This window comes from Lepidochelys kempii, chromosome 11, assembly GCF_965140265.1.
Source record: "Lepidochelys kempii isolate rLepKem1 chromosome 11, rLepKem1.hap2, whole genome shotgun sequence".
Classification (NCBI taxonomy): Eukaryota; Metazoa; Chordata; order Testudines; family Cheloniidae; genus Lepidochelys; species Lepidochelys kempii.
In genome coordinates, this window is record NC_133266.1 from 74,509,496 (window position 1) to 74,653,674 (window position 144,179).

The 144,179-nt window shown below is 42.6% G+C and overlaps 2 protein-coding genes across 10 annotated transcripts; one reads left to right on the forward strand and one right to left on the reverse strand.

The window, feature by feature from the left end:
- Nucleotides 1–23,100: 23,100 nt before the first annotated feature.
- Nucleotides 23,101–111,190, reverse strand: TRAF3IP1 (TRAF3 interacting protein 1). 9 transcript variants are annotated; one of them, XM_073306843.1, is made up of 18 exons: nt 111,012–111,190; nt 109,039–109,107; nt 108,155–108,316; nt 102,522–102,665; nt 101,898–102,398; nt 95,774–95,851; nt 89,275–89,350; nt 85,990–86,028; nt 84,079–84,180; nt 82,291–82,392; nt 75,986–76,006; nt 67,373–67,463; nt 57,108–57,191; nt 52,068–52,188; nt 51,848–51,884; nt 46,517–46,590; nt 29,192–29,415; nt 23,101–23,309 (listed from the first exon to the last, which is right to left on the reverse strand). In XM_073306843.1, exons 1-18 carry the CDS (start codon nt 111,132–111,134, stop codon nt 23,144–23,146), a joined length of 2,214 nt encoding a protein of 737 aa, XP_073162944.1. In that variant the 5' UTR covers nt 111,135–111,190; the 3' UTR covers nt 23,101–23,143. The 9 variants fall into 9 exon arrangements, 8 of the variants coding, with proteins under 8 accessions (XP_073162944.1, XP_073162951.1, XP_073162946.1 ...); XM_073306850.1 differs by lacking the exon at nt 111,012–111,190 and adding an exon at nt 109,583–109,943; XM_073306845.1 differs by lacking the exon at nt 95,774–95,851.
- Nucleotides 111,191–128,295: 17,105 nt separating this feature from the next.
- Nucleotides 128,296–137,732, forward strand: LOC140895923 (anterior gradient protein 3-like). Its single transcript, XM_073306852.1, has 7 exons — nt 128,296–128,434; nt 129,999–130,062; nt 131,019–131,071; nt 132,680–132,756; nt 133,297–133,360; nt 135,421–135,504; nt 137,627–137,732. Exons 1-7 carry the CDS (start codon nt 128,296–128,298, stop codon nt 137,674–137,676), a joined length of 531 nt encoding a protein of 176 aa, XP_073162953.1. The 3' UTR covers nt 137,677–137,732.
- The last annotated feature ends 6,447 nt before the right edge of the window (nt 137,733–144,179 follow it).

Below are 144,179 nucleotides of genomic sequence, written 5' to 3' on the forward strand. Positions count from 1 at the left end.
AGATTTAGGAATATGTTGAACAATACTCTTTATGATACAGATCATCAGGGGACCCTGAGATTTACCGTTTTCCATTATGAAAACTGACCTTTTATTTCTACCCTTTGCTTTCTCTTTTTTTTTTTTTTTTTTTTTGTTTGCTGTCTCCTGGCCACTATGGATGTAGAAGCCCTCTACTCCAACATTCCACACAAAGATGGACTACAAGCCGTCAGGAACAGTATCCCCGATAATGTCACTGCAAACTTGGTGGCTGAACTTTGTGACTTTGTCCTCACCCATAGCTATTTCACATTTGGGGACAGTGTATACCTTCAAATCAGTGGCACTGCTATGGGTACCCGCATGGCCCCACAGTATGCCAACATTTTTATGGCTGACTTAGAACAACGCTTCCTCAGCTCTTGTCCCCTAATGCCCCTACCCTACTTGCGCTACGTTGATGACATCTTCATCATCTGGACCCATGGTAAAGAAGCCCCTGAGGAATTCCACCATGATTTCAACAATTTCCATCCCACCATCAACCTCAGCCTGGACAGTCCACACAAGAGATCCACTTCCTGGACACTATGGTGCTAATAAGCGATGGTCACATAAACACCACCCTATACCAGAAACCTACTGACCGCTATTCCTAACTACATGCCTCCAGCTTTCATCCAGATCACACCACACAATCCATTGTCTACAGCCAAGCTCTACGATACAACCGCATTTGCTCCAACCCCTCAGAGACAAACACCTACAAGATCTCTATCAAGCATTCTTACGACTACAATACCCACCTGCTGAAGTGAAGAAACAGATGGACAGAGCCAGAAGAGTACCCAGAAGTTACCTACTACAGGACAGACCCAACAAAGAAAATAACAGAACGCCACTAGCCATCACCTTCAGCCCCCAACTAAAACCTCTCCAATGCATCATCAAGGATCTACAACCTATCCTGAAGGATGACCCATCACTCTCACAGATCTTGGGAGACAGGCCAGTCCTTGCTTACAGACAGCCCCCCAACCTGAAGCAAATACTCATCAGCAACCACATACCACACAACAGAACCACTAACCCAGGAACCTATCCTTGCAACAAAGCCCATTGCCAACTGTGTCCACATATCTATTCAGGGGACACCATCATAGGACCTAATCACATCAGCCACACTGTCAGAGGCTCGTTCACCTGCACATCCACCAATGTGATATGTTCCAGCAATGTCCCTCTGCCATGTACATTGGCCAAACTGGACAGTCTCTACGTAAAAGAATAAATGGACACAAATCAGATGTCATGAATTATAACATTCAAAAACCAGTCAGAGAACACTTCAATCTCTCTGGTCACTCGATTACAGACCTAAAAGTTGCAATTCTTCAACAAAAAAACTTCAAAAACAGACTCCAACGAGAGACTGCTGAATTGGAATTAATTTGCAAACTGGACACCATTACATTAGGCTTGAATAAAGACTGGGAGTGGATGGGTCATTACACAAAGTAAAACTATTTCCCCATGTTTATTCCCCCCCCCCCCGTTCCTCACACGTTCTTGTCAACTGCTGGTAATAGCTCACCTTACCTGATCACTCTCATTACAGTGTGTATGGTAACACTCATTGTTTCATGTTCTCGATGTAAATAAAATCTCCCCACTGTATTTTCCACTGCATGCATCCGATGAAGTGAGCTGTTCCTCACGAAAGCTTATGCTCAGATAAATTTGTTAGTCTCTAAGGTGCCACAAGTACTCCTTTTCTTTTTGTGAATACAGACTAACACGGCTGCTACTCTGAAACCTCTTTTAATCAGTTACTGATCCATGAGAGAACCTTCCCCCTTATCCCACGACTGCTAACTTTGCTTAAGAGCATTTGATGTGGGACCATGTCAAAGGGCCTCTGAAAGCCCAAGTATACAATATCTCCCTTGAACACGTGCTAGTTGACACCCTCGGAGAATTCTAATAGATTTGTGAGGCATGATTCCTCTTTACAAAAAGCAGTGTTGACTCTTCCCCAAAGTATTGTGCTCATCTATGTGTCTGATAATTCTGTTCTTTGCTATAGTTTCAACTAATTTGCTTGGAACTGAAGTTAGGCTTACTGGCCTGTAATTGCCAGGATCATCTCTGGGTTAAAAGTCAGCATTATGTTAGCTTTCCTCCAGTCATCTGGTACAGGGGCTGATTTAACGGATAGGTTACATATCATAGTTAGTAGTTCTGCAATTTCATATTTGAGTTCCTTCAGAACCTTTGGGAGAATACCAACTGGTCCTGGTGTCTTACTACTCTTTAGTCTATCAGTTTGTTTCAAAATCTCTACTGATACCACAAACTGGGATAATTCCTTAGATAGTAAAGCTCAGATATTTTTTAACTTTTATTAAGACAAAGTTACAATAAAATATTAACATACTACTTGTACTTTACTTATTATGGATCAGGTTAATATTGAAAGAACCTGAAAGATTCTGGTTTGCTGGGTGGGGAGCAAGCCTCCTGAGTATGCTAAAAATCATGATCAAATTTCTAAAAAGCTATTCCTCTTTTTGGTGCATCTCTTCTGTGCGCACTTGGTGTGAAGGCTTTTCCATTACAAGGGCACTTCATGTTTTCCTACATCCCGGTTCCATATAATGTGCAATGCAAAAAGTCTTGCTACTAACAATAAAAAAAGAAATCAATTTGTTGTTCTGTTTAAAATGTAGATCCTTTACTAGAGCACTGAGTAAGCAGGTCAGGGGAGCTCTATGACTAAAGATCTAGACAGAGCCATCCTGTATCCAGATTTCACAATAAAATTTTGGCCTTGTAAATATTGAACCTATGGGATCTGTATATTATTTACTTGTCTTTTGGTATGGTTCCAGATCAGGAGTCAGCTGTCCAAATTGAGTAATACTAGCTCTTACCCACAGCGAGTATCACTTTGATATTTCCTAAAGATTAATTCCTGATTATTAATGAAAGTCTCTATGGGAGAGGGCCTTGGCAACAGGAATTTAAAACTTTTGTCCAAAGCTGCTAAGATGGTCTGGATGAATGAGTGATATTTTTATTTTTGGTGACCTACATTTCTTTTAACCCAACAATGACTCTTGGGCTCCAGTCTTGTTTGGGTTCTACCCAGTGTTTGGATAGTCTAGCGTTGACCCAACTGATCAACTTTTTTTAATAGTGATGCATAATAATAATAAGCCAAATCAGGAGAAGCTAGTCCAATCCAATGGGTAGGCTTGAACAGAACTTTAGAACTCTATGTTTCCATATGAATTTAAATAGCACATATGCCTTGTGTTAATGTCACGTCAGGGGTACCAACAGGGATGCACTGAAACAAAAACAAATGTGGGAGGACATTCATCTTTATCTCAGCTAGCCTACCTAGCCAAGAAATATTGTAGTTGTTCCATTCCATCACTTTTATTATTTTATTCCACAGTGGAGAGTAATTTGTCTTAAAAAGACATTTTTCTCCACAATACTTATTCCTACATATTTTCCATCTCCATTCCACTCTAGGTCACTCACAAGCAGTTGAACTGGAGGTGGGCTTGGTGTCTACTTGACCAGGGATTGTCGGACCACCCCTCCAAATCAGCAAAGTGAGAGGCAAACGTATGGACAGACTGTCACGCTGTCTGGAGTGGTTCACGACAAATGTCCTGTCTCTTTACAGGATAACGAGGGTCCAGTTGAGCCTCACCAAGCCTGTAGAGTAATTTTTAATATGTTCTGCAGGCCAGTGGCACTGGATTCCATTGATGGATTTGCCCTGTCACCCTCAAGGCTGCTCTCTGGGATTGGGCCTTGCCAACTCTCTTCAGCCTTCTTTTCTTTTGGCCCTTTCAAAACTGGCTCCATGGGTGGTAATTCATATACTATGGCACAGATCTGTCAATTCAGGATGGCTTGGTTCTTTTCATCATCTTCAATTACTTTAATTTAATCCCCCTTTATTGCAGAGAGCTAGATTAAGCCACCATCTTGTTTGCTGTTTTAGCTACGCCCCCTACAGCTCAGATTATTTGAGTTGGATGAAAAGTCTTCCTCCACCTACCTAGTTTAGAGCCATGCCAGTTTTGGAACCTAGAAAGTTGATAGGCCTCCTGCTTAAGCAGTCTTATCCAAATACTGTCCCCCTCACAGGTGGCCTTCGAGTGCTGTGTATCCAAATCCTTCCTCTCAAACATCCATCAGTTAGAATCCAGCCTCAAGCTTCTTGAATTCATACTGCTTACCCGCCTGATTTCATGTCCATTTTCTGAGCTGCCAAATCTATGGTTTAAAACAAGAAAGATCGCATTAAAGTGCATCTTTCCAATTCATTGCATAGAAGACCTTTCCATTTATGTCCAGGCAGGTTGAAGTCGACGATCAATTCTTGCAGTCCTTCCCTGCTGCAAGGAATTTACATACTGTACTTAGTCACTCAGTGGGAAGAAAGTTACATGTGACAGCAAACAATGGTAGAAGGGAGCTTACTTGATTGCAATGGGGTGTAAGTCTCCTGCAAAGTAAGTACAATGAAGCACAAAAAGAAAGCAGCTGTGGGGAGCCCAGTTATGACCAGGGTCTGAAGAAAATGAACTTCTTTGCACTAATCTAATTTTTTAAGTTATTTTTGTGGTATGAATTTCCTGCTGTACATTATTCATGTTCTCAGCCTTCAGTAGATCCCACAATGAAACTGGTCACTGCAGAACATTTCATTTGGAGCAGGGGGGAAGGGAAGGCAAGGGACAGACCCAACAGCATACCCTGTAGAGGAGGTAAATCTTAGTTAGGCATTCGCACATTTCTCTCTAGCTCTTCAATTGCTCCCAGCTCTACTGCCTCGGTCAGTGATCCTTTCTGTGTCAGCCCTATCTAGGCCTCAGGTCACTTCCTTGGCACATATGGGGTGGAACCAAGACATTGTCCCATTTCCTCCCCACCTACCCATGCAGAAGGGGCAGTAGCAGCTCTGGAAGCTATTCTCCCTCCACTTGTGCTACTCCCTACTCTGAATAGCCAATGCCGGGAGCAAGGGGGTGCCCAACACCGCCTAGTTCCCTGCACAGGAGCAGTAGACTGGCCGCACTCAGGCCCTGCGATAATTAGGGCTGGCTGGGGAATGATTTTTCCTTTTTTAACCTAAGAAAAGTTTTGGCCGAGATAAACAATTTTCATCAATGTTTTTATGTGAAAGAAATTGCAACTTACATTTTCACCAAAAAACCTGAATTTACTCCCCATGACAATTTCCACCATTTTCCATTAAAAAAATCTGCAGACATTTTTTGACCCTAGTTCTTGTGTTACGTGAATGGGTAAGAGGAGGTTACTTACCTGTAATTAGAGGTTCTTTGAGATGTGTGGTCCTAACTGTAGTCTACTGTGGGTTACCCATGTGCAAAATGTGCCCAGAGCCAGAGAATGTCAAAGTAGCATCCATTGGTCCGCGCATATGCCCTGGCTCACCTTGTGCCTCCGACCGAGGGGATAAAGATGTGGGTGGGCAGGCAGACCGATAATCTCTCCAGTTCCTTCTCTATTGTGAATCAGAAAAGATCTGAAGCCAAGGAGAAGGAGGGCGGGTAGTGGAATACAGATAGTGACCACACATCTCAAAGAACCTCCAGTTGCAGGTAAGTAACCTCCTCTTTTTCTTTGAGTGATGGTCTCTATTGTATTCCACTGTGGGTGATTGACAAGCAGTACCTAAGTAGGAGGAGGTGTGAGAATATAGAAGGTAGAGCTGAGCAAAGGAGCACCATCCCAAAGGAGACATCACTAGACTTCTGCACCAGGGCATAATGCCTCGCAAATGTATGAATGGAACCCCAAGTGGCCACTTTACAGATATCAAGGAGGGGCAGCTCCTGACGTGATGCCATAATCACTGCTGGTGTTCTTGTGGAATGAGCTCTTACCCCACGAGGAGGGGGAAAGTTTGATAGCTGAAAGAGTAGAACCCAGCCAGCGATCCATTTGGAGATTCTCTGGGTGGAGATGGCATGCACTCTGGTTCTTTATAGTGACGAATAGTCTCAGGGACTTTCTAATTGGCATTGTTCTTTGTAGCTAAAGCCAAGGACCATCTAATTCCCCTGAGGAAGCATGCGGTTTTGGAAAGAACACAGGTAAATGTATTGATTGGTTTAGGTGAAATTCTGAAATGACTTTGGGCGTGAATTTGGGTGTAAAAGCAATTAAACTATATCCTTATGAAATATAGTGTAAGGAGGATCCACCATTATTGCTCCATGCTCGCCAACCCTTCTGGCTGAGGCGTTGGCTATAAGCAATGTAACCTTCATGTAAAGGAGAGACACGCACCAAGAAGTTAAAGGTTCAAAGCGGGGCCTTGTGAGTGCTGAGAGGACAAGGTTCAGGTCCCACTGAGGAGCAGGTTTCTAAATAGGCAGGAAGGTCTGGTTAGGCCTTTCCAGAATCTGGTGGTCAATGGGTGCATGGAGACTCAGACTCAGATATTAAGGTCAGAAGGGACCATTGTGATCATCTAGTCTGACCTCCTGCACAATGCAGGCCACAGAATCTCACACACCCACTCCTGCAATAAACCTCTCACCTATGTCTGAGCTACTGAAGTCCTCAAATCATGGTTTAAAGACTTCAAGGTGCAGAGAATCCTCCAGCAAGTGACCTGTGCCCCATGCTACAGAGGAAGGCGTAAAACCCCCAGGGCCTCTTCCAATCTGCCCTGGAGGAAAATTCCTTCCTGACCCCAAATATGGCGATCAGCTGAACCCTGAGCATGTGGGCAAGACTCACCAGCCAGACACCCAGGAAAGAATTCTCTGTAGTAACTCAGATCCCACCCCATCTAACATCCCATCACAGGCCATTGGGACTATTTACCATGAATAGTTAAAGATCAATTAATTGCCAAAATCATGTTATCCCATCATACCATCTCCTCCACAAATTTATCAAGTTTAATCTTGAAGCCAGATAGGTCATTTGCCCCCACTGCTTCCCTTGGAAGGCTATTCCAGAACTTCACTCCTCTGATGGTTAGAAACCTACGTCTAATTTCAAGTCTAAACTTCCTGATGGCCAGTTTATATTTATTTGTTCTTGTGTCCACATTGGTATTGAGCTTAAATAATTCCTCTCCCTCTCCGGTATTTATCCCTCTGATATATTTATAGAGAGCAATCATATCTCCCCTCAACCTTGTTTTGGTTTGGCTAAACAAGCCAAGCTCCTTGAGTCTCCTTTCCTAAGACAGGTTTTCCATTCCTCAGATCATCCTAGTAGCCCTTCTCTGTACCTGTTCCAGTTTGAATTCATCCTTCTTAAACATGGGAGACCAGAACTGCACACAGTATTCCAGATGAGGTCTCACCAGTGCCTTGTATAACGGTACTAACATCTCATCTCCACTGGAAATACCTCCCCTGATGCATCCCAAGACCGCATTAGCTTTTTTCACGGCCATATCACTTTGGCGGCTCATAGTCATCCTGTGGTCAGCCAATACTCCAAGGTCCTTCTCCTCCTCCTCCATTTCTTCTAATTGATGTGTCCCCAGCTTATAACTAAAATTCTTGTTATTAATCCCTAAATGCATAACCTTACACCTCTCACTATTAAATTTCATCCTATTACTATTACTTCAGTTTACAAGGTCATCCGGATCTTCCTGTATGATATCCCGGTCTGTTTCTAAATTGGCAATACCTCCCAGCTTTGTATCATCTGCAAACTTTATTAGCACACTCCCACTTTTTGTGCCGAGGTCAGTAATAAGATTAAATAAGATTGGTCCCAAAACCGATCCCTGAGGAACTCCACTGGTAACCTCCCTCCAGCCTGACAGTTCACCTTTCAGTATGACCCGCTGTAGTCTCCCTTTTAACCAATTCCTTATCCACCTTTCAATTTTCATATTCATCCCCATCTTTTCCAATTTAACTAATAATTCCCCATGTGGCACCATATCAAACACCTTACTGAAATCTAGGTAAAGTAGATCCACTGCGTTTTCTTTGTCTAAAAAATCTGTTACTTTCTCAAAGAAGGAGATCAGGTTGGTTTGGCACCTTTTGTAAAACCATGTTGTATTTTGTCCCATTTACCATTGACCTCAATGTCCTTAACTACTTTCTCCTTCAAATTTTTTTCCAAGACCTTGCATACTACAGATGTCAAACTAACAGGCCTGTAGTTACCCGGATCACTTTTTTTTCCTTTCTTAAAAATAAGAACTATGTTAGCAATTCTCCAGTCATATGGTACAACCCCTGAGTTTACAGATTCATTAAAAATTCTTGCTAATGGGCTTGCAATTTCACGTGCTAATTCCTTTAATATTCTTGGATTCCTGGATCCCCCGATTTAGTCCCATTAAGCTGTTTGAGTTTTGCTTCTACCTCAGATATGGTGATATCTACCTCCATATCTTCATTCCCATTTGTCATGCTACCATTATCCCTAAGATCCTCATTAGCCTTATTAAAGACTGAGGCAAAGTATTTGTTTAGATATTGGGCCATGCCTAGATTATCCTTAACCTCCACTCCATTCTCAGTGTTTAGCGGTCCCACTTCTTCTTTCATTGTTTTCTTCTTATTTATATGGCTATAGAACCTTTTACTATTGGTTTTAATTCCCTTTGCAAGGTCCAATTCTACATGACGTTTAGCCTTTCTCACTTTATCCCTACATGTTCTGACATCAATAAGGTAGCTTTCCTTGCTGATCCCTCCCATCTTCCACTCCTTGTATGCTTTCTGCTTTTTCTTAATCACCTCTCTGAGATGCTTGCTCATCCCAGCTTGGTCTACAACCCCTGCCTATGAATTTTTTCCCCTTTCTTGGGATGCAGGCTTCCAATAGTTTCTGCAGCTTTGACTTGAAGTAATCCCAGGCCTCCTCTGCCTTTAGATCTATAAATTCTTCAGTCCAATCCACTTCGCTAACTAATTTCCTTAATTTTTTTAAGTTAGCCCTTTTGAAATCAGAAACCCTAGTCACAGATCTATTTTTGTTTATCCTTCCGTTCAGTTTGAACTGAATTAGCTCATGATCACTCGAACCAAGGTTGTCCCCTACAACCATTTATTCTATGAGGTCCTCACTACTCACCAAAACCAAATCTAAAATGGCATCCCCTCTAGTCGGTTCAGCAACGACTTGATGAAGGAATCCATCAGCTATCGCATCTAGGAAAATCTGAGCCCTATTATTATTACTAGCACTCGTCCTCCAGTCTATATCTGGGAAGTTAAAGTCTCCCATGATCACGCAGTTTCCATTACTATTTACTTCATTAAAAACATTAACGAGGGCTCTATCCATATCCAAATTAGATCCCGGCGGTCTACAGCACGCCCCAAGCACTATCCCAGGGGAGGCTCCAGTAGTTTTCTTCCCCAAAGTGATTTTTGCTCAGACGGACTCTGTCTGATCCATTCCATCGTTTCTTATTTCTTTACATTCTACCTCATCCTCGATATACAATGCTGCTCCACCACCTTTACCTTTATTCTGTCTTTCCTAAGCAGCACATGCCCTTCAATACCCGTAGTCCAGTCGTGACGACTATTCCGCCATGTCTCTGTTCTCCCTAGAATAGCTGGTTTCACTTCCTGCACCAGTAGCTCTAGTTCCTCCATTTTGTTACCCAGGCTCCTCGCGTTGGTGAACAAACATCTTCATTTTTGCTGTTTGGCCTCGCTCACATTCTGTACCCGATTAGGCACGGACATTCTACAGCCAGTATGACCTATTGGACTGTATCCACACTGCCCTTCCTCCTTATGTCCATTCTCCTACCCACGGCTGTATCCTCTCTTACTTCGTTTTCTTCCCTCTCAATGCTAAAATCCGGCGTGGAGATTACATGGACATCTCCCAACCATCTCCCCCAGATTCCTAGTTTAAAGCTCTCTTAATCAGTTGTGCCAGCCTCCATCCTAGAAGTCTATTTCCTTCCCTACTCAGATGAAGTCCATCCCGAGAGAACTGTCCTCTGTCCATGAAAGCCTCCCAGTGGCCATACATCCCAACGCCCTCCTTATAGCACCACTGCCTGAGCCATCTGTTGATAGTCATAATCTTGTCCACACCTTTGTTGCCCTTCTCTAGGAACAGGCAGAATCCCACTGAAGATCACCTGAGCCTCCATTTCCTTAAGCATCTTCTCCAGCCTGGCATAGTCTCCCTTGATACGTTCCAGCGAGAATCTACCAGTATCATTTGTTCCCACATGAAGGACAATCAGTGGATTCTTTCCTGCTCCCTTCAACCTCAGGTCCACATCCCGTATCTTAGCACCTGGAAGACAGCACACCCTTCTATTCTCTGAATCAGCTCTGGTTACAGGCCTGTCTATTCTTCTCAGTAAGGAGTCCCCAATCACATAGACCTGCCTTTTCCTGGTGACGATGCGATTCTCCGGTCTATCCCCTGCTCCCTCTGGCTGCAAGTTCTTTTCATTACTATTCTCCCTTGTAATCCTCTTCAATCCATCCTGTATCCAAGCAGACCTGAGAAAGTGGATGATACGCACTGATCACTGCCAAATGGACTCAAAAGGAGCTGATGGACAGGCCTGATGTCTTCAGAGGAAAGTTATAGTGTACGATGAGAGGAATATCTGCAGTTTCTGGGAGAATGTGCCTTATGTCCCCAAGAAGAAAAGCGTCTCCTTTTAGCTAGATAATATCTTCTAGCAGAGTCCTTCCTATTACTAGACATGATGTCTCATACGGCTGTGGAGCATGAACATTCTAAGGACAATGCCCACCCAAAAACCAAGCCCTGAAGTGAAGCGGACATGGATTGGGGTGCTTGATCTTGCCTTTCAACTGGGTCAGGAGGGCAGGAAATGTTGGGAGGATGATTGGCACTCGAGATGATGTGTAGGAGGCTCAGAAACCAAAACTGTCTGGGCCAGTGTGAGGTGACCAGAATAACCCATAGCCTGTCCTGCCAGATTTTGCAAAGGACTTGTGGCAGGAGCAGTTGAGCTATGCATTCCCTAGACTAATGATCTGGCCAAGGAAGAAGTAGAGCATTACCTTGGGGGTTGCAGCTTAGGGCTCCTCTGGAGCAGTACGTGCTGCGTTTCCTGTTTGTTTGAGAGGCGAACAGATCCCTGGTTGGGGTTCCCAATAGTGCAGAAATGTTGCACAATACTGAGTCATGGAGCTCCCACTCGTGGTCGACTCAAAAAGTCTGCTGAGGGAGTCTCCAAGCATATTTTGTTTCCCTGGAAGGTAGACTGCAGGTAGGATTATTTGATTGCTGACACACCAGTTCCACAGCCTGACGGCTTCTGCACACAAGGGGATGGATCTCACTCCTCCCTGCTTGTTGATGTAGATGGCAGTCAAAACATTGTCTGACATTATGAGGACATGGTGAGCGTGGCTGAATGGAAAAAAGGACACGCATGCCTTCTGGACTGCTCGCAACTCCAGGCTATTGATGACGTGCACCCTGGACTCTCAAGAGGTCTAGGTACCTTGTGCTATGTCGCTGTTCACGTGGGCTCCCCAACCGAATAGGTATGCCTCTGTACTAATGGTCCTGTCTGGTGAGGAAGGGAGAACGCGGACTCGTATGCATACCTGGCAAGGATTCATCCACCACAGCAGGGAGGACACTACCTTGGTGGGAACTGTTACCATGAAATTCATAGGATAGCGGTTTGGAGAGTGTACCAACTCTAGCCACATGTGAAGGGAACAAAGGTGGAGTCTTGTGAACAGGATGATGTAAGTGCATGATGCCATAGGACTTGAGAGACAGACATGTCTTGACTGGTACCCGGGGGTTGTCTGATGTGGATTAGGATATTGTTCATGGTCTGGAACCTGTCCTTGGGCAGGCTCAGGCTTCAGTCCCCACTTCTGGGGTCTAGTAATTTTTGTTGTCAGAGGGAGGTCGCAGTGCAATAAAGTTTGAGAACCCCTGCCTTTGAGGAACTGGAGCCAAATGAACAGCATAATCACATTAAAAGCAAGGCCTCTGGCATGTTTCGTGCTGCAGCCAAAAATGTGAATGCAAACCTGGGATGCATAAATGGGGGAATCTTGAGTGGGAGTAGAGAGTTCATTGTACCTCTGCATTTGGTACTGGTGTGACCACTGCTGGGGAATGCTGTGTCCAGCTCTGGTGCCCACAATTCAGGAAGGACTTTGATAAAATGGAGAGGGTTAAGAGAAGAGCCCCAGGAATGATTAGAGGACTAGAAAATATGCCTTATGGGTTAGACTCAAAGAGCTCAATCTATTTAGTTTAACAAAGACACGGTTAAGAGGTGTTTTGATTCCAGGCTATAAGTATCTACATGGGGAACAAGTATTTAATAATGGGCTTTTCAGTCTAGCAGAGAAAGGTTTAACATGATCCAATGGCTTGAAGTTAAAGCTAGACAACTCCAGATTGCAAATGAGGAGTAAATTTTGTAACCATGAGGGTAACTAGCCCCTGGAATGATTTACCAAGGAGTGTGGTGGATTCTCCAGCACTGACCATTTTAAAAACAAGATTGGGTGTTTTTTTAAAAGCTCTGCTCTAGGAATTAGTCTGGGGAAGTTCTCTGCCCTGCATTGTACAGGAGGTCAGATGAGATGGTCACAGTAGTCCCTTGGAATCTAGCAGTTCTGCAAGGACTTGGTGCCAATTTCAGTGGCAGAGCTGTCAAAGATTCTGTGGCTGCTGCTGCAGAGAGACTGTGCAGGCAGGATAGCCTTGCTCTGCTGACACATCGTCCTACTCTCCTCAATAATTGGTTACAACCTTGACTGTAAACAGGCTGGGATAGGGAGGGTTCCTTTTCCTGGGTATCCATGTGCTTAACACTAATCCTTCATTGGTGTCCCTGGGTGGTACTGCAATCCCAATAAACCACAACAGAATGGGAAATAGGGCACCACCTCAGCTTGGGGCTATAGCCTTACACTGCCTAGATTTCCACACACATACAATGTCCTATATATTTCATATTTATTCATAAATGAGTGGATAACTGGACTATAAAAGCAAGCACCTGAGCATACAAATGATCTGCTAGAGGTGCCAACAAAAATCAAATCTTAACCCAGACCCAGCCACGCAACAACGTCAAGTCTGTAGACCATGGCCCAGCCTAAAATAATTCTAACCCTTACTGCCTTTGCTTGGCAAGTCATAATTTGGCTTGTTTGGGCTTTTTAAAGCATTTTTCTTCTGTGGTTCTCAGGTTCAATTCCAGACTGATGTTTTTTCATCACTTTAAATTAAACTATAATTTTAATTATTTTAATTACATTGCTCACTGGAGAAGGAAATCGTTTCCTAATATTTTCTGGCACAATATGGCAGACAGCATTTCTGAAATTGGCACCTGGCAGCCACGTAGCCAACTAACTTTGATTGATGCATGTTTGGTTGTTCTCTGGCAGCCAGAGAAAATAGGGAAGAACTTCCCAATCCTGCTCCTCCTCCCTCCTTTAATTAGGTAGGAGTCTTGAAGGGCCTGATCCAAAGACCATAGACATTCATAGAAAGACTCCCACTGAATTCAAGGGCTGTGGATCAGGCTTTAGGAGGGTTTGCAGAAAATGGAGAATTAGGCCGATTACCATCAATGGAACCTAGGGGATTTAGGGGGTGATAATAGCAGTAAGGTGCCTAACACCCTTTGAAAGTCATTGGGTAAAGTGTTTAGGTGCCTAAGTGCTTTAGGAGGCAAAATACCATTTATTTTCAATTGGCTTTAGGAGTCTATAGCATTTAGGAACTTTTGAAAATTTACCTATTGGGGTGTGGGCACCTAGCTCCCACAGGCCCTTTAAAAATCACAAGCTTCATCTTTTTGACATCTTCTGTCTACAGTAGGTAAAATATTGCTCCAAAGTTCTACAATTATACTGCGGTTTGAAATAATTTCTGGCATCCCCCGCCATTCAAAGTGCCGCATTACAAGGAGATTTGCTGCCAGGAGGTAGCCCTGAAGAAGGCGGCGGCAGTCTCTAGGTCCTCAAATTGCACCTCAAATCCAATTGAAAGCCAGAGCAGAGCACGAAGCACAGGTGTAACGTGCTCCTCTCCGCTTAGTCCTCCTTATTCAGTAAATATTCAGCACAAGCTGAAGTTTCCACATGGTCTTCAAATCGCCAATCCAATATCACTGACTGAAAGGCCTTGATGACAGTTACCAAGTCCAGCACCTGAAAGCAAAGGTATCATCTGTCTATGCAAAGGATATGCCATTTGCAGAGCCCCATGTATCCCATAGTTCTGCAGTAAGTGATATGCTATGGCTTGCAGTGTTGTGCTCCAGAATAAAGAAGGGTAGTCCCATGGAAATAGATGCAGGGGTGATTTCCTGAGTCTGCAAACAGCCTGAGATGATGGCTCAGAGAGATGAACTCCACCATTCATCTCCAAGGCACCATCTAAAGGAACGGGTTCAGAGCAGCTTGTTTTAGCAGCAGCGCTCAACTAAAGCACTGATTCCATCATCCCTAGCTGCCTCCAAACCCTTTGTTCTACACAAATGCCAGATTAGGGCCAAATTAAAATCAGCTCTGCCCATCAGACAGCTGCGAAGCAGGGTAGGCCAAGAATTCTGGGAGTGGGTTTTAAAGGTGGGGCCTGCCCCCAAGATCACCCAAAGCAGTGGTGTTGTCGATTTTGTTGTTTAGCAGAACAAGAAACCCATTGTCAGGTAGTCTCCTATGGATGGAAGAAAGAAGTGTGATCCTGTGGTTAAACTACAAGAGAGAGGAGCCAGCCACTGGTATTTTTCAATGGGATTTGGGCTCCTAAATCTGGGTTCTTCATCCGGCTGTTACTCTTGATTTCTTGTAGGACACTGAGCGAGTCACTTAACCTTCATGCCTCAGCTTCCTCCTCTGGCAGATGGGGAATAGTACTCAGCATACTTCACACCCCAGGCGTGGTAAGGCTGAAATGTTTGACACACATATTGAGGTCCCCAACTGCAAGGTGCGAGCCAAGTACAAAGTATCATTGTAACAGCGGTTGGTCCACTGCCCTTCTAACAGCTGTACATTTCAGTTCTAGAAATATTCAGAACTCCTAAAGGCTGGGTTGGCAGCACACCCTCCCCAGTTGCACAAGTTACAAGAATTTGATGCACTTTATGAAAAGCAAACAAACGCTTCCCAGAACCGTCGGGCTCTGTTAGTTCCAAAAGGGCCTGCCAAATCAAGGTTTTCAAACCTCAAACCACCAAGCTGGTGAATTTCCCTTGTTAAAGAACCACCCACCTGTTAAAATCCAAGCTGCTAGCTACATGGACTAAGTGTTGCGTGACATATCAAAAATACACCCCTCCATTTGCACAGGGGTGATCTTTCCCTTTCATGCATTTCGGCTTTGTTTGTTTGAAAGGCGGTGTCCAGACTATGGTTTTAAATTCATAAAACCTTGGCTCCAAACCACTATTTTGTTCCCTCCCTGGAAAGGAACCAAATGAATACTGGTGCTAGGATTTACTATGCTTGATATCTAACTCTGATCCTTTTGATTAGAAGTACATTTGATGCCATGACCAAGGAGCGGAAATATTGGGAAATCACATTAGTATGGTTATGAATTTGTATTGCGGTAGTGCTCAGGCTCCCAGCCAAGGACCACGACCTCGTTGAGCTAGGTGCTGTACAAACACAGACTAGAGACTGGCTCCCTCCTGCTGCCCAGATAAGCTCACTGGAATAATCTTGGACGTTAAAAGGCTAATGTGGAAGATCAGGAGGTCTGGGGAAAACACTGGCAAAGAAAAGATCTGAACGGTAAAGCCCTCGAAGGGTGGGAGAATTCTGAGAAGCAGGCCCCTTGCTGATGCCCAAAGACTGACCCAACTTCATCAACCTACATGTTAATCAGGACACAGAATTCCAGAGCCATAAGATACCCTAGCACAAGCCCCATTATGGGGGAAGACGTCTGGTTTCTAAGACTGCTCAGATCAACAGAGTAAGTGAGGGACAGCAAGGTAATTCACACACTTTGTTCTGGACGGGTAGAACAAATGAACATGTCCACATTTCCATCTCTCTTGGTACTCATGTGGCCGCCATTACAAGGGAAGGCATGGCTATTATCCCTATTGCAGAGATTGGAAACTGAGGCACAGAGACACTAAATAAAAGACCTGCATTACAGCTTGGTCTGGCCTGGGTCAGATAACTCGGGCTCAGGGTTCTAAAATTGCAGTGTAGACATTCAGGCTGAAGCCCAGGCTCTAAGACCCTCCCCAGGGAGGTGGGTCACCAAGCCCAGATTCCAACCTGACCCCGAATATCTATGCTGCTATTTTTAGCCCTGCAGCTTGAGCCCTGTGAGCCCAAGTCAGCTGACCCAGGATGACTCGGTGGGTTTTTTATTGTAGTGCAGACAGACCTTAAGGGACTTTCCCTGAATCAACTTGGAAGTCTGTGGCAAAACCAGGAATTGAACCTGGGACTCCCAAATTCAAGACTAATACTTAAGCCACTGGACCATCCTTCCTATTTGAAGGCCTAACTGCTTTGAAATGGGCCTGTTGCCATGGGGCAGAGCAGGCGGCATGTGGCAGTGGAGGCCCTGCAGAGGCATTGTCAGGAAGTAGGATAGCTTAGGAACTGCAAAACGTTATTCCCCTTTATGTACACAGACACCTTCTATGGACAGAACCATCACTCTGCAACACAACTGCACTGGTTTAAAGGACTGAATTTAAAAGCTGGCCTAACAAGCATATTTATTTATTTGCAATAAATATGGCTGTGAAAAATCACTCGACGCTCAGTGCCTCTGGCAGGACCTGCAAGCTCCATGCCTATTTCAATGGAAGATGCGCACGCCATTCACCCATGAAGAAAAGGAGTACTTGTGGCACCTTAGAGACTAACCAATTTATTTGAGCATAAGCTTTTGTGACCTACAGCTCACTTCATAGGATGCATTCAGTGGAAAATGTAGATCTTTTATACACACAAAGCATGAAAAAATACCTCCCCCCACCCCACTCTCCTGCTGGCAATAGCTTATCTAAAGTGATCACTCTCCTTACAATGTGTGTGATAATCAAGGTGGGCCATTTCCAGCACAAATCCAGGGTTTAACAAGAATGTCTGGGGCGGGGGGGGGTGGTTAGGAAAAAACAAGGGGAAATAGGTTACCTTGCGTAATGACTTAGGCTTGAATAGAGTAGTGGCTAAGTTAATTGTATCCAATTTGCAAATGAATTCCAATTCAACAGTTTCTCGCTGGAGTCTGGATTTGAAGTTTTTTTGTTGAAGAATTGCAACTTTCATGTCTGTAATCGCGTGACCAGAGAGATTGAAGTGTTCTCCGACTGGTTTATGAATGTTATAATTCTTGACATCTGATTTGTGTCCATTTATTCTTTTACGTAGAGGCTGTCCAGTTTGGCCAATGTACATGGCAGAGGGGCATTGCTGGCACATGATGGCATATATCACATTGGTGGATGTGCAGGTGAACGAGCCTCTGATAGTGTGGCTGATGTGATTAGTCCCTGTGATGGTGTCCCCTGAATAGATATGTGGGCACAGTTGGCAACGGAACGCCACTAGCCGTCACCTTCAGCCCCCAACTAAAACCCCTCCAACGCATTATTAAGGATCTACAACCTATCCTGAAGGATGACCCAACACTCTCACAAATCTTGGGAGACAGGCCAGTCCTTGCCTACAGACAGCCCCCCAACCTGAAGCAAATACTCACCAACAACTACATACCACACAACAGAACCACTAACCCAGGAACCTATCCTTGCAACAAAGCCCGTTGCCAACTGTGCCCACATATCTATTCAGGGGACACCATCACAGGGCCTAATCACATCAGCCACACTATCAGAGGCTCGTTCACCTGCACATCCGCCAATGTGATATATGCCATCATGTGCCAGCAATGCCCCTCTGCCATGTACATTGGCCAAACTGGACAGCCTCTACGTAAAAGAATAAATGGACACAAATCAGATGTCAAGAATTATAACATTCATAAACCAGTCGGAGAACACTTCAATCTCTCTGGTCACGCGATTACAGACATGAAAGTTGCAATTCTTCAACAAAAAAACTTCAAATCCAGACTCCAGCGAGAAACTGTTGAATTGGAATTCATTTGCAAATTGGATACAATTAACTTAGCCACTCCCAGTCTCTATTCAAGCCTAAGTCATTATGCAAAGTAACCTATTTCCCCTTGTTTTTTCCTCCCCCCTCCCCCCCAGACATTCTTGTTAAACCCTGGATTTGTGCTGGAAATGGCCCACCTTGATTATCATACACATTGTAAGGAGAGTGATCACTTTAGATAAGCTATTGCCAGCAGGAGAGTGGGGTGGGGGGAGGTATTTTTTCATGCTTTGTGTGTATAAAAGATCTACACTTTCCACTGAATGCATCCTATGAAGTGAGCTGTAGCTCACAAAAGCTTAGGCTCAAATAAATTGGTTAGTCTCTAAGGTGCCACAAGTCCTCCTTTTCTTTTTGCGAATACAGACTAACACGGCTGTTACTCTGAATCCTGTCATTCACCCATGGTTCCCTTGGAAAGCATTAAAGGATTGAATTAGTGGCAGATCCTCAGTTGGTGTAAACTGGCATTGCTCCAATGGAGTGACACTATTTACATCAGTGAAGCCAATGGAACACTGTCTATTTACATCAGGGGAAGGTTTGGCCCTGCTTGCCTAGTGGATGTCAGATGATGCCCTAACACACCTCTGGCCAAGTCTGCCGCCTTTGCAGCTCACAGCTTGCAACACAGAGGATTCGCCCCACCATTGAAACAAAGCTCAGACTGATACTTAATGGCAGAGTTGACAACGTAGGACCAACCGCTACAAGCCTGAGGGTCCTTTCTGTCCTGGGCACTGTAGCATCGGGAATTGGACTCTACCGTGATGAAAGCCATACACACATATAGATTGAATCCACAGTATGGCAGCCCCAGCCTGTCATTCTGCTATTTTCAGCTTAACTAATCATAGCGTCCACCACCAGACTCTTGTGGGGCTGGTACAATATTTCTGGTGAACCCTGCTAGAGGCTTCCAGCACCATAGGATAATGCTCACACCCAGCCAAAGAGAAAATGTAGGGGAAGAGGCACTGTCTATAGAAAGGGCTGGTTCCATGTACCGATTAACCACACCCCTTGAGGGTTTTCCTGTACAGGAAGCAGAGAAAGGTCAGATGCTCCATAATTAGTATATGGACCAAGATCCTCCTGTAGGGAGTTAATGTTTTCATTGTCTTCCTCAGGGCTGCATGCTCAGTCTTAGAAGAGTCATCCAAATTCTGGTTTCTCTCCTTGCCCCCAGCAGACATTGCACAATGCTGTATCAATACGCAGGGTGGAAGGGCTGAAGCTGCCTCAGCAGGCTCCATCAAAGGCTGTGTCATGTCTTCTAACGTAACACCTGCCAGAGGCATTGCTAACAGGACTGGCTCTGTGCAGACCCCTGGTACTCCAGAGCCACGGATTTCACACTTGAAGGCAGAATTGGTTCTAGCACCTCAGGCTTGTTGACTGACCCAAGAGATGGTGATTCAGGAGGTGGAGACAAGGCTTGACAGCCTGAGGGCAGTGACAGTCAGCCAGGCCTGAGCAGTTTTGGAGGGGAACAGGACAGCCGGGAACAACTCTCTGCTAGCAGAGCTCCACCGGGAGCCTAACTGCCCTAAAGTAGAGAATAGAGAGAGTGGGAGGCAAATGAATTGTACTGAGGTGCTCCACAGTGGTCTGAAAAGAACCTACTCGCTGACAGCAGAACATACACTCGCTAGGCACCTCGGCAAAGGTGGTACAATGCCCTCAGGTAGCGCCACCGACTCTGAGCTTGGGGGATTCTTTCCAGGCACTCTGACCCACCGGTGGGATCTGCATGTCATGACAGGACTCTTACACCCAAGACAAAAGAAATAGTAGCCTATCTTCCCTTGCATAAATATTAGCACACAGGACGATATAGGCGTATGATAGTCATATGGAACCCCAGTTTTACCCTCAGTAGTATTCCTTCCTTACTGGACTTTATCCAAATGGTGAATCAGGCATTATTGCATCAACTTGTGTGTTAGCAATAATTCAAACAGAGAGCATTGGGTCATGTGTTGTAAAGAACAGAGCTTCTAATACTCTTTTTATACCTTCAGAATCGCCCCATTTCCTTTCCACTCCCACAAAAGCCCCACATCACTGCAGCCTGTTATTATGGTAATGGAGGCTTGGCTAGAGGCCTAAAGGCAGGACACTTTTGTTCTATCTGAATCATTCTATTTCCCCTGGGGCTAAGAAAGTGGCCTCTGTAGTGGTCCCAACTCCAGAAGCTTCAGTCCCAAACTCAGATGCCTGCATGGAACAACTGTCACCAGACCCATCAGCTACTTAAAATATTTATATTTTAATAAAATGTCCATATTTATCGTATATAATGCTCTCAGACCTCATTATTGACTTTAGCATTTATAGACATACCTATGCTAACTTTGATCTAACTAGCTTAGACAACAATAGCAATGAAGCAGAGGTGACAACATGGGCTAGCTGCTCCAATACATCCACAGGGCCACACAGCCCACGCTGCTGCGGCTTCCCTGCTGCTGTTACTCGGAGTGCACAGATGAAAGGTAGCTTGGGTGTGTTTATACGTGCTGCGGTCACACCTCTGCTGTGTGGACGTTTACTGAAAAGTCCTCTCAAGGGCTCAGCGTGGAGGCAGTGTTAACACACAAATAAGAATTTACAACACACTTTTTCCAAACAAGTGGATTTAAAAAAACCCAGTCACTTATATTTCCAAAAAGGTAATTCAACTACTATTTTAAATGTGAACTTCACAATCCGAACACTCCACTTCATAAAAAAAATAGGTGATCATTTTTAATGATTTTTATATAAAAGAAAAATAATTTTATGATACAATTTGATATTCTACTTTGTACAAATTTTTGCTCACACACAGTATATTTGTTAAGTTTTTCTACATAAACAGTCCTAGTCGTATTTACAGATTTATGGAAGGCTTACATAGGACCTTGAAGATCAACAGAACTTCTCATGTTGAGAGTGTATAATTAAGACTAACTTCCAAGTGCCAATCAACACAGGTGGCTTAGTTCTAGCATAAACAAAGACTTGTACCTAATCTTTTAGCTTAACATTTTTGACCGATTACAAAGAAAGACCTTAACTCCAGTGTATCAGAGGTCTTGGTAGTTTTTTCATAGAGCCTTTCCAAGGAAAGCAACATGGCATCCTACTCAAAGGGATTATTTTGCTTATTCCACAAACACATTTGAAATGATATTTGTAATATTCCTTAAAGAACAAATATTCCGCTCAGAAAACTGAACTGTACTAAGATGTCATCCCAAAACTCTCATTAGTGATGAACCTATCTAGAAAAAATGAGTAAAGAATCAATCATTTAAAGCCAGCAAGTGCATGCTCTCACAGTATAAACCTTGTTCTACAATTTAGACTGATCAGTTCAATTACAGCCTAGTCCAGAGCTAACTGAAATACTGCACTGAACCAGTTTTAAGTCCCCAATGCTTCTTTAAAATTCCTATCAACAGTGACATACCAAGGTTGAAAATGGAGATTCATCCATTCATCTCTCTCCTATAAAGAGCATCTAAAATGTCACATTTTGTAGCTTTTGAGAAACATGTCTGAAAAGGTCAAGCCGCCACACAGTGCATGTTTGCTAACATACAGACCAATGTTTTCTAGTTTACACGCAATACAAAAATGGAACCGAAGAGGTACTTGTACATTATAAAACCTTGAAAGAATGGCCTACAATTTGCAGGAAGCTAGAATTCTCTGTGTTTCACATTAAGTTGAGCTCAACGTACTTTTAACAGAGGTCTGATCAGGCCTAATTTTTAAGCAGAACCCAAGCCCATGAGGGTTGATTTGTTTTCCAACCTGACCCCACTCCAGCTCTTGCCCCCGCACCTGAGTAGCCACTGCCGCCTCCTGCCTCTGGGGTCGGCACGGCTCTTCCTGCTTGGGGTTAGTGCAACAGCGGCGGCATGCCCTGCTCGTGCCATCCACTGACCCTGCTGCTGCGTGCACCTGTGGAGCAAGAGGTCCTGCCACTCCGCAGCAGGCTCACTCATTCTGGACCGCATCAAGGTGGTGGCGGCCAGCAAGAGGGGGTACGTAGCCAACACTGCACCCATGAGCAGGAGTGGCGGAGAGCAGACCTGACCCTGGAACAGTCTAGTTGTTTTCCCACCCAACCCGGACCTGACATTTGTAGTTGGGTCCTGATCAGGTTGCAGGGCACTAATTTGTGCCACATTTGAATATGCTTTTCAAATTCATGAACATGCAAGGCTGGACCCTTACACACAGTACGCTGGAGAGGTCAGCAGGAAAACACAGCAGCAGTTAACTAAAATCATTGGAATTATGCATGTACAAAAATCATACATGAACATGCATTTGGGAGGAAATTGGTACTTCAATGAAACCTTTCCAAATGAATGTATGCAATAAAAATGGAATTAACACCTGTACATATAAAATACTTTAGATCCCTTCCATGGTGATGCTTGTACTAAATTTTATAGGCCCCCTAATAAAATTCCTTGAGAGCTATGGAAATATGACATCACCCTTGTGACGATATAAGGAGCCATATAATAAACAACGTGGTTTTTTTTCAGGACTTGTAAATCATGGAAGGTATTGCAGACTATTCTGATCTGTAGGGATTTCAGAACTTTCTGCAAAAAAGGTACTTAATACCATTTTTCATGACATCAGGGTAGCCCACTATTGCCCAAAAGTAACCAAAATGGGTACACAGTAGGAAAAAAGGGGCAAGTTTGAACAGCAGATAGTTATAAAAACGGGTCAGGGAGGGCAAGTGGGTTATAAATAGCACATAACTGTATCATAGCAGCCTATGTCTAAAGACACTTAAAAGAGATACTTTAAAAGCTCTAGAAGATATCTGAATTCATGTAATTTGACGTGGATAATACCAATCTCACAAGTAAATTGAATGTAACGTGTATAAACTAATATGAAATATTTAGGTCATTGTTCTTGGGCGCTTTATTTGTACACAGTTTCTCTTCATTCTTTTCCCTTTTCTGTCTTTATTTGGTAAGAATATAAGTTCATCCTTCTTTTCACCTTCTCATAGATAAGTTAATGTTAAGAACCATCTTCTGGATTTTTTCTTCCTTCTTTAAAATATTAGCCTTTACAGCACAAATCTTGTCTTGCTGGTCTTTAATCAACTGTTCCAACTCAGCCAGCTCTGCTTTTAAGGGCTCCACAGCGCTGTCTGTGATGCTGAAAGACACAAGAAGCACACTACATTTTAGGGGATTACTACATCGTTTTGCATCATTTATGCCTCTGAGACAGTACATGAAACACTTGGAATTTGCAAAGAATTGTTAAATCAAACCCACCCTACCTGAAACAGACAGAATTAGTGAGACAGCTGAAGGGGAAATGAACACAGACAGAGAAGTAGATTGTCCAAGAGCTACCCTGATGTTTTACCACACAATTCATGGGCTAATGGTGGTTTCACAGCTAAAACTGCTCTCCTGCTAAACTTTGTTTACTTTATGGTTATTTCATCCTCCCAGCCCACCCTACCCTGTTTGTCTATTTCATCACCTCTTGCATCCTGTCTGACATGTAGACAGAGAACTCTCTGGGGTTGGGATTGTGGTGCCTAGAGCAAGGGGGCTCCTATCCTCAGCTGGGGTTCCTAGGCACTACACAATACAAATAATGCATAATGATCACCCCCCACACAACGAACTTCTCAGGGGGAGAAGCCGGCTTGCACAGACAAGGAGGTGGGGAGGTTGAAGCTATGCCAGAGGCTAAGACACAGTTCAGTGACAGGAAAGGAAAGTTCTCCCACTTGAGAGTCTTTCCACTGGCAGCTAACCTTGGAAAGGAAAGAACTCAGGCAGTTGGGGACCACATGGCCTCTTTGTAACCTCAGCCCTGAATGTTCAGTGCTACAAGAGGTCACTTGCACAGCTCCAGACCCATTTCCGAGAAGGCTTCTGAAGTTCAGTGGCACCAGATCACACATACCATAAATAGGAATATGCTGCCATGAGGCTCAAAGAATTGTAAACTATTAGTTGCAAACCCAGGCAGTGATTGCACATTGCAAAGGGACTTCTCTATTAATAAACTAACTCATGAGTAAGGGTGGGTTTTGTTTGTTTATATGAATTGAGATGTTTTATTTTAAAACAAATATGCACCCTTCCTAAATGCTTGACTTAAGATCCTACAGTTAGGGCAGTGCTGGACTGAAGTGCCCTGTAGCAGTTCAGAATTACACACGCACTCCCTAGAGTCGTCATTTAGAAGTCCATATTTCATAACCTTTTAATTCTCCTTCCCTTCCACAAATCACAAAAAATTATCAATGAAAATTGAACTTGGATTTCCCCAATGGGACCCATCAATTATCTTCCACAGAAGTAAAGAAAACAACACTGTGCATCCAAGTTATACTACATATGGGAAACATTGTCTTCTTCATGTCGGATACGGAGTAATTTTTTCCTGAAAGATGTGAACTGCCATAAAGTTGATGATGATCTTATTAGGATTTCACAATGAATCTGGCAAAGAATGTATTGTTGCAGAGTTTTCGATTTTTTATTTCTTCTTTATGTGAAAACTGAATGGCTATTACAAGGAGACGTTAGTCTCTCCATTGTTAAAGTAGAAGCCAGCAGGGTGGATTGATTTAAACATAAGCAATTTAAGTCACAAATTTTAATTATGATTTAAATCAGCAAGCAGAAAACTTTGATTAAAATCTTCAGTTTTAATTGTGTTTTACATTTGTGCTTTTTATTTATTTTCCTAAAGAAAAAAGCATTCTCATTAGCTTATAACCATTAAAACATGATGATTTACAACTAAATATAACCTATACACTAAATTTGGTGCTTCTTTTTGTTAACCAGGAATCCTCCAGTATATGCATACTATATTATATTTAAGCAATTTTACAGCTTAATTTACATTTATTCAAATTCCTAATTTCTACATTTTTATTACACTAGGAAATGGGTAATGATGCATTTCTTATTTACTAGAAGAGTAATGTTTTACTTGTGATTTCTGTCAAGCTGTATTAGAATGGAAATTCAAATTCAATTTAAAATGCACAAAAACAGCATTATATATATATATATGAATAAAGCTATTTTAAATGTGCTGAATACATAAGAAAAAAGTTTATCAAAAAGTTTATCACATCATGTTTTGTATTTAAAACCAATGGGTTTTAAACAAAGAAAGTATTATCTGTAGTTAGCAAAGTGAACTGATTGTTTCTAGTCACCATATGAACCAGTCATTGAATGGAGCTAGCTGAATAAAGGGAAAATAAGAAAATTTTCTCCCTTCACCTGCAGAAGAGGCTACCACTGTCAAAAGCTGGTTTAGCATTTATACATACTCCAGTTCCAGATGCTTAGCCAGTAACTCAAATCACTAAAACTGGTGGAACTTTCTTTAAAACATGCACTATTTAGTATTTTTTTAAAATTTAATTTAAATGATTTTAATAGATGACAATAAAGTTTAGGCCTTAACATAAGTAGACATTTTCTAATTTAATTTTGAACAGGTTTATGTTTTAAGTAGGGCTGTCAAGCAATTTAAAAAATCACGCGATTAAGCGTGCTGTTAAATAATAGAATACCATTTATTTAAATATTTTTGGATGTTTTCTACATTTTCAAATATATTGATTTCAATTACAACACAGAATACAAAGAGTACAGTACTCACTTTATTTTTGATTATAAATATTTGCACTGTAAAAAACAAAATAAATAGTATATTTCAATTCACCTAATATAAGTACTGCAGTGCAATCTCTATCATGAAAGTTGAACTTATAAACAGGGCTTTGGAGCGGAGCCTGGAGCTGGAGCACGGAGCAGCAGGTTTTTGCCTGGAGCTGGAGAGGAGCCAGAGCACAGCTCCAAAGCCCCGCTTACAAATGTAGAATTATGTACAAAAAAACCTGCATTCAAAAATAAAACAAACAATGTAAAACTTTACAGCCTACAAGTCCACTCAGTCCTACTTCAGCCAATCGCTCAGACAAATAAGTTTGGTTACATTTGCAGCAGATAATGCTGTCCACTTCTTGTTTACAACATCACCTGAAAGTGAGAACAGGCGTTCGCATGGCACCGTTGTAACCAGCGTCGCAAGATATTTATATGCCTGATGCACTAAAGATTCATATGTCCCTTCATCCTTCAACCACCATTCCAGAGGACATGCGTCCATGCTGATGACGGGTTCTGCTCGATAACAATCCAAAGCAGTGTGGACTGACCCATGTTCATTTTCATCATCTGAGTCGGATGCCACCAGCAGAAAGTTGATTTTCTTTTTTGGTGGTTCGGGTTCTGTAGTTTCCACATCGAAATGTTGCTCTTTTAAGACATCTGAAAGCAAGCTCCACACCTCATCCCTCTCGGATATTGGAAGGCACTTCAGATTCTTAAACCTTGGGTCAAGTGCCATAGCTAATTTTAGAAAGCTCACATTGGTGCCTTCTTTGCGTTTTGTCAAATCTGTAGCGACAGTGTTCATAAATCAAACAACACGTGGTGGGTCATCATCCGAGGCTGCTATAACATATATGGCAGAATGCAGGTAAAACAGAGCAGGAGGCATACAACTCTCCCCCAAGGAATTCAGTCACAAATTTAATTAACTCGCTAGTTTTTTAACAATCATCGTTAGCATGGAAGCATGTCCTCCGGAATGGTGACTGAAGCATGAAGGGGCACATGAATATCTGGCATGTAAATACCTTGCAATGCCGGCTAGAAAAGTGCAATGTGAAAGTTTGTTCTCACTTTCAGGTGACGTTGTAAATAAGAAGCAGGCAGCAGTTATCGTCCGTAAACGTAAACAAACTTGTTTCTCCTAGCGACTGGCTGAACAAGAAGTAGGACTGAGTGGACTTGCAGGCTCTAAAGTTCTACATTGTTTTGTTTTTGAGGGCAGTTATGTTTAAAAAAAAAATCTACATTTGTAAGTTACACTTTCACAATAGAGATTGCACTACAGTACTTGTATGAGGTGAATTGAATAATACTATTTATTTTATCATTTTTACAGTGCAAATATTTGTAATAAAAACTAATATGAGTATGTAAACTTTGTATTCTGTGTTGTAATAGAAATCATTATATTTGAAAATGTAGAAAAAATCCAAAAATATTTAATAAATTTCAATTGGTAATCTGTTAACAGTGTGATTAATCGCGATTAAATTTTTTTAATCACAGTTAATTTTTTTGAGTTAATCGCATGCGTTAACTGTGATTAATAGACAGCCCTAGTTTTAACAATATAAACCTGTATTTAATTTAAATTTAAAATTTACTTTTTTTAAAATCATTGATTTTTATTGAAAACAAGCTTTTCATCATAATGCCCAGTTTGGACACAAATCCACTGAAACAAAATCAATCCACCCAAAATGTAAAAGGCATAATCTTGTCCAGAATATAATTTGTCTGGAAAGTTAAGAGGCATATAAGAGGCCAGCGAGGCATGTACAGTGTACAGCTGTCCTGTGAGAGCACAATGAAGGTGGATGAGAGGCCTGGCGTGAGCAATATTCTTCCACTAGCTAAGCACAGACTTGGGGAGCCCTGAGCCCCGAGTTCCATTGCTAGCTCTGCCTAACACTGTATGTAAATTGGAGAGAGTCACTTAACCTCTGGGCCTCAGTTTCTCGATCCATAAAATACCATTTCCCTACTCTTTATGGGAGTGTTGTGTGATGTTGAAAAGTGTGCTGAGATTCTGGGATAGTAGGTGCTATGTAAATGCAAGATACTAACATCATTATACTTCACATACAAACCAAAGCCCTAACTTATTCCCATCTCAACCATTAAACGCCTATGCCAGATGTTAGAAATGTATAGTTTTAACCTTCTACTACATAGTGTGATGGGGCTTCTTGCACTCCAGAACGTCCTAAAAATCAAGCCTTCCACTTAGGCTACATATATAGTGCCATGTAGCCTAAAATACATGTCCTGAAGGCAGCAGCTGTAGATAAAACAGTGCAAGCACAAGGGTTTAAAATGTCCCCAGCTATCCAGGTTTATGGCGATACCAGGAAGATACATATCTGTTACTTGACTTAAACCATATCAAGGACAAGCAGTAATGGGCTTCATCTGTGGCAAGGGAGATTTAGATTAGATATTCGAGAAAAACTCTCTATCTAAAAGGGGAGTTAAGCTCTGGAATAGGCTTCCAAAGGAGGTGGAATCCCCATCACTGGAGATTTTTAAGAACAGGTTGGACAAACACCTGTCAGGGATGGTCTAGGTTTACTTGGTCCTGATCAGTGCACTACCTGACCTCCAGAGGTCCCTTCTAGCCCCACATTTCTATTATTCTAACACAGGAATACACTTCGTAGTGACTCACTGAAGGCAGACCATTTCAGCTTCCTTAATCCTGCATTTTCATAATTTGCTTTAGCTAATTGTAAGCATAACTTTACTCTCCTGCTTTTCCAACATTTTTTTTAAACTACACTGTTAAGGTTGTTTTTTCTATTCAATTATTCTGCTGTATTTAAAAGTTGCACTCCATTTAAACCTTTTCCCCCCACTGTAAGTATTTATTAAGTGCAAAAGAAAATCCAGTTTTAATGTAGCGTAGAGGTTTCAAGCTCAAGCAGATGAGTGAGGATTAGTGTGTTAGGGTTTTATACTTGAAACTGTTCTGCAGACTTAACTATTGTGGACACTACTACGAAGCACTCATTAAAATAACTGCTTTATAGACTTCTTAACCCAAAATAACATCTAATTTACACCACATAACATTTGTTTGCATTAAATGGATATTCATGTAGGCTCTTGGAAAGGGTTTGGAAAATGGTCAGTATTTCAGAGGTACCACTATCTGCCATGTAACTCATTTAACATCATTTATTCACATAACAGAAGAGCTGAAAAGACTTTAAAATCTGCGTTAAACCAGAACCTTGACAGAATACGTGAAACTTTTACTGTTTTTTTTAAAACAAAAGGTAATTAAAATTGTAGACACAGCCATTTGTAATTCAGCCTGTCCAAGGTGGCAAACCAGCCTTGCCCTGAGGACACTTCTTTAGGTCTTCTTACCTCTGCTCCTTCTGGAGAGCCTCTGCATGCTGTTTGTTCTCATGCTGCCACATTTGCAGTTCATTCTTCATGGAGTCCATGTCCTCCTGAATGTAGTCCATGATTTTCCCAAGAGGAAGTGCACTCCGACACAGCGTCTGAATAGATCCACGAAACTTCTCTATTTCTTTTGATACTAGGTCCTTCTCCTTTCTCCTTGCTGCTTCTGACAAAAGCGGCTTCTCCTAATTTAATTGATTAAAAAAATAAAACAGGAAAAAACATGAAGTCAAGAAAGGCCCTGAACATATTTAAGAGATGAACTAAAGAATTTTAAAAACAGGAAGTTGTGCATTGTAGAGGGGATGTTTGAGATCGACTGCAATGAAGCTATAAAGCCAAAGCAGTATTCTAGAAGAGGTCAGCAGTATCACCACTTCATTGAAAAGTGCTGGTCACAGAACCATGTAGTAACAGTATTAGCCACATTAAAACAGAATGATTTCCAGATCATTCAAGAAAAAAAGGGCAAGTTAAATTACAAGTGCAAATTCACTTTTGGCAATGCATAGCTTACGTGACATCACACAAAGATGAAAATCAAAGGATAAAGGGAGGCCTCGTTTAATCTGAATCTTCAATCTATTTATAAAGAGGCAACATCACTACTGCCCAAACTGAACTACTGAAGACACCAACTCCCCAGGATTCTCACTCCTGGCAGACCTCCCCTAATTCATAAAGATTTGTTTTGTAACCCTTGAGGGCAATGGTAACAGGGCGAGTACAAACCAGGCACACCACTGCAGAGTGTAATTGTTACCCAAACATTCCAATCTGTTCCTTCAACTGCATGGGTGGCCATTTGCCCAGAAAGAAAAGCCCATTCAAAAGGATCAGTGGAATATCAAAAGTGTTTGAGAGAAAAATCTATAAAAAAGGCTAGTGTCAAATTCTGACAGGAGGCGAGTGAGATTCCTACAAGATGGTATCTTCAGGATCCATGTGGCTAGTCTTCTCTTTAGCTACTACCCTCTCAACACCAGCTTTTCATGGGTAGGATGTTAGACAGTGTAAGTGGCATTCTTGGGAAGGATATACTTGACTGCTTAAGACAAAGAAGCTGTGTGAGAAGTCTGCCACATCTCCTTAACCAGTGGGTCCAAAATAGGTGCATGGCCATGGCATCCTTTACTGGACAAGAGTTGGTGGCTCAGGAACCTATCAACTGTATCCTTGTAGGTTCCTGGTCCAGCTTCAACAGAAAATCAGCTGACTTGGACAGGTTCTGTAAGAACTGAGGAAAGGTAGGTTCCCCTCCATGGAATCACTAAATGACTGTTCTGTTGGAAACGTATGTGGCATCAGAAGAATTCTTCAGCTCATCCTGGTCCAACTAATAGTCCTCCTCCACCTGATTGCTCACTCTGTCCTCATTACAGCAGCTACAATTATACATTATGCTATACCTCAACTCCAGGAATGCAGGTGCAACTTACTCCTACAAAGTGGAGGCTGCCCTCCTGAAAAGGATAATTCCAAATCACTGCAGTGTGTGTTATGATAAACATCCTGCTCAAGACGGACACAGGACTTGAACAACTAATAGGCTGTAGTAAGTCTGAGGTGCAGAACACGAGAGGAAATTAGAACAGCACCTGCTTGTAGTATTGTCTTTCTGCCACTAGTTGTAGCTCATCTTATTATGATCAAATTTTTAACTCTTAAAAATACTGATAGTTGCCAGCCAAAAAAATTGGAGAAGACACTTTCCAAAGCATTATGAAAAACTATCAAAGAAGTGAACTATAAAACCATAGCAGGAGAAGGCTGAACATTTACTGTAAGAAAGTATTTTACTATTCTAAAGAGGTTTACAAGAGGGGGTACAGGGCTCCAGGAAGATCTCTAGAACATGAGATCTGATCATTAACTGTGTTGGTGGGAAGCATGACCGCTGAGTATCATGTCTACTGAACACCATCATGAGACTCCATCAGGTACAACAACATGGTTAGTCAGCGTGGCTCAGCTAGACTGGCACTGGTAAGTCAGTGTGCCCAGTGTGTCACTAACACAACATGCTGATTTTCGGATAAGATTGTCACAGGCACAGATGGAAGTTTAGGTGTCCAAATAAGACTGACTTTTGATAGAGCTGGGCAACTCACTGCCATTTGTGTCTTTAAAATTTTCCCTCTTGGTGGTCCAAGTACAGTAACTGGGGAAGACAAGATTTTAAAAAAAATTAAAAGGACAGTGGATGGGATTTTCAAAGCATCCCAAGGGACTTAGGCACTCAGATCTGACTTTCAATGGAAGTTGGTTGCCAAAGTCCCTTAGGCATCTTGGAAACTCCGAGCCCACAGCATTTAACTTGGAGTGACAGACTAGTATTTGCTAAAAGTGACTAAATCACAATGGCCAATCTGACCTTAGCTGACACATCATTAACATTCTGTAACAAACCTATTCCAGTGAGCTTTCCTTCAAATGCACCATTTGCTGCAACAGAATTTCCATCTCCACCTCACCCCCGAAGTCCCTCCTTTCTGGATTCATTTTTCTTTCTATTAAAAAAAAGCCAGCAGCCAGAGAGTTTGGTTTCCAAAACTGAGTTTTCCTTTAGTGCAAAGTTTGTGCATGTTGAAGTTGATGTAAATTCCTTTCAGCTATTTAATGGATGCAGGAAAACTAGAAGGTCTTTATTTAACATCCTAGCTCCAGGATTGATCGGTTACTAAAAGCAGTTCCTACAGGCTATATAAATCCAGAGGTGGCAGCCAGGGTGTGCCTCACTGGGCCACAATCTACTATACTGTCCCCTATTGCCCCCCTACCTGATTGGACTTTCTTCCTACACAAGCTGTGGATTGTTTGCTCAGCTGCAATCTACAGGCAGCAGGGAATTCTGCCAACCACATTTCAACAGCCTTTGGCTTACTGATGAACTCAGATATATATTTTAGAAAAATACTTCTAAGATTTTAAGGCAGATTTACTTACTCCTGATGCTTGTATTTTACCACACACACTGTGTATGAAAACTATGGGACTTCAGAGTTTTCAGGGACTTTAGAACTTCAGATTTGTTTAATTAGGAATCAGGTGAGGCAATGAACACTGGTGAACTTTGTGACCTTGGCTTCGAAAGTCAGTTCTTGAGTGTTGTGGGCTTATGGTTTGACGGTTAAAAGAAATACTCAATTTAATTCTTCTGTTACTTGCCCATTACTTCTTTCTTCAAAGCAGGTGTTTCATTATACTGCACCACTGTATCGATTAAAGAGGACAGTATTCAGGTATTTTGCTCTCGTTTGTAATACAAACTTCAAAGCATGTCTTTCTTGACCAGTTTTGTCCTTTGTGATCTGGTAAGCATTGACACTCCCAAAATACCAAAGCTTCTTAGAGGGAGTGTTCCACAGAGAGCTGTGATGCTTCACCTCCTTGGCAATCTCTTGGGGAAATAACCAAATTAATGCTGATTATGTCAGTAATAATTCCCATTTGTTCTGCAATCCATACCACACTCCATACATTTATCATGACACACCATCTCTCTCCTGAGATCCATAAAACTTCCCCCTGGATCTCAAGACACACTTTGACCTGGAGGGCCACAACCTTTTTCACGTTGCCATCCACCACGCCATATCCACTGGAGGTATCATGGCAAACTTCATGGACACACACTCAGATTTTTCTATTAAATTTTTCCATTCTACTTTGAGTCTTGTACTGAACCTATCACCACAGTATCTCAGCACCTTATGCTCGCCCACATTTTATTTTTTAATTCCTTCACAGTGGAGGGCATAATCTCACCCAAAGTAACACCCTAATTGACCAAGGCATCAAAACTGGTGTTTTGAGGTTGAGGGCTAAGATGCTGAGGATTCAGCGGCTGATGGTTTATGCCTTCGAATCCTAGGCCTCTTTCGCTGTGGCTCATAGTAACGCTGTGGTACTGCGGTGGTCAGGATCCGTGGGATGGCTAAGAACTGAATTTTCTTTTCTGTCCTGGTGTGTAAATCCCTAGCAAGCACAGTGTGGCTCTGGAGTCCTTTAGAGTATAGAGTGATGCATCAGTCTTGTATGCCCTCAAAAAGGAGGTCCCTCAACCGCTGTCTGTACCTCCTTTAGCAGCCCTGAGAAATATAACCATGAGGTCCGTCGCATCACCACCGCCATCGATACCAAGCGCGCTGCTGTACCCGCGGCATCTAGCGTGGTCTGAAGTGCCATTCTCACTACTAACTGACCCTCGTGTAGGATTGCTTGAAACAGTTCTCATTATGCTTCCGGTAAGTGGGCAATAAAGGCATTACGTTTAGCATAGTTCATGTGGTCATACTTCACCATTAAGGCTTGGTAGTTGGCAATCCTGAATTGCAAGGTTGCTGAGGAGTATGCCTTCCTACCAAATAAATCAAGTCTATTCCAGTCTCTCTCATAATGGATTTAGTATGATATTGTCAGCCCCGGGAATCCACAGCATCCACAACTATAGAAGTAGGTGAAGGAAGACAGACAGACAGGGATTCTGCATCCTTGGAGGGCACAGAGTACTTTTTAACTGGCCCTTTTACACGTTGGTGTACTGGAGGCTGGCGTCTGTCAAATGATCTTAGCAGGATCTAGAAGCATCTCATTGACTGGGAGGACGATTCTTGAGGAGGAGGAGATGTGCAGTATATAAATCTAGTAACTTGTGCTGAGTATCTTTCACCTCTTCGGCGGGAATTTGTAGTGTCTCCCATCCTTTTTGTGAGACCCTGAAGCAGTTTAAATTCATTCGCCATGGATGGTGATAGGGGCATCACTGCCTCGTCTGGGGAGGCGGAGGAGGAGATATTCCCGTGTGGTGTAACCTCCTCTTCTAGGCTGGCCTCTTGCTCTTCAAAAGTTTCCTCTTGCTGTTCTGGGGCTCTGGATACAGAGGCTGAAGGAGACCATCTTATGGATTCTTGGTAAGAGACGCTAGATGCCGGAGAAGTATGATGTCTGTAGGCTGCTCACAGGTCCCCGTACAGCCACTGGGGCTGGGGAAAGGGCACGAGTGGTGGTACCCACGAGTGGCCATACCAAGAGGGTTGAGGCTCAGACCGAGTGTAACTGGGAGGGTCCTGGCTGATGTAGAGATGGGCCATGGTGTCGGGGTAGTAGTGAGAGGATATCATCCTGGTCACTGAGTCCTCACTGGATAGCAGTGGAGCCAATAAGGAGACTGGAGGCAAACGCCCCGGTACCAGTGGTGATTCTGGGGATCGAGATGTAGAGTGGGAACTCTGGAATCTCAGCCATCATGAGGTCTCTAGAAAAACTAAACGACTGCAGTACCACTGTGATCAGTGCATTCAGGGCTTGTTGGTGCTGAGTCGCTGGTACAGAGGAAATTGGAAGAGATCTTGTGAGAAATGATAGGTTTGACAAGGGTTGTTTGGAAGTAGTTGGTACCGTAGGTTTCCGCGTTGGTACCGCCTTCACAGAGACGGTATGGTCTTTGCTCTTGCCTTTAGCAGGCAGTGCTGCTGCTTCAGAGCCTGCACCCTTCAAGTCCTTAGGCTTATAGGTGGTGTCTGCACCGGAGGACCCATGTGTCCTACGGGTACCGTGTTTTGGGGCCGTCGGTGCCTAAGTGACCCATTGTGCTGGGGATCTCCTCTAGCCAGTCAGGAGCTCAGTCTGAGGGCTTGCAGCCCTCTTTTTGGAGAGAGCGAGAAGAGCCTGAAGATTTCCTGCTCAGCTCTCCCTCCTTAGAAGTTGAAGGCTCTGGGGACTATCTTTGCCGTGGAGGGGATTTGGGACTGGGGTCAGATGACTGTTTCAGAGCACCTTCCATCAGGACTAGTTTCTACTTTAACTCCTGGTTCTTTGGGGATCTAGCATTCAATTGTTGGCACAAGGTACACTTCTGCGGAATAGGAGTCTCTCCGAGGCACAGGACGCAGCAAGAGTGTCCGTCCATAAGTAGTATTGCATTCCTGCATGAGAGGCACTGTTTAAAACTGGGGGATCCAGGTATGCTCCTTACTGTGGTGATCCCCAGACAGTGGGGGGGGAAAAGTGGGGGGGGGACAGGGAGAAGGATTTTTTTTTTTTAAACATGGGGAAAAAAACTAAAGAAAACTCTATAAAGCTAAGAAAAAACAAATGGAAACTCTAGTAGGAGCTAAGAAAGTGAACTCAAACTCTGAGGTAAAGAGAAAAGCAGACTGCTATTCGCTCTGTCTCAGGCCAGGGGCAGCAGAGAAAGAACTGAGGGTGGGTCACCCGTGCAGGGCTAGTTACCTTCAAAGAAGAGCACAAGGGAGGGAGAGTGCATGTGCGGGCCAAATGGACACTGCTATCTAAAATCTCTGATCAGAGGTGCAGGGACGCAGATAAATGTATAGTAGAGCTACTATTTCTACAGGGTAAATGAGTAAAACTTTGCAAGAATGCCCAGTGAGAAAGGCAGTTAATAAAAATGAAGAGTTCCTGATCTCACGGCTATGTTTATGGGTTAAAATTTGCTTGGATCATTTCTCTTTAAATCCCTAAGAATTGTGGCAGATGGTGCATTACAACAAGCAATGTGGGTGGTAAAATCCTACATGTCACCTTTGCTCATTTTGCACAAATATATAACAGGATATATTCCATTTTAAGAAAAATGCCAGAATCATTTAAGTTGGTCATATACTTCAAACAACCCACTCTCAATAAAATCCAAGAATCAATAAACTGTCCCCATATAAAAGGACTATTTCACTCAATAGGCCCAGTGTGCCTCCTTTTCTTCATGTTTTTTTAGGACACCAAGATAAATGTTTATTTTGGATGCCTGGGGAAAAGGTCTACCTTTCCCCTTACCTTGTTCAGAACAGACTGCAATGTGGAACGGCACGCAGGGATTTGCCAAATTAAAAAGTAGGAACATTCTCTTTTTGTAATCAATGAGGGAAAATCTACCATTGATGCAGGGGGTGCGGGTGGGAGAGGGGAGGGATGGGAACCCAAAATAAACCACCAACCCACAGGATTTACTTTCATTTCATTCCGCCTTTCTTAAGCGACTAACACAAGGTTATGGTGTGCATAGCTCTGCAGATGGTTTATCATAGAACACCCAGTTCTAATGCTCAATTTTTTCGGTAAATTTGAAGTGCTTGACATCCTAAAAAAGTTAGGAAAGAGGTGATGTAATTATTCACCATTTGGAAAGGGTATTTCTAGAGTCAATATTTTAATGAATTATTTGATAATAGTTTATTTTATGTTTATTACCACGTACAGTGCTTGTTGTTTGAAAATGAACGGAAGTGAAATATGGATTAAATTACAAAACATGCACACTATAAATGGTTAACAGTTTCTACATCCCCTTTTACCGAAGTAGTACATCCTGCTATCAAAGTAGAACAAAACAGCCACACTTTTATTGAGCTACACCGTTTCCCCCTTTTTTCTATAGCACAGGAAAGGGCAGAACACTCATTTTGGACAAGTTTTTTCTTTTTTTAAATCCATTTGACTCCAAAACCACAGTTTGGATTTTTTATTATACAAAATATTGTGTGATCATAAATAGCATAGTCTATTTAAAATGCAGAAACTATCTACTAGGGATGCCCAAGAGAAACCTTTTCACAGAAACCATTGGAAAACAGGTTTCAGAGGAACAGCCGTGTTAGTCTGTATTCGCAAAAAGAAAAGGAGTACTTGTGGCACCTTAGAGACTAACCAATTTATTTGAGCATGAGCTTTCGTGAGCTACAGCTCACTTCATCAGATGAAGTGAGCTGTAGCTCACGAAAGCTCATGCTCAAATAAATTGGTTAGTCTCTAAGGTGCCACAAGTACTCCTTTTCTCATTGGAAAACAGTAAAACAAATAATTTCTCAATTAACAGGATGCTTTTTCTGCTTACACCAGGTATGAAGTTCAAAGTAGGAGGCCAAGAAACAAGGACACAATGTTATTTGCCCTGCAAATTCTGAAAGTGAGTGAGTGTTCCCAGCTTCTGAACTGGAACCCACAAAGAAAAAAAAAACAACAGATTTCATGAAGAGTAGGGATATTATTTTTTATTTAGAACACACAATTTAAAGTTCATATTTATATGGAGGAATAGAAATGCTGAAACAAACACAGGAAGAGCCACCTAGCCCAGGTCAGCTTCTGGTGGTCATCTTACTCAACATCAATGAACGTTCTGGAGAAGCATCAAAACTAAATACTTAGCAAGGGTTTGTTTAAGCAAAGTCCTAGGAGGTTTTGAAACCCAAACACATCCAAAAACAAATCTAATGATTAATTTTTATACATACAGGAAGTTAAGTGGAAAATATTAACTCAGCACTGATTTATAGAGGGCAGTAGTTCTATACAGACATTGGTTCTTTCTGAATGACATCTTTAAGATCCAGCAGTTGCTTTCTGTCCATTCTGCTAAAGCTCGTTTACGTTCTCATCTTCAACCTTGCCTACTACAATCTCTCCTTTCTTTGCCTTCGCAGATGCTTCGCCCCGCCGCCTCTGCATTTATATCCATTCAAAATGATACCAAAAATAAAAAAAATCATCTTCCTGCCTTGTCATTTACTGCGTGACCCCACTCTTGCATCCCTTCACTGGCAATTTCCATGCCTCACCCATCGCAACAAACACAAATAACTTGTCTTCATATTTAAGGCCCTTCATGGCTTAGCTCTCCCTCATCTCTCAGACTATTAAGCTGTTGAATCCCCATCTCTCTGTCAATGGTACCAGCCTTCATCAGCCATTAGTTTAAGGACATGTCTACGTTGCAATGTAAGCCCAGGGTCAACCATGAGTTAGCAGACCAGGATTGTTAACCTAGGGTTTGAGAGTCTACACTCATTTGTAACCCCAGATTAGGAATTGTTGAACCCAGGATCCCAACCTAGGGCTCCAGTGTCTACACTACATTATGTAGGGCCAAGTCCAACCACCCGTATGCCAGAATTACTAGTGCCCTCCCACATGTGGGTGCTTTAGCTCTTTGTTGGTATACAGTGTAGGAAATCTTGACTGTCCACTAAACTTGACTCTCCAGTGAGCAAAGAAAGTCAGCCTGTGGGATACTTTTGGTGGACTCCCAGAGCCCAAGTCTGGTGGGGCTGCGTCAACACTGCAAAGCAATAGGGCTTGAACCCTGTGTTCCAGCTTGATTCAGGCTTGGACCCTGCACCCCCATGGGGTCCTGGGACTGAGCCACGAGAAAGTACAATTTGTGTGCAGATGGAAGGGGGTAGACTTGAGCCTGAGTTCAAATCCTGGGCTTACATTTCAGTGTAGACATACCCTAATTTTTCCTTTAGACAACTTCATGCTTTCTTTCAGGTCATGCATGGGAAGGGCTCCTCACATAACTCCACAAAGACACATTACTGTCCTCTTTCAAATTCCTCCTTGAAACTTGCTTCTGCCATGACACCTACAAAACACTTAATTAGGCAGCGAATGTGTTGTGACCCCTGGTAATTACAATAAGCATAACTGTCTCACTGTGACTTTGTGCATACATTCTGCCCCCCCGCCAGTCTGTTTGCTGTATCCACCTGTTGTCTCATCTTATATTTACATTGTAAACTCTTCAGTGCAGGGATCATCTCTTTTTTTGGGTGCGTGGTGTACACATACAGTGTCTTGCATAACAGGCCCCGATTTCTAATTGGGGACTCCAGGCACTACAGGAACTCAAATAATAAATATTCACAAAATCCTGTTCATTACATTGCAACCATCTTTTGGTGACTTCAGGGTATTCCTGAGAGCTGTAGTCACAGTGATCTGAACCTGGGACTAGGATAAAAGACCAGATGGATTTGAGCATTCCATTAGCCTGTGCTAATTTTCCCTCAGTGACGTTAAATGAAAGGTTCATCAGCCATATCCAGGCTCTACTGCAGGAGCCCTGAAATAGTATGGTTGTTTACTTGCAGAAACATATTCGTTATGCTAGTATCAAAAGTTTCTCACTGTATTTTATTGCAGCTTTAAATAATCACTACATCACGACAAAGCACTGATAATACAACTGGCCTTCGGTATGCCTCTAGGGTAGCTGCATTCTCATAGTTAAATCCCACTGTAAACATTTCCTTGTGACACAAACTAGTAGGATACAGAGAAGCTTGGGCTCCCAAAGAACAGACTGTCACAACACTTGATCTGAGGATAGTTTAAACAAACAGAGCTAATTTAACTGTCATAAATTACTACTACTGAGGTAACATCTTTTATTGAACCAACTTCTGCTGGTGAAAAAGAAACTTTTGAGCTACACAGAACGCTTCTTCAGCTATAAAAAATATTACCTCACCTGTGTCTCTAATATCCTGGGACTGACAAGACTACACCACTGCATACATAAATGACTAATTGCATTTATGGGGGATCCATCATATCATATGGCTGATAGACTAGTGCAGAGTCTATGCTGTTCTGAGGAACTTTACCAAAAATAATATCAACAATCAGCATGATTTGTTTGGTCTTAAAGTGATAAGATTTTTTGTTTTTAAACCATTTGTGATAAAAGGAAACTTTATCCAGGTTATGGAACTATTTACTAAATTTGTTTCAAGCAAAAACCTTGCAGAATTGCTTCTTTTTCAGAGCCAGTGAACTTTTTTGGTAGTACAAAGATGGGAGCTTTTATTAAGTGATCCCACGTAGCAAAAACTCTATTTCATAACCTGTCTACTTTTGCCATGCATCAAATAAATGAAGTGGAATACAAAACATAACATCTGTTTCTTTCTCTGACTGTTTAATATAGGGGTCAGGTTCTAACCAAATATATTTAGGAAGTCTTTTCAAGAATTTGTTAGGCTGAATGCAGCTAATCAAGACAGCAAAAACCTTGTGTATTTCCAAGGTGACCTCTTTGTTTGACCTGAAAAATTTGTATATTATTTTAAGTACTTTCACTACATAGCTTTTGCATTTGTAGATTTAACCTTCTTTTTCTAACACCAGTGTTTCAAGAAAGCATAGGTATGTTTGTGAGGGTGGGCACGGAAAGTATTTCAGATGAAGCTATGAATAAATAAATGCTACATTGCAATCAGCAGTTAAAAGTTACGGTGTGTAATATCCTCTAGTCAAAACATAACACTGCTGAATTCTAAGCATTAATTTACCATCTTTACCCACTTTATAGATTGGATTTTTAAAATCAAACAGTATCTAATAATAAATTAATGCACATAAACAGTACTCAGAATACAGACAGACAATTTTTCTGATCTTTGCTAAGTAACAGCTTTAGGCTTTAAAGTCTAAAGAATTGAAGATGGAAAGAAGAAACATTCTTCTGCCAACAGGATTAGTTTAGCAACATCAGGGAAGATACGTACTCTTACTTTTAGGGGAAAAAAACCCACCTTCTTACTGCCAACTGCAACTAAGATTTTGCAGTCACCAAGTTAACGAGGCAGTTCAGCTATAGCTTGAGAGAGATGAGACCTCCTCCATTAGCTCCAACGCTACCACAGTGTGTCAGATATCCAGATGTATCACCCTCAACATATGGACTTTGCAATTCCCCTGACAGTGCCTGAGTGAAGATATTTTTAATACTATTTCTTTTTGCACCACACATTCAGTTTCTTAATTCCTCAAATTAAGGCAAATGCTTTCCTGAAATCCAATACCCTCCAATTATCACAGCTACCAAGCTCCTTTAATTTCCCCCTCAAACAGTTCTTCTCTATTGTTGGAAAAATAACAGCTTCTCTCCGGATCATAAAGATGCCTCTGATGTAATCTGAAAAGCAGTAGCGATAAAGACCCAGTACAATAGCAGGCAGCTACTTAGAGGTCATATGATACAAAGATATACAGTGTGACTAAATGATCACAGAGGAGGGATACAAATGCCATGTGCATTTGAAAAATGTGAATGGCCAGAAGGGAGCAGATTTGTTCACTATGGTTTAAGGAGATTTAATTAGGAGAAATGGAATGAAATTATTCAAAAGGAGATTTGGGCTGATTACCAAAAAAAAAGTCTCCTGACAGTGAAATCTATTAGGTGTTGTACAGCTTCTCACAGGAAATGGATGAAGTCCCACTGCTTACCTTGACAGGACAAAATACTCTACAGAACAATCCCGCCCTGGCAGAGGAATGAACTAAATGACCTGATAATTTCCCCCAAATCCAGTTTATCAGATTTGATGATTGAACAGCACCATCTAGTTACAGATCTAGGAATGGTAACATGCACAGAAGAAAATCCAATACAAGTTCAGTGTACACTGCTGGTAACTAATTATGCAGTACTGCAGAGCAGAATGTCACTCACTCATCCCTTCCATTCTCTAAGCATTTGTATACAGACAGAGCTCATTCCTGCCAATGGATATTAAATCAACAGCCTTATTAGTTCAAGATGACCTATATACTTTGTATATGAGAGGAAAGTGATCAGGAACAGCCAGCATGGATTCACCAAGGGAAGGTCATGCCTGACTAATCTAATCGCCTTTTATGATGAGATTACTGGTTCTGTGGATGAAGGGAAAGCAGTGGATGTATTGTTTCTTGACTTTAGCAAAGCTTTTGACACGGTCTCCCACAGTATTCTTGTCAGCAAGTTAAGGAAGTATGGGCTGGATGAATGCACTACAAGGTGGGTAGAAAGTTGGCTAGATTGTCGGGCTCAACGGGTAGTGATCAATGGCTCCATGTCTAGTTGGCAGCCGGTGTCAAGTGGAGTGCCCCAGGGGTCGGTCCTGGGGCCGGTTTTGTTCAATATCTTCATTAATGATCTGGAGGATAGTGTGGATTGCACTCTCAGCAAATTTGCGGATGATACTAAACTGGGAGGAGTGGTAGATACGCTGGAGGGCAGGGAGAGGATACAGAGGGACTTAGACAAATTGGAGGATTGGGCCAAAAGAAATCTGATGAGGTTCAATAAGGATAAGTGCAGGGTCCCGCACTTAGGACGGAAGAACCCAATGCACAGCTATAGACTAGGGACCGAATGGCTAGGCAGCAGTTCTGCGGAAAAGGACCTAGGGGTGACAGTGGACGAGAAGCTGGATATGAGTCAGCAGTGTGCCCTTGTTGCCAAGAAGGACAATGGCATTTTGGGATGTATAAGTAGGGGCATAGCGAGCAGATCGAGGGACGTGATCGTTCCCCTCTATTCGACATTGGTGAGGCCTCATCTGGAGTACTGTGTCCAGTTTTGGGCCCCACACTACAAGAACGATGTGGATAAATTGGAAAGAGTCCAGAGAAGGGCAACAAAAATGATTAGGGGTCTGGAACACATGACTTACGAGGAGAGGCTGAGGGAACTGGGATTGTTTAGCCTGCAGAAGAGAAGAATGAGGGGGGATTTGATAGCTGCTTTCAACTACCTGAAAGGGGGTACCAAAGAGGATGGATCTAGACTGTTCTGAGTGCTAGCAGATGACCGAACAAGGAGTAATGGTCTCAAGTTGCAGTGGGGGAGGTTTAGGTTGGATATTAGGAAAAACTTTTTCACTAGAAGGGTGGTGAAACACTGGAATGCGTTACCTAGGGAGGTGGTAGAATCTCCTTCCTTAGAAGTTTTTAAGGTCAGGCTTGACAAAACCCTGGCTGGGATGATTTAATTGGGGATTGGTCCTGCTTTGAGCAGGGGGTTGCACTAGATGACCTCCTGAGGTCCCATCCAACCCTGATATTCTATGATTCTATGAACTTTCACTAAAATTTGTTGTAAACAATAGACTTTGCTGTAAGAACCAGGGGGGGCTAGTATTTCTGTACATTTAAAGAAAAGGAGCACTTGTGGCACCTTAGAGACTAACCAATTTATTTGAGCATAAGCTTTCGTGAGCTACAGCTCACTTCATCGGATGCATACTGTGGAAAATACAGAAGATGTTTTTATACACACAGACCATGAAAAAATGGGTGTTTATCACTACAAAGGGTTTTCTCTCTCCCCACCCCACTCTCCTGCTGGTAATAGCTTATCTAAAGCTATTACCAACAGGAGAGTGGGTTGGTGGGGGGGGGTGAGAGAAAACCTGGATTTGTGCTGGAAATGGCCCACCTTGATTATCATACACATTGTAAGGAGAGTGATCACTTTAGATAAGCTATTACCAGCAGGAGAGTGGGGTGGGGAAAGAGAAAACCCTTTGTAGTGATAAACACCCATTTTTTCATGGTCTGTGTGTATAAAAACATCTGTATTTTCCACAGTATGCATCCGATGAAGTGAGCTGTAGCTCACGAAAGCTTATGCTGAAATAAATTGGTTAGTCTCTAAGGTGCCACAAGTACTCCTTTTCTTTTTGCGAATACAGACTAACATGGCTGTTACTCTGAAATCTGTACACTTAGTATTGGGCTAGATCGGGGTAGTCAATTATTTTTTTGTCAAGGTCCAAATTTCTCGGTCAAGGTGTAGTCAAGGTCCAGACTCTAGAGAAACATTTTTCACACCGCAAGTGCCCCTATTCAACAAACTCATACAAGCTGTGCATTAGTAATATACCCCATTGCTAATATTTGTAATGCATTACATGAAAAATAAAATCAAACCGCTGTATAAATTAAGCATAGTGGTCAAGCCTCTGTTCTGATGCTGTGCAAAATAAAAAAGTATTAGTCTACTCTTCCTGAAATGAACAGTTTTTGGTATCAATTTTATGTTTAAACATGGCATCAAAAAAAAATAAAGCCATTAAACGTCGAAACCACCGGAGGCAGGACTACCGCTTTCAACAGAGTAAATGCGCCTATGAGCATGAAATCATTTTTTAAAAAGGAACACACAGTTTTTTATTGGAGGAAATGATGATAGCTCAAATTAAGCAAATAAAGAATTAAGGTGGACCAGTCAATCATTAATTCACAGTGCAACATATTAGAGATTGCACTGTGAGAAAATGAGAGGGTAAAAATAATTTTAAAAACAATAATGATCATCAGTAAATAAAAAGATTTTGCAGTCTGTTTAAACACGTCTTTTGGTCCAGATTTGGTCTGCGGTCTGCCTTTTGACTATTCCAGTCTAGATAATACTTAGTCCTGCCTTGAGTGCAGGGGACTGGACTAGAAGACCTCTTAAGGTTCCTTCCAGTACTACACTTCTATGGTCTATGATTTGTAATGCAATGTATTTTAAAGTAGAATAAAGAGGAGTTTGATGCAGCAAAGTCTTCTGATAATGGGTTGCCATTTGGAAAAATCTAATGGGTTTTCTTGTTTGAGGAGGTATTCATTGTATTGTTTGACCTCACTTTTCCTCTGCCGCATTGTGGGACTCTCCCCCGGCCAAGGAAGGCTGGCTGGACACAGCCTCCCGCATCACTCAGGAAGATGCTCCTTCCCTCTGAGGAACTGCACTCCTCCTTGACAGTCCCAATATGGGGAGGAAGGAAAGTAAATCCTGATTCCTCTGCCCTAGATCCATAAAGGGATTTAGGTGCCTAAATTGCTTGCCTCCCCCCATTCATTGTATCGGGAGAACATGGCCTAATTCAGGCTTTGTGGATTTCAGTGATTTTTAGGCGCCTACAAGTTAGGCATCGCAACCCCTATGTCTATTTGTGGATCCAGGCCTTTCTGACAACATAATCTACTGCCTCCAGACAGCAAGGCAAACTGTGTTTATTTTTTAAGACTAGATATACCAATCTCAGGTCTTAACTATGGACAAACTGAAGATTATACTTCGAAGGGTTCAGGTTAACACTACCACTTTTGGCACAGAAACTAGAGGCCACTATTGAGCCATAATAGCTCTTCATAAGGTAAGTTCTTCGGATGTATCTGTTTTTCAGTCATCTAGAGATATTTATACTCTCTAATGAATTCTGTTCCTGATCCACCAAGATGCCAGCAGCCAGCCTTGTTGCATCAAATTAAAAAAAGAGATATGTGACTAGAATGGGACTATAGTATTCAAAAGCTTCCCAAGATACTTGTTCACAACAATGAATCAACCACAAAGTCATCAAATAACCTTCATGACTCAAGGTATCTTTGGGACTAATATTAAAACTATAGCCATAAAGTCTGCCACTAAGCGTGAAATTATTAACTCTGATATGACAAAAGAAACCCAATGGCCAAGGTCCTCAAAACTGACTAGTGATTTTGGATGCTCAACCTGAGACACCTTAATAGGGGCAAGATTTTCAGAAGATGGGTGCTCAGCACCTTTTTTCAAGTTGGGCACCCAATATTTGAGGCACATAAAATCCCAGGTCACTACTGAAGTTCTTGCCCAATGAAAACAGTTATGAATAAAGATTAAGGATAAACTGAAGTAAAAATAGGTTTGTGGACTTTCCAGGTGAGATTTGATGATAATTGGGAGTTACAAGTGCCTTCTTGTAAGCACATGAAAGTCTACCTGTCTAGGCTCTTATATTGGCACTCGCCAACATATATTTTAGTGACTCCCAAGGTCCTTCTCCAGCTCATCAAGTTGGCCCAATAATTTACTAGCCTTCTCAATGGCTGGTTGATCAGGAAAATCAATCAAAAGTTATTGTGCACTCTAATAGGCATTTGCAACAAGATCTTGACAAGGCACAAACAGTAAAGGATTTTCAGTATAAAGACTAAAGACACTTACTACATTAATTACACTTCAGTACTGACTGGAATCAAGATAGCTTTGGAGACATGAAGCAGTATCAGAGAACCAACATCTGATTATACTTTATAAGGTTAACAGTATCTTAAGATCGTATTTTGGTTAGCAGCCCATGAAAACTGTTGTTGGACAACAGGATGCTGCTCTACAAATGCCCAAAGGACAACTAAGACTGGAATCAAAACATTACAGCTATTCAAACACACAAATCATGCCTCATATAGTTCCCAACTGAAGCAGTGTTACAACTACAGCAGCTTGAAATTAATAAAACTCATTGGCTTCTGTTGCTGCAAAGATGCTTTCTTGATAAAGTCAAGCGACTTCAATTATAGAGCTCTGACCAGAATACGAGTGTTCAGTGACATTTGATAAGTAGCAAAATGAGAGATGTCACTATCTTCTGAGACTCACTTATTTTCCTCATTCTCTGTCCTGTCTCTTTTTCATTTTCTAGCTAACGAAAATAAAGGACATGAAAAAGGAGTACGGTACCAAATACAAAAACAGAATGAAAAAAGGGAGAAAGGCAGAGTCTGATATGGAAAGCTTGACATAATTTGAGAAGCACAAAGATAAATTTAAGAAATCAAGGATAATAACTAGATAAGTAAGGAAAATAAAACTGGGAAGAAAAAAACAATGCACGGACGAAAGAGAGGTCACTACTGAAACATTTATGAATGACAAGTCTTTGGAGCCCATTATCAAATTACCTTCTCTATAGACTTTGACTGTTGCGATGTCTCATAATCTCTCTTTGTTTCCAAGATTCTTTTTACAAGACCACCTGTTGAAGATCAATGTTTCTCTTAGTGCTGGTTACTGACATTAAAACACTGTTGTAAATAATCTGAAAACTAATCTAAAACCTGATCACTTAATTCTGTTAAATGAAAAGTGATTTTAGACCAGCTGTAACTGTATTCCAGTAAATTAGTCTATCTATCCCATCTCTATATGATGTCAAGATGGTGTAGTGGCAAGTACATTACACAGCACAACCAGAGAGGAGATGGGGAGGAAAGAAATCAAGTCAGGTCACAGAATCATAATAGAGGCCTACTAGGCTTCGTTCATCTTCCTGAGGCACATACCAAGGTTTGTCTTTTGCTCCTCTCAGTTGAACTGCCAAAGAGGCAGCATCTAAACTGGTGGTCAAAGCAAGGATAAAGGCTTTATGGGAGCCACATCCAAATCTGCTTGGCTGGAGGGTAATGGATAGGAGAAGGATAAATGGGAACAGCTCAAAGGACAACATCCCCAAACAACTACTTTTGTCAATCGGACTACCTCATGTTATAACAGTATATTTACAAGACTACTATTCTAGCCTTTGAACTGATGACTTAAAGGCAACCTGAACCACCCAAAGTAGGTTAAAGTAAACCTTTCTTTTGCAAAAATATCAAAGAGTAAACGTGGTTTTAATTTTGATTTAAATACATTTGAAAAAATTAACACAAAATTATGTGAAAGTACAGTTCACTAAAGGTATAGAACCACACTCTTGACTTATATGTTATCATAACAATCTCTTACATTTATACAGCATTTTTCATTCAGAAAAATTAGCCAAATGCTGTACAGACTACATACAGAGATCATCTAATCTCTACGCCCTTCCTTTACAAAGTGCAAAATTTACATGTGGACATTTAGGAAAACACCTCTCTCAAATAAACCAGGTCCAATACAATTACAATGGATTCTAGGTTTTGAGAAACTAAATAAATGAGATTTGGGATAAAGAATAAGCCTAATGATGTTTAGAACCAAGTTGCTTGTGTAGATTTATTTGTACACTTTTTCAAAGTTTACTCTAAATCGGTCAATCATACAGAGGTACACACACTGCTGGCTAAAGTAACATGCCACAAGAACATTTAAATTATTTCGAGACAAAACATGTCTCCTGAACTCAGCCTAAAGAGACAACCATTTGAATTGGATACTTGATTACATTTCAGAGATACCAAGTCTACTATTCACACTGACAGAGTTACAGATTACACTGCCATGGTGCACTGCCCAACAGGCTTTTCACAGCTATGAAGATCAGATTTTGAAGGATTCTATTTTTTCTGCAACTTTTAATGTCGTCATTAGTACCTAAAGCAACACAAGGTATTACCTGCATTTCCTATGCAGTCTTAGGTGTGTATTGTAGAAGAGGAAACAGCACTCAGGTATTGTTAGGTAAGAGACATTTAATTTATTCTGTTTTAAAATATAGTTATAATACATCTAGAGATGTAGTCTGTTAAGGTTCAGCAATCAAACAGTTGAAAGGTTTTTGTTTTTTTTCCTTCAAAGCATTTTATTTCATTTTAGCACAACAATGCTAAATATTGGAGGTACAGGTTTTCTATACTTTCATTCAGGTACAGTGTCCTTCAGAAATTCTCATTTAAATGACACTATGTAGCGACAACTCATCTTTCCTGTTAACTGAAGTGGTCACACAGACCATGCTGGGCTACTGAGTATGAAGTCTGAAACTAACTCCCTGCAGATTTCTGGGCTAGCTCAGAATCAGTTTCCACATGATTTTTCTCATCTTTTTTCATACTTTAACATAACATTCTTATGGCTGTGAGAAACAACAATAGTACTTGATACCTAGATAGTATTTTATGCTTTCAAAGTGCTATGCAAACATGAGCTAGTCTTCACAACACCTTAGCCCTGATTCAGCTAAGCACTTAAGCATGTGAAATCAATGAGACTGAAGCATCTGCATAAATTTAAGTATGGATAACATTTTCAAAAGCATTTAAGTGACTTAGAAAGTTAAGTACCAGCAGGAGTCAGGCCTGGTCTACAGCAGAAAATTAGGTTGGTATAATTATGTCACTCAGGGGTGTGAAAAATCCACATCCCTGAGCAGTTTAGTTAAGCCAACCTAAGGGCATATCTACACTACAAACTATTTTAGGTTGTCTTATAGCTACTGCAGCAGTTACTGCGGTGGTTCAAGTCCACACTGCCCTCCTTCTGTTGGTGGTATGCCTACTCACCAGGAACACTTCCAGAGACTTAAGGGGGGGGCTGAGAGCTCAGAATCTCAGCTCTACACAGCTCCCTGCTGGGAGCCTGTCTGCTCTCACCCCCACCCCCTCCGGGTTCTTGGCTCCCTGCTCCCCACTTGGAGCTCCACACCTAGAACCTGGATGGCTGCCAGGTTCCCAGTGGGGAGCCAAGAGCCCAGTGTGGAGGGAGTGGTGAGCTGGGAGCCTCGGTGTTGCGGGGCTCCCAACAGAGAGCCAGAGCAGCAGCTGAACTGGAGGACAGGAGCCTGGGGGGCAGCCAGGCTCTAGTTGGAGCCCCCGACCCACCCCTGGGTGATCGCTCAAGCTGCCAGCAGCTTTCTTGTCAGTTTCACGGCTCCAGCATGGAGCCAATGTAAGTAACTCATAGTGTTCACATAGATGCTGCATCATCCTAACTACATCGACATAAGCCTTACGCCTCTTGTGGAGGTGGAATTATTATGTAGGTGTAGTAGGGCACTTACATTAGTGGGAACAAGGCTGTAGTGTCTACACTGACATAAACAGGTCAACATAAGCTGCTTTACATTGACCTAACTCTGTAGTGTAGACCAGGCCTAAGTCCCCATGTAGACATTGGTATGTCGACCTAGCTACCGTCTCTCACGGAGGTGGATTACCTCCTGTCAGAGTAAGTAGTCTCTACACTGAAGAATTACAGCAGTGCAGCTATGCTGCTGTAGTGTTTTACGTATGGACAAGCCCTTAGGCACTTAAGCATGTGAGGTAAAATTTTCAAAAGCTTAAGCGCTTTGCTGAACTGGAGCTCTTGTAAACTAGACAATCCTCAATCCAATCCCAAGGTCTGTCTATATAGAGATATTTGTACTGGGGCAGCTACACTGATGCAAAACTCCAGTGTAGATACACTGTCTCAGTATAAAATGGGAATTGACCCCTTGGCGGCTTACCACAATCACAAAACCACAGTCCCTGATAGGCAGAGACAGAGAGAAGTTAAGTGACTCCCTCAAGGCCACAAAATGGGTAGTGGTAGAGCTCAGATTAGAACTCATATCTAGATGATTGTTTTTCAGGAGACACTTCTCAGAAGTTAAGTATCTATTCAGTGTTATTAGAATTTAAAACAGGGGTAGGCAACCTATGGCACACATTCCAAAGGCGGCATGCGACCTGATTTTCAGTGGCACTCACACTGCCCAAGTCCTGGCCAACGGTCCCGGGGGCTCCGCTGCCGGCCTGGGGTACCATCCGCCGGCCCTCTGCCATCCAGGGTTCTGTCTGCCGGCCCTGCTCAGCCCGCTGCCAGCCCCGGGTCCCAGCCACTGGCCCGCGGAGCTCTGCTCCTGGCATCGGCCCGGGGGGCTCTGCAGCTGCCCCACGCTGTGCCCCTCTGGCCCCAGCCTGGGGCAGCGAGTGGTGAAGACAGGGCCAAGAGGGGGAGCAGCTCAGCATGGATTCTTATTACTGGCACGCCAAACCTTAAATTAGAGTGAATAAATGAAGACTCGGCACACCACTTCTGAAAGGTTGCCGACCCCTGATTTAAAAGGACAACAAGTTTAGTTCCTGATAATATGTGCTGCTTATTACATAAGTGTGACCTGACAGTTCCGACCACACTCAAAAGAAAGTCTACATCGGCTGTATAATACCACCAAACTTAGCTCCTTCTTGGGCTTTGCCTTACTGGTAATTCAGTCACCACCACAAAACAAAACTAATTAAGCCTAGGTGCCTGGTGGATTGATTTAAATCACCAATTTTAAATCAGAAACCATGATTTAAATCTTCAATTTTAATACTGTTTTGCATTTGTACTTTTTAGTTATCTTCCTAAAGAGAAAGGTTGATTCTCATTGGTTGGTAACCATTAAAACATGTTGATTTGCAACTAAATATAGCCATTATCCTAACTTTGGTGCTTATTTTGCTAACCAGGAGGATATACTATATTATACAGATTTATTTAAGCAATTATATAGTTTAACTTATATGTATTTAGATTCTTAAGTTTTATATTTTATTAAGTTAGAAAATGGTGAATGTGAATGATGCGTTTCTTATTTGCTAGATGATTTTTTTTTTTTTAACTTACAATGTGATTACAATGATTACTTACAAAGAATACAATGTGTGTCTATCTCTATTTGGATGGAAATAGAAATTCAATTAAAAATGTACAAAAATCGCATTTTATTTACTAAACACTACTTTAAATGTGCTGATATGTAAGAAAAATGTCTATTAAAAACGTTTTGCATTTAAAACTAATTTAATAAACAAAGGGAAGTATTATTCGTAATTAATGAAGAGAACTAATTGTTTCTGGTCACCATGTCCTTCAAGATTTTAGAACTAGTAGATCTTATCCTCTAATCCGTAGTTTTTATTCATAGATTAGGGAAGGAAAATAAACTTCCCTGCTTTTTCAACTCATAACCAGTTTCTCAACGGTGAATGAACTAGTCATTGAATTGAGCCAGCTGAATAAACTGAAACGAAGAAAATATTCTTTCTGCACCTGAAGCTATTACTCTAAAATCTGGTTGAGCACGTCAACAAACTTTGGTTCACGGTGCTTAGTCAGTGACTTCTGCCAGTTCAGTGGTTTGATCTTCTTTAAAACTTCGCAGCAAACACATACTGATACCACAGTTTAGTTTCACTTTGATCTGATAATATGCTGGTTCTCTGTGGACTTTACCAGCGGTACCTACCATAATAAGTTAGCAGAATTTACTCAGCAGGGTTCTAAACTCTTGTTAACAGGATGAATTAACAAATCTGTATCCCTACCTGGATTGTAGATCCTGCTACCCTGTTACAATAAGAACAGATTGCTTTTGCTAAATAGCTTGTTTCTATATTTTTCTTTTTTAAAGTTATTGCATAAATTAGAAGTATGTACCCTCAAGATGCAAGATCAAAACATGATTAAGAAAGGTTATTCCCATTATCTATTTAAGATTCTTTTACATCCTGTGCAGAGTATGAACCACAGATGAACAGAGAAGAGCCAGAGAAACTTACCATGCTTCTCATCACCATCCAGCTCTACTATTGGCTCCTACATAAGAAAAAGAAAAAGCTTTTAGTTATTAGGAAGCTTACACTGCTGTGATCTAACGCATGCACGCATCTCAGATAAGAAACTGCTCAAATAAAAAAAATAATTGGACAGCATTAAGGGAACTCAACATTAAGGGAACACATTTGGACAAAAAGGCTGGGTTTTGTTATATTAACAGACCGTTTCCATTTCTGGCATTTCAGGTAGCTGTGGTGCTGCCTCCACCACAAACTGATCATCCTCATCGTCAGAATTCTGTTTGTCTATGATCACATTTGAGACGGCTTTACCGCTGCCATTCCTGAAAGACAGACCATGGAAATTTAAACCATACAGAAATTTGACCAAAAGTTGTCCATACCTGAAGAGAGCACACACCTCTCTCTCTAATACAGTAGAGCCTCTCTTTCTCTAATACAAGTATCAGGGGGTAGCTGTGTTAGTCTGTATCCACAAAAACAACAAGGAGTCCGGTGGCACCTTAAAGACTAACAGATTTATTTGGGCATAAGCTTTCATGGGTAAAAAACCTTCATCAGATGCATGGAGTGAAAATTACAGATGCAGGCATTATATACTGACACATGAAGAGAAGGGAGTTACCTCACAAGTAGAGGACCAGAACTAAAATTCATTTGCAAATTTATCATCATTAATTTGGGCTTGAATAGGGACTGGGAGTGGCTGGCTCATTACAAAAGCAGCTTTGCCCATCCTGGAATTGACACGTCCTCATCAATTATTGGGAGTGGACTACATCCACCCTGATCGAATTCGCCCTGTCAACACTGGTTCTCCACTTGTGAGGTAACTCCCTTCTCTTCATGTGTCAGTGTATAATGCCTGTATCTGTAATTTGCACTCCATGCATCTGAAGAAGTGGGTTTTTTACCCACAAAAGCTTATGCCCAAATAAATACGTTGGTCTTTAAGATGCCACCGGACTCCTTGTTCTCTCTAATACAGTAGAACCTCTGAAATGTTTGTGACTCTGAACAAAACGTTAGGGTTGTTCTTTCAAAAGTTTACAACTGAGCATTGACTTAATAGTTTTGAAACTTTGCTATGCAGAAGAAAAAACACTGATTTTAACCACCTTAATTTAAATGAAGCAAGCACAGAAACAGTTTCCTTGGCTAGTCAATTTTTTTTAAACTTTCCCTTTATTTTTTTAGTAGTTTATGTTTAGCACAGTACTGTACTGTATTTGCTCTTTTTTTTTTTTTTGTCTCTGCTGCTGCCTGATTGCATACTTCTGGTTCCAGATGAGGTGTGTGGTTGACTGGTCTGTTTGTAACTCTGGTGTTTGTAATTCTGAGGTTCCACTGTATAGGAGAATCACTTCCTAATCTAAATTTATGCCATTTTCCAATTGTAGCCCAACTTTACTTTGCAGTCTATAAGTATCTCCACAGTGAACAAATATTTAATACCAGGCTCTTCAATCTAGCAGAGAAAGATCCAATAGCTGGAAGCTGAAGCTAGATAAATATAGACTGGCAGTATTAAGGTGAAAATTCTTAATGGTGAGAGTAATTAACCACTGGAACAACTGACCAAGAGTTGTGGTGAATTCTCCATCGCTGACAATTTTTAAATCAGGACTGGATGTTTTTCTAAAAGATATGTTCTAAGACTGGTTTGGGAAGTTCTATGGCCTGTTTTATACAGTGTTGTAGTAGCCACATTGGTCCCAGGATATCAGAGAGACAAGGTGGGTGAAGTAGTATCTTTTATTGAACCAACTTCTCTTGGTGAGAGAGACGAGCTTTCCAATTTACAGAGAGCTCTTCCTCAGGTTTGGGAAACTTACTGAGAGCCTTGGAATACATGAATCTATGAAGACAAAAGTACTGGCCAGGCATTCAGGTTCTTCTTCGAGTTGTTAAAGACATTCCTTTCAGGTGTATGCATGCACAGCTCACAGAAGTTAGATAATTTTGCCTCGCAGTCACTGCAGGGGCAGCACTTAGGCCCTTTTTGTCACTGCCCCTCCCATGACTATGTAAGGGCAGTGACACCCCCCTTAGTTCCTTCCTACCGCCAGCAGCTAGCACTTAGTGTGACCTTACCTCACGCTTGCCTTCACTGTCTTCTGTGATCTTTTTTGCATATATAGTAAAACCTGCTTTAGCAACCACCTCTGAAGAGAGACCACCGAAAGTTTTTCCCCCTATAATTTAACTGTGAAGAAAACGTGAAGAGCGATAACCTGGCATCTGCAACCAGTGACCACATTTTCTTACTCCTATCTATAAAAACAAACCTGTAGAAGAAACCAATCTTCCTTACCTCCAGCAGCTGCTGCTCTCCGGTGTGCAAACCTCTGAAGAGAAGCCACCTCTTACAAGCGACCACTTTTCCGAACTCCCATGAGTGGTCACTCTTGGCAGGTTTTACTGTAGTTAGTAGTACCTTTTAGTTTGTAGTAATTAGGTAGGTAGTTTTTCCCAGTGGGATGCTCTCCCAGAGTTTAAATATTGTCCTTTTGTAACACCGATGCTTTTGTGCCTCAGAGAAGGGCACATGAAGGAAAGGTGCTTCACCTGTAACTCCTTTAAGAAGAACTCAGGTGGCTAGAGACTTCAGATTAAAGCAGCAACTTCTTGAGCAGGCCATGAGACTTGCCTCAGTAACAGGAACAATCCAGGTGTGTCCGGCTCCTAAAAAAAGGACCTGACTTCTTGACTGAGCTCAGATTCCTTGCCCAGAAAGAAAAGGGAATGCTCTCCTTCAGCAGGTCCCCCAAGAAAAAGAACCCAGAAAATGGACCGGGGGAATTCCAGAGTATAAAGGAGATTCATCTTCTCTGTATAGGGAAAGTACCAATTAGCACCATGAGTCTGTGGGTATGTGGGATAGAGCTCGGCTGTCAACCTCTCAACAGTTCCATTGCAGGACCAGGGGTACTCCATACTGTGAACTCTGGTATTGCCTTGGGGACATCTGAAGAATCCAGTACTAAGGAGCATTGTCTGTTTCCACACCAATTGCATACCAGACAGCAGATTTGCTGTGCCTGCCTGTCCTAACTTGCTGCTTATTCAGGAACAATTGACTGCAGCAGTGTTATCTGTGGTGTCCCCACTTCCACCTGGACCAGGGGCAGACTTATAGTTATTTACAGCAATGTCCTCCACCCTGCGGTCCAGGGGTGCAGCTGTTTTCCTCATTGGCGCTGAGGGTGTCGTTAATGGGGACGGAATTTTTGGTGCAGACACTGATTACAATGTAGTCTGCATCTGGCAGGCCTGAGACCAGCTTCAATGGCTGCTCCAGGGCCAAATATGAGTGTGAGGCTGCTACCAGTGGTCAACAAGCCGTTGACTGTTCCTCCTGCACCAATGACATCATCAGGTTGGAACACAAATGATGCAGGGCATTTAGTGGCGCCATCAGGAGCAGCTCCCCTGCCACCATCAGATTACCTGGAAGGGTCCTCAAAGTGGAATTTGGAGGCATCTCCCTCTGCTTCCTCCTATCGCTTTCAATCTTGAAGGTCATCGAGACAATGGGAATCATGGTCAGTTCTGGGATTGGTACCATTACCACCACAGAGACAAGTGCTCCTGCTCATTTGGCTGTGATCTGAGTTTTCCATCCTCCCATACAAGGAACGGTCAGTATTCTCAAACCCCATGAAAGTGAGTTTTTGTGTTTTTTTAAGGGTATTGTTCTCCTTTTTCTACCAGTGAAGGAAATGGTGCAATTGTTGGACCTTAATGGGGGCTGACGGTGCTAAAGAGCCTGCAGCTCGAGCAGATAGCAACATGTTTATTGGCTCTCTTCTCGCAAGATGACGGAGCAAGATACAAGCCTTAGTGGCAGATCCTTGTACACTCAATTCTTCAAGAACAAAGTGGCTTTAAGACCACATCTAAAATTTTTGTCCGAAGTGGTATCTCCATTTCACTTTACTCAGGTTACTTACCTATATTTTTTTTCCAAACCATATTCAAGTGCAGATGAGCAACATCTATATCCCTTAAATGTCAGGAGGTGCCTAGCATTCTATTTAGAAAGGACTAAGCAGTTTTATACATCATCTCGACTATTCGTACCCTATGTGAGCAGATGAAAAAACAACTGGTCTCCATTCAGACCATTTCCAAGGGGATAACTGCTTGTATTACCTAAACTCATGATGTTGCTCAGATGACATCCCCTCAGTCATTATGGGCTCATTCAATGAGAGATCAAGTGACATCAATTGGATTCCTTAGCAATATCTCAATATTGGATATCTTCAGGCCAGTGACATGGTCTTCTGTACATACTTTTGCTAATCATCATGCTATCACTACGGCATCGAGATTGGATGAAAACTTTGGAAAGACAGTTCTGCAGTCACTGTTTAAATAGACTCTGATCCACACCTCCTGCTCAAACTGCTTGAGAGTCACCTGAATGGAATACATGTCTGCAACCACTTGAAGAAAAGACGGTTACTTACCGGTATCGTAACTGTTGTTCTTCAAGATGTGAGTGCAGACATATATTCCACAGTCCACCATCTGATCCCTCAGCACTAGAGTCTCCAACCTGGGGTTTCAGTGCAAAGAAAGGGAAGGGAGGACGGGGCGGCACTGCCATATAGCCATGGGAGGGACTAGGAAGGAAAAGGCATGAGTGCCACTTCTACAGGTAGTGCTAGGCGCACACAGACCTGAGTGGAACACACGTCTGCACTCACGTCTCAAAGAACAGTTACAATACTGGTAAGTAACTGTCTTATTTGGCCACAGAAATATTTTTTTTTTCTTTTAACTATCAACTTGCTTTTCTGGATTAGAGGAAGTTAGCAGTTATCAGATGCTTATCATTTTGGTAATTAGAACTAGTTTCAAAACGCACCTTCAGCATTCTGGAGCCATGGTCTATTCACTGCATTTTTGACAGGTCTTTTCTAGGCCTATTTTAGATTAGCATTATCAGATTTATTGTTCCAGAGTTTGCAACAGCCGACGATTTTATCTGCTTTTCAAAGCTTCTGACACCACAGGTCAGTTTCACTTTGTTCTGACAATATACTGGTTCTGCAGAAACAGTAAGACCAGCATATGAAATCTTTAAATTTTCTAAGCTGAGGCCATGTGCAGCATGTATGTTTTAGTATCATTGTTATGGGTGAGTGTCACATGGCACACTACAGAATGATGTGTTGGGATAACTAGGAATGTTTATTCTGCATCACGTACCCACACATAGCCCTTCCCTTACCTCTCTGGAAGTAAAACCTCTGTACTTTCTTGTCGTTTTATCCGGGGGGGAGCTGGCCTGGCACTATTGGGACGTGGTGGTCTTCTACAATAAACAAAAGATTTTTCCATTTATAGCTACAAAACGTACTAATACATGTCCATGGAAGTTACTAGTTTATAGTAGGGCTGTCGATTAACCATGGTTAACTCACACGATTAACGCAAAAAAACGTAATCGTGATTAAAAAAATTAATCATGATTAATCGCAGTTTCAATCGCACTGTTAAACAATAGAATACCAATTGAAATGTATTAAATATTTTGGATGTTTTTCTACATTTTCATATATATTGTATTGTGTTGTAATTGAAATCGAAGTGTATATTATTTTTCATTACAAATATTTGCATTTTAAAAATAATAAACAAAAGAAAAAGTATTTTTTCAGTTCACCTCATACAAGTACTGTAGTGCAGTCTGTTTCGTGAAAGTACAACTTACAAATGTAGATTTTTTTTGTTACATAACTGCACTCAAAAACAAAACAATGTAAAACTTGAGAGTCTACAAGTCCACTCAGTCCTACTTCTTCTTCAGCCAATAGCTAAGACAAACAAGTTTGTTTACATTTACAGGAGATAATGCTGCATTCTTCTTATATATTTACAATGTCACCAAAATGTGAAAACAGGCATTTGCATGGCACTTTTGTAGCTGGCATTGCAAGGGATTTACATGCCAGATACACTAAACATTTGTATGCCCCTTCATGCTTCGGCCACAATTCCAGAAGACATGCTTCCATGACATGATGGAATGATGACGCTCGTTAAAAAAAATGTGTGAATTAAATTTGTGACTGAACTCCTTGGGAGAGAATTGTATGCCTCCTGCTCTGTTTTACCGGCATTCTGCCATATATTTCATGTTACAGCAGTCTCGGCTGATGACCCACCATGTTATTTGTTTTAAGAACACTTTCACTGCAGATTTGACAAAACACAAAGAAGGTACCAATGTGAGATTTCTAAAGATAGCTACAGCACTCGACCCAAGGTTTAAGAATCTGAAGTGCCTTTCAAAATCTGAGAGGGACGAGGTGTGGAACATGCGTTGAGAAGTCTTAAAAGAGCAAAACTCCGATGCAGAAACTACAGAACCTGAACTACCAAAAAAGAAAATCAACCTTCTGCTGGTGGCATCTGACTCAGACGATGAAAATGAACATGCATTGGTCCGCACTGCTTTGGATTGTTATTGAGCAGAACCCGTCATCAGCATGGACACAATGGTGGTTGAAGTATGAAGTGACATATGAATCTTTAGCACCTCTAGCAGGTAAATATCTTGAGATGCCAGCTACAACATGCCATGAGAATGTCTGTTCTCACTTTCAGGTTACATTGTAAACAATAAGCGGGAAGTATTATCTCCTGCAAATGTAACCAGACTTGTTTGTCTGAGCAACTGGCTGAACAAGAATTAGGACTGAGTGGACATGCAGGCTGTAAAATTTTACATTGTTTTGTTTTTGAATCCAGGTTTTTTTGTACATAATTCTACATTTTAAGTTCAACTTTCAAGATAAAGAGATTGCACTATAGTACTTGTATTAGGTGAATTGTAAAATACTATTTCTTTTGTTTTTTTCAGTGCAAATACTTGTAATCAAAAATAAATATAAACTGAGCACTGTACACTTTGTATTCTGTGTTGTAATTGAAATCAATATATTTGAAAATGTAGAAAACATCAAAAATATTTAAATAAATGGTATTATTATTGTTTTAACAGTGTGATTAACTGCAATTAGTTTTTTTTAATCGCTTCACAGCGATTAAAGGAAAACACAAACTGAACTTTACAAACATTAAGGGTTGTGTTTATAAAACAACTCATCTCCCGATATCACAACAGTAGTAAGTATTGTGATCATACTATGAAGCAACGTAGAGAATGCATTCCATAAATCAATATACAGTGATCCTTTGCACAGTAACCTTTTGCATTTCAAGGAATCCAAATCTTTTGCACCAGCTGAACACCTTGCGCACCCTGTTAATAACATAGCTATGATCTGCTGCACTATGTTTAGCTTAAACAACAAGGAGTCCGGTGGCACCTTAAAGACTAAGATTTATTTGGGCATATGTTTAGCTTGACTTTGAACTGCAGCAGCTGCATCAAATTCAGCATTAACAACAGAAATCTTAATGTAAAAGAGAAAGTTTGGTTTTGGCTCCAACTATAAGGAAAGAGTCACTAACTTATTTCACAATAAGTTTTCCTTCAGGATGTGTTCCGCATGTCCATTCCATTCTTGGTGTGGATGTGCCCCAAGCACAGCTGTCAGAAATTTTCCCCTCAGTGGTACATCAGGACAGCTCAAGGGCCCTCTGCTGCTGCATGCCACTGCATGTCACTGCATGTAGGTATAAAGGGCAGACCTGCCCTGATCCTTCTCAGTTCCTTCTTGCCAGAAAAATTCAAATGGAGAGGAGTAGAAGGATGGGTCATGGAATGGACATATGCAACACATCTTGAAGAACAATAGTTATGGAACAGGTAAGTAACCGTTTTTCCTTCTTCCAGTGACTGCACAAGTGCATTCCAGTTTTGGTGGCATCAAAGCCCATCTGAACAACTGAAGGACAAGCTTCGTCTCTTGATTGCTGAGTGATGGCATAATGGGAAATACACATGTGCAACGAAGACCAAGATGCTGCCTACAAATGTCTAGGACAGCCAGGAAAGTCGCAGAAGCCTCTTGCAATCTTGTCAAATTGCTGCCGCTTTGCTTGGGGGATAACATTAGCCAAACTGTAGCACAAGAGAATATGCAAGGCTATCCAAGACGTTATTCTATAAGAAGAAACTGGGAGCCCCTTCATTCTCTCTGAGATCACCACAAAGAGCTGGGAATACAGACAGAACTGTTTAGAACTGTCAAGGGAGAATGCTAATGCTCTTCATCTTTATTCAGGTGTGGTCTCGGGGAAAAAGATGAAGGTAGGTAAATCGCTTGGTTGATACGGAAGCTAGATAATGCGGTTGAGAGAAACTTTGGGTGAAAATGAAGGTACATTTTGTCTTTAAAGAAAACAGTATAAGGAGGGCCAGACAGGCAGGGCCTGCAGCTCACCTGATCTCCTACCTAGCAGAAGTCACGGCCACCAAAAAATGTTACCTTCATTGAAATCAATGAGGGCCAAATCGCACCTGGAGCTGCAGCTAGCAAGAGATGTCAAGAGTAACAAGAAGGGTTTCTTCAGGTATATTGGCAACAAGAAGAAAGCCAAGGAAAGTGTGGGCCCCTTACTGAATGAGGGAGGGAACCCAGTGACAGAAGATGTGGAAAAAGCTAATGTACTCAATGCTTTTTTTGCCTGTCTTCACGAACAAGGTCAGCTCCCAGACTGCTGCGCTGGGCATCACAACATGGGGAGTAGATGGCTAGCCCTCTGTGAAGAAAGAGGTGGTTAGGGACTATTTAGAAAAGCTGGATGTACACAAGTTCATGGGGCTGGACGAGTTGCATCCGAGAGTGCTAAAGGAATTGGCGGCTGTGATTGCAGAGCCATTAGCCATTATCTTTGAAAACTCGTGGCGAATGGGGGAAGTCCCAGATGACTGGAAAAAGGCTAATGTAGTGCCAATCTTTAAAAAAGTGAAGAAGAAGGATCCTGGGAACTACAGGCCAGTCAGCCTCACCTCAGTCCCCGGAAAAATCATGGAGCAGGTCCTCAAAGAATCAATCCTGAAGCACTTACATGAGAGGAAAGTGATCAGGAACAGTCAGCATGGATTCCCCAAGGGAAGGTCATGCCTGACTAATCTAATCGCCTTCTATGATGAGATTACTGGTTCTGTGGATGAAGGGAAAGCAGTGGATGTATTGTTTCTTGACTTTAGCAAAGCTTTTGACACGGACTCCCACAGTATTCTTGTCAGCAAGTTAAAGAAGTATGGGCTGGATGAATGCACTATAAGGTGGGTAGAAAGTTGGCTAGATTGTCGGGCTCAACAGGTAGCGATCAATGGCTCCATGTCTAGTTGGCAGCCAGTGTCAAGTGGAGTGCCCCAGGGGTCGGTCCTGGGGCCAGTTTTGTTCAATATCTTCATAAATGATCTGGAGGATGGTGTGGATTGCACTCTCAGCAAATTTGCGGATGATACTAAACTGGGAGGAGTGGTAGATACGCTGGGGGGCAGGGAGAGGATACAGAGGGACTTAGACAAATTGGAGGATTGGGCCAAAAGAAATCTGATGATGTTCAATAAGGATAAGTGCAGGGTCCTGCACTTAGGACGGAAGAACCCAATGCACAGCTACAGACTAGGGACCGAATGGTTAGGCAGCAGTTCTGCGGAAAAGAACCTAGGGGTGACAGTGGACGAGAAGCTGGATATGAGTCAGCAGTGTGCCCTTGTTGCCAAGAAGGCCAATGGCGTTTTGGGATGTATAAGTAGGGGCATAGCCAGCAGATCGAGGGACGTGATCGTTCCCCTCTATTTGACATTGGTGAGGCCTCATCTGGAGTACTGTGTCCAGTTTTGGACCCCGCACTACAAGAAGGATGTGGATAAATTGGAGAGAGTCCAGCGAAGGGCAACAAAAATGATTAGGGGTCTGGAACACATGACTTATGAGGAGAGGCTGAGGGAACTGGGATTGTTTAGTCTGCAGAAGAGAAGAATGAGGGGGGATTTGATAGCTGCTTTCAACTACCTGAAAGGGGGTTCCAAAGAGGATGGCTCTAGACTGTTCTCAATGGTAGCAGATGACCGAACAAGGAGTAATGGTCTCAAGTTGCAGTGGGGGAGGTTTAGGTTGGATATTAGGAAAAATTTTTTCACTAGGAGGGTGGTGAAACACTGGAATGCGTTACCTAGGGAGGTGGCAGAATCTCCTTCCTTAGAAGTTTTTAAGGTCAGGCTTGACAAAGCCCTGGCTGGGATGATTTAATTGGGGATTGGTCCTGCTTTGAGCAGGGGGTTGGACTAGATGACCTCCTGAGGTCCCTTCCAACCCTGATATTCTACGATTCTATGAAATATGCAGTAAAGAGCAGGTAGCTAAAGGCTCAAAAGGACAATTTCAAGTTTAGATCCCATTAGGGAACAGGATCTTGTTCCTGAGGATACATCTTTCCAAGTCTTTCAAACATCTTCTTGACATTCTATTAGAAAAGACAGCAGTTATCCACCTGAAGGTGGAAGGCCAAGATAGTCCCATCAAGGTCTACTTAGCAACTAACAAAACAAACCTTGCTGTTTCAGAGACTGGTTTGGCATCCTCGATTCCACCACCAAAATGGTTGCTTAGCAACCCCAGGATGCTTAGATGGACCAGGAAATTCTGAAGCAGCAGCAAGAGCCAGTTTGCGTCTATAACTCCTATTCATTTTCCTCCATATAGCTTGACAAGGTGCAGAAGTGGGGTAGCTGTGGGACAGCTGAGGACAAAAGTGCTTCCTAGACTTCAGAGTCATCTTAGAGTCCTTTAAGCTGTGAAGTTTATCATCAGTCTGAGATGAAAAGAGGGATGACCTTCAAATAGCAGGTCCTACAGAGTCTGCTCAACCTTCTGGGGCAACTCCAAAGACTGTAGACATGAGCACCTGCGTATGGTGATGGCAGAGGCAATGGTCCTAGCAGCTGAATCAGCCATGTCCAAACCAGCCTGAAGTGATGTTCTTGACATTCACTTCCCTTCATCTATCAGTGAAAGAAACTCCTGCTTAGAATCCTCAGCCAACTTGTTTCAGGATCCCAACAAGGGAAGTCAGGGCCTACGGTCAGAGCAGGGGCAAACCCGAGGCTAGGAGTTGCAGAGGAGTTTGGAGTAAGGGCCAGGCCAGGGTTGATAACAAGGGTCAGAGTCTGAATCAGGAGGCAAAGTCCATATCAAGCCAAGGTTAAACGAGGAATTCAAGACCAAGGAGCAGGAATGGTCATGGCAGCTTCAGAAGATCCACGCTGTTGCCTGGACACTTCCTGGAACTCCTCTGGGATTTATATCGGGCAGAGAGCCAATCGGGAGATATGGGGCTGCCATCTGTAAAACCTTTGAGGCGGAACTTCCCATGGTCTGTGTCCACGGTGGGTCACGGGAAGCAGAGTGCAAGTTGATTGCAGCTGCCGCTGGGTGCCAGCCTGGAGATGTCAGCTGCCTGGTAGCTCTACAGGCCCAGGTTCTAGATCCATGAGGCCTTACAACTTGTCCTTAAATTTTAGAATGGCGTCCCAGATATTAGAGTTATATCGCCCTAATAAAGCCTCCTGGTTAGTGAGTCTAAGCTGTAACCCTGCCATAGAATAATTTCTTCTACCGAACAACTCAAGCTTTTTAGCACTCCTTGATTTAGGGGTAGATGTCAGTTGCCCCGGAGCTCCCTCTCATCATCAGCTGAGACTAGTGACCCCAGAGAGGGATGGGAATAAAAGTGCTCAAAACCTCGGAGGGTTCATAATATTTATGCTCCACTCATTTAGATGTGGGAAGGAGTGAGGAGGAAGTTTGCCAGAGAGAGACTTGATAGGTTCTAAAATTTCCTCATTAAATTGGCAGTGCCACCGAGATGGAGCGGCAGAGGCCAGAATATCAATGAGACAGGGAAAAGATTCCCTGACCTCCTCTACCTGAATGTCCAAGGCCACCCTTTTTAAGAGCTGCTGGTGGACCCTCTAGTCATCAGAAGGGGGCAAAGGCAACCCTAAGGAAACTGCCTCACCTGGTGAGGAGAAAGATGAATCCAGCACAAGCTGGGGCTGTGCGTCCCTGTTCATTGCCCTGCCAAACGTTCATGGACACCTTCTTCCTGCTCTGTATTGGACCCAATAATGGGCTTGACGAGCTGACTCATCATGTTTAGCTGAGGAAACTGAACTTTGGGAGGGTGATCTGGAAACAGGGGGAGCCCCCATGGGTTCCAGAAGGGCAACTGAAAGGGCACTGGACCCCAAAGTCTTGCAGGTCACATGTCCATGTCAGCACCACTCACAGGATCTAGCAAGTGTACCCTGGGTCGTAAGGTTTAGGAGGGGGAACAGCAAGACACACACTGCAGCTGGGAAACATAAGAGCAAAGGTCCGAGTCAGCAGAAGAGTCACCTTCTCCTGACCAAGGAGGGGCGAATCCAGTCACTGCCAGGGACTGGTGCCAAGAGTCCAGGGAAGAGTGAAGGATAAGAGCTCCAAGACTTCACTTCAGTACCGGGCAAATTGGTTGAAACCATCATAAAGAACAAAATTGTCAGACACATAGATGAACAAAATTTGTAGGGAAATAGTTAACATGGCTTTTGTAAAGAGAAATCATCCCTCACCAATCTACCAGAATTCTTTGAGGGGGTCAACAAGCATGCGGACAAAGGAGATCCAGTGGATATAGTGTATTTAGATTTTCGGAAAGCCTTTAACAAGGTCCCTCACCAAAGGCTCTTAAGCAAAATTAGCAGTCATGGGATAAGAGGGAAGGTTCTCTCATGAATTGGTAACTGGTTAAAGGATAGGAAACGAAGGGTAGGAATAAATGGTCAGTTTTCAGAATGGAGAGAGGTAAATAGTGGTGTCCCCCAGGGATCTGTACTGGACTCAGTCCTATTTAACATATTCATAAATGATCTGGAAAAAGGGGTAAACAGTGAGGTGGCAAAATTTGCAGAGGATACAAAACTACTCAAGATAGTGAAGTCCCAAGCAGACTGTGAAGAGCAACAAAAGGATCTCACAAAACTGGGTGACTAGGCGACAAAATGGCAGATGAAATTTAATGTTGATAAATGCAAAGTAATGCACACTGGAAAACATAATCCTAACTATACATATACAACGATGGGGTCTAAATTAGCTGTTACCACTCAAGAAAGATCTTGGAGTCATTGTGGATAGTTCTCTGAAATCATCCACTCAACATGCAGCGGCAGTCAAAAAAAGCGAACAGAACGTTGGGAATCATCAAGAATGCATCCGATGAAGTGAGCTGTAGTTCACGAAAGCTTATGCTCAAATAAATTGGTTAGTCTCTAAGGTGCCACAAGTACTCCTTTTCTTTTTATCAAGAAAGGGATAGATAATAAGACAGAAAATATCATATTGCCTCTATATAAATCCATGGTATGCCCACACCTTGAATACAGCGTGCAGATGTGGTCACCACATCTCAAAAAAAGATATTGGAATTGGGAAAGGTTCAGAAAAGAGCAACAAAAATGATTAGGGGTATAGAATGGCTTCTGTATGAGGAGAGATTAATAAAACTGGGACTTTTCAGCTTGGGAAAGAGGCGACTAAGGGGGGATATGATAGAGGTCTATAAAATCATGAGTGGTATAGAGAAAGTAAATAAGGAAGTGTTATTTACTCCTTCTCATAACTCAAGAACTAGGGGTCACCAAATGAAATTAATAAGCAGCAGGTTTAAAACAAACACAAGAAAGTATTTTTTCATGCAATGCACTGTCAAACCTCTGGAATTCCTTGCCAGAGGGTGTTGTGAAGGCCAATACTATAACGGGGTTCAAAAGGGAGCTAGATAGGTCCACCAATAGCTATTAGTCAGTATGGGTAGGAATGGTATCCCTAGCCTCTGTTTGCCAGATGCTGGGATTCGGTGACAGGACATGGATCACTTGATGATAACCTGTCTCTTCATTCCCTTTGGAGCACTTGCCATTGGCCACTGTCAGAGGACAGGATACTGGGCTTGATGGACCTTTGGTCTGACCTAGAATGGCCGTTCTTCTGTTCTAAGACACAGGAGATTGACTCAGTGCTGGGAACTGCACTGAGGAGCTGGCACCAAGTGGTCAATCGATACCATATAAGCGATCTGCACCGCTGCCCTGATAAGCTCAGCAAGTCCATTGCAGCTTAAAACATCTCTGGAGTAGATGTACTGGGATAGTCTTTGACTGATGTGCAATAGGCGTAGACAGTGTTGGAACTGATGAAGATGCTTCTTCAGGCCCCAGACTCGACAGTCCCTGCCCCAGCACCAGAGTCAACGGTGCTGATATAGCTGATGATGAGTGGAGGAGTGCTTCAGTTTTGATTGCACTCTACTCTACACTGTCCCCTTTCTTGGCTGACTTAGCGACTGGGGATCTGCATCTCCCAGCAGCGTCCTTGGAAGCCTTCTGCTTCTTCCTGGGCACAGGCAAGGGAGAGCAGTGCCAGGACTCAGTCAGTATCGGAGCCTCACTTCTTCAGATGCTGAAATGCTCAGTACCATCTCCAATCGAGACGGCTCTGAAGATAGTCTCAGAACAGTCTCTATCAAAAGAAACTCCAGTCTGGTCTCTAGATCTTTCTTGGTTCTAGACTTGAAGTCCTTGCAAATCTGGTACCAATCCTTATATGAAACTCACTCAAGCATTTCAAACAACTAAAGTGAGGGTCACCCACAGGCAAAGGCTTCAGTCATGCCAGGCAAGGCTTGAAGCCCAGTGACTGAAGCATTCCTCAGTACTTATAACAGATCCCCAACCTTGGGGAACCGAGAAAGAACTAACAGACACTAAACTAACTCAACAAACACCAACTATCCCTAATAACTGTACAAACATGTAACTATATACAAGAAAAAACATGCTGAGAGCTCTTGCTAATGCAAGACCAACAGATTCGAACCATCATCATGCGAAGTAAGAAGAAACTGAGGCGAGAGAGGTTTCAAGGGCAGCTTGGCCCTATCTGCATGCAGTGGCATGTGGTAGCAGAGGGCACTCAAGCTGCCCCAATGGGTAGCACTGAGGAAAAAATTTCCGACAACTATGCCTAGAGGGTGCACCCACCAAGAGCAGAACACACATGTGCAATCACTCAAAGAACCACCTTTGCTGTCTTGCCTGGACATATAGAGGAAATGTAAATTTGGATTTGGAAAGACTGAAAAAAATAAGGCAATTGAAAAGGAGAGTTCTGTACCTCAGTAGTATCGAACTTGGGAAATGCATTAATGTAATGTACATCTCATTATTTCATTCTCAATCTGTGCACTGTAATTGAAAATAGTACCATTTACATCAAAGCATGCTATAAACTAACACAGTAACATTGAATTCAACAAAAATTACAAACTGGAAATAACTGTTCATTAAGACAATGAAGTCAACCATATCTAGGAGTACTGGGCTGAATCATCTGATACATCTTCTTAATGCAGACTATCATTAGCAGCAATTTCTTGCCAGAAGTGTCCTTATCTGCTCTCAAGTCAATTGCCTTCTTCAGACCTGTTACAGTTAGGTTAGAAAGGAACAGAGAGATAGGAACGGACCTTTGGTTGACGTGAGGTGGAAGATCATTAGATACTTCGCCATTCTCGGACACCATTGGCTTCTCAGAGGCACGGTTTCCAGCTTCTCCTTCTATTAAAAGGAAACACCACCACAGCTTAGTCATAATTACAAGTTTGAAATGTAAATCTAAGATTTTGTACTGCATTATTTTACATTTTATCAAAGCTCATCAGTGTGCCAGTTAACTAAATCCACTACAAAAGAAACACTGAGTTTATTTTTTAAAATTTATTTGTAACCAAAACCTTTTAAGACTGAAATATTTAAAACTATTTAAATATTGAACTTACAGTTCAAATGGATATTGAGAAATAATACTATACTCCAGTATGGTTCGAGTCTGGGGCGTGAAGAAGCACCTTCATCAGTTCCAACACTGTCTATACTCTAACTCTTCACATTTGTTCACAGTACTGTGACCTTTTCCATTTGGAAAAAGATGGCTACTTACCTGTAGCATAATTGTTGTTCTTTGAGATGTGGGTGCAGACATGTATTTCACTCAGGTGTGCACACGCCCAGACACCAAGGCGAAGAACTTTGCCTAGTAATACATGCAAGGGCGGAGCTAGTGCCCTTTCCCTCGTAGGTTCTACCATGGCTATATAAGGGCAGCACCACCCCAACCCTCCCTCTGTTCCTTTACACCAAAACTGAGGCTGGAAACTCTGATGCAGAGGGGATGAAAAGAAGGAAAGGTTACTCACCCTGTAACTGTAATTCTTCAAGTTGTGTCCCCCAATGGGGTGCTCCACTTCAGGTGCAGATGCACCTCTGAGCAGTTATTTTCATTAGCAGTCTGTTGGGCTATTGTGGAAGCATTTGTGATTAAAGTTCTGGTTCGTGGAAGAAAGGCAAAAGGGACCCCTTTGAAACACACTGCTGTGCTCTATCCATGATTGTAGTGAGTCCAGTAGCTCTAAGGATACTCAGAAAAGGGTGTCCAATGACTAGCAACTTGGGTGACGGACCAACCTCAGACACAACTGATGAGGGCAAAGAGCCTCTCCTGCTGTGCCTTGGAAATACACGAGGCCATATGGCCCAGTAATCTCAGGCATACACAGACCATGGTTGAAGGATGGAATTGGAGAGCCAGACAAAGGTGCCAAATTGTCTGGAATTGTTCTTACCAGAGAAAGACCCTAGACTTTGTAAAGTCTAATAGGGCCCCAATTAATTCAATTTTTTGAGTTGAGTTGGGATTAGAATTTAATTTTCCTTTGTTCAGGATCAGACCCAGCTAACCAAAAAGGTCCAAGTGAACTGGACATGAATGATGACCTGCTTCTTGGATGTGCCTTTCACCAGCCAATTGTCCAAGTACAGAGAGACATGAACCCCTCTCCTTCTGAGAAAGGCTGCCGCCACCATCACAGTCACCCAATCTGGTAAAGACCCACAGGACTGAAGATAGACCAAAGGGGAGAACTGTGTACCGGCAGTGTTGGCCAGTAACAAGAAATCTCAGAATCTTTGTGTGGCCTGGGAAGATTCCTCATTTGAAAATAAGCATATTGGAGAAAGACATCAGCAAACCAGACATTATAATTCAGTGCAGAAAGAACAGTAGTCAGGGTAATCACAGAGATCAAGGATAGGTCTCTCTCCTTCCTTGGACTTAGGGATCAGGAAGTACTGGGAGTAGAATCCTTTTCCATGAACATAAGGAGGAAGCTCCTCTATGACCCCATAGCACACAGGGTTTGCACCTGCTGAGTAAACAATGATAGGAAAGAGACTGGATATGAACTGAATAGCATAATCCGATCACATAGTGCTAAGGACCTACCTGTCTGTAATTATAGCCACCCAAGTACTACAGAAGCGGGACAACCTGTCCCGGAACAGAAAGGACAGGAAAGTGATGTTCCAAGATGGAGTCCTGCTCTTGAGACTCAAGTCAAATAGGCTGTCAAGTCCACGAGACAAGAAGATGGGCCATGTGGCTAGAATTAGACCCAGAAAGTCTTCTCTGCAATTTGTGCCCCTTTCTGGAGAAATCCTGCTACCTCATAGAGTAGAGGACTGATGGAAATATCGCTGAGGGGGATATTGCTGCTGTTGTCGATGGCTACCAAAGCCATGTCTCCTTGGGGCCTGCACATAAATCCTCAAGGAGCACGGGGGGTTTGGAGGTCTTTAAAGGAATGCAATGTCTCGTCATTTCTCTCAGTAATGATGAGGTGACTAAAAACAGCAAGTCCTCTATGCTCTGCTAGATTTCACAAGCTATGACAGGGTTTTGCAACCATATAAGATCCTTCTCATTGTAAAGACTGAAGCCACTAGCCTGGATGAAGCATCCACTATATATCCAGAGCTGACTGTAATGATGTCTTCGTCACTAAACGGCCTTCTGCAACAAAAGCCTTGAACTCCTCCCTGAAGGATTCTGGTAACTTATCCACAAATTTGGACATGGGGTCCCAGTTCACAAAGTCATTTTTATACAATAGCACATGCTGGTTGGCAATACACATCTGCATGGGGGACCTGATGAAAAGAGATCCCTCTTCCTTCTGACGAGGAAACTGCGCTCAGCTGAGAAGATCCAGCCTGTACTAGTTCAGGCCCCTCAGTACCTCTGACGGGCCTGATGCTCCAGAGTGGTCCCCAGTGCAGAGGCAGAGCTCAGGGCCTGCTTGAGAAGATGCTGCTTTAATCTTAAGTCTCAAGCCACCTGTGTCCTCTTTTTTAAAAAGCTTACAGATGGAGCACCTTTCTCTAATATGCCCTTCCCCCAGACATCATAAACGTCAAGTGTGGGGGACGTTATTGGGGTAGCTACCCTACACAAAGGACAAACTTTAAACCCTGGTAAGGGCATTCCACCAGGAGAAACTACCTAATTAATTACTATTACTACTACTAACTATTATGACTAACAGGTACTACTAACCAACTATAACTATTTTCCAAAGAAACAGAAAAAACTGTGAAGGTAAGTGCGGGGTTTAAAAAAAAAAATCTCACCGAAGACTCACTGCCTACAGCAAGCATCCGAGAAGGAACTGAGGCGGGTGAGGGCAGTGCTGCCCTTATATAGCCACGGGAGGGGCTATGAGGGAAAAGGGTGCAAGGTCTGTCCCTACAGGTACTGCTAGGCAAAATTCTCCAGCTTTGATGTGCTGGGCATGCTCACACAGTTGCAACCACATGAAGAACAAGGATTTCACTCTCTCCTCCAGTTCTTCGAAAGTAACATAGCAAATTTTTCCTCTTAACTTCAGATTTGTTCATTATACAAGGTACATATGAGAGAGGAGATGAAGTTCATAAAAAAGATTATGTTCCATACATTAGGACATTTAAAATCTATTGCAATTACAAGCTTCTATTTCATTCCATTAAATATTTACATTTGCTGTTTCCCCTCTAACAGTGTTCATAGAATCATAGAATATCAGGGTTGGAAGGGACCTCAGGAGGTCACTTAGTCCAACCCCCTGCTCAAAGTAGGACCAATCCCCAACTAAATCATCCCAGCCAGGCCTTTGTCAAGCCTGACCTTATAAACCTCTAAGGAAGAAGATTCCACCACCTCCCTAGGTAACACATTCCAGTGTTTCTCCACCCTCCTAGTGAAAAAGTTTTTCCTAATTTCCAACCTAAACCGCCCCCACTGCACCTTGAGACCATTACTCCTTGTTCTGTCCTCTGCTACCACTGAGAACAGTCTAGAGCCCTTCTCTTTGGAACCCCCTTTCAGGTAGTTGAAAGCAGCTATCAAATCCCCCCTCATTCTTCTCTTCCGCAGACTAAACAATCCCAGTTCCCTCAGCCTGTCCTCATAAGTCATGTGTTCCAGTCCCCTAATCATTTTTGTTGCCCTCCACTGGATGCTTTCCAGTTTTTCCACATCCTTCTTGTAGTGCGGGGCCCAAAACTGGATACAGTACTCCAGATGAGGCCTCACCAATGTCAAATAGAGGGGAAAGATCACGTCCCTCGATCTGCTGGCAATGCTCCTACTTATACATCTCAAAATGCTGTTAGCATTTCCAATTAGTTAGTGATTCCAATTCTTGTTTAGTTATAGTTACATGATTATGATCTCAGTACAGTTGATGCCACGTATTATAAAGATTACTCTAATAAAATACAACTAATCTCCCACCCCGACCCTTGAATGGAATACAAAACTAGTCTGGTCAAAGGGAATCTCAACATTTCCTCATGCTAAACCTATGGAGATTGTCTTCTGAATCTGTCTTTTTCAAGCTGAGTTTAAATAGACATAAGAATGGCCCTACTGGATCAGACCAAAGGTCCATCTAGACCAGTATCCTGTCTTCTGACAGTGACCAATGCCAGGTCCCCCAGAGGGAATGAGCAGAACAGGTAATCATCAAGTGATCCACTCCCAGCTACTGTCAAACAGAGGCTAGGGACTCGATCCCTGCCCATCCTGGCTAATAGCCATTGATGGACCTTTCCTCCATGAATTTATCTAGTTCTTTTTCTGTTCTCTCTGACAAATAACTGTGCAGGTTAGCAGGATATAAACAGTTCCTCAGGCTTTGCAACAGTATTTCTGTGGATACTTTTTATAAGTAAACATAAAAATTAGAAAAAACAATATTAGGAGGCAGAAAGCATTCGATACCCTTACAACCAATCTTAAAATTTGTATAAACAGATATTTAATGACTTTTCCTATTTAGTATTGATGTGTTCAGATAGTGCTCTAAGAGAAGACTAACCCTCTATAAGAGGTTTGTCTTCTGCCCCCATAAACTTTAGTTCTGATACCTCCGAAGAATGGCTCCGTCCCAGTAAACCAGGCTTTGAGTCATCAAGGTATTTATGCATATGCCTAACTTTGAGCATGTGTGCCACCACTGCCCTCAATGGGGCTACTCGCATGTTTAAGTACTTTGCTGACTGGGATATCATTTGTTCACTTTTCTTAACTTTTTTATTTTTACCCTGAGCCCTGAACAATTCATTTATTATCAGTAAGACATCCCCTTTCTTTTTTCATTGGCAAATAGATAGTAAGGATTTTTTAAAGTTAATTTTAACTTAATGCAGCACCCAGCCATTTTGAATACGTAGTCTACTGATTTACTTCGTTAGAGTAAAAGAATAGGCATGAACACATTTAATGTACAAAAATGCTACTTTAACACTAAAGTTGATAGTACAAACTAATGAATAAGGAAATTAGGAGTTAACAAGCCATATCACCCTTAAGCAAGAGAGGACAAATAGTTCAGTGACTTAATATCTAGGCTAAGAACAGGTTTTCTGATTCTCATTGCTGACTCTGACGGGCTTTGTGTGGCCCTCGCAAATCATGTAAGCCTTCCTGTTTCTCAGTTTCCTCATATATAAAATAGGCATAATATTTCTCTATCCCACACGAATGAAGAATACCACAGATTGCTTATAAAAGTAGGAAGTAACTTCTTAGTAAAGCACATGACAGTATGCATTAAGATCCACTGACTGAGAGACTGCACATATGCACAATACTAAGTTACTTAGAGACTACGGTGATGGAGCTTTAGAGAAGATTTAGGCAGCCTTAACTCAGAGTGCTTTGTTATGATTAGTGTGAAGGTCAGGCCTTTTTCTTTTTAATGACAGGTTTCAGAGTAGCAGCCGTGTTAGTCCGTATTCGCAAAAAGAAAAGGAGTACTTGTGGTACCTTAGAGACTAACAAATTTATTTGAGCATAAGCTTTCGTGAGCTACAGCTCACTTCATCGGATGCATTCAGTAGAAAATACAGGGGGGAGATTTATATACACAGAGAACAAGAAACAATGGGTTTCCATATTTAAGTGCTTACCAGCAGGAGAGCGGGGGTGGGGGGGGAACCTTTTGTAGTGATAATCAAGGTGGGCCATTTCCAGCAGTTGACAAGAATGTGTGAGGAACAGTGGGGGGTGGAGGGGGGGAAATAAACATGGGGAAATCGTTTTACTTTGTGTAATGACCCATCCACTCCCAGTCTCTATTCAAGCCTAAGTTAATTGTATCCAGTTTGCAAATTAATTCCAATTCAGCAGTCTCTCGTTGGAGTCTGTTTTTGAAGTTTTTTTGTTGTAATATTGCGACTTTTTAGGTCTGTAATCGAGTGACCAAAGAGATTGAAGTGTTCTCTGACTGGTTTTTGAATGTTCTAATTCTTGACATCTGATTTGTGTCCATTTATTCTTTTACGTAGAGACTGTCCAGTTTGACCAATGTACATAGCAGAGGGGCATTGCTGGCACATATCACATTGGTAGATGTGCAGGTGAACGAGCCTCTGATAGTGTGGCTGATGTGATTAGGCCCTATGATGGTGTCCCCTGAATAGATATGTGAACACAGTTGGCAACGGGCTTTGTTGCAAGGATAGGTTCCTGGGCTAGTGGTTCTGTTGTGTGGTGTGTGTGGTTGCTGGTGAGTATTTGCTTCAGGTTGGGGGGCTGTCTGTAAGCAAGGACTGGCCTGTCTCCCAAGTTCTGTGACAGTGATGGGTCGTCCTTCAGGATAGGTTGTAGATCCTTGATGATGTGTTGGAGATGTTTTAGTTGGGGGCTGAAGGCGATGGCTAGTGGCGTTCTGTTATTTTCTTTGTTGGGCCTGTCCTGTAGTAGGTGACTTCTGGGTACTCTTCTGGCTCTGTCCATCTGTTTCTTCACTTCAGCAGGTGGGTATTGTAGTTGTAAGAATGCTTGACAGAGATCTTGTAGGTGTTTGTCTCTGAGGGGTTGGAGCAAATGCGGTTGTATCGTAGAGCTTGGCTGTAGACAATGGATGGTGTGGTGTGGTCTGGATGAAAGCTGGAGGCATGTAGGTAAGTATAGCGGTCAGTACGTTTCTGGTATAGGGTGTTTATGTGACCATCGCTTATTAGCACTGTAGTGTCCAGGAAGTGGATCTCTTGTGTGGACTGGTCCAGGCTGAGGTTGATGGTGGGATGGAAACTGTTGAAATTCCTCAAGGGCTTCTTTTCCATGGGTCCAGATGATGAAGATGTCGTCAGTGTAGCGCAAGTAGAGCAGGGGCATTAGGGGACGAGAACTGAGGAAGCGTTGTTCTGAGTCAGCCATAAAAATGTTGGCATACTGTGGGGCCATGCGGGTACCCATAGCAGTGCCACTGATCTGAAGGTATACATTGTCCCCAAATGTGAAATAGTTATGGGTGAGGACAAAGTCACAAAGTTCAGCCACCAGGTTAGCCGTGACATTATCGGAGATACTGTTCCCGACGGCGTGTAGTCCATCTTTGTGTGGAATGTTGGTGTAGAGGGCTTCTACATCCATAGTGGCCAGGATGGTGTTTTCAGGAAGATCACCGATGGATTGTAGTTTCCTCAGGAAGTCAGTGGTGTCTCGAAGATAGTTGGGAGTGCTGGTAGCATAGGGCCTGAGGAAGGAGTCTACAGAGCCAGACAATCCTACTGTCAGGGTGCCAATGTGCCACAAGTACTCCTTTTCTTTTTAATGTGTTCTATTTGGTTTATTAATGGCACAGTTTTACTATTCACACTGTAAAGCCATCACTTGGCATCATGATTTTCTTCTAACTTTGGGGGGAAGTGTGTGCATGGTTTTTCCTGGCCTCCGTGCACACCCAACTCCCATTAAAAGGTTCCCTGCAAGACTTTAAAATTAAGCGAGGAGTGCAGGCTGCTAACTGAATTTAGCCTTTAAAACAAAAATCAGCTGTACTCAAGTTAGCAACAGAGGGAAACCAGATATCTCAAAATGCATCCCTCTTTGATATAACAGCTACCAATAAACTCTGCTGGAGTACAGAGTTGGCCTAAAAGTAGCCAGGAAAATGGCATGGCTATTATATGGAGCAGTTACAGAGTCTTTAAAATATTATTTAACCTGGAGATGAAAACCATACTACATATAAAACTTCACTTTAGTGAACTCTTCTGGGCTCCTAAGTGCAACAGGGGGAAATGGTAGCTGCAACATCACAGCATAACAGACTGTGGAACATCACAGCAAAATACCAATGACTTTAAAGAGTTGGTATATTTCATTTTTCTAAAAGGCAGTTACTAGCAGAATTATCCATCCCATGCTATTTGGGAAGTAAATGTTGCAGATCAGCTTTAACATAAATTGAAGCCGTAAACACATAAATGGGGGCGGGGAGGGCACTGGGGGAAGGAGAGAGACCAATGTCTTTCTAAACTTGTACTTACATTAGGAAAGTGGAAGATGGAAATGCCACTGAAGTAGATGGTGAAGTAACTACCTACAGTATTTGCAAGGCAAGTTCCATGCAGTGTCTGCTTATTCTCAAAATATATAAAGCAGTTGTAATTTAAAAAAATAAACATACAGAAACACCACTTAGCCCTAAATACAGACCAACTCCTAGAGTAACTTATTATTTTTGACTTAGAACTACTTGAATAAAAAATTTAAAAAAGTGTGAAAACAGATAATTTTATATTTCATTTTTTGTTTATAAATTAAACGTTCTTTAATGTATACTGCTGTAAGTGTAAAAAATACACCATTAAAACCATAAAAATTATTTAATACTACAATGACAAATTTAATTTTAACTGTGGATAGGTATTTTGTGAGTGCTATTTATATTTCAGTGTAATCCTTACTATACCTGCATCACTGGCAGATTCCCCTGAAAAAAAAACAAACACACATTTATCAATCTTCAGATAAGAAATTCTATATCTTGCTAGAGAAAATAATGATCAAGTTAGACTTCTAGCACTAAAACAGAACTACAGAAAAGTACAACCCACAAAGGGATTGAATCATTACCACGGAGAGCAAATAATTTAGTGGAGTACTCCACGTATAGAATCACAGTCTGTTCTATGATGCTGTAGTTATTATGCAGAACACAGATTAGTGTCTTAATCATGGGCTGAAACAAATTTAATGAAAGACAAGAAACTCCTGTAGCTTTCACCTGACCAGACCATAGGGAGCTGCCTCACTTTGACATAAATGTAGCATAATCCACAATTACACTAACAAATGAAAGGTGTAAAGAAAAACTCAGAGATGAGAATATTTAGAAGCAGTCATCACAACATGCTTTGTGGTAAGCCCGAAGTTCCAGCACATTGATATGGATGAAGGCTTCCTATTCTGACCGCAGGCCCTACACCCTCAATGAGTCCTGATGCACACCCCAACCCAGAAGGGACGTGTCAGTAACCACTGACTTGGTCAGAGGGCCGAGCAAGGGGGACCCCGGCACAGATTGTGTGGGGACTCCCACCAATGAAGGGAATCTAGGACTGGCGGTGGGAGGTGAACCAACCTGACCAGAGGATGCAAGACAGGGCAGTAAACTCTCCTGAGCCATATCTGAAAGGGGCAGAAGGTGCAACCTGGTGAACTGGGCCACCTGTGTGCAGGCAGACACATGGCGCAACAAGCTCAGGCACACACAAACTGTTGTGGATGGCTGGGATTGCAGACTGAAGCAGATGCTGAATTGCCTGGAAGAGGTCGGTCGGCAGGAATGCTCTCAACCTCGTGGAGTCTAACATGGTCATATTAAACTCGACTTTTTGAGTAGAAGCCAAGATTGACTCTGCGGTTTTTAAAATGAGTCCCAGATGGTCAAGAAAATGCAACATGATATTGACGTGGGTGAGATCATCATCTCTGGAGCCACCCTTCAACCACCAGTTGTTGAGATACAAGAACATGTGGATTCCCTTCCTCCTGATATATTCCATGACCACCACCAGACATTTGGTGAAGACTTAGGGGGGCAAAAGAAAGGCTGAACAGGAGAACCGTATATTGAAAGTAGCATTTTCCTACTATGAAACACAGGAACTTCCTGTGGCTCAACAGAATGCCCACATGAAAGTACCCTTTCTGAAAGTCCAGACCAACGAACTAGTCATTCTGAGACTAGCGCAGGGAGGACAGTCAACAGTGTGACCATGTGGAGTCTCATGTACTTGATGAATTCGTTGAGGCCATGAAGGTCAAGACTAGGTTTTATCCCACCCATAGACTCCTCTCTCTTGTGGGGTCTATCCCACTCTTCCTAGGCCAGTCCCATTGTTTCGGGGGAAAAACTGCGCGAATCATAGAATATCAGGGTTGGAAGGGACCTCAGGAGATCATCTAGTCCAACCCCCTGCTCAAAGCAGGACCAATCCCCAATTAAATCATCCCAGCCAGGGCTTTGTCAAGCCTGACCTTAAAAACTTCTAAGGAAGGAGATTCTACCACCTCCCTAGGTAACGCATTCCAGTGTTTCACCACCCACCTAGTGAAAAAGTTTTTTCCTAATATCCAACCTAAACCTCCCCCACTGCAACTTGAGACCATTACTCCTTGTCCTGTCCTCTTCTACCACTGAGAATAGTCTAGAACCATCCTCTTTGGAACCACCTCTCAGGTAGTTGAAAGCAGCTATCAAATCCCTCCTCATTCTTCTCTTCCGTAGACTAAACAATCCCAGTTCCCTCAGCCTCTCCTCATAAGTCATGTGTTCCAGACCCCTAATCATTTTTGTTGCCCTTCGCCGGACTCTCTCCAATTTTTCCACATCCTTCTTGTAGTGTGGGGCCCAAAACTGGACACAGTACTCCAGATGAGGCCTCACCAATGTCAAATAGAGGGGAACGATCACGTCCCTCGATCTGCTCGCCATGCCCCTACTTATACATCCCAAAATGCCATTGGCCTTCTTGGCAACAAGGGCACACTGCTGACTCATATCCAGCTTCTCGTACACTGTCACCCCTAGGTCCTTTTCCGCAGAACTGCTGCCTAGCCATTCGGTCCCTAGTCTGTAGCGGTGCATTGGATTCTTCCATCCTAAGTGCAGGACCCTGCACTTATCCTTATTGAACCTCATCAGATTTCTTTTGGCCCAATCCTCCAATTTGTCTAGGTCCCTCTGTATCCTATCCCTACCTGCCACCTTATCTACCACTCCTCCTAGTTTAGTATCATCCGCAAATTTGTTAAGAGTGCAAGCCACACCATCCTCCAGATCATTTATGAAGATATTGAACAAAACCGGCCCCAGGACCGACCCTTGAGGCACTCCACTTGATACCGGCTGCCATCTAGATATGGAGCCATTGATCACTACCCGTTGAGCCCGACAATCTAGCCAACTTTCTACCCATCTTATAGTGCATTCATCCAGCCCATACTTCTTTAACTTGCTGACAAGAATACTGTGGGAGTCCGTGTCAAAAACTTTGCTAAAGTCAAGAAACAATACATCCACTGCTTTCCCTTCATCCACAGAACCAGTAATCTCATCATAGAAGGCGATTAGATTAGTCAGGCATGACCTTCCCTTGGGGAATCCATGCTGACTGTTCCTGATCACTTTCCTCTCATGTAAGTGCTTCAGGATTGGGGACCTGCTCCTTGAGGACCTGCTCTATGATTTTTCCAGGAACTGAGGTGAGGCTGACTGGCCTGTAGTTCCCAGGATCCTCCTTCTTCCCTTTTTTAAAGATGGGCACTACATTAGCCTTTTTCCAGTCATCCGGGACTTCCCCCGATCGCCATGAGTTTTCAAAGATAATGGCCAATGGCTCTGCAATCACATCCGCCAATTCCTTTAGCACTCTCAGATGCAACGCATCCGGCCCCATGGACTTGTGCACGTCCAGCTTTTCTAAATAGTCCCTAACCACTTCTTTCTCCACAGAGGGCTGGCCACCTACTCCCCAGGCTGTGTTGCCCAGTGAAGCAGTCTGGGAGCTGACCTTGTTCGTGAAGACAGAGGCAAAAAAAGCATTGAGTACATTAGCTTTTTCCACATCCTCTGTCACTGGGTTGCCTCCCTCATTCAGTAAGGGGCCCACACTTTCCTTGGCTTTCTTCTTGTTGCCAACATACCTGAAGAAACCCTTCTTGTTACTCTTAACATCTCTCGCTAGCTGCAGCTCCAGGTGCGATTTGGCCCTCCTGATTTCATTCCTACATGCCCGAGCAGCATTTTTATACTCTTCCCTGGTCATTTGTCCAATCTTCCACTTCTTGTAAGCTTCTTTTTTATGTTTAAGATCCGCAAGGATTTCACCGTTAAGCCAAGCTGGTCGCCTGCCATATTTACTATTCTTTTGACACATCGGAATGATTTCCCCCTGTAACCTCAATAAGGATTCTTTGAAATATAGACAGCTCTCCTGGACTCCTTTCCCCCTCATGTTATTCCCCCAGGGGATCCTACCCATCAGTTCCCTGAGGGAGTCAAAGTCTGCTTTCCTGAAGTCCAGAGTCCGTATTCTGCTGCTTACCTTTCTTCCCTGTGTCAGGATCCTGAACTCGACCAACTCATGGTCACTGCCTCCCAGATTCCCATCCACTTTTGTTTCCCCTACTAATTCTTCCCGGTTTGTGAGCAGCAGGTCAAGAAAAGCTCTCCCCCTAGTTGGCTCCTCCAGCACTTGCACCAGGAAATTGTCCCCTACATTTTCCAAAAACGTCCTGGATTGTCTGTGCACCGCTGTAGTGCTCTCCCAGCAGATATCAGGATGATTAAAGTCGCCAATGAGAACCAGGGCGTGCGATCTAGTAGCTTCTGCGAGTTGCCGGAAGAAAGCCTCATCCGCCTCATTCCCCTGGCCCGGTGGTCTATAGCAGACTCCCACCACTACATCACTCTTGTTGCTCACACTTCTAAACTTAATCCAGAGACACTCAGGTTTTTCTGCAGTTTCATACTTGAGCTCTGAGCAGTCATACTGCTCCCTTACATACAGTGCAACTCCCCCACCTTTTCTGCCTTGCCTGTCCTTCCTGAACAGTTTATAACCATCCATGACAGTACTCCAGTCATGTTAGTTATCCCACCAAGTCTCTGTTATTCCAATCACATCATAATCCCTTGCCTTCACCAGGACTTCCAGTTCTCCCTGCTTGTTTCCAAGGCTTTGTGCATTTGTATATAGGCACTTGAGATAACCTGCTGATCGCCCCTCATTCTCAGTATGAGGTAGGAGCCTTCCCCTCACAGACGTTCCTGCCTGTGCTTCCTCCCGGTATCCTGCTTGCTCACTTACCTCAGGGCTTTGGTCTCCTTCCCCCGGTGAACCTAGTTTAAAGCCCTCCTCACTAGGTTAGCCAGCCTGCTCGCAAAGATGCTCTTCCCTCTCTTCGTTAGGTGGAGCCTGTCTCTGCCCAGCACTCCTCCTTCATGGAACACCATCCCATGGTCAAAGAATCCAAAGCCTTCTCTCCGACACCATCTGCGTAGCCATTCGTTGACTTCCACAATTCGACGGTCCCTACCCTGGCCTTTTCCTTCCACGGGGAGGATGGACGAGAACACCACTTGCACCTCCAACTCCTTTATCCTTCTTCCCAGAGCCACGTAGTCCACAGTGATCCGCTCAAGGTCATTCTTGGCAGTATCATTGGTGCCCACGTGGAGAAGCAGGAAGGGGTAGCGATCCGAGGGTTTGATGAGTCTCGGCAGTCTTCCCGTCACATCACAAATCTTAGCCCCTGGCAAGCAGCAGACTTCTCTGTTTTCCCGGTCAGGGCGGCAGATAGATGACTCAGTCCCCCCGAGGAGAGAGTCCCCGACTACCACCACCCGCCTCCTTCTCTTGGGAATGGAATGCTGCGGGAAATATTGCTACTGCTGCACCACCCCTCAGGGCATCTTTGTGCCGACGGCATGGACACTCCCAAGGACCACAAAGTAGCCCTGGAATCCTTGAAGAAGCGCAAAGTGTCATCCGACCTCTCTGAAAACAAGACTCAGCTGTCAAAGGGCTAGTCCTTTATGGCTTGCTGGACATCTAGAGCGATCTCAGAGTTTTGCAGCCAAGAAGCCCTCCTCATGGTTACTGCTAAGGCTATGGCCCTGAACCCAGTAACTGCAACATCAATGGCGGATTTCAGAGATGTTGTGGCAACTAAACAGTCCTCTGAAACAAATGCCTAGAACTCCTCACATGAGGCCTCAGGCACCTGCTCCTCGAATTTAGTTATGGCTGATCAATTAAGGAAATCATACATGGCCAGTAAAGCTTGTTGACATCTCTAGGGACGATGAGGTATGGTTTCCCCCTGAATATCTACAGGCTTTTAGCCTGCATTCTTGATTTGTTTCTAAATTTTAATTTGGTTACAGTATCTACTTACCCTTTCAATTAGGTATTCTTATATTGTAATCTTCAGGAACTGAGGTTTTAAAATAGTGAAATAAGGATGAGGAGATGGAATTTGCTCTAAAATCTTGTACAGGGTTAGCAGGCTGCGACAGTCTGTAGATATGCAGGGGGAAACCCATCCACTTGAACAAATGGGGACATCCTGCAATCACGCAATTCTGGGATGGAAACAGTCATCAAGACGGGGTGCAGCTGGCCTGTCTCTCCTCGGACGTAAGGGAGCATGCCGATTGCTTCTTTTGACAGTTCTGCCTGCATTGAAGTGCAAGTGCAACAACAATGTAGTCTGTTACCACACTTCCCTCTCCCATTCAGCATTGTTTGTATCCCCCCCACAGCATGCCAGCAACAAAGTTCAGTTTGTGGGGAGAAAAACAATAGTTGCTTGGTCATCATAGGAAGGACACAGAGAATAAAAATAGACCAGAAAATAAAGCTTTAGGATGTCTAACTAGGGTTTCAAATCTATTATCGCATTATTCATGAATACAACTAGAGAATAGATGTGGAGTGGCTCATCTCTACCACTCATTAGAGTACCACCACCTATCTTCAAGTTTTGATTTGAAAGGCATTCTGCTTCAGTAGGGAGTAAAGACCTTACTAGGAAAGGTATGATTTCTGAACTATGAAGTTCACGAATAGTTACAGGGTGAGATTAAATTATAGGGGAGCATCTGAATTAGGTAGAAAAGAACACAACTTAACTTCTTAGATGTACTTAAGAGCATGGACCCAAATAAGGAATTCTGAGGAGTGAACAAGGTTTTATTCTTCTTACCTTGGTGTTTTATTGCAGGTCTGGGGTCAGCTTTTGCATGCAATATGCTAGCTGCTTTTTCATCTGAAACACTATCTGCAGGACTATTCGTTTCCACTATTCCTAGCATAAAAGAATTTACAAGAGGAAGAAATTAGTCATATAATAAAAGTTTAGAATAAATTGCTGTGCTAAATATTTAATCCACTTAACTACCTGTTTAAAGATTACTCTGGTTTAATGAATTATCTTGAGTGCAAATAAGGAAAGTTACAAATTTACAATGGCTTTTCACATAATTAGTGAAGTACAAAAAAAAAAAATCACCACAGCAAGTTTTTCATCCCAAGAAGCAAAAGACTGAACTATGTAAGTTACAAACACAAGAAAGTTTATTCTATTCAGGAGCAGTTTACAAATATATAGTATCATTTACTAGAAGGGTAAGTCGTTAAATGAAACTGTATTTACCTAGTAAAACCTAAGCAGTTACTGAAGTATGCTTTCTGGATTATATGGCAAATAACTGACTGATTCAGTTCCAATAACTTTCCATTACATGGTATTCAGTAATAAAATTGTGAAGTGTTATCAAGTAACTACTTCCAAAATATGCAATATGCGCACCATACAATTTGAAATTAATCACATAACAAAATGCCTAAATCCATGGTTATTGTCCAACTTTTTAATGCTACGTAGAAGTACAGTTATTTTGGTACAGTCCATGCTAAAATGATGGAAGAGATTTCATATGCCCACTACCTTAAACTACTTTCCCAGGTGTATGTATAATGAGAGGACACTTAACAAATGCAAGGTAATTCATATCAGAAAGAATAATATGAACTACTCATGCAGATTGCTGGGTGCTATATTAACTGCAACCACTCTGAAAAAGGAGGTAGGGCATCACTGTGGCCAGCTCAATGAAACCTCTGCGCACTGAGCATCCATGGTCAAAAAAGCAAACCAACTGTTAGGACATATAAAAAACAGGACAGAAAATAATACTAGAAGTATTATAATACCATTATATAAATCAATGGTTTGCCTTCGCTGGAATAATGTGTTCAGTTGTCACCCTTGCCCCAAAAACTACAGCAGAAGTAGAATGGGTCCAGAGATAGGCGATGAAAAAGATTAAAAACATGGCAAGACTAGTGTAAGGAGAGATTGAAAAGACTAGGACTGTTTAGAGGAGAAACAAGAGGGGACAGGATAGAGGTACACAATGTAATGAACAGTAGAGAGAAGGTAAATCAGGTGCTCTTATTTAGCTTTGCTCATCAGAAAAGAAGACAGGGACAGTCACAGAAAAGGAAAGGCAACCAATTTAAAACTGTTACAAATTTGGACCACCACACACAATCAATCTATATAACTCTGACATAAGCTATCCATGAGGCCAAGAGCTTAGTAGGAATCAAAAAAGGAATAGACATTTGTATGGATGGTGAAAACATCCAGGTACATTAGAAAAGAATATTGACATGCACAAGGGATATGAACCCTCATACATCAGAGTGTAAGCCAACCACTAATGGTTTTAGGAATAAATATATCTCGTTGACAGGTTAGTTCATAATTGTCCACTAGAGGATTCCTTTGAAGCATCTGCTAGTAACAACTGTCAGAAACAGAATACTGGACTATATGGACCACTGAGCTAATCTGGTATAGTAATTCCTATATTACATCAACTAGCTAGAAAGGTGGACAAGGAAGACACTGCTATTCCAGGAGTGTTTAATAGAACGTTATTAAACCCTATTCAGCTATGACATACCAAGCACTGTTTTCTCTTACCTGGCTCTTGCATTGTAGTGACTGACTCAGCTTTCTCTTTTAATATACTAGCTGCTTTCTCAACCAAGACACTAGTGGCAGTTTTACTAGCTTCCTTTCTTCCTGACATAAAATAGTTTACAATGAGATATATACTATACACATCAGGGACATAATCCCAAACATTTCAAAATCTGTTGCTGCATTATGTAATGTGTTCACAAGCTACCCAGCATGCATCTCGGTTGTCAAGAGCATCCTACCATATGTTTATTCTTCAGATTTATAAACCACAAAGGTGGAGTGCTTTTGCTGCCTTCTGGGTAGGCAAGATGACACTCTTGACGATCATGCAGATATGGCTGTGGATCCACTGACATTTCACAAATGTTTTTAATGTAAAATTCACAAGCTTTCCTCCTCTCCCAATATAAAGGATGCATTTTTATATTACTTTATAAACATTTTACTTTTGACATGGATACACAGGCAAAGAGGCTTTAAATCTTGTAAGTGATCTACTCCTAACACTTGCACAAAAATTAGTATTTTCTTTACATGAGGACGAAATGCTTTAGTGAAACAATGTTATGAAACAAAAATATTCATTCTTTTAAAAGGAAGGCTGTTCACATGCTCTGTTAAAGACAATTATAGACCAAAAATCACAACTGATTTAATGGAAGGAGTTATTTAAACATCACTGACAACTGCAACATATAATTTATGGATTAACTTAATATTTGCATTGCTAGACAATTAGTTTTACTACAAGACATGCTACAACAGTGAAAATAGCTCATCACCAACTTGAATGACAGTAGATTTAACGTTTAACTACACAGGATAATTAAAAAAATTTAAAATGGCAATATTGAAAAATTATTCTTAATAATAAGGATGGGCAAAATATGGCATCATCGGCTATGACTAGTGAGTATTCATTAAGCTGGAAAGGTTCCTGTAGTTTCCATTTCAGTTTTATTAACACGACTGCATTTGCAGGTCTATTTGTAGTGCAAGCATCTTTTCTTCCTGGCATTATTTCTTTTAGATTTAACATTAAAAAACATTCAAAGCTCTGAGCCCCCTGACAAACTTACAACAGCCACAAAATAATTTGCAACAGGCATTAACACAGGAAATAAATGGGTCTAAGGCACATTGGCACTTTTGGAAATCCTACCAGGTGCCTAAGTACTTTTCAATATTGTACCCATGATCTGATGTAACATGTTAGCTTTTTACCTGACACACCTCGGAACCAAACTAGCTTGGGATCAGTTTCTGAACACAGGGGATTTGAGTCCTGTACACAGACAAAGTGGTTTGAATGGTACACCATGATTAGCAATCTGCACAAAAGCTGGAATAGCAGGAATGTTCCAGGCCAAGACTAAGGGATGTGGGGAACTAAACATCTCACTTGTCTAAACTGTGAGTCTTTCTCAGCAGTATTTCTTACCTTTTTAAAAACCAGGTAGAGGAAGAAAGTGAAAATTCACCTTTTAAAAATCAATGCAAGTGTCTAAATTAATGTAAAAATCAGAATGATTGCTGCTGCAATCAATGTGAATAGTGTTAAATCTTTAAAGTGTTCAAAAATGAGAAAAGTATGATCCACATTAAACAGTTAAAATGAATGAAGTAAGGGGGGGGCGGAAATCATAGAATATGGAAACGCCAACTAAAATACCAAAACATGAGACATGGTTAATGGACAGGTTGGTTCTTACCTAGCTGTTTCACTATCGTGTCCTTCCTGGCTTTCATATATGAAGGGCTAAGCTTTTTTTCAGTTGACACACTAGCTGCACTGTTTTTAGATTCCTTTCTTCCTGACGTGAAAGTTATGAGATAAGCATTTAGGATATTTTAAAAGAAATGTTATAGACTCAATTGGTGTACAAATACCATATCTAATGCACTTACTAACTACAGGTGGTGACCTAATCAGCTGGAATGAAGAACCTTAAAAGATAAACAAGATAGGTTACATTTTTGCAAAGTACAGGACAGCTGTTCCTAGGCATAGCTAGAATTAACAAAAGACTAAAATCTTCACTTAAACACGGTCTAAGGAGATAAAGAGAAATTCTTAGAAGGAGAATGTGGCAACAGAGGTGAAGAGTTGGTATCAGGCTCAAGTCTGCTATGGTCTGTAGGAATTCAAACAGATCCCCATACAATAACTTAAATTGCCTATTCATACGAATAGATTGGTGGTCTCAGTCCACTTCCTAATGGGCAAGTGTGGCCATCACAGAACCATTGCCACAACTGATAAACTTGGACAGTCTTAGGACAGAGGCCAAGGACTGAAACTTGGAGACAACTACATCTTTACTTACTGATCTTTTCACATACAGTCATGGTATGCTGGCAGGGTGGCAAGTGAAAGGCTTACGTTGCTGCTTGCCCCATCTGTATCTGTCCTACAGATGCTTTCAGTTTGCATGCTGTCAAAGCAGGCACTTTTCACATGTACTCATTTTTTTTCTTGTTAACGAGTTAATTATGAACCCAAATCATAGCAAAAGTTTGATTAGTACACTTGATCCCAACATTACACTAAAGCAGGAAACCCAGGAGAGTCTCTTGGAAAATTTTCTGCTTGATTTATCCATGGGGCTTTTTTGGTTTTTGGAGATGGCACAGAAGTAATTTTCTAATATTGATAGGAACCTAGTTTTCTTTTTTCCATATGATTCACCTTGGTATACACAGTTAATTTTCACTCACTATGGTACTACATTTCACTTGAAAATCATGTTTGAAATGAGAGAAAGGTGGAATATCAAATGTCTCAATAAGCATACAGTTGTTTGCTACAGCTTCCTTTCCTTCACAGCACTGTGACTTTCCATGTAACACCCAGAAGATGACAATGTGAACACAACCATTCAAGCATGTATGCTAAGACTCTGATGGTGTACTAATACTCTTTCCTAATGCTGGTGCCCACTTCTGCAGTAAGGGAAGTGCCTTAAACAATGTGATTTATTTACAAAGTAAAAGTATTTCTTAGGTTTTTCTAAGATCACAGCATTAAACTGATCATTGAATACTGTGGTTTCAGAGCACAAAAGTTCTGACAGAGAAGACATTTGACATCCATGACAACAGCCACTTTGGGTACAAGAACCGGCAAAAATGAGAAAAGGAACAGAAACGAGAAACACATGACTTTCTAAACTTCGGTTTAAACTGGTTTAGTATAGATCAAGCGTCTGTGACACAGAGATCTAGCTTCTTCTTGCATATGCCACAACAGCACGGCCTATCCACGCTAGCAATGTGAAAATTCTTTGATTCAGATTAGATGTGTTTCTGAATACTGGCCATTTGCTAGTATCTGTATTTAATCAAATGACAAAATAATACACAAATGTCACAAATATGATGGTATCCATTGAATTCCACTAAAACTGGGAAACTCCAGACTGCACTTTGCTTCTGAGCATAATGCATGAGAGATATTAAAACCAAGGAAAGCCCAAGGTGCAGTCAATTGTGCAACAGCATCCTCCATAATCCTGCCACAATTCCAAACCACATCCCATTGCTGCTACACTCCCCTCACTCCTTCCCATCTTCTCAGGGAAATGGACAGCTACCAGGCACAGAATTGCCTCAGATTGACCTGCTCGTTCCTTTCTGATTGTTTCCAGAGATTAAATAAGCGACTAGCTTCTCCCAATCAGAGGATCACAAAAGTGATATCCCACAACGTTCAGTACCATCCCACTTTTTATTCCTCAACTTCTAGGTGAAACCATTGTGGGAAAAAATAGGGGCTACAAAGTCAGCAGCATACTGACAACACCTAGCGCCCTATCCTTCTCCAACTACCTAGACAAGCCACAAGGCAGGATGAAAAAAGATAGCTGAAACGCAATCTGGACAAGCCTGATCTTATGCAGAGAGTTTGAGGAAAGCACTTAGAGAAGCTATCAAAAGGTATCTGTTCCAATAATTGGGGGCATCTTCCCTAATCAACATGGTCTGCAGTCTAGTGATCCTACTTGACTCCTCAATATTGCTAGACTTGCAGATTACATTGATCCCCATCCTGTCAGATATGGGTTGTGTTACTTCTGCACCTCTCAGGACTGAAATTGTAAGCAAACGCTACCCCAAAAATCCTATCTAGTCCAGAATTCATCCAACCATCTTCTGAATCTGGTGAACTCATAAAAGCATATCAAACCTGTCTTCTACATTCTGGGCTGTCTATCAAATTACTGCAAGGTGAAATTAAGTTATTGGTTACTATGGATTATGCTCAATTCATTCTATGAACCACCTTGTCATTGCCAAAAAAGCACCTATCTGATTTTCATGCACAAATCTGGAACTCCATGTTCTGGAAGCGAAGACTTGTAGGTATTGGAGAAAGAACATTCTTAACTGCAGGCCCACACTTCTGGAATTTGCTCTCTCCCAAAATAAATGCAAATATGACCCTGGCTGCTCTCAGAAAGAGTTTTAAGATACACTTCTATGCCTAGGTCTTACCAACTGATAAAATTATGAAATGCTGGGTTCCTAGTCAAGTGATCAGTTTAAAAGTTGCAGGGCAGCATCGTGTTTTGTCTCATTATTGAGATCTTTGCAAAGGCACCCAGATACCAAGGTGAAGGGCATCCTATAATAAGTATTTCAAGTTTAAGTCTTTCAAAATCTTTTGCCCTCAAGGATTTCATATTGAAAGGGAAATTCTAGATACTTAGCTATACATACAAGCTGTCCATTTTTCAGTAATGCCATAGCATGTGCACACCCACACACATACACTTATACAGAGTTTTAAAGGAAATATTTGTCTAGTCCTGATAGCTTATGGAGCATCAAGAAGCATCCTTTGTGATAGAAAAAAATAAAAAGTTTCCAGACTTTCTAGAGATCATAGGTCATGATCTAATAAACCGTACCAAATTTTCAACATCAGCCCCTAAGTTTGTGCCTTAAATTTTGCATGCACAGCTTTTCTGGGGGGTTTTGTTTTGGGTTTTTTTGGTTGTCATCATTTTTGTTTTGCATGCTAAATTGGGTAGATATATCTACTCACTCAATCTATGCAAAAAATTGCCATTTGGATTTATAAATACATGTTTTGTGCGTAAAATAGTAAACAAAGATACTTTATACATTTATGATATTCCTATTTATCTCTCAAGCATATTTAATAGACAAAGAAAAATGCTTTACAGTTACCTTCCGCTCCAGGTTTGACTCGTTGCCTGGGTCCCTTTGTTGAAGACTGCCTCGGTATTCTTGCAGGACTTTCACTCTTAAAAACAAAAAAACAAAACCAAAAAAAAGCCCCACATTAATGTAAGTTAGATTTCATTCATATAGACAGATCCACATACATATATTAATAAAATAAGGTCTAGCAAGCAGGAAACTTTCGTAGATTAATGCAATTTCTTACCTTTTTTGTTTTAAAGCAAATGAAGTTTTTAGCCTTCACAGTTTCAAGAGAGAACCTCTTGTGAGCTAAGCGTACCCAATGCAGAAATGTCTCCCCAGTCTGCAGAAAGACTGTTCCAGTGTCACTGCTGGTCTTGGAGTGATAGGGGCGCTGATTGTCACCGCCGTTAAGGCAACCTGGGGGAAGTGAGCCACTGTAGGAGTGGGTGCCCTAGGGGTCTGCCACTCCCACTGCTGCAGCAGATACATTAGATGGGGCTCAACTGCCCCAAAGAAGGTCTCTGTACATGGGGTATAAGGTAGTTTCCTTCTACTCTAGCAGAAGATTCAGGCAGGGGAGGGGAGATCATACCATACAAAAACTTCACTCCAAAGCCAAATGTGGGGTAGAGTGGAAAAAAACAGGTCTTCAGACAAGTACTATTTTGTCATATCCCCCTGCTCAAAAAAAGGTGTCTTTGAATTTGCTGAGAAGACTTCTGCTCACTTGTAGGTTGAAAGATGAACCCAATGATGGAGATTAGCTCATCATTTAACCATTGCTCCCTTGCTCTTATAGCATGGCACAGAGGGAACAGAACACCCAGTAGCTTTCACTAAACCATTCATTATTAATGTCATCCACCATACCTCTAATCAGTTTCACTGCCCTTTTACAGAACTTTCCTATTTTGTCTACATCATTTTTAAGATGTAGTGACCAAAATTGAACAGTATGAGGTGAGAGCATACTAGTTCTTTATAGAAAGCAGTTTTATTTTTCCCATATTCCAAGGGTTCTCAAACTGGGGGTCGGGACCTCTCAGTGGGTCATGAGGTTAATACATGGGGGGGTTGCGAGCTGTCAGCCTCCACCCCAAACACTGCTTTGCCTCCAGCATTTATAATGGTGTTAAATATATTAAAAAGTGTTTTTTAATTTATTGGGGGGGAGGTTTGCACTCAGAGGCTTGCTATGTGAAAGGGGTCACCAGTACAAAAGTTTGAGAACCACTGCTATATTCACTATCCCTTTATATATCTCAGCATCTTGGTCCAAATCCTGAAATATGTTTAGCACCTCTCAGGATTTCCCCCTCATCTGACTTTTGAATGCTTCTATGAATTAACAACCCATGTGTTTTACATCCAAGAATAACTGCCAACCCTACTGATAATGCATATTCTCATAATATGAATCAGACTCATATCTTGATCATTTCTATATGGTTATTAAAAAAATGCTTCAATACGCCTTCAAATCTGAACATTGCTCTAAGCTAAACAGCACACAATAATATTTCTTACATCTGTGATAACTTAAATACATGGCTATAGAACCCCTACCCATGCGTTAAGGAAAACACTAACCATAAAAGACATATATGAAGTAAAATGAAATATAGGAGAAAGGAAAAGTATGCTTACAAACTACTGTATATTCCTATTCACAACAATGCTAGAATCAATTTCTAAGAAAGCACGGAGACAGTGCACCCCTTTGATAATAATTTGAGACACTATTAATATTAAGAAGGCGAAGATTACACGCTAGAGGAGGGTCTGTAAATTTGCATTTAGAGGGTATATTTTCCCCATTATGTGCTAGTAATGTTCATGAGCACAGTGGGAGTTAAGGATGCAGACAGTAGAGAGAACTTACTGATTTTGTCCTAACACAGAAGTGAAAAATAGTTATTTTTAAATGGTGGTTGCAATTATGTGATTGCTTCACCTCTTTCCAGGAGCCATTAGTCACTACAGGCATCCTATGGACAAGCAAGCAATCTACGGGCAAGTCAGATTTAACAACTAGTTTGAGCCACTCAAAAATAGTAAGGCGCATACCTCTGCCTTCAGAATTTCAGAAGGCTTGAAATAAAACAAGAACATACAGATATTACAGTCAGAAAAGTCACTATACAAAATGAACAACAGGTGATATTGAATAAAGCAACTGGTTTTGATAAACATTTATTCAATTAGATTTTTGCAGTTATTTTACCTATAGCAAGATAGGAAATGTTTTGGTTTCACTCTAGGAAGTATTGAGTTTTACTGCAAAATAAAACTACTATAAACAAAAGTGAAGGTAATAATGAAGTGGTTTATTTTAATTACTACCATCTTTTTACATTCATAACATTATGCAAGAGGCAAAATAAAACCTAGCATTCCAGCAAAATCTGGGTTGAGAGCCTTTGGGGCACATCTGGTCTGGTCAAGCATTCTTCTGACTTTTGGTGATGCAATTATTAGCACAAGTGGGGAAGAAGCTGAGAATAGGTGGAGAGGCTTCTAACAGAGCTGGTTTAGTGATTTATTTGCGTCAGGTAGGGACTGAAAGCATGGTTTTACATTTTTGTACAACACATGCACCATGGCAACAGATGCAAAAATAATAGCTTATTTTTATCTCTGTGGTAATGTACAAAAACAGAAAGGCCACATGTTTACAATCTGACTTTTTCCAAAGGGAGATTAAAAAAAAAAAAAAAAAGGTATGTTAATTCTGTTCTCTTACAAATTCAGAGGCTCTGAGACCTTAGCAGTCAATAATGGAGTCATTACAACAGTTTTTACTTTATAGTCAATTTGAAACTAGTCTGGAAAAATTAATTTAAGACTTAACCCAAGTAGTAAGTACAAATACTTGCAAATTTTGTGAGGTCTTACTTGTATTTGTTTGGGAAGGTTAAAAAAGTCTGTGCTACATCTAAATCTAGTTCTCAGGCCTTCCGTATCAGCAGCTACACCCCTTCGATAGCTGTATTTATGTGGTAAGAGGCACAAAAGTAATGTTGATCGTTGGAAATCTAGCAGATCAAGAGGAGAATATGCTCCAGAGAGATTGCCACTTTTGCTTTTAAATCCCTCTTCTGATCCATGTGAGCAATGCTGTTCAACCACTACATTAACGAGACACTTAATGCAGAGACATTATGAAAATCCTTTGTCAATGTCCAAAGCCCTTCCGCTGAGCTCCACTGCCCTCAAGTCACCATGACATACAAAAAACTCATGCCAAAAGTAATGGCATGGCAGAGGTTAGAACACTGCTGGACACAAGATGTGTTCACGATCCAATCATTGGCTCAGTGATTTTATACTCCTAGGTGGTCTGAAGGCTAAGTAGTTAACTGGGAACTCAAGGACAAAAGTAACATACTGAGAATATACCTTTATAACCTGGGAGGAAGAGAAGTTAGTGTTTGCACCATAGTATTCAGGGTCTCATGGGGATATAAATTGGACCAATGTCTACTTACTGGACTTCTCATATTTCTCACTGGCCATTGTGGTAAAATGTATCTCCCACTCAACAGAAAGGGTATACAACTCATACATGTACTGTAAGGTATTAGCAGTTTGTTATACCCTTCTCCCTTTGTCAATCATCAAGTCCAACAGACTGGGCACTACATTAAAAAAAAACAACCCTTCAGCATTCCTATTCTCAGGCGTAATTCTAATTCACCCATTACCCCAGAATCTTCCAAAGGGTACTGTTACCCTAATTAGAACAACATTGCTATGCTTCTTTTTTAAATATAGACCCAGGCTTTGCTCATGTCTGCATATCAATATAAAGCATTTAGCACATTCTCTAAATGAATGTACTGTTGTGTTAAGTGAACAGTAAACACTTGAAATACAGCTCATTTCCAATGCACTGAGAGCTACTATCTCCCTTGGAGAGTTCCCTGAATCTCTCTCCAACCTTTTATATTCCCATTATTTGCTTCTAAAACAGTTGTCATTCTGAATCAAAGTTTTGTTTAACAGCCACAATTTACTGACCATTTGAGATGCATAACAGCAACAGACAAAGATCGATATTTGTCAAGGTCCTTACAACTTGTGTGATTTTGATGGTATGACTTACTACCTGAGGTCTGTAGCCTGTAAAGAGATGTCCCACCAACTTTGGCTAATGCTAACTAACCCTTGCAGCCACAAAGGAATGTCCTAGGACAGAGAATTTTGGCTGGTAAATTGTATATTTTAACGTACGACTTCCATTATATGAATGGAGCATGAATAAGTGACACCATCAAAAGAGAGTCATTTGGAACTTTAATATTTATGGAAAACTCCCAAACAAAGCTCTGTGGAACTACTGCCTTTGTCTCTCTCAGAGCAGCTATGCTTTCTTTGATTCAGTAAAACTGTTTTAATATGTATTCCAGACCAACTTCAAGTAGAAATTCTCCTCTGAAAGAACATCATTAGATGTGACTTAAAGGATGATCCAAATGATCAGTTCCAGAGCAACATAGCTTGTGCAGCAATAAACAACAGACGCTATAGATGTGGCCAAAAATGAGAGGATATTTGAAAATGCTACTGCCAAAAGTTTCAACAGTCATCTGTAAAACAGGACAGACCTTTTCAATGTGTTTTGCCTTACAGTTAACTGACGTACCTATCCATCTTCTGTAGCCACTTTCCCCATAAACAGCACCATATGCTTCAGAAGGTCTGCCTACGGCCTGAGTCCCCCGCTTTTGTCACAAGTCTCCAAGTTGTCTTTATGATCTAAAAAGTCAGTCATGCTATGGAAATGCCCACTTGAGAACAAAACTACTCACTTAATCTGGACCACGAACATACAAAACACAATTTTACTTTCTTTGATCACAAGCAAGGTGATAAGCAATAACCAGCAGGCATCCATCTTCCAACAGACACTGAAGATTGCCAGCCAGATATTATCCAAATGCTTCCTGTTTGTTTCTGCTCATACTATATTTACTTTCATTTCAGAAAATGTATTATGGATTCCAGGACATCACCACTTGCTGGCGACAGAACAGATTTTCACTAATAAAGAATACGCAAGAATTTGAAGGAATTTGCCCAGTACTCTGACATCTGGAGATAAATAGCAAAAGGAATATTAAAATTCTGAAAAGAGAGAAGCACACACAAAATCTAGTCTAGAACTCTAATCTCAAACAAGCATGGTTAACAAATTGAGGCCTAAGTGACAGCTTTACTATACATGAAATGTGTTAAGATAGACTTCTAAAATGAACAAAGCTTTCTTAAACGTAGTATTCAAACCATTCAGTTTGAAACACTGCAGGCATCAGAACTGAGAGCAGGGAGCCTGTCTCTCCTGCACTTTCAGTATCCCCTCTGCTGCTGCCCAGTCAGAAAGGAACAGGAAGGTGCCTGACTTGAATGCAAAGGGGACAGGAGCCAGACCACATAAAGGGAAAGGAGCAGATTGGTACAAGAAGGCTGGTAAAACTCGGACTAACGGTGGGAGGGGAGAGAGATAATGACTGGGAGCCAGGAGTGGAAACAGATCTGGAGCGTAGGGAGAGAAAACGGGGACTGGCTGGGCAAAGAGATTGGGACGATGAGCCAGGGGTGTGGTGGCATAGACTGGGGCGCAGTGCAGCGTCGGAATAGTTTAAAGGTCAGAAGGGACCATTATGATCATCTAGTCTGACCTCCTGCACAACGCAGGCCACAGAATCTAACCCACCCACTCCTGCGAAAACCTCTCACCTATGTCTGAGCTACTGAAGTTCTCAAATTGTGGTTTAAAGACTTCAAGGAGCAGAGAATCCTCCAGCAAGTGACCTGTGCCCCATGCTATAGAGGAAGGCGAAAAACCTCCAGGGCCTCTTCCAATCTGCCCTGGAGGAAAATTCAATCTGCCCTGAAGGACTGTTGTTGTTACGAAAACAGTCACTAATGTCATACGCATTGTGAGTCACTGATGTATGATCATTCAGGATGAAACTGTCCATAGAAAGAGTTATAGAGATATCATGCAGTGACCACAACCAGACAGTCTCTTCATGGACAGTTAAACTTCTCTGCAGTTCCTTTGTAGGCCCTAGCCTGCCTTAGCTGGGTAGCACCGCCAATGGGACTTTTAACGACCCGGTCGGCGCTGCTGACCAGAGCAAGGTGACCCAGTGCCTTACATGCCGCGACCCAGTACCGGGTGGCGACCCATGGTTTGAAAAACACTGCCTTAATATACTTGCTTTAGCATCCTGCAACTTTATATTAACCTAAACCAAATTTTTTTTAAAAAAATCACAGCAATCCTCAGATGACAGACTCCCATAGGTGCTGGCACTAGGGCCCCCTGGCTTAAAGTGGTTTCCATTATATACAGAGTTTACACTTTCGTTCAATGGCTCTCAGCCCCCACACTATGAAAATTGTTCCAGTTCCACTGCAGACTCCCAGAGCTCAATATGAGTTAATATATTCTAAAATGTGACACTTTAAATAGCCAGCTTGATAGAGCTTTGTATCGCTTTGCAATACTTACCTCTTTATCTGGCTCAGTCTTAGTGTCTTTAGAAGATCTCTCTGTTTTCTTAGTTAAAGTATCCTCAGCTCCTGTGGACTGAAGAGAGACAGCTGCTATATATACACAACCACTGAGATACTTAATATAAACGAATGACCTACATTAAGCCACCTAAAGGAAAAAACTTGATGATAAAATCAATGTACAGTAATGCTGAGTGTAATAATGAGGCAAGTTTCTTCTTATCTGTCTTCTTTTAACAGATATCCCCAAGCAATTACTGGTGTAAGGGTCACCCTTAGGACAAAGGGAGTTCTCTGATAGAGGTTTTGGTGTAGTGCAGTGCCTGTATAAAAACCCAGATGGCACCACACCTCCAAGTATGCATCCACTGATAAACAACTAAAACTTTTAAAATGTCACCTTTTCTGAGTAATCCCAGAGGGAAAAGAATCCTCCAGATTGGGGGGACATGTACCTGTAAATTATCTTCTCACACAAAAATTAACCTGTCCCCACACTCCAGATGTCCCCTAATCTGGAGTCACTATTGGCAAAAGGCAAGCAGCAGAAGAGAAACAGAAGCTAGGAAAGATTTAGAGAAAGTTAGCAGGACCCTGCATCCAGAAAGCCACAGCTTGAGTGATGAAGTGAAAGACAATGAGGAGATGGATCTTAAGACAGTTACGAGTTCTAGACAAGAGAAGACTACATACAGGGAGTAATGACTGGGAATATGTCCCTTGTCTGAGAGAGAACTAACAAGTGTGTGATCCATTACAGATTCAGATATTCCAAGGCCAAATAGGACCACTGTGATCACCTGAGCTCTTATAGAAGACAGGCTAGAGGAGTTCCCCAAATTAATTCCTAGAGCAGATTTTTTTAGAAAAAAAACTAATCTTGATTTAAAAGTTGCCATTAAGGAAGAATCCACCACGACCCTTGGTAAATTGTTCCAGTGGTTAGTTACCCTCACTGTTAAATATGTGCACCTTATTTCCAGTCTGAATTTGTCTAGCTTCAACTTCCATTCACTGGATCATATTATACCTTTCTCTGCTAGATTGAAGAGCCAATTATTAAATATTTGTTCCCATGTAGGTACTTATAGACTGTAATCAAGTCACCTCTTAACCTTCTCTTTGTTAAGTGCTAAATAGATTGAACTCCATGAGTTTATCACTATGAGGCACATTTTCTAATCTTTTAATTAGGGCTGTCAAGTGATTAAAAAAATTAATTGCGATTAATCACACTGTTAAACAATAACAGAATAGCATTTATTTAAACATTTGTGGATGTTTTCTATGCTTTCAAATATATTGATTTCAATTACAACACAGAATACAAAGTGTACAGCAATTTATACAGTTCACTTTATTTTTATTACAAGTATTTGCACTGTAAAAAACAAAAGAAATAGTATTTCTTTAATTCACCTAATGCAAGTACTGTAGTGCAATCTCTTTATCATGAAAGTTGAACTTACAAATGTAGAATTATGTACCAAAAACTGCATTCAAAAATAAAACAGTGTAAAATTTTAGAGCCTGCAAGTCCACTCAGTCCTACTTCTTGTTCAGTCAATCGCTCAGACAAACACGTTTGTTTACATTTGCAGGAGAAAATGCTGCACGCTTCTTGTTTGCCAGTTCTCACTTTCAGGTGACGTATTCTCATGGCACTGTTGTAGCTGGTGTCGCAAAATATTTGTGTGTCAGATGCGCTAAAGATTCATATGTCCCTTCCTTCTTCAACCACCATTCCAGGGGACATGCACCCATGCTGATGACGGGTTCTGCTCAATAACAATCCAAAGCAGCTTTCTTTTTTGGAGGTTTGGGTTCTGTAGTTTCTGCATCAGAGTATTGCTCTTTTAAGACTTCTGAGAGCATGCTCCACACCTCATGCCTCTCAGATTTTGGAAGGCACTTCAGATTCCTAAACCTTGGGTCAAGTGCTCTAACTATCTTTAGAAATCTCACATTGGTACCTTCTTTGCATTTTGTGAAATCTGCAGTGAAAGTGTTCTTAAAATGAACAACACGTGCTGAGTCATCATCTGAGACTGCTATAACATGAAATATATGGCAGAATGCGAGTAAAACAGAGCAGGGGACATTGAACTCCTTGGGGGAGAATTGTATCACCAATTTAATTAACACATTTTTTTTAACGAGTATCACCAGCATGGAAGCATGTCCTCTGGAATGGTGGCTGAAGCATGAAGAGGCATACGAATGTTTAGCATATCAGGCACGTAAATACCTTGCAACGCCAGCTACAAAAGTGCCATGCAAATGCCTGTTTTCACTTTCTGGTGACATTGTAAATAAGAAGAGGGCAGCATTACCTCCTGTAAATGTGAACAAACTTGTTTGTCTTAGCGATTGGCTGAACAAGAAGTAGGACTGAATGGACTTGGAGGGTCTAAAGTTTTACATTGTTTTGTTTTTGAGCGCAGGCATGTAACAAACAAAATCTACATTTGTAAGATACACTTTCACAACAGAGAATGCACTACAGTACTTGTATGAGGTGAACTGAAAAAATGCTATTTCTTTTGTTTTATCATTTTTACAGTGCATTTGTAATAAAAACTAACATAAAATGAGTACTGTACACTTTGTATTCAGTGTTGTAATAGAAGTCAATATACTTGAAAATGTAGAAAAACATCCAAAAATATTTAATAGATTTCAATTGGTAATCTGTTTAACAGTGCGATTAATCGCAATTTTTTTGAGTTAATCGTGTGAGTTAACTGTGATTAATAGACAGCCATAGTTTTAAGAATATAAACCTGTATTTAATTTAAATTTAATTTTTTTTTAAATCATTGATTTTTATTGATCCTGAAAACAAGCTTTTCATCATAATGCCCAGTTTGGACTGAGTAGACTTGTAGGCTCTGAAGTTTTACATTGTTTTGTTTACGAGTGCAGTTATGTAACAAAAAAATTTCTACATTTGTAAGTTGCACTTTCACAACAAAGACTGCACACTACATTACTTGTATGAGGTGAATTGAAAAATACTATTTCTTATTTATAATTTTTACAGTGCAAATATTTAGAATCAAAAATAATATACACTGATTTCAATTACAACACAGAATACAATATATATGAAAATACATCCAAACATAGAAAAACATCCAAAATATTTAATAAATTTCAATTGGTATTCTATTGTTTAACAGTGTGATTAAAACTGTGATTAATCGCAATTAATTTTTTTAATCACTATTAATTTGAGTTAAATCACGTGAGTTAGCTGCGATTAATCGATAGCCCTACTTTTAATCGTTCTTGTGGCCCTTCTCTGAACCTTCTTACATTTATCAACACCCTTCTTGAACTGTGGACATCAGAACTGGACACAGTATTCCTGTAGCGGCTGCACCACTGCCAATATAGCAGTAAAATAACCTTTCTACCCCTAATCGAGATTCCTCTGTTTATGCATCCAAGGATTGCACTAGCTCTTTTGTCCACAGCATCAGACTGGAAGCTCATCATCAATCACCATCCCGAAATCTTTTTCAGAGTCACTGCTTCCCAGAATAGAGTCCCTCATCTTGTTAGCATGGCCTGCATTCTTTGTTCCTAGATGTATACATTCACATTTAGCAATATTAAAATGCCATACTGTTTGTTTGCACCCAGGTTACCAAGCGATCCAGATCAATCTGTATCAGTGACCTGTCCTCACGATTATTTACCACTCCTCAATTTTTGTGTCATCTGCAAACTTTATCAATGATGATTTAATACAGATATAAAATATCATAGCACTGAGAACCAATTCCCCTGGGACACCATTAAAAACGCATATATTGGATGATGATTCCCCATTTTGAGACCTATCAGTCAGCTTTTAAGCAATTTAATGTGTACCATATTGACTTCATGTCGTTCTAGGTTTTAAATCAAAATGTCATGCGTTACAAGTCAGATGACTTACAGAAGCCTATTACATCAACACTATTACTTTTCATCAACCAAACTTGTAATCTGATCAAAAAGATCTATCAAGTTAGCTTGACAGGATCTGTTTTCCATAAACCCATGTTGATTGGAATCTAGTAATGGATCGATACTATTGTTAGGATTCTTTTTGTTCCTAATATACTTTAAAAAAACTCCTTATTGTCCTTTACTCTCCTGACCATAGATTTCTCCTCGTATCCCGTGGCACCCCATATAAATTTTCCACAATTCCTGTATTTATATTCATTGGTATATAGGCAATTAAATAATTTATTCTTTTCATGTCCTTTGGTTCCTTACGTCCTGATGGACATAATATCCCCTCAGGAAGGAAATGGCTTGATGCTGGTGGACTTCCTTTCAGCTCTCCCAGCAAGAACAGAGCTGGAACCAAGTGAACAAGTCTAAAGACAGCCAGTCACAAGAAAGGCAGGCCAAAGAGGCCAAACTTCTACACTAACTGCCCTACTGCCATTCAGAAAAGCAATGCCAATTTGATTATCAGGAAGTACAATACAGAACCTAATGGCTCAAATTAAGGTATCACGGAGGGAGGTGGGATTTCCACAAAGGCCTGATGTTAACAAGGCTTTCTAGCACCTAGTAGTATTCAGTTGATTTTACCACTAGGTGATTTAAGTGCTAACAGGCCCATATGTCAGTGTTTCTCAAACAAGGGGTCTCTACCCATAAGTGGGTCATGGGAAGGTTGTAGATGGGTCACAGGACGTAGGCAAATGTACACTTCTCCCCTCTCCAAGCACTGCAACCTGACACGTGGTGTAACCATTGGATGATGGAGCCAGCCCCATGAGATAGGAGCCACCTCTGCAGGCTGAGTGCAGGGTAGGCTCATTATCTATCCCCCACCTCCTCCAGGGCATCCCTCCATACCTGGCTGGGATCAGGGTTGCAGTGCTGGGATGGGAGGTGCATATATGTAATGGTGGGTGGCAAAAGACAAAATTCAGCTGATGGGTCACATCAGTAAAAAGTTTGAGAATTACTGCTATGTGTTATTCCTCCTGGAGAAACTTAAAAACTTCAGAGGGAACATTTCCAATAATGGCACTCAAAGAGGGTGTTGGTATGTAACTGGAGATTTAAAATTATTACACCATTACTCCACTCTCTTCACAAATTTTGTTTTTTTCACAGAAGACATCAGGATATCTACCACTAGCAATTACATGGACTGATTTATTGGTGAGAAGAGTTCCTCAGCTCAAGAGAGTCAGGCCTGTAAAGACAGTCACCTGCATAGCAGCAACCCGGAGTACATTCTTATCCCTGATACAGTAGTAGGAGCTGAAAGATTTCTTGACTGAAGACTAGAAGTAGACAATCCAGAATGGGCAATAGCTTCCCAGAGAAAAATTATGTTATAAATCAGAGGCAACAGCTATTGGTTTGTGTTTTGCGGTTTAATAATGAGAGCCCTTCCCCCTCAGCAATCATTTTACATAAAAGGGAAAGTAGTCCTCACCTTCTGCATATCTGAACTGTTGCAGGACTGTTTCTTTACTGAGACTCTGCTGCTACTGTCTACAAGGACTCCACTATACCACAAGAATATTTTCAACAGCTGCCATTTGTAGGGAGGATGCTGGTTATGTGGTCACTTGCAGGACTCAGATGCTCAAGATCCTCTTAGCTAGAGCACACAATGCTTCAAATGAGATGCAAGGGGTTCCACTACCTTCAAGGTTTTGATATGCTCCAAGATTCTCTTTGCTGGATGCCATTTACAAAAGCTGTGAAAAGGCTAGTACAAAGGACACAGCATCAACAAACAGGATCATGGAGGACACTACAGCCCCTGGAGCTGCCTCTGCAAAGCAGTATTCAGCTGAAGGTATAGCGTGTATATGCGTTCATACAATCGCAGACCATGTTAAGTGCTACAAAAAAAGAAGGGAAAGGGATTTTGATGGTAGGAAAGAGTCTCCATTACTTTTAATGAAGCAAGTAGGTTTTTGCTTGAAAACAAAGGCACTTAAGAATCATTAAATTAACCACAGACAACCAAAAATGCCAGATGAAGATATGTGCAAACATGATATTAAGACACAGACTCAACATTAATACCACAGGGCTCAGAGCACATTAGTAAGGGACCTTTTTTCCCCACAAAGTGTTTGTTTTACCTTTTTTTCTGCTTTAACCGTTCCTTGTTCTTTCAAGCGTTCCCCGACTTTGCCTCGATCCCTTCGTCTGTCCCTCTCTCTGTCTTTTCCCCTATCTCTGTCTTTCTCACGGTCTTTGTCCCTGCCCTTCTCTTTGTCCCTTTCTTTCAATTTTTCCTTTTCTTTTCCTCCTTCATTTTTTCTTTCCTTCTCCCGTCCTTTATCACGTTCCAGATCTTTTTCTCGTTCCAGATCTCCTGTGTCTTTTTCTCTGCTTTTTTCTGTTTCTCTTCCTCGTTTGGATGTTCTGTTCTTGCTTTTCTCTCTTTCATGTTTTTCACCTTCTCTAAAATTGCCCCCTTCAAGGTCTTTGTGCCTGTCCTCATTATCTTTATGCTTGTCTCTTTCCTTTTCTCTTTGCTTCTTCTCTTCTTCTTTCACCTCTTCTCTAGGTTTTCTGTCTCGGCTAGGTTTTCTGTCTCGGCTTGTACTTCTATCTTTTATTTCATTGTCTCCTCTGCCCTAAAAATAGAGTAGAAGGTAATATTAAACTACAGCACAAGCCAGTTCCATTACACAGTATTTTTCACCCCAAAATATTTCTAGTTGTAGCCCATTTCCCCCCAGAAACACAGCAAAGCCCACCTCTTTATCCTTATGGCTTTTTTGTTCTTCTGCCCTGGATTCTCTATTTTCTTTATCTTGAGATTTAGAAGTAGATGGAGGCTTTCCTTTGATATCTGCTTTCTCCCCAGCAAGCACCCTCTTCACAGCATCATCACTGGACAACTGCAGAGAAGATTAAATCCAATGAAAATTAGCTTGTGTTACTTTATTAAATGCAATCTGCATTTCTAATTCTGTAGTTCCCAGGATGATTTTTATGAAATCACGTATGTTTTATGCTACTCCTCTCATTCAAAGACAATTCACCGATTTAAGTCAACTGCTTTCTTGTGCCTCTTTTTTAATTTGACTCTATCCACCAAAGCTATCCATATATGTTGTGATTTTTTTCTATTACTATTACATGTTTCCAATGCTAATGATTCTCAGTACTTCGTCTTTTACATTTTCTCTGTAATAGCAACATGGATTATTTTGAAAGTGTCTACCATATTACGACTGCTACACTAAATATTCCAAACCCTACAATGCTGCATTTAGATATACTCTGATGTGGCTCCATTTTAACCAACAAACTGTTTCATTTTAAAGATGCATTTTTTACAAAATGCTAGGAACCCGATGCTGAGGAGCACTTCCAACAGAATTTAGCGACCATGTTAAAAGAAGCCCTCAAGTGTCCAGTTCAATTTGATCTAGCTTTGAAAAACTACTAAGCAAATAATTTTTACCAGTCCAATTGGGTGGCAGCTAAAGTCAGATCTCAGCTTCTGCACAACAGTGACCATGAATTCTATTATACCAAGATCTGAGTATATATACTGAGGTTACCATACCCTTAGGAATTTTGCTACTCAAGCTTCCTCTTCCTGAAAGAGAACTGGATAGTTAAAATCACTGGAACTGATTTTGCCCCTCATGATAACTCAATAGAGAGAAAAGTCAGGCACCTGAGCTACTCTGATCCTCTCTTGGTATACAATTGGAGAAGGATGACTTTTTGTGGGTTTTCACATTCAGTCACTAGCATCTGAACATCATTCGTGACATTTGCCACATTTACGGAAACAGTAAAGAGCATCAGATTGGCATGAAAAGTCTTAAACAGTCCTGAGACCAGAGGATCCTTTGCACACAACAGACCAAGTCTGATATTTTCACAATCATAAAAATAAATAGGATAATTATCTCAACCCCATACCCAGGCAACTGAGACTACTTTCAGGATACTGGATCTTGTCAAAAATTCCCAAGGAAATTCGGGGTCAAGAACATTATCTAAGCAATCCAAAGCCTGTTTCCTAGATTCTCCCTCCCTAAGTTCAAACAAGAAAGAATCTAACACAATTGATTTACTGAAAAGCTATGGGAACGGCTCGCATGCAATATGAACTTCAAAAACTACTGGATTACCAAAAAATCAATTTGAATGATCCTCATGTACAATCCAGTATTTTATAATAATGTCCTTAAAAACTTCACTATCATTATCCCAAGTGTTTTGGACCATTAATATAGTATTTTCTTTTATGAAAGGGAAGGACTCTGCAGGAGACTAGAGCCTGTCCATCTGTTCTTGTTCAGATCAATGATCAGACTGAGGCTATAATCAAGGAGGGCATCAGTGGATAAAGAGCTTGAGAAGATTAGTCTTATTTGAAAAGCTCCACAGTGACTATAAGCAAAAAACAGGAATACAACAAGCTATATTAAAGGCAACAGCTGTTTTAAAACCCATGAGTTTCCAAGGGTACTAAGACGAGATCTAATGTCTCCATTGCTGCTTTTTTGTACACTCGGAGGAAAGAGTGGCTTCTCTACAGTAAGCACCTCCATTTGTGATTTTAAAAGGTTGAAAGATTTTGAAAAGTAAGTGCCTAAAGATATGCTCATCAACTCTTTCAGGAATATTCAAGTGCACTGAAAATCTGGAAATTCCTACTGAGACAATGCTTGTGGATTCTGTTGTAATTAAACCGAAGAGTATTCCATGTTCACCTAATATGGTGATGATACAGCCAAAGTTCATGGGCCAGATCCTCAATTTATGTAAAAAGCTCCACTGATTTCCATGGAGTTACACTGCTTTACATCAGTTAAGGATCAGGCCATCTGTACTTTTAGTTATGTTATGCTGCAGTTAACACAACAATACAATTCATATATTGAGTAAATACAAATAGTGGATGAGTTTCCATATAGTTTGTCATATCCATGAATCAGTTTAAACTAAACGGAAGGATGAAACAACTGGGGTCCTTGATTTCAAAAGGGCAAATAAAAAAAAAAAATTAAGGGACTTAGTTACAGAAGAGGACTACACTGACTAACCCAAGGATCTGAATAGAAAAGAGGCTTGGAATCACTTTAACTCAAAGTTGCAGGAATTATCTGGAGCCCACCTCCTGAGCAAAGGGGGAGGGAGAGGGGGGAATCATAGGAAGGGTTGCAGACCAAACTAGATGGAAAAACACCTCAAACCGGTTATTAAGAGAAAGCAGATAGCCTGCCTATGCGGAATAGAAGGGATGGATCCGCAAGGAAAGATACCTCTTGGAAGTCAGAAAGCGTAGGGGAACAAGTAAGAATTGCCAGAAGCCAAGCAGAGCTGGAATTTGCAAGGGAAATTAAAATCAATAGTAAACGGTTCTTTAGCTATGTAAAGAAAAAGAAAACAAGGAAAGAAGAAGTGCTTAACACTGAGGATGGGGTGGAGATTACAGCCAATCTAGGAATGGCCTAACACATAAATGAATACGTTGCCTCAGTTTTTGATAAGACCAATGAGGAGCCTGGGGATAGTGGCAGGATCAGTAACGGAAATGAAGATGTGCAAGTAGAAATCACAATATCAGAGATAGAAGTTAAATTCAAACAGCTTGACGGGATCAAATCCAGGGGGCCTGGATAATTTCCATCCAAGATTTTTAAAGGAACTGGCACATGAAATTGCAAGACCAATAGCAAGGATTTTTAATGAATCCGTAAACTCGGGAGTCGTACGCTATGACTGAAGAATTGCTCATATAGTACCGATATTTAAGAAAGGAGAAAAGGCAATCCAGGAAACTACAAACTATTAGTTTGACCTAAATTGTAGGCAAGATCTTAGAACAAATTTTGAAAGAGAAAGCAGTTAAGGGCATACAGGTAAGTGGTAATTGGGATAAAATACAACATGGTTTTACAAAGGGTTGAACATGCTAGACCAACCTGATCTCTTTCTTTGGGAAGATAACTGACTCTCTAGACAAAGGAAATGCAGTAGATCTAATCTACCTGAATTTCAGTAAGGTATTGATACAGTTCCACATGAGAAATTAGTTAAATTAGAGAAGATGGGGATTAATACAGGAATCAAACTGGTTAATAGGAGACCATAACCAGTCATCCTGAAAGATGAACTATCAGACTGGAGGGAAGTTACTAGTAGAGTTCCTCAGGGATCAGTCTTGGGACCAATCTTATTTAACATGTTTATTAATGACCTTGGCACAACAAGTAGGAGTGTGCTAATAAAATTTGCAGATGACACAAAGTTGGGAGGTATTGCCAATAAAAAGGAGGACTGGAATGTCAGACAAGAAGTTCTGGAGGACCTTGAAAACTGGAGTAATAGAAATGGGATGAAATTTAATTGTGCAAAGTGAAAGGTCATGCACTTAGGGACTAATAACCAGAATTTTTGCTATAAGCTGGGATTTATCAGTTGGAAGCAACAGAAGAGGAGAAAGACGGAGGTATATTAGTCAATCACAGGATAACTATGAGCCGCCAATGTGATGCAGCTGTGAAAAAGGCTAATGCAATCCTAGGATGCACTTGGCGGGGTATTTCCAGTAGAGATAGAGAAGTGTCATTGTCATTACAAGGCATTGGTGAGACCTCTTTTGGAATACAGTGTGCAATTCTGGTCTCCCATGTTTAAGAATGATGAATTCAAACTGGACCAGGTGCAGAGAAGGGCTACTAGGATGATCCAAGGAATGGAAAACCTACCTTATGAGAGGAGATTTAAGGACCTTGAACTGGTTTACCCTAACCAAATGAAGGCTGAGGGGAGATATGATTGCTCTCTATAAATACATCAGAGAGTTAAGTACCAGGGAGGGAGAGGAGTTATTTAAGTTAAGGGACAATGCTGAGATAAGAACAAATGGATATAAACTGGCCACCAACAAGTTTAGGCTTGAAATTATACGAAGGTTTCTAATCATCACAGGAGTGAAGTTTTGGAACAGCGTTCCAAGGGAAATAGTGGGGGGCAAAAAAACAATTTGTTTCAAGACCGAGCTTGGTAAGTTTATGGAGGAGATGGTATGATGAGATTGCCTACAATGGCATCTGGCCCGTCCACGACTGCTATTAGCATTTATATCCTACAGCCATAGATGGAACACTAGATAGGAAGGGCTCTGAGTTACTACAGATAATTCTTTCCAGGAGTCTGGTTGGTGGGTCTCGCCAACATGCTCAGTGTCACTGATTGCCATATTTGGGGTTGGAAATGAATTTTTTCCCAGGGCTGATTGGCAGAGACACGGGTTTTTTTGGCCTTCCTCTGCAGAATAGGTCACTGGCTGGTTTGAACTGGTGGATTCTCTGAATTTTTAAGTCTTTAAACCATGATTTGAGGATGTCAGTAACTCAGCCAGAAGTTAAAGGTCTTTTACAGAAGTGGGTAGGTGAGGTTCCATGGCCTGTGCTGTGCAGGGGGTCAGACTAGATCAGGGTGGCCAAACTTATTGAACTTCCAACCCACATACAACAATCTTCAGAAGTTCGAGAGCTGGGGAGTTCCTGCTGGGGCTCAGGGCTTCAGCCCCATGGGATGCACCTGCTGGGGCTTCAGCCCTGCAAGGAAGGGGGTCTCAGGGCTTCAGCCCTGCAGGAGGCACCTGCCCAAGCTCAGGGGTTCAGCCCTGCAGAGAGAGGGGTGTTGGAGGTTCAGCCCCATGGAAGGCACTTGTCCCACTCCTGCTGAAGCCCTGAGCCATGGCACGTGTACCCCATGGGGCTGAAGCCCTGGCAGGTGCTTCCCGCGGGGCTGAAGCCCTGAGACCGACCCACTGGGCAGAAGCCAGAGGCAATGTGGGAGGGAGACACATGGGGTCACATCCTCCCCCCACAATTTTTGCCAGGGGTTGCTGGCCCCGCTTGGTCACATGGTGCCGCCGGGCCCCCTCCCTATATGGTAGCTGCTGGAGCCGGCAAGCTGGAAGCTGCGATTTGGGTAGAGGCAGCAGTCAGCAGCTGAGAGCTGCAGGGAGAGCCACTCCAAGGAGGGGAAGAGAGAGGGTGTGCCTAGGGGGTATGACTCAAGCTGTTGTGGGGGGAAAACCTTTACAATGTGTGCCCCCACTCTCAGCAGGCATCAGTCGTCTCTGGCAGAAGTCCTAGCCCCACCACAGGGCAGAAGCCCTGAGCTCCCCCCCCTCACAGTCTGGTAGACGAAGAATGGAGGGTTGTGGAGGGCTCCAGGAGCCTCACTTTAACTGTAAAAGAGCCACATGTGGCTCACGAGTCACCATGATGGTCTCTTCTGGTCTTGAAGTCTATGAATCACATATTGGTTATGTTTAACAAGAGACACCCACAGGACTGAAAAGGTTGGGAACCATTCATGTGAATCACTGACAGTATGATCATACCTTATTGAGACAGCATTTTCCAATTGCTTGGAGAAACTCATTGGTTCTTTCAGGTTCATGCCCAGCTACAATACGTGCTGGCTTCACTGACAATGGCTCCCCTGTTACCATTATGACAACATCAATAGCCTTCTGGAGGAAGCTGATTTTGGCATCTTTATCCTGGGAAAAAAATTAACGTTATACTTTATTAAAAGTCTATTTAACCTCTGATTTGTAGCATATTTACACAAACTTTCCTATATGAAATTATCCATTATTATTACAAATCATTTTCATTTTAGAAATAAGCATTTTGATAATGGATAGTTATTGTAATCCAAAATTAAAATATGAAGTTCCAATTGTAAGAGAAATGAAGAGGGCAGTTTAACCTGGACACTCTAGTTACCTTCTCCTGACCTGAGGAAGTTCAAAAGCTTGTGCCTTCCACCAACAGAAGTTGGTTCAATAGACGATACTACTGCACCCCTTTTGCCTCTCTTACCCTGCGACCAACAGCTACAGCAACACTGCAAATCATTGTTCATCTCATGTACATTATAAGATGTGCAGACATTGAGTTCTATTTTCTTGAGCTACATATTAAACAGATTAATTTTAAAAAACTGTAGAGGTAAGTATCTTTCCAACAATTTTGTTTTGTATCTGTACAGTGCCTGGCACAGTGGAGTTCTGATCAGTGACTGGGCACTACCACAATGCAAACATCACCACAACACTTTAAAAAAGGCAGCATCTGAGACTAGTCCTTGACAATATTAGCTTTAGAAGAGTGTAGGTTTGCCATAGTAAATAGAATTCAGTGACACATGAATAAGTGACAGTACCTGATGGCAAGTTATAAAGAATTCCAACATGAAATAAGGAAATTTCATACCCACCTTAACATTATCAGATTTCATCTCAAAATCTGTGTAAAGCCCATTCATAAAACCTGTCACTCTGATTACCTTCAAAGCAAAGGAAATGCAATAAATTACTAAAAAATACTGGAAAGCTTCTGAAAAAAACTTTTTTGAGCTTCCTGCAATCATTTAGAGAGATACTATTTCATGCTGAATTATTTTGGGGGCAGTTTTAAAGATCTTCTCTATTGCAATGATCACTTATGTAATGTGTTTCAATAAGCCATTCAAAATCTTGTCAATTATTACATCTCTGCAGTATGGAAGATTTGTGCATCCACTCTTTTTTTTTAATAGGAAATTAAGGTTCATGGACCCACAAGACTCTATGCTTTAACTACAATCTTGATTTATTCTGTTTCTGTTACTGCCTAACTTGTTGGTGGTTGATTTCTTTGTGGACATGCACAGACTATGAGTTCAGAGAATTTCAAATTTTCTAGTGAGTAATCCATTTTTCTTTCAAGAAAGGTAAAAAAGCATAAACTCTGTGAACATCTTTCAATATAGGAGTGCTTACCTCCTTTTATTAAATCTGTCAGAAGAGAATATAGTAGACATTCATTAGTAGCAACATATCTGTGCCTTTTGCTACGTTGCTCCAGTGGGAGTTGTGGATGCTCAGAAGGGCAGCCTGGGGGCGCTGTGGAGGCACAGGGGCGGGGGTGGGAGAGCAGCACACGGCCCAGGACCCCCGCTAATGCTGGGAGTGGGAGGTTGGTGGGGCTGGCAGACTCCCTAACCAGCTCCTCACAGCTCCCCAGAAGTGGTGACATGTCCCTCCCTCAGCTCCTAGCTCCGCATGCTGCCCATGCCCCAAGTGCTGCAGCTCCCATGGGCTAGGAAATGTGGACAACTGGAGCTGCTGGGGCCGTGCCTGCGGGCAGAGGCAGCGCACAGAGCTAGGAGCTGAGGGAGGAACATGTCTCTGCTTCTGGGAAGTCTCCCAAGGTAAGCGCCACCCAGAGCCCTCACACCCTCCCCAACCCCCCGCACCCAAACTTTTGCTGCTGCTGGGAAGGGAGGGGGCCTGACACTGCCCCAGCAGCAGCCGGTGTGGCTGGCTCAGGGGCTGCCCAAGCCCCTCAGGCAGCCCCCAGGCCAGCCGGACCGGCTGCTGCAGAAGCCACAGAATCCATGACTTCCATCACAAACTCGCAGCCTTACTCATAAGCAGCGGTTGCTCTTACAAGGTTTGCTGCAAACAAGCATCTCCTGTAGTATTAAAGGCCAACTGGAATGCTAAAGACCAAAACTACTTTAGACTTTGGCACTATCTTTCATCTGCGGCTGTTAATAAGTTTGATGAAGATGGGCAAAAACTCTTGCCTCCACACATTAGAAAAGGGAGGCAAAAGCATGGCACTGCAGGGACGGAGGGGGTTTCTCCTTGCTGTAACAAATCCCTCCCCAGGGCAGCAGGTAGATAGCGACAATGCTGGGTCCACAGGAGGGGTTAGGTGGCCCTAACTAGGTTGCCCAGGGTGTGAAATGGGTCACAGCCCTGAGCCCTGCCGCTAGGTTGCCCTACGGTCTAGGTGTCAAGCCCAGGCCCGGGGGACTGGCCCATGGCCACTCCGCAGGCCGGTGGAAGTATGGGAACTCAACCCAGGCCCCCTGCACGGCGCAGCCCCTGATCTAGCCCCTCAGTTGCAGGGCTCTCCCCAGGCCGACGCTGCCCCCAGGGGCTGGGCTCCAGCCACACGCCCCCTTCCTTGGCCTCAGCAGCCGGGAGCCAGACTCTCGAGACGGCAGCTTGGAGAACCGTGCCGGGGAGGGGGCCGCGCCGGCCCCGGGCCCGCCGGGGCTCCCGCGGCGCTGCGCAGGGGCTGAGGCGGCGGGTAGGGGAGACGGGGTGGGGGGCTCCCTCGGGCGCTGCCCCCAGCCAGGCCCACGGGGGCGGCGCCTAGCAACCGGGTGACGCGGAGCGCGGGGCCGCCCCGCCTCACCTCGCCGATCACGTCGTGCAGGTAGCGGAAGGGGGGCTTGCTGAGCAGCCGGTCGGTGAGGGGCGGTTTGCGGATCACCCGCCCCAGCAACTCCTGCGTGCGCCGCACCACGGCCCCGTTCATGGCGGCCCCTCAGCACCGGCCGGGCCGGCTCGGGCTCCGACCCCTCCCGGCATGCACCGCGCCGCCCACGACTGCGCAGGCGCAGCGGCCGAGCTCGCTGTGACTACCCACATCGCGGCCCTAGCAACAGGCCGGAAGAGCCCTACTGGGCCCCGCCCCCAGCGGCTCCCCCCGCTCTTGGAGCAGCCCCGCCCCTCCGTGCCGGGGCCGGGGCCGGGACAGGGCCCGATCCGAGCGCCAATGGGGTCAACGGGGGCGGGGGGCACCACCAGGGCGACAGGGGCAGGGGGGCAGGGATAAGGGAACGGGGCATTGGGGCACCCCCGGGATGACAGGGGCAGGGGGGCAGGGATAAGGGAACGGGGCATTGGGGCACCCCCGGGATGACAGGGGCAGGGGGGCAGGGATAAGGGAACGGGGCATTGGGGCAGCACCGGGATGACAGGGGCAGGGGGGCAGCGTTAAGGGAAAGGGGCAGGGGGCACCACTGGGACCACAGGGGCAGGGGGGCACCGATAAGGGAACGGGGCAGGGGGCAGCGTTAAGGGAACGAGGCAGGGGGCACCCCCGGGATGACAGGGGCAGGGGGGCACCCCCGGGATGACAGGGGCAGGGGGCACCCCCGGGATGACAGGGGCAGGGGGCACCGATAAGGGAATGGGGCAGGGGGGCACCACCGGGACCACAGGGGCAGGGGGGCACCGATAAGGGAACGAGTCAGGGGGGCACCACCGGAACGATAGGGGCAGAGGGACACCAATAAGGGAACGGGGCAGGTGCATGCATCTGAAGTGGGGTTTTTTACCCACGAAGGCTTATGTTCAGATAAATCTGTTAGTCTTTTAGGTGCCACCGGACTCCTTGTTGTTTTTGTGGATACAGACTAACACGGCTACCCCCTGATACTTGACTGCCACTAATGTTTGGAATTAAAATGTTGATATGCCTATGAAAAATTGGGTTTCTTGTGGTGCATTATGGCTGCATACACCTTTATCAGCCCAACCTCCCAGCTCAGCTTGAGCAGCAATAAATTGGGAATTATTACAGGTTCACTTACCCCTCTCAACTTTTCTTTCCGAAACTATTGTATTCCCTCAGACAAATTCAAATTCAAGTGCTGCGGGGTAATGGAAAGTCTGAGTGAGAATGTGACTGAATAGGACTCTCAGAATCTGCTTCAGTCCAGGCAAGAGAGGGTGCCAAGCAGCAGGAGAGTTTGCTGCTGCGCTCATGAGAGCAGGTACTTCAGCACAAAGAGCTTGGAGGGAAATAGTTTGTCTCTTTTTTCTCAGTTTGAAACAATCTGAAAGTGACGAGATTCCCAGACCAACTCCGCGTCAGAGGACCTCTGGCGCCTGGGAAGAGTAGGAGGTAGTGACAGTTTCCTACATCCAAGGGCTTTGGAAGGAGTCTCGTAGGAATCCAGAAGAATGGGAAGAAGAAACTGGGGAGGAGGAACTGTGTTTATTTTGGAACTGTCTGGTTTATTTGGACTTCTGCCACTGGCTCTCCATGGAGTGTCTGCAATGCCTGAGAAGGACTGGGAGGAAGAGTCCTCAGGGGTTCTGTTAAATGTAAACTTTAGTGTTTATTTGGATGGCGAGGTGGTACCCTGAGAAAGGATGGGTCGGTTTAGCTGGAGAGTCAGAGGCTAACAAGCCACAAAGACTGTGTAAATCCCTCTGGACCCAAAGAGAAGCACTTGCAATTGAAGGCCATGTCCTGGAGCAATGACACGGAGAAGGCTTGAGTCTTGGACTTGGTCTCTATTTCCTTTTTGGGGCCAACGGCTAGAACTGTTGCTGGTTGGGAGCTCCATTCAATCCCACCGTATTAAGATGGGAACTTGTGATGTGGTGTGAGGGGTGGGATCTGTGAAAAGGGGAGAAATATGAAGTCTAGAGAGCTCTTATCGGTGGGGTAGAGAGCTGAGCGAAGTGTTTCCGTTCAATTTCTGGGAGCACCCTAATAGAAGCAGAAAATGTGGATATAGAACACAACAACTGGGGGAGTGGTAAATAATGAAGAGGACCGGTCACTGATACAGAGTGATCTGGATTGCTTGCTAAGCTGGGCACAAGCAGACACACATGCATTTTAATATGGCTAAATAGATATGTCTAGGAACAAAGAACGTAGGCCAGAAGGATGGGGGCCTCTATCCTGAGAAGCAGTGACTCTGGGAAAGATGTGGGGATCATGGTGGATAATCAGCTGAGGATGAGCTCCAAGTGCAACACTGCTCCCCAGACACTAACAGTGGAGCATTCTGTTTTCAGCCTACATTGAAAACCCGAAAACAAGCATCTGATAGCTGTGCACAATACATTGTGGGGTTTCAGAAAACCCTACAGTGTGGAATTTTTAAAAAGCTTACACTAAAAATCATTTGCCTTCGAAACAACCACCCAATGCCAGGCAAGTCAAAATCAAGAGAAGTAAGCAGAAAACTTAGAACTAGAAGAGAATTGCCATGTGCTAGGGAACAGACTTTCTTGGAACTTTCTTTTGAACTTTCCATCCCTTATATTCAATGTTTTAAAAATAATTATTACGCCTCAAGGGCCAAAATCTGCCCATAGAACAAGGATGCACACAACTATTTTAAAGAAGCCTTACTGAGGGCACAGGAACAAATCATCCTGATGTGCAGAAAGAATAGCAAATATGGCAGGTGACCAGCTTGGCTTAACAGAAATCTTTGGTGAGCTTAAACACAAAAAGGAAGCTTACAAGAAGTGAAAACTTGGACAGATGACTAGGGAGGAGTATAAAAATATTGCTTGAGCATGCAGCGGTGTAATCAGGAAGGCCAAAGCACAATTGGAGTTGCAGCTAGCAAGGGATGTGAAGAGTAACCAGAAGAGTTTCTACAGGTATGTTAGCAGTAAGAAGAAAGTCAGGGAAAGTGTGGGACCCTTAATGAATGGGGAAGGCAACCTAGTAATAGAGGATGCGGAAAAAGCTAATGTACTCAATGCTTTTTTTCCCTCTGTCTTCACAGTCAAGGTCAGGTCCCAGACTGCTGCATTGGGCAGCACAGTATGGGGAAGAGACGAGCAGCCCTGAGTGGTGAAAGAACAGGTTAAGGACTATTTAGAAAAGCTGGATGAGCACAAGTCCATGAGGCCAGATGCACTGCATCCAGGAGTGCTGACGGAGTTGGCTGATGTGATTGCAGAGCCATTGGCCATTATCTTTGAAAATTCGTGGCAATTGGGGGAGGTCCCGGATGACTGAAAAAGGCAAATATAGTGCCCGTCTTTAAAAAAGGGAAGGAGGATCTGGGGAACTACAGTCCCTCGAAATATCATGGAGCAGGTTCTCAAGGAATCCATTTTGAAGCACTTGAAGGAGAGGACGGTGATCAGGAGCAGTCAACATGGATTCCCAAGGGCAAGTCATGCCTGAACAACCTGATTGCCTTCTATGATGAGATAACTGGCTCTGTGGAAATGGGGAAGCAGTGGCTGTGATATACCTTGACTTTAGCAAAGCTTTTGATACAGTCCCCCACAGTATTCTTGCCAGCAAGTTAAAGAAATATGGATTGGATGAATGGACTATAAGGTGGATAGAAAGCTGGCTACATCGCTGGGCTCAGTGGGTAGTGATCAACGGCTCGATGTCCAGCCGGTATCAAGCGGAGTGCCCCAGGGGTTGGTCTTGGGGCCGGTTTTGTTCAACATCTTCATTAATGATCTGGATGATGGGATGGATTGCACCCTCAGCAAGTTCGCAGATGACACTAAGCTGGGGGAAGAGGTAGATATGCTGGAGGGTAGGGATAGGGTCCAGAGTGACCTGGACAAATTGGAGGATTGGGCCGAAAGAAATCTAATGAGGTTCAACAAGGATGGAAGAATCCCATGCACTGCTACAGGCTGGGGACCGATTGGCTAAGCAGCAGAAAAGGAGCTGGGGATTACTGTGGATGAGAAGCTGGATATGAGTCAACAGTGTGAACTTGTTGCCAAGAAAGCTAATGGCATATTGGGCTGCATTAGTAGGAGCATTGCCAGCAGATTGAGGGAAGTGATTATTCCCCTCTATTCGGCACTGGTGAGGCCACAGCTGGAGTACTGCGTCCAGTTATTGGCCCCCCCATTACAGAAAGAATGTGGGCAAATTGAAGAGAGTCCAGCAGAGGGCAATGGAAATTATTAGGGGGCTGGGGCAAATGACTTACGAGGAGAGGCTGAGGGAACTGGGTTTATTTAGTCTGCAGAAGAGAAGAGTGAGGGAAGATTTGATAGCAGCCTTCAACTGAGGAGGGGTTTCAAAGAGGATGGAGCTAGGCTGTTCTCAGTGGTGGCAGATGACAGAACAAGAAGCAATGGCCTCAAGTTGCAGTGTGGGAGGTCTATGTTGGATATTAGGAAACACTATTTCACTAGGAGGGTGGTGAAGCACTGGAATGGGTTCCCTAGGGAGGTGGTGGAATCTCCATCCATAGATTTCAGAGTAACAGCCGTGTTAGTCTGTATTCGCAAAAAGAAAAGGAGTACTTGGCCAGAAGAGTACCAGAAGTCACCTACTACAGGACAGGCCTAACAAAGAAAATAACAGAACGCCACTAGCCGTCACCTTCAGCCCCCAACTAAAACCTCTCCAACGCATTATCAAGGATCTACAACCTATCCTGAAGGATGACCCAACACTCTCACAAATCTTGGGAGACAGGCCAGTCCTTGCCTACAGACAGCCCCCCAACCTGAAGCAAATACTCACCAGCAACTACATACCACACAACAGAACCACTAACCCAGGAACCTATCCTTGCGACAAAGCCCGTTGTCAATTGTGCCCACATATCTGTAAGCAGTGTCAGGATGAGCTCCACCCTGACATCTGGTGGTGAGGTGTGGCAAGTTGTGGAAAAGAACTTCAGGGGCTGATCTCATTTGCATAGGCACACCCACCCCGCCTAGAATGAGGCCATAGCTGCCCAGATGGTCACTTTGGCTGCTGTGGGATCCCCAGTGTCTCTGTTATTGGGGCAGGAAGAATAAATTGTTATTACCCTGATTATGGGAACTGTGCTTGGAACTGTACTTGGCCTTTTGTTATGATGGAGGGACTCACCATCAACTAAGTAGCACTCGCTAGGCAAGGGTCATGGGTTTTAAAACTCTGTGACTGGAGAGAGGCTGGGGACAAGTATTAATACTTGGTGGCATGGGCCCCTTGGTGAGGGCCTTACGTGCTAATTGCACTTCCTCCTCTCTCCACTGTGGAATATCAGAGCTAATTTTGATTCCATTAGGAGTCTAGTTACAGGTTGCTGAGCTCACTTTGGGCTAATGGTGCACCGGCACTGAGGCTCCCCTACTACAAGCTGAATTCACCTAAGAGCTGAAATCACTGAGCGTTGTGTTAAGTAGTGGGGGAGCCTGAAGATATATTGTGGAAACAGTTTGCGGGACGGCTGGAGTGCCTTGTGGACAGGCTGGTGGACCAGTGCATAGAACGGCGGGAGCTGCTGGTGGGACACGGAGCAGTTTGTGGACTGGCTGGTGGAGCAGTTCATGGGACAGCGGGAGCTGCTTGTGGGCTGCGGAGCGGAGCTGAGCGAAGGAGTTCGTGGGGCGGCTGGCGGAGCGGAGTGGAGTGGAGGCTTATGGGGCTGTGGGGCGGTCAGCTTCAGATCATGTAAGGCGCCTCTTACCCCCGTCTCATCTACACCCAGGTTGGGAGGTAAAGCTCCGCAGATAAACTTTTGAACTCTGGGGCCACCCTGACCAGGGACAGAGACTTTTGGGTCATTGGACTTTTGGGACTTTGGGTGATTTGAGGTTGCCGGACTCAAGAACCAAAGGGAAAGGGGCATGCCCCAATTTGCTTGGGGTGGATTTTTTGCTCATGGGTTGTGTTATGAATCCGGTTGGTGGTGTTTCCCCAACATAATGCCACGTTGTTTCTCTCTGTTATTAAAAGGCTTTTTGTTACACTCAGACTACGTGCTTGTGAGAGGGGAAGTATTGCCCCTTGGAGGCACCCAGCGGGGGTGGTATATATTTATCCCAGGTCACTGGGTGGGGGCTCGAGCCGGTTTGCATTGTGTTATTGGAATGGATCCCCTAGATACTGAACCCGGCCCTTGTTGCTGCCAACTCTGACGGGCAGAAGGGTTACATATCTATTCAGGGGACACCATCACAGGGCCTAATAACATCAGCCACACTGTCAGAGGCTCGTTCACCTGCACATCTACTAATGTGATATATGCCATCATGTGCCAGCAATGCCCCTCTGCCATGTACATTGGTCAAACTGGACAGTCTCTACGTAAAAGAATAAATGGACACAAATCAGATGTCAAGAATTATAACATTCATAAACCAGTCGGAGAACACTTCAATCTCTCTGGTCACGCAATCACAGACATGACAGTTGCAATATTACAACAGAAAAATGCCCCCCCCTCCCCCGTTCCTCAGACATTCTTGTTAAACCCTGGAAATGGCCCACCTTGATTATCATACGCATTGTAAGGAGAGTGATCACTTTAGATAAGCTATTACCAGCAAGAGAGTGGGGTGGGGGGAGAGAAAACCTTTTGAAGTGATAAACACCTATTTTTTCATGGTCTGTGTGTATAAAACATCCTCACTGCATTTTCCACTTTATGCATCCGATGAAGTGAGCTATAGCTCACGAACGCTTATGCTCAAATAAATTGGTTAGTCTCTAAGGTGCCACAAGTACTCCTTTTCTTTTTCCATCCATAGAGATTTTTAAGGTCAGGCTTGACAAAGCCCTGGCTGGGATGATTTAGTTGGGGTTGGTCCTGCTTTGAGCAAGGAACTAGATGGACTAGATGACCTCCTGAGATCTCTTCCAACCATAATCTTCAATGATTCTATGAACTGCTACTCAGTGTATAACTTGGACTTTAGTCAATTATTTTAAACAACATATATTGTGGCTCTGCACACACACAATGTATTTGTTTAGCACAGGGGTGGCAAACTTCAGCTCACCGGACGGATCCGGCCTGTCAGGGCTTTGGATCCAGCCTGCGGGATTGCCACCCCTCTGGCGCTGCAGGACCTGCACCGCTCCCGGAAGCAGCCGGCACCACGTCCCTGCGGCCCCTGGGGGCAGAGGGCTCCATGCGCTGCCCTTGCCTGCAGGCACTGCCCCCAGCAGCTCCCATTGGCCAGGAATGGGGAACCGCAGCCAATGGGAGCTTCAGGGGAGGTACCCACAGGTGAGGGCAGCACGTGGAGCCTTCTGTCCCCCTTCCCCCAGGGGCCACAGGGACATGGTGCCAGCCGCTTCCAGGAGCAGCGCGGCGTGGGGCCAGGGCAAGCAGGGAGCCTGCCTTAGCCCTGCTGCGCACCACTGCCATCCCAGAGCCGCTCCAGGTAAGCAGTGCCGGGCCAGAGCCCGCACCCCAAATGCCTCCTGCACCCGAACCCCCTGCTGCACCCTGCACCTCAATCTCCTTCCCTGAGCCCCCTATCACACCCCTCCTGCATCCTAACCCCCTGCTGCATCCCTCCTACACCTCAGCCCCCTGGTACACCAGCCTCCTGGGACCCAACCCCTTGCCCTGAGCCCCTTCCTGCACACTGCATCCCCGCCATCACACCGCACTCCCTCCCGCACCCCAACTCCCTGCCCTAGCCCTACATTCATGGCCCTGCATGCAATTTCCCCACCAAAAAGTTTGCCCACCCCTAGTTTAGCAGATCCCGCCCAAGGCGTTGTTTAATCAAACTTTCAGTTGTTGAGAGCCCAGACCCTAAATGATCATTTTCATTTAAGCTTTTAATTTCAAAGACAATTTAAGGTTTCCAGTGAGAAAACGTTCTTTACATATATTTCCAGTCTTCTCTACCAGTTAATTAAGGCTGCTTGTCTCCACTGTCCCAGTCTTGAAAACCCAGCCTGAGCCACAGTGCCCACACAGCTATTGTTAGTGAGCTAGCTCGAGCCCCTGCTAGCTTGAATCTGTCTACCTGGATCTGGAGGCTCGAACCCAGCTGCAGTGTAGAAATAGCCATCAATAGTCGTGGCTGTTCTGCTCCTATTTGGGCACCTCAAAAGAAGTGTTCAGCAGGCTGGATGAAAACAGTAAGCTGTCATGGACCAAGCACATTTGAAAATCTGGATTAGGGTAAAACACATTGTAGCAAGACAGCTAGAAAGAATAAGTGGTTTAGTTGTAAGCATTTCAGTGAATGGATGCAACAAGCAGTTGTAAGTATAGTTTAAAACTAGCTTTAGTATTGAAAGACGGGGCCAGATTCAATGGAGCTGCATACACCATCTCAGGATCTGGCCCACAAGGCTTAATTAGTGTTTTCAGAAGTGACCTTCCATATCTATCATGAGACCTATACGGGACTTCGAAACTTAGCCACGCTGCTTTGACACTATTTTTTTTCTTTTTTGGCTATTGGCAGTTCCTGTAAGATTTCAGCTCCACAATGGCTCCATTTCTCAACTGCTGCACCCAGCAGTGGTCTGGCTAGTGAAATGTGTCCCTGAACCACAACTGCTTCTTTGGCTTATTCCACTTACAGGCAAAGCTGATTTTTCCCTCTTCTTCTCCCATAAGCATGATAAAAAAAGGCTATTGCCTCTGTTTTGCTCTAGATGGAAACCAAGAAAGAGATTGAGTTGCCTGTATGGGTTGTTTTTCAGATCTGAAAGCTCCTAATTAGTCGCCCTGCAAACATGCCTTAAAATACCATGGTAGCAAATACACTGTGCCCAGAGATAACGCTTAGAAGTGTAGGACTTTTTGGTTTCCAGGATAAACACTTCCTGTTCCTTTTGATCACTTACATTCAATTTCTGTGCCAAACATTTAAAAGCAGTTTGTTTCTCTTTTACGTTTATCTGCTCAAGCTATTGATTAGAGGGACCGGTCCGATCCCTTGAACAAATCTGGCTGGCTTATCTGTGTTTGGTTGCTCAGAAAAAGACCCAAACTATGATAACCAGCCTTCATATTGTAACACGTATACACCATTGAATGTTAATAGAAAATCTTGTTTGTTTTATTCTATTGAATCAAATAAAATGGACTTTGTAACTAATGGGTATAGATGAAACAAACCTGCTTGCACAATCAGGAGATGCGGTTCCCATTGTGTCTAGTGAAGTAACATGTTACAACAAGACTCCAGGTACTGCCATTCTCTGAATCTATTCTCTCTCCATTGAGAGACAAGGTGGGCAAGGTAATATCTTTTATTGGATCAACTTCTCTTGGTGGAAGAGACAAGCTTTCGAGCTTACACAGAGCTCTTCATCAGTTCTGGGAAATGGGCTCAGAATGTCACAGCTAAATACAAGGTGGAACAGATTGTTAAGCATAAGGAGTTAACATGTGTTGCAAGAGACCATTCAAGGTGACGTGAGCAGTTAATGCCTCTGCAGTCACAGGACAAAGGAGGATTAGTGGGTTACAGAGTGTTGTAATGAACCATAAATCTGGTGTCTTTACTGAGCTGATTATTTTTAGTGTCCAGTCAAGTTATAAATTCAAGTTCCTTGGCTCATCTTTTGAAGGTGTCATGCAGGTTTCCTTTGGGGAATGAGGATTAAAAAGTCAGATATGGAGTGATCGCTTTGTAATATGTGGTTAATATGGTGTTTTTGTCTTTCATCATTTTTCTGTGTGAGTTCCTTCGAGAGCATAGTGATTTTCTGGTTTCACCCACACAGTTGTTCTTGGGGCATTTAGTGCACTGGATGAGGTACACCACATGCCTTTTGAAACCTTGAATGGTCTCTTGCAACATGTGTTAACTCTTTATGCTTTACAATCTGTTCCACCTTGTAGTTAGCGTGGCACTCTAAGTACCATCCCTAGACCTGAAGAAGAGCTCTGTATAGTTCAGAACTGTGTCTCTTTCACCAACAGAATTGGGTCCAATAAAAGATATTCCCTCACCCACCTTGTCTCTCCCATATCCTGGGACCAACACAGCTACAACAAAACTGCAAACTCTCTCTATTGAGGTGAAGTAGCTGAAATTGGACACAGTAATCTATTCAAGATTAGGCACTAGGTCTAGTGTAATTTAATTCTTTGGATTATTTATTCCATTTTACCATTCATCCTCTGGCTCAACTCCTCCAAGATATTTAAAAATCCAGCTGGAATTTCACCTTTATTTTTCCTAACCAAAATGTGATATCTGCACACTTCAGCAACTTGCTCTCCACCTTCATCCTCACCCCAAGTCATTAATATATTTAAGATCATTGGATGTAGTGGAGTGTAAGAATAAATACACGGCAAAAATATAGGAGACATCACACCTGTCAATTACTACATTTCACCCAGTCAGTGATGCTGGCAAGGTAAAGAGCTGGAGGAGGTTGAGGACACCACTGCTGGGTATCTGAAAGAGAAGAGAGCAGTAGAAGGGAATGGAGGATGGTTGAAAAATGAGAGAGGTCAGCTGTGAAGATCTCGGATGCAGAACTTTGATTCACTCCTTGTGGTAGTGACCCCTGTATTTTCTGTTTGTTTTGTGTCACCAAAAAGGCTAGTAGCAATTGGACATCTAACATAGTGAAAGCCAGCTTAACTTCAGTACCCAGAAAGATAATGGAGCAAATAATTAAGAAATCAGTTTGTACACACGTAGAAGAAGATAATAAGGTGATAACTAACAGCATGGATTTATAAACAAATTGTGCCAAACCAACTTAAAAGCTTTCTTTGACAGGGTAACAAGCCTTGTGGATGGGGGGGGGGAGAAGTAGACGTGGTATATCTTGACTTTAGTAAGGCTTTTGATACAGTCTCACATGACCTTCTCACAAACAAACTAGGGAAATACAACCTAGATAGAACATAACTGGTTGGAAATTGTTTCCAGAGAGTATTTATCAGTGGTTCACATATGATATGCTGGAAGGGCATATCAAGTGAGGTCCTGCAGGCATAGATGCTGACTTTTATTTTTCCCCGGGGGTGCTCCAGCCCCACTCTGCCCTGAAGCCCCATCCCCACCCCACCCCTTTCCCCAAGGTCTCGCCCTCGCTCTGCTTCTTCCTGCCCTGTTCTGCCCCCACCCCTGAGACCGGGCCCTCATTCCACCCCCTCCCCAAGGCCCCGTCCTCCACTCACTGCTCTCCGCCCTCCTGCAAGCCACACCCCCAGCTGTTTGGCAGCGCCGCCAATTAGCTGATCCAGGCAGCCACCAAACAGCTGATCGGTGGTGCCGCAAACAGCTGCAGCTGGACCAGAATTGGTGCATACGCCCGCAGGGATCAGTTTTGGATCTGGTTCTGTTCAATATCTTCATCAATGATTTAGCTAATGGCATCGAGAGTACACTTTTAAAGTACACATGTGCCAGCAATGCCCCTCTGCCATGTACATTGGCCAAACCGGGCAGTCTCTACACAAAAGAATAAATGGACACAAATCTGACATCAGGAATCATAACATTCAAAAACCGGTAGGAGAACACTTCAACCTCTCTCATCGCTCAGTAACAGACTTAAAGGTGGCAATTTTGCAACAGAGAATCTTCAAAAACAGACTCCAACGAGAAACTGCTGACTTGAATTAATATGCAAACTAGATACCATTAACTTGGGTTTGAATAGAGACTGGGAGTGGCTGGGTCATGACACATATTGAATCTATTTCCCCATGTTAGGTATCCTCACACCTTCTTGCCAACTGTCTAAATAGGCCATCTTGATTATCACTACAAAAGTTTTTTTCTCCTGCTGATAATAGCTCATCTTAATTAATTAGCCTCTTACAGTTGATATGGCTACTTCCACCTTTTCATGTTCTCTGTATGTATCTTCTTACTATATGTTCCATTCTATGCATCCGATGAAGTGGGCTGTAGTCCACGAAAGCTTATGCTCAAATAAATTTGTTAGTCTCTAAGGTGCCACAAGTACTCCTATTCTTCTTGTAAAGTTTGTGGACAATTCCAAGCAGGGAGGGGTTGCAAGTGCTTTGGAGGATAGGATTATAATTCAAAATGATCTGGACAAACTGGAGAAATGGTTTGGAGTAAATCGGATGAAATTCCATATGGACAAATGCAAAATACTCCACTTAGGAAGGAGTACTGCAGAAAGGGATCTGGGGGTCATAGTGGATCACAAGCTAAATATGAGTCAACAGTGTAATGCTGTTGCAAAAAAAGCAAACATAATTCTGGGATGTATTAGCAGGAGTGGTGTAAGCAAGACATGAGAAGTAATTCTTCCACTCTACTCCGTGCTGATTAGGCCTCAACTGGAGTATTGTGTCCAGTTCTGGGTCCCACATTTCAGGAAAGATGTGGACATATTGGAGAAAGTCCAGAGAAGAGCAACAGAAATAATTAAAAACAATGAGGAGTCCTTGTGGCACCTTAGAGACAAACAAATGTATTTGGGCATAAGCTTTTGTGAGCTAAAACCCACTTCATCATGCATCTGATACAGACTAACACGGCTACCCCTCTGAAACCTGTCAGAAATTATTAAAGGTCTAGAAAATATGACCTGTGAGGGAAGATTGAAAAAATTGGGTTTGTTTAGTCTGGAGAAGAGAAGACTGAGAGGGGACATGATAACAGTTTTCAAGTACATAAAAGGTTGTTACAAGGAGGAGGGAGAAAAATTGTTCTCAATCTTTGAGGATAGAACAAGAAGCAACGGCTTAAATTGCAACAAGGCGGTTTACATTGGACATTAGGAAAAACTTCCTGTCAGGGTGGTAAAGCACTGGAATAAATTGCCTAGGGAGGTTGTGGAATCTCTGTCATTGGAGATTTTGAAGAGCAGGTCAGACAAACACCTGTCAGGGATGGTCTAGGTAATGGGTTTTGTCTACACTAGCACTTTTGTCAATAAAACTTTTGTCGGTCACGGCCAGGGGTGTGAAAAAACACCCCTGACCAACATGTGTTTCACCAACAAAAGTGCTGGTGTGGACAGCACTATGTCAGCAACAACACCGCTTGCTGGGGGTGGTTTAATTATGCCAGCCGGAGAGCTCTCTCCTGCTGGCAAAGAGCGGCTACATGGGAGACCTTACAGCGGCACAGCTGTATTGGTAAAACTGTGCCACTGTAAGGTCCATGGTGTAGACATAGCCAGGTCCTGCCATGAGGGCAGGGGACTGGACTAGGTAACCTCTCGAGGTCTCTGCCAGGTCTACATTCTATGATTCTATCATTCGGGCTGTGTCAAGGTTCCTCCCCCACTCTGAACTCTAGGGTACAGATGTGGGGACCTGCATGAAAAAACCTCCTAAGCTTATCTTTACCAGCTTAGGTCAAAACTTCCCCAAGGTACAAAATATTCCACCTGTTGTCCTTGGACTGGCCGCTACCACCACCAAACTAATACTGGTTACTGGGGAAGAGCTGTTTGGACGCGTCTTTCCCCCCAAAATACTTCCCAAAACCCTGCACCCCACTTCCTGGACAAGGTTTGGTAAAAAGCCTCACCAATTTGCCTAGGTGACTACAGACCCAGACCCTTCGATCTTAAGAACAATGAACAATCCTCCCAACGCTTGCACCCCCCCTTTCCTGGCACATTCCTGGGAAATGTTGGATAAAAAGCCTCACCAATTTGCATAGGTGACCACAGACCCAAACTCTTGGATCTGAGAACAATGAAAAAGCATTTAGTTTTTTACAAGAAGACTTTTAATAAAAAATAGAAGTAAATAGAAATAAAGAAATCCCCCCTGTAAAATCAGGATGGTAGATATCTTACAGGGTAATTAGATTCAAAAACATAGAGAACCCCTCTAGGCAAAACCTTAAGTTACAAAAAGGGTACACAGACAGAAATAGTTATTCTATTCAGCACAATTCTTTTCTCAGCCATTTAAAGAAATCATAATCTAACACATACCTAGCTAGATTACTTACTAAAAGTTCTAAGACTCCATTCCTGGTCTATCCCCGGCCAAGACGACTACAGACAGACACAGACCCTTTGTTTCTCTCCCTCCTCCCAGCTTTTGAAAGTATCTTGTCTCCTCATTGGTCATTTTGGTCAGGTGCCAGCGAGGTTACCTTTAGCTTCTTAACCCTTTACAGGTGAGAGGAGCTTTCCCCTGGCCAGGAGGGATTTCAAAGGGGTTTACCCTTCCCTTTATATTTATGACAGGCTGCCTAACAATTTTAGTTATACAGGATGTTTGTGACTTTTCTGTTGAGCAGCAGTCCCATCTCCCTCATTCGCAGCAGGCCTTTGATAATCCCTGGGGGCTTGAGAAGTGTCCTTTCATCGTCTCAGGAAATGCCATTCAGCTTTTGCTGAGCTGTAAATTGGTAATCACCATTTCCCTTCTCCTCTCTCACTTTCCTCAGGGAAATGTTGGCAGCACGCCACAATCACTGAACATGCTAGGCTCCCGCCGAGCAGCAGCATCACACACTGGACTGGGAACACCAGCACGTGGCTATAGTAAGCAGAAGGGAGGAGGAGAGTTTAGCTGGACTCCCCCATACATCTGCAGACCCACTGCATGTGGCCATTGATACTGTCCCCAGTGGAACCACCGAGCCAGGAGCTCCTCCAACTCCTGGGCAGAAAGAGATAGATGGGCAGGAACCCTGCCCCCACCGTCCCATCTGGAACAATAGCCTCCTCCTACTGCTACCTGTAGCTTAGGCAGCAATCTGTGCTGAAGGCTCTGGGTTCAACTCTACGGGTTCAACTTCAATTCAGGCACAAAGGAGAATTTTTTGCTTAAAACACACACACTTAGGAAACTACACATTCAGAAAACCTGTTAAAAGACCATTATTTCAGCTGCAAAGTCAAGAACTTGAAAGTTAGGAAATGCCAGCTATACAGTTGCCTGGGCAATCTTAATTCAGGCCTTCGTGCGTATGCATTGTGAAACGGTCTTTAATTACATGCTGACGTGCTGTCCTTTTGCTCAGTCAGTGCCCCGGATGGATAAACAAGGGGGCCAAATGATGGTTACAAAGGCAACTGTAAATCTGACGTTTCCTAACTTTGGAGTGCTTGACTTTGCAACCTCAATCATTTTCTTTTAATGTAGTATTTCGGGTGAAATATATTAAAAAATATTGTTTTAAAGAACAAGGCTATAATCCCTTGTGGGGGGTTGGAAGACTCCCTTGGCCATGGTTTATGACAGGCATGGCCAAACTGCAGCTCGTGAGCCACATGTGGCTCTTTTACAGTCAAAATGTGCCCTGAGGAGTGGGCTGGCAAGGTGTGGGGGAGAAGCTCGGGGCTTCTGCCTTGCAGCAGGGTGATGGGACTAGGGTTTTCTGTCCTGCAGGGAGGGGGGGGTCAGGCACCGCCCTGCAGGGCAGATTGTGCCTGTCTTGCAGCTCTCGAACTTCTGAAGATTATCGTATGCAGCTCAGAGGGTCAGTAAGTTTAGCCACCCCTCGTTTATGACATTACAGGACCCCGGTTTGTATTGTAACACTAATCTTCATGCTACCACCTAGATTATCCCATTCATTTACTGCTCTTCCCCGGATCAGCTCTTTTATTATACTACTGTTTTCTATGGCTTCAACATGGTTCCGTTCACAACAGGATTTTGCCCTTCACATTGTGGTAGCTTATTTTCCTTAATAATTAATCTCTTCTAAAGCACCTTAAACTAAAGACGTTTGTAAATGAAAGTACACTGTGGGCATGGACAGCTGGTCTAATGGGTTACAATGGATGTCAAAAGAGAGGCCAGATGCTTTCCACGCACTATCCTTACAATCTACAGTAGTTGTGAGAGTTTACTGACACAGCCAACCAGGCTGATGCAGAGTGTTAGCCATTCTACGGTAATTCAGTCCTGTGTAGCTGAAGCTATGGTAACATACAAAAATGAAAACAGAATTGATTACATTATAAGGCACCTTTGAGATGCTGTAGAATGCTAACAAACAATGTCCATTGAAAAAGTTATTCAAGTGGATTTGAACAGAAATGACACTAACTCTTTGGAAGAATTTATGAAACTAAAAAAAGAAATTACATATGTGACTTCCTCTTAATAAACTTTTCATATGCACTTAGACCAAAATCTTAGACCAGCTCGTGGCTTAGAGACACATAGCCCATACTTAGGGAAGCAAACATGATAGACGAAGGTGTGTCTAGTATAAACACTATAGTGAATACTTTCATTAATCACTATCCCATGATTAAAACCAAGCACACGGCTGTGTCGATTAAAAGAAAGCTATTGTAGAAAGGCTGTTCTGCACTTTGTCAGGAGCAGGATATCCTGGAATTTCAGTTGACATTCATCCTCACTAACTGAGCAAATACAGGGGTATAAATAGCTGTTAGCTTACTTATTCCTACTGCAGATGAGTAACTGGAAGAGGTGCATTTTCACTCTCTGCTCCGAGACCTCAGCCTAAGGTTCCAGGTGAGAAAATCATTCTAAGAAAATGCATTTTTATAGGACTGTCTTTTTCCTGAAAAGGATATGCATTTCCTTTCCAAGGTGTACATGTGCTCCTTGCTGAAGTTCCTACAGCTGTCATTGCTATTCTGTAGGTTAAAAACTGTAACAAAGAAATTAAAATAAGTAAAAATCTGTAAAAAAAATTATTTCAAGAGCTGTAAAGGATTGTTGCTGGGGTATTTGACAACACGGATCCATGCAGCAATGTCAAACCAACATTGTCAAATGTAGCTGATTCATTTTTGGCTACAAGCATATGAATAGAAAGTCTTGTGTTCAGAGCTGCTGAGCAACCCCAGCACACAAATGACCAGCACACCTCTGAAAACCAGGCAACTTTGATTAAAGTGGACTTGGAAGCCTATTTTTAGGCAATGAGGTTGGAAACTTTTGACCTCCAAGTGAAAGAAAAAATTCAGAGGTGCAGTTGTAATAAGATACGTAGAAATGTCTGTCAATGCAGGAAAGCTCCTCTAGTTTTCTTGAGGAGTGGATCGCTAAGGTCCAAGATCCCGTGGCTCAGTATAGATGGAGACCCAAGATCCTGTTGAGTTATTCATAATTGTTTACTCCAACAATAATGAAACAAGGTGCTCTGACCAGAAACAATGCTTCCCGAGTAACTTTTGCTGAAGTGAGGTGTCCATGAGACATGGCTTATAGGCATTTCAAAGTTGTATTGTCTTATGCAGAAGCTGTCTAAAGATTTTCTCTCTTAACACTAGACACTTCTGAATTTACTTTCCAGAAAACATGCACTCCTTTCAGTTACTGTGTTTTCTCCTCCTCTGCAATGCCCTGGTGGTAGCTGCCCAGAGAAAACTACAGAAGGTCCCTGAGCAGGAGGAGGAGAACGTCACGCAGATAAGGATGCCTCAAACTCTCTCCCGAGGTGAGATGGTGAAGTCTCTGAGCACAGCATTTATCTGTATTAGCATTTCCATGTGATGCCCATCTACATAACTTCTGGGCATCTTACCTTAGCAAAAATAATGTATAAACATGAATATCACCCATGCACCCAGGTAGTCAAATGACTTCTGTTGCTTCCCAATATTTACAGTCAGTGGCTGGGAGACCTTCCCTCACTGACATTCAGAAATATAGTCCCAAACCATTACTTAAAGAGGTGCACTTTGATTGGGCCCTGAAGGCCAATAAATCCTGCCTCTGGCCCTTGGGGAGATTGAGATATCTTCCCCAGCTTTCAGCTTGTATGGGACTACAGTGCTTCCAGACCCAAATCTAGACAGGCTATGAAGGGGAGGGAGGGGAGTCTGAAGTTGCTCACCCTGCCCATCCTGCTGGCTGCCAATCCACTACTAAGAGGTTAAATTTCATGTAGGCAGGAAGCAAATGTAGCCTTCTGCCAGCAGGTTCACTAGTGCCATCCCCTCCTGCCCATCTTGGCAGGCAGACATCTGCAGCTATGGCTCCTGACTGCAGCCAGCTCCACTCTTCCTTTCCTGAGCTGCTCCTCTGCTGAGAGTCAGGGTAGCATCTTTACTTCCTAGGGGCCAGGCACAAGACCGGGGACCAGGGGGAGGACAGCAATATTTGTAGAGTGGAAGTCATCAGTTTTGAAAAGTATTGTGTAGATTTTTGATAACCTGCTTCTGTTGTTAGATTTCTTAAATGTTCTTCAAAGTTGGTGTGTATCTAATCACTAAAGCACAACTGTCCTGTAAAATGTAGATGTTTGGAAATATTGAAATAATGTATATTTGGGTAATTGTCATATAATTGATCAAAGGCATATACCTGACTGGTCTTATCAAGAAAATGAGTAAATCTAGTAAGACCACAAAGGTCCCAGTCTTCACATAGACACATACAGAGGAAAAAAAGGATTATTACAAAAAAAGAGACAAGGAAGAGATTGGAAGGCATTTATGAATTGTGGCAACTCTTGTTCCTATACCCATTGTATGCTAAGTAAATGGGTTCATTATTGTAGTGTGGATAAAGAAAAAGATGTATAGAATGGGGCCATCTTCCATGAAAGGAGATGTTTTAAATGAAGGGATAATGGAATAGTTCAGTGCTTGTGAAAAGGGAGTACAGATGGGTGTCCACCTGGAGGAATCATCTAGTAGAACAAAAGCACGTGTGTTAGTGAAGCACGTGAGTGGCTGCATCTGTAGAAGAGTAACTTTCCTATCCCGTAGTCTACCAGGTGTCTGGTGGAAATTGTTCAATACTCTGCAGGTAAGACATAGCATGGACAGAGCTTAAATGCATTTTATGTGGTTCCAAACTTTTATTTCCAAGCTTCACCCCCCAGAGAGATTCCAAGTTCTTCATTCCCCTTTGTCCTGGATAACAGGAGTGATGAGTAGTAGACAACATTTAGCCTTTGGCGACATTGGTCAGCAAAGTGTGGACATCCACCTGCTCCAGAGATCAACTGTACCATTTGTACACAAAAGAAATTAATCAATCTATCTTCTCTATAGGATGGGGTGATGAAATTGAATGGGTTCAGACATATGAAGAAGCTTTAGCTATATCAAGAAACAGGTAATCTTTAGTTATTCTTTTGCTGCATCATAAAAGGGTTTACTTAGGGACACTGGTGATAATTCTACAAGAAGCTATTGTTTAAATAGGCAAAATGTGCTAATATGATGCCAAAACTATTGACTATGATTGTGTTATGGTTGATTTGTATTCCAGCAGTGAGCGAGGCCCTACTCAGAACTGATACTCCATTGAAGCTAGGCACTGTACCAATATATTGTAAAAAGCAACCCCTGCCCACAGCGGCTTTGGAAAAACTAAAGCTCATGAACATTCTAGGAACTACAGTTCCACTTATGTCATTTGACACCCTGACAAAGACTCATCTTTGTTTTCCTTGTACAAGCCTGATTCTCCAAGATGACAAGTGCCTTTCAATCCTGTTGATTTAAAGAACAGCTGAATAGAACTTCAGTGGGAGGTGACCTCCCAGGAGATGAGCACCTTGCAGGATTGGGTCCACAGTATTTATCAGATTAATTTTAATACAGTTGCTGCTCTAACTGAAAGCTTTCATGCTTCAAAACTTTCACACTTCAAAAGTCTTGGACTTTTATACTATAAAATCAACCAGGCTGAAGAGAGTTATAGGAATGTAGTTCCATCCTGGTTTCATTAAATTTCATTTGCGTGTTACGGTTTCACTAGAACCCTTGTACATAATCCTTTCTTTGTATATCATCGCAGCCATATGATCGAATAGCCATATTGTTGTGACTTGGAATATGAAGGGACATTCCACTTATAACAGCTAAGCAATGCACAAAACCTTAGTATGGGAAGTATACTTGGAAGATCCACTGACAAACCAATCAAGCTCTTCTCATAGTTCCTGGATGTGGTTTTTAGCAGCATCAGAACCCCAATGCAATTATAGCCCTGTAACAACATAGTTGCTTATATGTTAGTGTTTTCTATAAATGATCTGACATGCCACCTTTTTCATGTTCTTTTAGCAAAAAACCTGTGATGGTCATCCACCACTTAGAAGAATGCCCTTATAGCCAAGGTGAGAAAAAAGGAAACCCTTCTAAGACCTCCTGAAACATCCTCCAAAACAGGAGCAATAAACTCTGCTTGGCTTATAGATAAGAGTATGGAATAAAAGGTCCATAACACCTTTTTAGCAACCTGCTTTAGGTCAAAACTTCAGTGGTTGAGGCACTGTTTATGGAGGGTAAACCTGTTAGCTTTTTGGATCAGCATCCAAAATAGCCTTGGCACCTAAACTTCCTCAGAGGACACTGACAAGGGACATGAAGTCATTGCATCTTCTTTCACCCAGACCCAGCCAGGGTAAAGCTCAATTTATATTAATCAGGGATTATAATTTTATCAGAAAAAGGTCTCAGATATTCTGTTATTTGTTTCATAGTTATGTAGTATATACAACATTACAAAAACAGTATGTGATCATATAATTAAAGATTGCATCATCACATATGGGACAAGGGGGCAAAAATATTAATTCGGGCATTTCCTAACTTTGGAGTGCTTGACTTTGCAACCGTGATGTTGTTAGTTGGCTTGCGTGTTTGGTGTGTTCTCTCCCTGTGCTTTCCCATCTCTGCGCAGAGAGCTGGTCCAGCAGAGCTCTGGCTCCTCAATTCACAATTAGCATGAGAAATTTCAGCTCTAACAGCTGAAGTTTGGCAAAATAATAAGCAAGTACAGAACAGGGCCAGAATGGCAAGTGTCATGCAACCTTAATTACAGGCATCGCTAGCTGCTAATTATTTTTATTATTGATAAAGGGACCTTCATGCTTATAGTATTCTGAAAATGAGATGAGTTAGATATTGGTAAAGAAGTGACTTGCCAATGACCTGCAACAGCCATTCTCTGATCAACGTGGTCTAAAACATCTAGAATAACTTTAGATGGGACTTCTCTCCAAATGTAACATCTCATCTGTAGGATGGCATCTCTTAGAAGTGCAGTGACTTCTAATTGCTCTATAATGCCACCATAAGGCCTGAGACCGCAGTCTGGTGTGGCATTTTAAGACAGGACCTTCAAGCCTTCAAGGCCATTTATATTTATAAACCAGTCAGTCATTCCAAGAGGGAATATTGGTACCTTTCCATTATCTAGGAAGATCCTTTTTTGCCAAAGAAAACCTGAGAAGAGTCACTGCTCTATTAGCTTTTCATCCCACTGTAGGTCATTCAGAACAAACTTGAGGATCACATGTAAATTCTGACCTCAGTATTTCCTGCAACATTTTAAGTATTTGTTATTATAGTGGTTTTAGTTCTATGCAGCATAAAACATACATACATGCATGATTCCTATTCTGTCTTGTAATGCTAGTGACTACTGGAGGAAGTCAAGTTAGATTTATGATTGAGTCCCACAAAGGGAATGAACTATTTTACATTACATCAAGCAGCAACTAGCTTCACAGGCAAACAACAGATTTTTTTTCCTGCTGCTTAGTTTATTAGACCTGAATTATCCAAGCCTTATCTAACATGTGCATGTGATAGTCTGAAGATGTTAACCATAAATTGATGGTTTTAGGAACACTATAAGTGGATATAAAACATACACCGGAGTGGAAAACAGTGAGCTACAGATCAAATTCCCCACCTAAATTATTTTTGTTTGTTTTTAGCTTTAAAGAAAGCTTTTGTTTCCAGCCCAGAGATCCAAAAGATGGCTCAAGAGGATTTTATTATGCTTAATCTGGTGGTAAGATCATAATTTAAAAGTCATAATTATCAAAATATATGATGGGAAGCAGAATAAAGAGTCTTAATATCAAATCAGAAATTTACTTCTTTGGGCTTTTTTATTAATTATTTTATTTTCATTCAAATATGTGGTTTCCAAGTTGCTGGAAACCCACAACAGGGTTTGGTAAAAATTCCTTTTTTAGGAGGAGAAGACAGAGACATTACTACTCTCAAATCCAGATATATTTATGTTATCTAGTCTCAAATAGTTTTCTTAGGTTTCTTAGGACCTCTATCGGCAGGTCACGGTCAGTAACAGAATACTGAATTGAGTGGGACCTTGTTCTGATCCAAGACAGCAAGCCTTATGTAACTAACTATTGGTGCTGTGTTATATGCAGGGGGAGGAGGGAGACTCCATAGACCACCCCACAAATTGTACTTGAAGCGAAATAAAGACGACTGATTAGTTTGTTCCATTTCTGTTGCTTTGACTGATGAGACAGCTGTTCTGATAATGACCTGTCACAAAAAAAATTAACTAACTTTCTTTCAGCATTCGAGCACAGATGACAACCTGGCCCCTGATGGCCACTATGTCCCTAGGATCCTCTTTGTTGGTGAGCTTACCAATTCTTTGTGATAATCAAAATGTAACAATTGCCTTGTGTGATGTGTAGCACAGATTTCTTGCTTGGTCAGCAGGAAACCCACATTTCTCCAAGTTATACTTAAATAGTTAAGGTTTGGTTTTTAAAGCTGCAGGACATTACGACCAAGACTTGAAAAAGTGGTTAGTGATTTTTCTTGCCTAACCTGAGACATTTAAAAAAGATTTGCTTTTCAGAGGATGGCTGCTCAGCACTGTCTGAAAATTGGGCTCCTTTAAGGTGTAAAGTTGGCCACCCAAAAATCAGTAGTCACCTTATTTAAATGTTGGCCACCATGGGCTAAATCCTCAGTTGGTATAAATCAGTGTAGCGCCACTGACATCAACATACCAACTTATACCAGTTAAGGAGCTGGTCCTCTATACACACGATACAGACCCAACGTGGCACCATGCTGGAGTGTGTGAAAATGGATAAGGATTAGACTCCCTGCCTATATCTGAATATTTATTAAGGATTAAGGGGGGAGGGATAGCTCAGTGGTTTGAGCATTGGCCTGCTAAACCCAGCGTTGTGAGTTCAATCCTTGAAGGGGCCATTTAGGGATCTGCTTTGGGCAGATTGGGGATTGGTCCTGCTTTGAGCAGGGGGTTGGACTAGATGACCTCCTGAGGTCCCTTCCAACCCAGATATTCTATGATTCTAAGACAACAGAGATGGTGCCGCAGACAAGGAGTCTGATGAATTTTTCAAGTTGCAGTGGGGGAGGTTTAGATTGGATATTAGGAAAAACTTTTTCACTAAGAGGGTGGTGAAACACTGGAATGCGTTACCTAGGGAGGTGGTAGAATCTCCTTCCTTAGAGGTTTTTAAGGTCAGGCTTGACAAAGCCCTGGCTGGGATGATTTAACTGGGAATTGGTCCTGCTTTGAGCAGGGGGTTGGACTAGATGACCTTCTGGGGTCCCTTCCAACCCTGATATTCTATGATTCTATGATTCATTGGGCTTCCCAGGGACAGGGTCTAGCCTCATAAGCAATAGTTCTAGGGGAAACCCAATGTGAGATTGTTGGGCATGAATGGGACAAAGACCGACCCTTTTTAATGGCCACACGTACCTGGCATCATTACTAAGCTCAGAATGGCAGTTCAGATGCATCTAACCAGTTTATTGTCCAACAGTCAATCTAAGGCAGAGATTAAGCTCTGAGATCCACAGGGCTGTTAGCCTAAAGTGTTTCTCAGATGTGGCTACCAGGGGCTTTACTTGCAGCCACAGCTTCCTGGGCTGTGAAGGGGGGGAGGGCAAAGTAGAAATCCCTCCCCTGGATGTACCACCCTGATGTTGGTTGCTGGGGCCAGCAGCAGGATTGGGCCCTGCCCCCATGTGGAGTCACCTGGAGCAGAATATTGTAGGAGCAGGCAGCCACTGAGTTCCCCACCTTCCCAGGCTTTGGGTTTCAGCCCTCGGGTAGCAGGGCAGCAAGCTCTGGCTGCAAGTCCTGGGCTCTGGCTGCACAGTGGTAGGCCCCAGGCTCCAGCCAAATGGCTTCAGGCTCTGTCCCTGGACCCTGTCGTCCGGCCATGGGGCTTTGGGCCCAGGACTTCAGGCTCCAGCCCCACACTGCCTCCCCCAACCCTCCATCCAGAGCTTAATTTGTCCCAAGGCCCGCCAGGGCTCATTAAGTCTGCTGTGAAAAGTGATACTTGTATGTTTATTAATATCACTTTTCACAACAGACTTACTAGCCAGCAATAAATAAATTTCAATCATTTGGATGTGAATGTGTGCATATTTATTTGGCTTTCCTAAAGCTAATTAAGTATTTTAGGAAAAATTGTGAGAGCGGCCACTGGCAAGAGTTGGTGGCTGCACTCTGAGGCCACCAAAAACTTTTCCCTGAGAAACCCTAGCCTAAACACAGCGTCAGAGTGCTGTGCTAATGAACACCGTTTTTAAAGGCTTGAATCTCTCCCCTCTCCTCCCTCCACCCCACCCCCCAAAATTAAGCAGCACTGCTCCTTCCTAAAGGCCTCCATTGCTAACATTTTGGACTTTTCCCCTCAAGATCCCTCTATGACAGTTCGAGCCGATCTGACAGGAAAGTATAAGAACAGAATGTATGCATATGAACCAGAAGATATTTCAAACTGTGAGTGAAATAAGCAACATTTTACATGAAACAGTGTTAGTTTCATCTCAAGCTTATAACAAGACATGGTATTTATAAAGAAATAAGGATTTGAGAGTTTAATTTTTGAAAAGGGACCTATTTTAATGGAACATCCTCTCAAACAGCTTGTTTTTGAAATATTATGTTTGCTTTGTTCATTAACCCTCAATGGGAACAAGTACCTTTGAGTATTGCTGGAAAGCTGAGCTCTTTATTTCTGACAACTTCCCTGACACTATCTGAACCTCTGAAAACTTCCTCAGGAAGCTGGTTGTAGAGATGTGATAGACTGTGCGGGCCACAGCAGCTTACCTGCTTGCGTTCAAGGTTTTTGCAAACTTCAGGATTAGTTTGAAATTGACTCAGTTTGAAATTTCTATCACTTAAGTCACTAAAGTGGATAACGATTCCCACTTGAATATTACCAATCCTGAGTGTTAATATAATGAGACTGCCCCTTAAAAAACCATGAGGTCTTTAAAGTTGTATTTTGGGTTCTCTCTCTGCCTTCTGGTTTTAAAACCTTTACGGTACCTGGCAGATCATTTTCAAGCTTTTCTCTGAAACCATGAGGGCTAGAAACTTATTTTGTAAAATGAAAGATGAGATTGTCACAGTCACATAACTCAAGGAGCTGGGACTTTAAGAAAAAGAACAATCATTTTAAAACCTATGATAAAGAAAAATCACAAGCATTGGCAACAGTGCACTTGTGCAGGTCAGTAATATGTTAATTGAATTGCTCTGTTTCAAGGTTACAAACCCTGCTACTGAAATACTGATTAAAACAGAAGTGTGTGTAAAAAGAAAAGGAGTACTTGTGGCACCTTAGAGACTAACAAATTTATTTGAGCATAAGCTTTCATGAGCTACAGCTCACTTCATCGGATGCATTCAGTGAAAAATACAGTGGGGAGATTTATATACATAGAAAACATGAAACAATGGGTGTTGTCATACACACTGTAATGAGAGTGATCACTTAAGGTGAGCTATTACCAGCAGGAGAGCAGGAGGGGTGGGGGGGAGAGGGAACCTTTTGTAGTGATAATCAAGGTGGGCCATTTCCAGCAGTTGACAAGAATGTCTGAGGAAGTGAGCTGTAGCTCACGAAAGCTTATGCTCTAATAAATTGGTTAGTCTCTAAGGTGCCACAAGTCCTCCTTTTCTTTTTGCGAATACAGACTAACACGGCTGTTACTCTGAAACCTGAGGAACAGTGGTCTCTCTGGTCACTCGATTACAGACCTAAAAGTTGCAATTCTTCAACAAAAAAACTTCAAAAACAGACTCCAACGAGAGACTGCTGAATTGGAATGAATTTGCAAACTGGATAAAATTAACTTAGGCTTGAAGAGAGACTGGGAGTGGATGGGTCATTAGACAAAGTAAAACTATTCCTCCCCTCCACCGTTCCTCAGACGTTCTTGTCAACTGCTGGAAATGGCCCACCTTGATTATCACTACAAAAAGGTCCCCCCCCCCCGCTCTCCTGCTGGTAATAGCTCACCTTAAATGATCACTCTCCTTACAATGTGTAGGGTAAACACCCATCGTTTCATGTTCTCTATGTATATAAATCTCCCCACTGTATTTTCCACTGAATGCATCCAATGAAGTGAGCTGTAGCTCATGAAAGCTTATGCTCAAATAAATTTGTTAGTCTCTAAGGTTCCACAAGTACTCCTTTTCTTTTTGCGAATACAGACTAACACGGCTGCTACTCTGAGAAGTGTGTGTGTTACTCTAAATGTGAGTTTACACTAAATCCAGAGTTAAAATATAGTCCCATCAGAAAAAGTAAAAAATCTACAACAAGTTTACAAATCAGTGTTTTAAAATATTTTCTACAGAAAAATCCTCATGCAAACAAGCTTTGCTAAGATACAGTTATGGTTGTGAATAGTTATCAATGTAAAAATTGCTGGAAAGATGTAATTATTTGAAAAAACAAACCATTTAAAAGTCAGGAGATTCAAAGCATAGTATACTCTTATTTCTCACTCCCACATAATGTAGCCATCTGGTCTGTACTGCACATTAACAAATGCACACAGCAACAACATGTCAGTGCTTTCAGTAACTCCAGTATTTTCTACAGTGATTGAAAACATGAGACGAGCAAAGACACTTCTCCACACAGAACTATGAACAACGGGCCTGACCAGATCTACACATGCCAGGGAAGTGGACAGATTGCACAGCAAAAGCCAGGGTTTGACAACCCTGATAGTGCAGAAAACATGAAAATACAAATCTGGAAGTTTAGTGGCATTAGTGCATTTTCAAATGTTCTGTAGATAGTGGCTTTTTCAAAAAAGGTTAATATAGAGGAAGTGGTGGTACTGAGGGATTAGACTAGAATACATTCAATCTTCTCTGAAATAACTCTATGGCAAAGTCAAACTTATGTGAACCCTGTGTGCTGGATGGGGAACATCTGAACAGTACACTTCTTTCTTGTAAGTAACTGTTTATTTAGGAAGTTAGCAAGTTTACAAATCACTATACAAGCATCAGGATTCTGTTTTTGCTCATGTCTGATGTCTTTCAAACTTAATATTTAAAAAAGTGTCAAATGCAATGTTTTTTTGTGGGCCAGTTTACTTTAATTATTGAATAAATAGTAACCAAATATCTAAGTATCCATTTCTGCTCTGTATTTTGGAGGGTATATACTTCCATTAATTTTTCCAAAACATAAACCTATATTTTAACCATTTCTCTCTAATTATGGGCTATTGGTTTTTTCTTCCCATGAGAAGCTGCTAACGAATCTCGCAAATGAGTAATTCTTCATTTCTTTGCACGTGACCATTTCTGCTAGAAAGCTCCAAGAGAAGATTAACCAATGTTTTCTTTGGTAATAAACATCCAACAATCTAATAGTTGGTTATGAATCACATCCCAGTACTCTGATTGGACACATCTACCATATGAGTCTTTTATAAGCTGTAAGTCTGCTTTACTTTTTTCATGTCATCTTGCTTACGTCCTCGACACAGAAGGTAGCTATGGTTAAATATACTCTTCCATAGTTGTGTAGTAAAAATTAAGATGTGTAAAATTCTAAACAGATTAAAATGCACTCAAGGGCAAGCTGTATACATTTTCCAAGTTTTGTACTTACCCCTTACCTACTAGCCTACTGGGTGACCTTGGGCAAAAATCACTTCCTATGTCTGTTTCCCCCTCCATTAAATGGCAAGAATGATGCTGACCTCCTCTGTAAAGTGCTTTGAGATCTACTGATGAAAAGCATTAGGTAAGAGCAAGGTATCACATTACATTGTGAATTTCCACCATGACTAATGTAGGTCTCAGAAATGTTACCTGTTTTTAAAAACACCAAGTCTTTACTATCATTCAAAGAACAACGCAAAAGCATCTTCAGTTGATTTTCTTTCCAGTCCAACTTTTTCTTTAATCCTTTACATGGTTGGTTGGTTGATATAAGCATGGCTACACTCAGAAAAGTGACTGGGAATAACAGTGTGGAATTCCATGCTTATGATTCCCATCAAATCTGCTCAATTCATAACGATTTAATTTAACTGCCAGTTCTGCAACCTGAGATTCGGATCTGAAAATCAGAGATTATTTTTGGGTCACACATGACCAAGTTCTTATTGCTGAATCTTTAATGACTTTATTCACCATCCCAGAGTCAGAATAGATTCCAAATATCTCAAACCATCGCAGTCATGTTTACATGATCACTTTTCAGACCAAACCCACACTTATGTTCAAAAAGAAAAACAGAACCTGATCCCTGCAATAAGTATCTGAGAGAAAAACACAAGGCTATGAAATCTCTTTAAAAATTCAACTTTTTTTTGGCATTAAGAACGTTCTCTAAATTACATTAGCATTTCTAGGGAGCAGTGGGATGAGAATAAAGATCTAGGTTTATTGAAGTATATTTTACAGCATCCACACAAACAGAGATGGTGCCCCTGAACTGGAGAGTTCATAGAATATCAGGGTTGGAAGGGACCTCAGGAGGTCATCTAGTCCAACCCCCTATTCAAAACAGGACCAATCCCCAACTAAAACATCCCAGCCAGGCCTTTGTCAAGCCTGACCTTAAAAATATCTCAGGAAGGAGATTCCACCACCTCCCTAGGTAACGCATTCCAGTGTTTCACCACCCTCTTAGTGAAAAAATTTTTCCTAATATCCAACCTAAACCTCCCCCTCTGCAACTTGAGACCATTACTCCCTGTTCGGTCATCAGCTACCACTGAGAACAGTCTAGATCCATCCTCTTTGGAACCCCCTTTCAGGTAGTTGAAAGCAGCTATCAAATCCCCCCTCATTCTTCTCTTCTGCAGATTAAACAATCCCAGTTCCCTCAGCCTCTCCTCATAAGTCATGTGTTCCAGTCCCCCAATCATTTTTGTTGCCCTCCGCTGGACTCTTTCCAATTTATCCACATCCTTCTTGTAGTGTGGGGCCCAAAACTGGACACAGTACTCCAGATGAGGCCTCACCAATGTCGAATAGAGGGGAACGATCACGTCCCTTGATCTGCTGGCAATGCCCCTACATATACATCCCAAAATGCCATTGGCCTTCTTGGCAACAAAGGCACACTGTTGACTCATATCCAGCTTCTCGTCCACTGTCACTCCTAGGTCCTTTTCTGCAGAACTGCTGCTGAGCCATTTGGTCTCTAGTCTGTAGCGGTGCATTGGATTCTTCCATCCTAAGTGCAGGACTCTGCACTTGTCCTTGTTGAACATCAGATTTCTTTTGGCCCAATCCTCTAATTTGTCTAGGGCCCTCTGTATCCTATCCCTACCCTCCAGCATATCTACCTCTCCTCCAAGTTTAGTGTCATCTGCAAACTTGCTGAGGGTGCAATCCACACCATCCTCCAGATCATTTTTGAAGATATTGAACAAAATCGGCCCGAGGACCGACCCTTGGGGCACTCCACTTGATACCGGCTGCCAGCTAGACATGGAGCCATTGATCACTACCCGTTGACAATCTACATTTAGATGTGACGTGATGAGTGAGTGTAAACATCTATAAGGAAGGTCAATATTTCAGCAGCACAATCATATGGTAACCTGCTGGTTTAGACTAGCCACGTTCAGGGTTTTTTTACAAATGCATTTAACACACTTGGTTACACCGTGACCACTGACGCTTCCTTTGGGTGTCATGGAGGAAGTGAATTAAGGAGGGATTGAAAGACAAAAGGGTGGAGGCTGGGTGGGCCATGCATGGCAGCCCATGGAGGAAAACCACCTGGAGACAGTTGTAGAAGAGGACATCAAAGATGGCATAATTGCTGGAGGAGTGGGGGGTCGTCAAGAGCAACACTCAGATTATAGGTTGAATATAAAGATGGAGGTGGAGTTATAGAGGGCAAGGAGAAGATGTTACCTTGATACAGTGGAGGATTCAAAGAGGTGGATGACAGATCGATGAGTAAGGAAGATGATTTCAGTTGGGAGGAAGACAAGATATGATTAGGGCAGGAATGTCATGTCTAGCTGCAGGTACAGAAAGGAAGGTTTGGAACTTCATAACAGCTGGGAGAAAAAATGGCCAAGATTTGGCTACTGTAGCAGAATAAAAACAGACAGAAAATGGTTAATCAGTGGACTAACCAATGTTCAGTTATTTCAAACAAACTTTTTTTTCTGTGTCAGTGATGAAGCAAGCATGACGGCTGAAGGCCAATTTTTATTCTCACTTGATATAAATTTTCCTAGACGATCAGAAAGGGAATTTTAGCAAAGCCAGGTATTTAACCCCTACTGATCACCAAAGTCAGTTTTTTTGAGGGGGTCAGTTAAAACTTGCAACAAGAGCTATACGGTATAAAGGTTTATAGATTTGCTAGTGATGAGAGCCTGAGGCTGTCTTCCTTGGCAGCAGACTCAGCATTCCAGCAACTCTTCTTTTCTGAACTCCTTAAGAAAGGAGCACAAAAAAAGATGGAACCCTCGAGTGGAGTTCTGTTTGTGGGTGGAGCTCATGAGTACTACCACTTTTTTCGCACTGGATCCACAAATTAGGTAGCATGAAATTAAAGTTACCTAATCCATGGGTCAAATGCAGTGGAAAAAAGTAGTGGTATGCATAAGCTCCACCCACAAACAAAGCTTCACTTAAGAGATACCAGAACAAGATACCACTTTGTGTGCTGCAGATCTTCATATGGATCATTATCATTATTCATAGAATCATAGAATATCAGGGTTGGAAGGGACCCCAGAAGGTCATCTAGTCCAACCCCCTGCTCAAAGCAGGACCAATTCCCAGTTAAATCATCCCAGCCAGGGCTTTGTCAAGCCTGACCTTAAAAACCTCTAAGGAAGGAGATTCTACCACCTCCCTAGGTAACGCATTCCAGTGTTTCACCACCCTCTTAGTGAAAAAGTTTTTCCTAATATCCAATCTAAACCTCCCCCACTGCAACTTGAGACCATTACTCCTCGTTCTGTCATCTGCTACCATTGAGAACAGTCTAGAGCCATCCTCTTTGGAACCCCCTTTCAGGTAGTTGAAAGCAGCTATCAAATCCCCCCTCATTCTTCTCTTCTGCAGGCTAAACAATCCCAGCTCCCTCAGCCTCTCCTCATAACTCATGTGTTCCAGTCCCCTAATCATTTGTGTTGCCCTTCGCTGGACTCTCTCCAATTTATCCACATCCTTCTTGAAGTGTGGGGCCCAAAACTGGACACAGTACTCCAGATGAGGCCTCACCAATGTCGAATAGAGGGGAACGATCACGTCCCTCGATCTGCTCGCTATGCCCCTACTTATAGATCCCAAAATGCCATTGGCCTTCTTGGCAACAAGGGCACACTGCTGACTCATATCCAGCTTCTCGTCCACTGTCACCCCTAGGTCCTTTTCCGCAGAACTGCTGCCTAGCCATTCGGTCCCTAGTCTGTAGCTGTGCATTGGGTTCTTCCGTCCTAAGTGCAGGACCCTGCACTTATCCTTATTGAACCTCATCAGATTCCTTTTGGCCCAATCTTCCAATTGGTCTAGGTCCTTCTGTATCCTATCCCTCCCCTCCAGCGTATCTACCACTCCTCCCAGTTTAGTATCATCCGCAAATTTGCTGAGAGTGCAATCCACACCATCCTCCAGATCATTTATGAAGATATTGAATAAAACCGGCCCCAGGACCAACCCTTGGGGCACTCCACTTGATACCGGCTGCCAACTAGACATGGAGCCATTGATCACTACCCGTTGAGCCCGACAATCTAGCCAGCTTTCTACCCACCTTATAGTGCATTCATCCAGCCCATACTTCCTTAACTTGCTGACAAGAATACTATGGGAGACTGTGTCAAAAGCTTTGCTAAAGTCAAGAAACAATACATCCACTGCTTTCCCTTCATCCACAAAACCAGTAATCTCATCGTAAAAGGGATTAGATTAGTCAGGCATGACCTTCCCTTGGTGAATCCATGCTGGCTGTTCCTGATCACTTTCCTCTCATGCAAGTGCTTCAGGATTGATTCTTTGAGGACCTGCTCCATGATTTTTCCAGGGACTGAGGTGAGGCTGACTGGCCTGTAGTTCCCAGGATCCTCCTTCTTCCCTTTTTTAAAGATTGGCACTACATTAGCCTTTTTCCAGTCATCCGGGACTTCCCCGGTTCGCCACGAGTTTTCAAAGATAATGGCCAGTGGCTCTGCAATCACAGCCGCCAATTCCTTCAGCACTCTCGGATGCAACTCGTCCGGCCCCATGGACTTGTGCACGACCAGCTTTTCTAAATAGTCCCTAACCGCCTCTATCTCCACAGAGGGCTGGCCATCTCTTCCGTATTTTGTGATGCCCAGCGCAGCAGTCTGGGAGCTGACCTTGTTAGTGAAAACAGAGGCAAAAAAAGCATTTAGTACATTAGCTTTTTCCACATCCTCTGTCACTAGGTTGCCTCCCTCATTCAGTAAGGGGCCCACACATTCCTTGGCTTTCTTCTTGTTGCCAACATACCTGAAGAAACCCTTCTTGTTACTCTTGACATCTCTGGCTAGCTGCAGCTCCAGGTGCGATTTGGCCCTCCTGATAACATTCCTACATGCCCGAGCAATATTTTTATACTCTTCCCTGGTCATATGTCCAACCTTCCACTTCTTGTAAGCTTCTTTTTTACGTTTAAGATCCGCTAGGATTTCACCATTAAGCCAAGCTGGTCGCCTGCCATATTTACTATTCTTTCGACTCATTCCTTTTCTTTCATGTGTATTCTGATGGCGGATTGCCATCCTTCTTTCTTGCCTGCTTTGAGCAGGAAGGGAAAGTGAATGTTCTCCCGTTAGTGTTCTGGTTCAGCATCAACTCTCCACTGGAGGTAAATGGGAGCAGTTTACATCTCTGAGCTTCTTTATGGCTGTCTGCAGACTCAGGCAGACATCGCTACGTTAAAGAGCCTTCAGATTGTGAACTGTGTATTTGCTACTATAAAGACTGGAATAAATTTTAACTGAAAGCCTAGAGGCTTCGGCGGGGGTGACAGGAGGGGAGTATGATGGCAGCCTCCAAAAATTACTGGCTCACCGAGCCAGACGCATTCAACCCCTGTTCTAAAATCCATCCACCCCCTATTCAGGACTTCACTGCCACATTGTCTATAATGTCAAGAAGTTTCTTCTGAATCGAGCCTGAATATG

Excerpts from the sequence above, each read along its gene's own strand:
- TRAF3IP1 (XM_073306843.1), bottom strand. The coding sequence starts at position 111,134 with ATGAACGGGGCCGTGGTGCGGCGCACGCAGGAGTTGCTGGGGCGGGTG. Across the intron at positions 57,192-67,372 it reads CCACCTCACGTCAACCAAAG|AAGACCACCACGTCCCAATA; the intron begins GTCCGTTCCTAT and ends TGTTTATTGTAG. Across the intron at positions 23,310-29,191 it reads GCTCTCCAGAAGGAGCAGAG|CATCACAGACAGCGCTGTGG; the intron begins GTAAGAAGACCT and ends TGTGTCTTTCAG.
- LOC140895923 (XM_073306852.1), top strand. The coding sequence starts at position 128,296 with ATGCACTCCTTTCAGTTACTGTGTTTTCTCCTCCTCTGCAATGCCCTG. Across the intron at positions 132,757-133,296 it reads TTATTATGCTTAATCTGGTG|CATTCGAGCACAGATGACAA; the intron begins GTAAGATCATAA and ends ACTTTCTTTCAG. Across the intron at positions 133,361-135,420 it reads CCCTAGGATCCTCTTTGTTG|ATCCCTCTATGACAGTTCGA; the intron begins GTGAGCTTACCA and ends TTTCCCCTCAAG.